The sequence below is a fragment of the Apodemus sylvaticus genome, chromosome 5, assembly GCF_947179515.1.
Source record: "Apodemus sylvaticus chromosome 5, mApoSyl1.1, whole genome shotgun sequence".
NCBI classification, from domain to species: Eukaryota; Metazoa; Chordata; class Mammalia; order Rodentia; family Muridae; genus Apodemus; species Apodemus sylvaticus.
The window spans coordinates 156,842,337-156,986,515 of record NC_067476.1 but is presented as its reverse complement, the minus strand read 5'-3'; positions in this window follow the sequence as shown (position 1 = coordinate 156,986,515).

Below are 144,179 nucleotides of genomic sequence, written 5' to 3'. Positions count from 1 at the left end.
TCTCAAAGTTAAGAATGAATCATAAAAATACAACATCAGCTTTGTAGCCTTTGCAGAGGACTCACTCACGCTGGGGCATCATTTCTGAGAGTTCATTCCTTTACATGAATGCAAAATATGCAGCCATTGTTTCCCAACAGATGGAGAAATAGGTAAAATGTACATATTTAATTGTTGAAAGTATACAATCACTCATTTTTAAAATAGTACTCTGTGTGCTTTTAAATCACATGGGACCATGCTGGATTTTTCTGAAGAATTCATATCAAGAGAAAGGTGACATATTATTTATCTCTGCAAATAGCATAAGACTGTGGAACGTTAACATTCTACCTATGGCTGGAGGTCAGGGAATAAGAATTCCCTGCAGGCAATAAGACCAATTTCCTGGGATAATCACAAAAGGAGAGAAAGGTTGTTTCCAAGGAAGTACTATGGAAGAAGCAGTGTGTCTCCTTCCAAGTGACTCCCTGCCTGTAATATTGTCTCCTTTCAGTCAGCTCTGTCTCTGAAACAACACCCCGAGCTTATAGCAGTCAGGGCAGAAGATTTAGATAAAATAATCTTTCTCCCATGTCAGCCGGAGCTACAACCTGGCAATGGAAAATTGCCTGAATGTTGTTGTCAGCCAGCTTCACTGAAAAATGCTGCACAGAAAATAGCTGCCTCTTCTTCTCACTGTGTTCATCTCTGAGCCTGACAGACAGGCACTGTGTCTGAATTTTGGAACGTGAAAACATTGGTACAGGAGGAAGACTAGATTTTATTCTGCCCCTTCCATCCCTTCCCAGGTCCTGCCACAATGTCATTCTTCTCCAAGTCCACAGTGGATGCTGCTTCCATCTGTGTGGTTCCCTGAGGCTGACTGGGAGTCACATGCTCTTGACCTTTCCGGATACAGCAGGCAGCCCAGGACTATTTCCCACCAGTCGTCAGAAATCTGGGAAAGTGTCTGGTCCTTCCCTGTGTGACTTCAATAGTAACTCCTGGGAAATGAGGAAGGTGAGCTTCAAGGAGCACCTGTAGTCATCTAGATTTGAGCTTCCAATCCCACCGTGTTGGTTGCTTTTATATCAGTGGGTCCTGAACATTTGAGAGAGGCAAGTTAAGGCAGGGAGGCTCCTCTTGGTTCAGTTTCTGTCTGGCCTGGCAGTGAAGGCCCAGAAAGCCTGGGAAGGCCACATCTACAGCAGCAGAATCAGGAGGTGACCACTCTGCACAGTTTGGTTGATGAGGAAGCAGAAAGAACAGGATTCAAAGCAAGCCTAGGCTACGACTCTCAAGACCCACTTCAAGTGAGCCATGCCGGCCGGTTAGCTCCTAATTATCAAGTTCCATAAGCTCCCCAAAACAGTGTCATCATCTGGGGCCCAAGTATTCAAACACATGAGTCTATGGATGACATTTCAGACTCAAACCACAACATTCCACCGCTTATCCCTGTGACACTGAACAGCAGGCTTCACCGTGCTGAAGAACCTTTAGATCTCCTGCATGGAAAGGACACACAGTGTATACTCTTTCAGTACGAGTTTGAGATTGTGTCTAGGGCTCCTGTTGGAATGTCCTCCAGAAGGCAGCTTTATACAGAATACAGTACAGTATGGTATACAGTGAGTGAGGAGTCTTGTGGAAGTGCAGAAGATCCCTGAGTACAAATGCTCACGGGGTTCTCCCTTTGCATGACTACCAGGACGTTCGCTACCAAAATGAGCCATTCATTTAACTGCCGCATGCTCAGATGATGATGCAGAGGTCAAGAAAGATGGAGAGCAGTCCTTGCGATGGCTGGCCGATGACTGGCAGAGGGGAACATCCCTTTCACACCCCAGCTCCGGTGCAGAGAGCTTCTCTGACAGCAGAGGTGAACATCCCTTTCACACCGCAGCTCTGGTGCAGAGAGCTTGTTTACAAAGACCGGGTAGACAATTGTATTGCATTTAAGAAGCAGATAAGAGGAGATCTATTTAGAATGCTACCAGCTGGCTTGCTTATTTCAAGAGCTGAAAAAAAAAGTATTTCAGAAAAACATGAAAATCGTTGGGCTAACCTTTTGCAGGTGAGGCTGAGCGGCAGTTGCTATGCAACTCACCAGGGAAGATGGGCAGACGGCTGGAGTTGACTGGGAAGCCGCAGATCTGACTAAAAGTTGAGGACTGACTAACAGATGTGAGAGAAGCCAGCTCATTCCATCTCCGAGGCACGCATTCATGGTGCCACGAGGGACAAAGAAAGCAAGACTTGAAGCATTTGGAGAGCAGAAGTGCTTAGCTGCAACACTTTTGATAACTTTTCTTATATTCTTTTATATTAAATACATAGACACCACCCCTCATAAATAACATTGCGAGAGAGTTGTAATTTTACATTTTTAAACAGATACAGTGTTTATATGGAAGTAGAGCTAACACAGTACCCGAGAAAGGACTCTGGGTAGTTAACCTTGAAACATACAGAAATTATCACAACTTAGACAACTAATGATCAAATATTTTTTGTGACTTTTTGGAGACTGGAAAAGCCATTGACTTAAATTAATGTTTTAAGATTTATTTTGTTTTTAACTATGTGTATGTGTGAAATCTGTCTGTGTGTGGGTATGCCCATGTGAGTGCAGGTGCTTGTGGTGACCACAGGGGCAGCAGATCTGCCTACAGCTTGAGTTACAGGAGGTTGTAAGCAGGCCAAGCTAGGATCCTAATTCAGGTCCTGTGCCAGAGAACCATTTGCTTTTAACCACCAAGCTATCTCTCCGCTCTCCTCTTACATTCTTAATGGAGATTTCTGCAGTCGACAATCTAAGAAATGTCGAAGTTTGCAGCTGGGGTCATTCACCATTTTCTTTTTGTGTCTCTTTATTCCCCACAAAAATGGTGAGTTCTTCTTTGATTCTGCTAGTTATCTGAAGCCTGGGTGCTCCCTTCCAGTACTCAATTCCAACCCTCAAGTAGAAGAGCCTTACTAATTGAGCTTTGTTCTTCCTCAAAGCGACATCAAAACTGGGCTGTATCAAACCCAATTCCAGGAAGCATGTGATATCACCTCAGCATCTCATAGACAAAGAAGTAAACATCAAAGGGAGAAAGATCTGACTCTTGCAAGGATGCCGGGTGGCTCTTCACTGCCTCCTTGTCTTTAATATAGTGCCAGGCTACCTCCAACTGCACTTGACAATAAACAGTTTCAAATTGCAATATTCTAGGTGCAAACATATGTGTGAGTCAATACCATTTCTTAAAAACAATACAGTGAAATATATATATATATATATGTATATATATATATGTATGTATATTAAAAACCTACTTCTTCTTCTTACTAAAGACAAATACAACCTTTAAAACATGTGCTGTGATAATAAATGGCACTAAGTCCAGGAGGCCACCAAGGCCAGGACCCGCCCTAGGAGGGATTGCTCTTATTCATCCCAGGAAGGACTTAGTCACAGGTGTCTGAGGAAAATGGGGAGCAGCCTTAGTCCCACAGAAGGCAGGGAGCTAACAAACATACTAACCTGTGCTAATCATAGAATTACAAATGGTTAAATCTCAAGTTTTAACAAAGTTTGACTCCATACATTTTGTCTTAGTCGGGGTTTCTATTCCTGCACAAAACATCATGACCAAGAAGCAAGTTGGGGAGGAAAGGGTTTACTCAGCTTACTCTTCCACATGCAGAGGCCATGGAGGGATGTTTCTTACTGGCCTGCTTCCCCTGGCTTGCTCAGATTGTTCTCTTATAGAACCCAAGACCACCAAGCCCAGGGATGGCACCACCCGCAAGGGGCCCTCCCACTTTGATCACTAATTGAGAAAATGCCTTACAGGATCTCATGGAGGCATTTCCTTAAGGGAGGCTCCATCCTCTGTGATAACTCCAGCCTGTGTCAAGTTGACACACATTTCAAGGAAGGATCTATGTAGTATGCTCATCTGTGTTAATCCTTGGTCCATCTCAGGAGAAAACTTGAAATATCTGATCCTGAAATCTACAATCACCAACTGGCCACTTCTCCTGTATGTTCTAAGAGGCATTACTACTAAGAGTTTTTGTTTTGATTGATTGATTGATTGATTGATTGATTAAGATATGGTAACATTGTGTACTTCTGGCTGTCCTGGAACTGGCTGTATAGACCAGCCTGGCCTAAAACTCATAGAAATCTGCTTGCCTCTGCCTCCCAGGTATAAGGATTAAAGGCTTCATATCCTGTCTCAAAAATTCTTTCAAAGTCATTTTGATGTACTGTAAAGCCCTGGCACCCACAGTAACAAACCCAGATCTTTATAGGACAACATGCTCTAAGTAGTTCTTCAGAGCTCCATACCCTAAAAGACTGAGAAAGTCAGTCCTGACTAGAAAGTTGCACACACAAAATTACTGAGTGAATTTTTCAATAGAGGAAAGATGGCTCAGCAGGTAAAGGCGCTTGCTGTCAACCTGACTGATGGAGTTCAATTCCCGAGATCATGCTGAAAGGACAGACTGGATTTCCAAAGTCATCTTCTGACCTCCAAATGGACACCATAACACACACACACACACACACACGCACACGCACACGCACGCGCACGCGCGCGCGCGCGCGCACACACACACACACACACGCATGCACACGCGTATGCGCATGCACACGCACACATAGTGATAATGATTAACAATAAAAATACTAAAAGGAAAGATAGAAATCACACACACTCACACACTAATAATAATAAAATTAGTGTCAATGGTTTGGAATTTATACTTAATAAACCAATCATTCAGGATGAGGGACAACTGAGAACATTCTTGAGATGAAGCTTGGAGGATTTACTGGCTTGCAACCCTGGCTGCTCAAGAGTCTTAGATACTGAACGAGAAGGCTGAGAAGTCAGAGCCCTGAGCTGAAGGATACTGGGTCGTGGTGAATCTGCAGGCCAATTCAGACAGCAAGAGTAAATATGGAGAACTTGGAAAACACCAGCATGGCCCTGAGGAACTGTGCATGCTCCCCTGGTGCTACCTGCCCGGGTGGTGGCGCCTCTCGGAGGCAGGACTGCTTGGAATTGTTTTTGTCCGGTTCCTGTGGGGAACCCAGAGCAAAGGTTGATTTTGGACCTGGTGGCTTGTGTGAATCAGACATCTGAGGAACTGATACCATGGCAAGCAAGAGGTTAGCTTCTAAAGGAGTAGGAGAAAAGTCTCAGAACAAGCACAGGGAATGCCAGCATGTTATAAAAGGTGCAGCAACCATAAAAAAAAGGAAACCCATAAGCTAGAAGGTTAGAATAAGAAATTAATCCAGATTTCCTGTTGTGGAAAAATAGGGAAATTTATGGGATCCTGATTAAGTCAATAATTGTGAAGTTGAATTTAAAATTAGTTAATGTAGCTATCCAAAGGTGTTACCAAGAGATAATAATGAGACAGTATTCATGTAAGAAAGGTCAGGAGGAGATGGGAAAAAGAAACATTAACAAAAGTGCTGATGCTAACATAGCCAGTGAAGCTCATTTTGAGACAAAGTAGAGTGGGCTGTTGCATATCTGTAAATGCATAACTCAGGAAGTAGAGGCAGGAGGATTGCCTCAAGTTCAAGACCAGCTGGGCCTACATAACTCTAAGTCAGGCTAAGCTGCACAGCATAGACTCATCCCCAAAACAAAGAAACAGAAACAAAAACAAAACGAACAACAGAAACAGTCAAACTGCATTTAATGATAAAGATTCTTCAGTGTACCAAATTTGCTAGATGGGCAGAAGAGGCACCACGGTGGTTCAGAGAAGAGCCCTTGCTGTTCTTACAGAGGTTCTAAGTTTAGTTCCTAGAACCCACATCACAACTGAGGTGGCTCACAATGGCCTATAATTCCAGCTCCAGAGGATCCAGCACCCCGCTGACCTGCACTCATAAGGACCTATCCCAATACAGACAGGCATGTAAACATAACAAAAAATAAAATATGAGATTATAACATTGTGTTTCTAACAACCCCACTACAAGGTTTACAAAAGCATTAGAAATTGTAATGCAAAACAAAAATGAATTATAAACTGATATATTGCAAGTAAATAAGATTTTCTAAACATACACTGCAGCCTATACTATGATATTAATAATAAGCAGTATTTTCCAAAGTCCACAGAGGAAATACAAAAATAATCAAATCACAAAATACAGTAAAGAAGAAACTAAGAGGAGAACACATTCTTTTTTATCTTATAAAAAAGAATAAAAATTAATAAGCCAGATATCTCAGGTTAATTACACATGTATTATAATTGCAAAGAAATAAAGAGGAGCATAAATATTTATTTGGAATGATGTGTATCACTAGATGATTTGAATAAAGGAAATGGCCACCAGGAACGGAGATGGGAAATGCATCATTTTGTTACTCTGTATATATTTAAAGCGGAATATTAAATGGTGCCTGTTGCGATTGTAAAAAGAGAAATGGGTGTGAGGGAGATATGCGGGAAGGGGGTGCCTCATCGGGCCCATGGTGAGGCATCCCTTTCCCCTCAGGGACCAGACACATGATGGTATAGTATAGAACAGAGTTTATTTAGGGCATGGGGAGGGGAGTTAAGAGGGTAGTGGAGGCAGAGAAATGCAGAGAGAGGGAGAGAGTAGAGAAGTAGAGGCCGGCCATGACCATGTGGAGAAAGAGGGGAAGGGAAGGGGAAGGGAAGAGCCCAGGAGGGCAAGAGAGAGGCTAAGAGAGTAAGAGAGAGAGGAGGGCAAGCAGCCCCTTGTATGGTGGGCCAGGCCTACCTGGCTGTTGCCTGGTAACAATGGGGGAGTTGCACACCTGGCTGTTGCCAGGAAACCATGGGATGGAGCTTAGACAGATTGCTAACAGTGCCCACTTCCCAAATGCAGATTCAACTTGCCCCCTCTTCAATTAATTTATTCATTCACTTTGCTTATCAATTGTAGTCCCTACCCTGAGCCCTCCTATTCAGCCACTACTCTGCATGGTGGTAGCTCCCGGTGTGTCAGAGCTATCGAGTTAAGAGCTATCTGTGTGCTCTGTGTGCTTCTCTCTCTTTCTAGCTTGGATAAGAGCAATCTCCTGGGTGCCCTGCTTCCCCGCCTCCCCTCCTTCTCCGGAGATCTGGAGATTCACCCAGCTTCCCTGCCAAGGCGTTTCCTTTCCTTCAACACTGTGTGATCTGACAAAGCATTAGGGATTGAACGTCATGTATAATTTAATGACTGAGTGGGTCATGAGCTTTACTTCTGATCTCTGGCTTTCTGACGTATTTCAACAACTTCTAAGAAATAAGTGTGCATAGGTTTTTGTTGTTGTTGTTTGTTTTTTTGTTTTGTTTGTTCTGTCTCTACGTTAGTTACTTTACAAGTAGCTGCCAAAAGAGACTTAAAGAAGAAAGGGTTTGTTAGGGCTGAACGCTGGAGAAAGGCAGGGCGTCAAGAGTCACTCTGCCCCACTTAGGAAGGAGAGAGAGACAGAGACAGAGACTGAGAAACAGCGAGAGAATGAGAGAATGCTGGTGTGCAGTCGCAGTTTTCTTTTTCTATCTTGGATTCAGTTCCAGTCCTCAGCAGGTGGGACGGCTCCAGCCGGTTCATGGAGGCTTCCCTCCTCTGTTAATCCTATCTGCATATTCCCACACAGACATGCCTAACATGGGTCTTCTCAGGGATTCCAAACACAGACAAACTGAGAAGGAGAAATTAAGCACCACCAATAGCCTGACAGTCATGGAAGATGCAAACGGAGGTGCAGAGCAGAATGATTGTTTACCAGTAAGCATGAGCATTTACCATTAAGAAGGCACTTGAGAGGCAGAGGCAGGTGGTTCTCTGAGTTAGAGACTAGCCTGGTCTCCATCATGAACCTGAGACCAGCCAGAGATCCAGTGAGACCCTGTCTCTCAGATATGTTTTTTGTTTCCTATGAAAGCTCTGAGGATTTGGTAATGAAACTGAAAATAAACAAATCCTAGAAAATAACTCCAATACAAAACTTTAATATACATAAAAGAAATTGCCAGTAATCTCTCCCAAGAAAAGCCTGGTAGTGGTCAAGGGGATAGGTAAAGTGAGCAGAAAGAGGGAGAGAGAGAGAGAGAGAGAGAGAGAGAGAGAGAGAGAGAGAGAGAGAGAGAGAGAGAGAGATGAACCTTATATGTTAACAACAGGATCTTCAGGATCTTCATGGGGATATGAATGGACCAGCCTGACTCCATTTTAAGATTAAAAGCCATCTTGTGACAAGGTCAAAATAAGTTCATTCCTGTTTTCGTTAAAACTTGGATTTGACCATGTCTTTGCTGATTTTCTGGAATTAACCAGGTTCCACACCAATACCCACTCTGGTAACATAGGGTGTTCTGTGAAATAATTTTATGATTTTCTGTCAGATTCCCAGGTAACCAAAACCCTTGAAACTTTCTAGCCTTACAGTTTGGGGGTTTTATAAGAGCCACTTTTTCCTATGTTCAATGCTATATTTTACAACCCCACTTTAAGGAGACAGACCTAAATAAATAAATAAAGCCTGTTTAACTAAGCTGACAGAATTGGGTGATGGTCTTTAATATCATTCAGTGGGTCAGTGATAGATGTAATTTTTAGTCTGTAATTTCAGTTTACAAGTGTATTGTTGATTACTTTTTCTTAAATTCCAATTGATTATAATTGTGTGTGTTTATAGGATATAATGTGGTATTTTCATGCATGAATACATTTTGTGATCTTGTTTCATCTTCCAATCAAGCTAATTAACACATCTGTCACCTCACATAGTTGTCTGACATCTTCTGAGAAATTATTATGTGTAACCATTGCATTATTAAATTTTTCTTTCTAGAAAAAATAAAAGAATATAGAAAAACACTTTTTATTTTTTTCAGTCTAAAGCAGATTTAACTTTTTAAAAATAGAATAAGACACTTAACACAGCAAATTGTAAAAAAAAATAAATTGCCTGTTATTATTAATATGGCTAAAAAAATCTCTAAAGTGTTAAATTTATTATCGACATTTAGACCGATGTGGCAGCATTTATCATTAAGAAGGCACTTGAGAGGCAGAGGCAGGTGGTTCTCTGAGTTAACGACTAGCCTGGTCTCCATTGTGAACCTGAGACCAGCCAGAGATCCAAAGTGATACCCTGTCTCTCAGATATGTTTTTTGTTTCCTATGAAAGCTCTGAGGATTTGGTAATGAAACTGAAAATAAACAAATCCTAGAATATAACTCAACAGACTCTGTCACAGCCTACTGGTTGTTTCCTTCTATTTTATATTAAACAGAGAGAGGACTCAAAAATAGTGAGTCAAATCAAAATTTTAAAACTCTAAATTGAAAGAGAAGAACATTGAAACAAAGAGAGGAAACACTTGAAAACAATCATTCTGGTCTACACCTCTATTTGTATCTGGGGCAGATTCTGCACCCAGACCTTAAAGGCTGCCCGTCACCCCAAAGAATCACCCTAACGAGGGACACAAGAGGTCTGCCATAACTCAGAACACAAGAGGACTGCTCTATCTAGGGATTCGGGAGGACTGCTCTAACAAGGGACACAGGAGGGTTCTCTTAATGAGAGACAGCACCGCCTGCCTCCCAGAAGGCCTGCTCTAACCAGCTCACAGAGCTCCTTGGAGGCTGGCTCCAGTCAGAGACACCCCTCGGCCAGTTAACACCAGAGATATTCTGATGGCAAGAAATAGCACAAAAATGTAAGTAACAGAAGCTGATGCAGTTTGGTATCATCAGAACAGTTCTCCCACCACAGCAAACACTGGATACCCTAACATACAATTACAAGAAGCATCTGTGAAGGAGATCGTCTGCGTGGCACGTGGCTGCTTCAGTTCAGTGCGCTGACGCCTGTTGTTGGTGCAGGTATCCATAGTCTTCGTACAGCAAAACCTGTCTATAGAACAGAACAGGGTTCTTCCTTGGTTTCATCTTGGCATGCTTATGTAAATAATCTACAGCATCTTTTGGTACCTGTGCTTTCCATTCAATCTTGGTTAAATTCCTAATTGCTGTTCCTGATGTATACATGCATACTTGTATTGAAGTGACTAGAATCTTTCTCTGGGAAGCCATATCACCTTATTTCCCCATCAACAATCAACAGAGAGATTAGGATGGTCCCACCCACACCAACACCTGCTGTTGACAGTCATATCAATAGCTACAGCCCATTGCACACAAATCATTTTCTACATCCCAACAGAGTACTCACACTTGAAACATTTATTTTACAAGACAGATTAGTGATTGCTCTCTTGGAAGCCACACACCTACAGGAATTAATATGTACACACAATAGAGAAAAATATCAAACGTGGTGATCTGTGTGCAATCAACAAAACACACTGAGAGGGGGTCTGAAACAGAAATGATCTCATTTCTTCAACAAATAAATTATAAAGGAAAGGAGATGGGAGAGTAGAAGGAACCTTATCTCCAACTTTCCGACATCTATGGCATTTCCAGCTCCTGCTTAACCTTGCATATCTGCCCACCCCATCACCAGTACTTCCTCCCACTCTGGCTCCTCCTACTTAACCTTGCATATCTGCCCACCCCATCACCAGTACTCCCTCCCACTCTGGCCCCTCCTACTTACCCTTGCATATCTGCCTACCCCATCACCAGTGCTCCGTCCCATTCTGGCCCCTCCTACTTAATCTCATATATCCACCCACCCCATCAGCAGTGCTCCCTCCTACTCTGGCTCCTCCTACTTAATCTCATATATCCACCCACCCCATCAGCAGTGCTCCCTCCTACTCTGGCTCCTCCTACTTAATCTCATATATCCACCCACCCCATCAGCAGTGCTCCCTCCTACTCTGGCTCCTCCTACTTAACCTTGCACATCCACCCACCCCATCAGCAGTACTCCCTCCCACTCTGGCTCCTCATACTTAATCTCACATATCTGCCAAACCTATCAGCAGTGCTCCCTCCTACTCTGGCTCCTCAGTTTCTGCAGTCACTTGAGCCTTATGGCCTTTGCCTATAAGGGCTTCTTGGGGGACACAGGAACTTGTGAAAGCCCCTAGCTATGGTTTCATTTCACACCATATGGAAAGTGTGTGTTTGCTCATCATTATTCCTGATATTTTTCTAATTCCAAATGGGTTGTTTTAATTTTTCTTATTGATTTAAGTTATTTATATTTTATGAATACTAATCTTTTTAGTTATACACTTGAAAATATTTTCTTTCATTGTATGATCTGACTTGTGAGTTTAATAAAATTTTATGGTAGAAAATCATCATTGATACAGTTTAGTATATTATTATACAAAATTTATGTGTCTCTGTTCTATAATTTAAAACCCTTTATTCTAATGTTATAAGATATTCTCCTATACTTTCTCATAAAATTAAAGTATTTTCTTTCATATTTAAACCACATCGCCATCTGAAATTGATTGTAGTATCTAGTGTGAGCTTGAGATTCAATTTTCAGTTTCTACATAGAATTGACCCAGTATTATTTATTTAACAGTTTTGGAGCTTGTAAAGACCTGCAATGCAGAGTATGCAATGTGCAAAGTCTCATATATCTGGTTGTATTTGGAACTTCCTATTCCATTTTATTGATTTCTTTTATTATGCCAAATATAGTTATATTTAGAGGGTAAATCATTTCAAAGTAAGTAAATACATATTCTTTCTCTTTGATTTATTTGGGCATGTAATTTGGTTATAAAGTGTGCTTCCTAAAGTTCATGTGTTGAAGACTTGGTCCCCAGTAGACAGATGAGTCAGCATTTGACCGTGAATTTTCTAGGTTCAATAGCAGCCGAAGCCTCTGACAAAATCCACACTTTAATGGTATTATTGAGAGCTAGTTGGAAGTGGGACCAGTTAGTTAAAGTGGAATAGGTATGCCTTCCTAGGGCATCTCTTCACTGGATTCTTCTTATCTGTCTCTTCGTATTCGACAGAACTCTCTATGAACTGAGCAGATTTTCCCTCACTGTGATGTTTGGCCTTTCTCTATCACACAGAAAGGACAGAGGCAGCCATGGTCAGAAACTAGGACTACCATATTTTTTTTCTCCAATTTAAGTTGTTTTGGCAGAGATTGTGTCACAGAGGTTAAAAGAGCAGAAACACCTGACACACACATACACACACAGGGCATGTCCCTGTTTCAGACCGCAGTGCCAGAGAACACAACACAAGCATACATGCATACACCCAACTGACAACTACCTCCCATCAATGCAGAAAGACTTCTACGTGATTCTCTGTTCTCAAAATCAGCAAGCAGAACAGAAATCATGAACATCCTGCCTCTCTCGTTGCCAAGTAAACTTTACTTATAGGCTACACACATCGTTTACAAGTATGTAAATGGTATAGCTGTTGTCTCACATTAGAGCACTGTGCTCTGTAGGCTGTAGTGCATACAGATGGAGAAAGTGATCATATGTCCCTTTTATATTGAATAACAAGCTAAACTCCAAACCAAGGATTTGAACATTAATTTCCTTGTGATAAAGAAACACTCACCTGAAAACCAATTATGCCATCACATAAAGGAAGATTAAGCATAGAGACATCCCAATTAAATACAAAACCCCAGTTTCTGTTACTGCCATTAACAGTTCTTTCAACTCCAGTCCTGGGAATACTATGTCACCACCAGAGAATTAATAGGTAGAAAGAAATATTGCCAATAATGAGACAAAATGCTCACTATGCGCAGGTGATACTGTTAGCCTGGAAAACTGCACAAACTCAGGAGAGAATGAGCTGGGAAACCATTACAAGAACAGGGACAACCAGTCTTTCTCTAGGACTAAAAGAAACAAAGATAAAAACATAAAACAGCAACATAGTCTCGACTTACCAATAGCAACTGGGGAGTTCTGATGTGTACTGATTATGGCAGTAATTATGCCATAGCCAGCATCACTAAATCGCTGCTGAGGATTTAGTGATGGCGGCTATGGCATAATTAACTGTGGTAACTGTGACCACGCTGCATTTGTAGCAGCTGAATAAAAACACAGTAAATCATGTAATTCATTGAGGCAGAAATCCTAAGAAGATAATATATACATTCTTTTACATTTCGAAAAGATAAAAAACAAAGCTTCAGCATTTCTCCCAATGTGTAAACTGTGTCAGCCACGTTAATCTGCTCAAGCCTAGAGTCAACATGGAGAGATTAAATCCCCAAACTCAGTCAGCATTTGGGAATATGGCTGATTTACTATCTGATAAAAGAACAGATTAAAACTGGGGCTACACGTCATTCAAAAAGTAGTAACAATGAGACAGAAAATACTAGAATTGGACTGCAAGGAAACATCCAAAACTGCACGCTGAGGCAAAATCAGCATCAAGTGACCTCATTCATCACTATTTTTTAAGAAACATGGCAGAACGCACAATATGGGGGAAAAAAAAGTTGGTGGTGTAAGTTAGCCAACACCGGAAAAAGTAAGTCAATTACAAAGCAGAACGGTAGGCAAGACTATAATCAGTAAAGGATGTCTCTGAAAAGGTTTAAAAGCTGATGCACTTGCTAACAGGAGCCTGAAACAGCTGTCTCCTTAGAGGCTCTGCCAGAGCCTGACAAATGCAGAGATGGATGCTCACAGTCCGCCATTGGACTGAGCACAGGGTACCCAATGAAGGAGTTAGGGCAAGGACTGAATGAGCTGAAGGGGTTTGCAGCCCCATAGGAGAACAACAATATCAACCAACCAGACCCCCCCAGAACTAAGCCATCAACCAAAGAGTACACATGGAGGGATCCATGGCTCTAGCCACATATGTAAAACGGGTGGCTTTATCTGGCATCAATGGGAGGGGAGGCCATTGGTACTGTGAAGGCTCGATTCCCTGGTATAGGGGAATTCCAGGGTAGGGAAGCAGAAGTGGGTGGATGGGTGGGTGAACACCATCATAGAAACAGGGGAGGGGGATGGGAGAGGGGAGTTTCCAGAGGAAAAACTGGGAAAGGGGATAACATTTGAAATGTAAATAAAATATCCAATAAAAGGAAAAAAAGAAAGACTCCTGTTGACTGAAGAGCGGGTCAGCTGAAAATGAGATCAAAGCATATAGTTTCGGTCAATGACAAATTCTAGAACATCAGTTTTCAAACTCTAGTTTCAAGGCTTTAATGTTCTAAGGACCTCCCCCCCCCCCCCCCCGCAAATTCTTGGTTATGTCAACTGTAGATATTTGGCATAATGGACATTAAAATAAACCATTTGAAATGCAAAAAGAAAGAAAGGAAGGAAGGAAGGAAGGAAGGAAGGAAGGAAGGAAGGAAGAAAGAAAGAAAGAAAGAAAGAAAGAAAGAAAGAAAGAAAGAAAGAAAGAAAGAAAGAAAGAAAGGAAGGAAGAAAGGAAGAAAGAAAGGAAGAAAGGAAGAAAGAAAGAAAGATCTGTTTCCTTGTACTTACTGGCATTGGCTCCAGGTTGACACAGCCTGCTTCCTCACTGTAAAAGCCTATAAACACTGCACAGGCAGATGTGTGGGGTTTGACCCAGAGATGCTTCTCCAGGTTTAAGGGAGTTTTCTGTCCATGTACACACTCTGTTTTTAACAGCCCTAGATGCCTAATTTTTATTGTAATGACCGCAGGAGTCTCAGGTTGTAGTCAGTCCAGGGAACTGTAGTCAGAATGAGGGTGTTTTAAAACCAGCAAGGAATACCCACTAAAACTCACCTCTGGGCAAAAGCGTTTCTCCAGTTTTGATTTGATTATAGTTTTTTACACAATACACATTTGTTTAAGATTATATGCTACCGGAAACCTACAACTACCAGATGAATGTCCAGGTACAGCCAGAGAATAGAAATACAGCCCTGAACATATCTATGCTCAACTGTCAGAGATAATCTCAAGGGGCTCCAAAATACTGAGTGAGGGTTTATACTGGCTGATTTTGTGTGTCAACTTGACACAAGCTGGAGTTATCACAGAGAAAGGTGCTTCAGGTGAGGAAAGGCCTCTATGAGATCCTGCTGTGGGGCATTCTCTCAATTAGTGATCAAAGGTGGGAGGGTCCACTGTGGGTGGTGCCATCCCTGGCCTGGTAGTCTTGGGTTCTATAAGAGAGCAGGCTGAGCAAGCCAGGGGAAGCAAGCCAGTAAGGAACATTAGTCCATGGCCTCTGCATCAGCTCCTGTTTCCTGACCTGCTTGAGTTCCAGTCCTGACCTCCTTTGGTATTGAACAGCAATGTGGAAGTGTAAGCTCAATAAACCCTTTCCTCCCCAACTTGCTTCTTGGTCATGATGTTTTGTCCAGGAATAGAAACCCCGATTAAGACAGGATTAAACATTACCTGCCTGAGGCAGCAGGGGCAAGTGCACTCTGAGGGGTTTGGGGGAGGGGATATGGGGGAGTCCATATGCTTCAGCCAGCCTGGCTAAAGCTCCACTCTACTTTCTCATAGTTGTGTTTGCTAGAGCAAGTTATTGCAAACACCCACAGCCTTTCCTTCTTTTGTGAACAAACAAACAAACCAGTATTTACATTGCTTACTTCTATGTGCTGTCGTGAAAGTCTAGAAAATGGGGATCTTAGGGTAAGCCTGTGGTTACTTGCAGACTTGTTAATTGAAGAAAAGTGGGGATGAGGAGCCTTCTTTATTTGGTGTGCCAGAAGGGCTTTTCAAATAAGGTGTCATAGACAGATACCTGAAGGGAGACACCTGAAGCCATTGGAGAACAGATAATCAACACAGATCGCCACGGTAACAGAGAGCTTGGTAAATGTGAGGCCAGGAAGCTGGACATGAGTGGGGAAGGAGGCTGGGGATTGTGGGAGAGCCAGGAGCATGGTCAGCCAAAGGTTGGGATCCAATGGCTGTGGCACATTCACATTGTCTGCTGAGTGGATGAAGAACACTCCAGACTGCATCAGGGATGGGCACCATGGCACATGCCAGGGCCATGCCTGAAGGCCATGTTGCTTATCCAGGAAGGCTGGCAATAGGTGTGCACTCAGACTTTCCAAGGCACGCCATTTCCAGGTTAAACATTTATAAATCTTGAAACTATTACAGAATTTTCAATCCAACTAGGAAGATTAGTAATTCCATACACAGACACACACAGACACACACAGACACACACAGACACAGACACACACACACACACACACACACACACACACACGTATATGCCTATGTATATGTATTGTATATATAGGCAAACTCCAAAACATGACTGAATTATAGACTTAGAACTAAATCAGAACACAATTTTTCGAGTTAAATTTTAGCACATTCATACCAGCTGTACCAATGGTGTCAAAGTGAAGTCTTAACATTGTCAGTCATCTGAATTCTCAGCCAGTCGCAGGTGCTACATGAAAATATCACAAATGTCATCTGTCAAGCTAATGGAATAAAAAGGCACAGTCATGATCGGCGCTGTTATCTAATGCTGAGCAGCAGAGTCCAGCTAAAGCAAAAGAAGAAGTGATGAAAGGAAGGGGGTGGAGACAGGAAGGGGAGGGACAAAGAGAGGAAGACAGGAAAGAAGAAAGGAAGGAGAGAGGGAGGAAGGGAGTGAGGAAGGAAGAAAGGAATAGAGGAATGAAGGAGAGAAGGAGGGGGGAGGGATAAAGAGAAGAAAACAGGAAGGAAGAAAGGAATAGAGGAACAAAGGGAGGAATAGAGAAAGAAAGGAAGAAAGGAGAAAGGGAGACAGGGAGAGAGGGAGGGAGGGCAGAAAGGAGTTCATGGTAGGTGAGAATTACATCCTTCTTGCCATCCTGGTCCTGTGACCTCCACAGACATGCTGCAGCATACACAAGCAGGCCCACAGAGATAAAGGAAATAACAAAATACAGGTGGTAAATGACTGGCTACTGAGTCAATTCCTCCTAGTATGGGTATTACACATTATATATAATATTGTACAATATGCACTGTATATTATTTTATATGATGTACTTTAGATCTGTGTTCTCATGTCTCAACAAATCTGGGGTTTGGAAGAGACGGTATATTCAACAAATGTTGTCTGTGAGATGAGACAACAATATGGCCTTAGGGCCATGGACTCAGAATGATTCTAGCTGTCTCCTTTTACCATATCTTTAGTATTGATCACTGTGAGAACCTTCTAGAGGTTGTCAATTTCACATTGCTTATCAATAACTTACATACATTGGCATCTCAGCTCAGAGATTTTAATTCCATCAGTGCCCGCTGACTTACAAAGCCACACTGAGCACTGCTAATGCTACTGTGGAAATACAAATGTCCTCATTGTCTAGCCAGGGGAAGCTCTTGTAATGAATTAAGAATTGCCTCTACACTGGAATTGCATGTAGAAATTATGTACACTGAGCTGCAAGGATAGACTCTGAGAAAAGCATCTTTGGGCAATTTTACTGTAGTGTTTATACAACAGTAAAACTGCCCAAAGATGCTTTTCTCAGAGTCTATCCTTGTGTGTAGAGTGTGCTGACATGCATTTAGATGATGGAGCCTTTTACACACCTAGGCTATGATATAACATGCATGAATATACTATGTGAATTGTATGTACATGAGATATAACCCATGGCTCCCAGGGCCATTGTGAAGAAAAAATGAGATTAACCTAGCAAGGGTACACAAGATTGATGCAGCAAGTCAATGTTTCATGAAGCCACTGCTGACAATCTGGTGCTTCAGAGTTAGTTAACTTTGTCTCTCATAAGAAATATGTTGACAAGGTGCCCACCCCTCAATGGAGAGCTACAGCCAGCCAATGACTGCTCAGAGAGGTAGAATCAGTATTCTCCAGAGATGAACTTCTTATAAGTTATAAGAAGTTCAAATGGTCAGCCCTAAATAGATGTATGTATGAGCAAAATTAAATGGACTCAACAGATTCTATCTACCCATGGGAGTGTTACAGGGGAGGGAGATTGCAATAATAAGTAAAGAACCAGAGATCATGAATTGAGAGGGAGGTATAGATGTGTATGTCTATGTGCACATATACATGTGTGTGTTTCTGTGCATGTATATTTATGCATGTATGTGTATGTATGTGTATACATGTGTGTATGTTTATGTGTGTATATGTATGTATATGTGTGTTGTTTGTGTTTATGTGTATGTATGTATGTGTTTCTGTGAATGTGTGTATATGTGTATGTATGTGTATACATACATGTGCATGTGTGTTTATGTGTATGTATGTGTTTATGTGTATGTATGTGTGTGTTTCTGTGAATGTGTGTGTATATATGTATTTGTGTGTGCATGTGTATGTGTGTATGTGTATGTACGTGTGTATATACACATGTGTGTATATGTGTGTATATGTATATATATGTGTATGCATGTATGTTTTTGTGTGTATAAGTATGTATATACATATGGGCGTGTATGCATGTGTATGTTTGTGTGTATATGTATGCATGTGTTTTTATGTGTATGCATGTGTATATATGTATGTGTATGTGTATGTGTGTATGTATGTGTGTATATGTGTGTATATGTATGTATCTTCATGTGTGTATATGTGTGTGCTTATGCTTATGTCTGTATGTGTATATATGTGTATATGTGTGTGTGGTGTGTGTATGTGTGTGTGCATGTTTCTGGAGGAGTAAAGATAATGCAAATATAGTACTCATGAATATTTTTAATAAAATTTTAAATTTTTAAAAGAATAAAAAGCAACAAATTAGCAACAATATATATTATCATACTGAAACAATATCATGTATATAATTATACTGAGTCCAGTTTTACATGGCTGGAGAAATGTAGACATGTGGACACCAGCATCAATGTGACCAGCAAGATCATAGTACACCATGAGTTTACACTAGTTGTGTCAACACTGGGCAATAGGAAGGCTTCAACTCTACAAGACTCATGGACCCACACAGCCCAAGAGGTGTAGGCTGAGTCCCCTGTATTCTTTAGCAACCAGGAAAATGTTCCACAGACAGACCCACAGACCAATATTAAAGAAGCAATTTCTCAGTTAGGGTTCCCTCTTTTCACGTACATCAAGTCGATAACCAAAATTAGCCATTCTAGGTAGCTAAGTTTGACTTCTATAAAACAGCATGTTGCTAGCCTCAATCCTTCACAGTTTAATGGGGAGAAGCAGACGATGTTTGCACCATGCTATACACGAATCCATGACCACACACAGCTCTTCTTCTTGTGCCAGCATTGAATTCACTGGTCTATCTTAGTGCTCTCATTGCTTGACCTCTCTGATGAGGAGAGAGTTCCCTTTGTAAAACACTTTTCCTGCTTTTTTTGTGACATCATTTCCTGTTGGCTTTCTTTCAGGTGACCTCTCACCTCCCTGGCTTCCTCTGCCCCTGTTCGGAGCCCCGTCCTGGCTACCTCTTCACCTTTTAACTAGACATGTTGCTCATCATGTCGGAGGTCCCCCTTGCTTGGATATGCCTCTGAGCAAAGCACTCCAGACCTGTAATTCAACTACTGACTTGGGATGGGAGTCCCATTATTCACCTCACAGGCATCCCGAAAGGTGGGCGTATATGCAGAGGCGAAAGCCTCATGTTTCAGCCAAATTGCCTTTATTTTTAGATTTCACATTTCAGAGTACAATACCCGAGAGACTTTCTCCTTCAGTCCATACTCAGACTCCATATCCAACACTGGGTTACACAACGTTCAGTTTACCTCCTCAAGACTGAGAAGATGAGTTCCCTAGCTGTGTATTAAAAGGAATGCCCACTGGGGAAAACAGAAGTCTCCTGGACAAACTGATGGTTCTGTTAGCTCTGTGGTGAAGCTGGCTCTTATAATTTTTCTGCAGCATTTTTTTTCTAATATGGATGAGAGCGGGTGCTCACACTTGAGTGTACTAGGGAATCCCTGGGACATCTGCCAGGAGCCAAACTGTAATTATTTCATTAGCTAGACATTGGATTTTTTTTGCACAATTCATAAGATATGAAAATGTAAAACAGTTCAAGAATTATTTGGATCCTGATGCCCGGCATTGGTTACAGGAGCAACAAGAAAACCACACACTGCCCAGTGGCTTCCAGAAGTTTCTGGTCCACAATGTCAAGGAGCCAGAAGTGCTGCTGATGTGTAACAAATCTTACAGTGCTGATATTGATCACAATGTGTCCTCTAAGAACCGAAAAGCCATAGTAGAAAGAGCAGCACAGTGGGCCATCAGAGTCACCCATCCCAACGCCAGGCTATGCAGTGACTAGATGACTTGTGTGCATGTCTTGTGTTTAAATAAAATCACAAAAACTGTCAAAAAAAAAGAATTATTTGGTATGTGATAACAAGGTCTCTTCCATGCACATGCCTGGTGTCCCTGCCCATCTCCACCATCCATTCAACTTTACTTATCCCCATGTAATGAAAAATCCTATACACGTTATTTTTTTCTATGCTATTTACAATGGTGAGCTGCCTGGAAAACACTATAGTATTCGGGAAGAAAAGAAATTGTGCTCCAAATGTCCACAGCCTGATCAAGGCATACATATAGAAATGAGTTTGCAATACTCCAATTTGGAATGTGTCCATCACAGTAAGCACAGAAGGCTCGCACTAGATATTAGCATCACAGCCTTCAATCTGAATCAGTTTCAACCAACATAAAATGAAACTAAGGAAAAAAATTGCAAAACAATTAATTATTAATATTATGACATTGTTCATAATGCAACATTAGTTTCTCTGTCTATAGTGTATTTGTGATTTACATGATTTTAAGTTACATAATACTTTGCATAGATGGAAACATGATTAAATAAAAATTCTGTTGAATCAACCTAGTATGAAAAAGTGTTTACTTATTTATAAACCATCACATATTTAGGGGAAAATATCTTAAAATGTGGTTTAGATACAGGCAAGGTTTGTTAGAAATCTAACAGGAGCCTAAGGTCACAGCCCTAATGTTTCCCTAAGATTTTTACAACATAACTTATTCATGTATGCCCTTGGCCATTTTCTATACTACAACTTCCCCCAAAGACGAAGAAAAGTGGAGAAAGCCTTTGAAGACAAGCGGGTCATATTAGATGATATGTCTTTGCTGCTGATGGATGGCTAAAAAGTTGGAGTATAGCCTTGGAAGACTGAGAGCTGCCACTGTGGCAGACATGCTGAAGATCTGACGGGACCCAGGACCAGTCCCTTCAGAGAGACTCCTGAATACCAAGAGGTGATATCAAAAATCCACAAAAGAACAAAGATGCTGAGAAGAGTCATGACGTTCTTAGTGAGGAGCTCGTGGGGGAGGAGGAGAGTGAAAGGTCACTTTGTGAGTGCCTGGAGTGCAGTCACACGACTCAGAACCAGCATAGGGCAGAAATTCAGAGCAGGAGAACCAGTGTGTGCAACATCCTGTCAAAGCAGGGCAGATTATCCCCATGGGTCACAGAACTTTAGGAACAGCAAGCACATGTTCTTAGATCCCGAGACTATATAAAGGCATGCTCTAGTGAAACAACACTGAGATTCAGCTGTGCACAGGATCACCATGAGGAGAGAATACTTAAGATGTAGGAGAGGTGGTTTGAATGAGGCTGGTTTCCACAGGCTCATGCCTTTGAAGACTTAGTCTCTAACCAGTAAAACTATTTGGGAAGTGTGGTTGTATTTTTATTTTTAATTATTTTAGTGGTTTCTGATATCTACACCCCCTTATAATCCTTATTTTACGGGAATCTTTCCAATCCCCTCCAAACACTAGGTAGGGGGAGGTCCGAGGGAAAGGAGAACCATAGACCTCTTTAGGCTACTTCCTGCTTATCGCCTTCATCAGAATATCCAGCAATCCAGCAATCCAGCAATCCTGGGAGCAATCAATAGCAAATGTAGCAGCAAACACAGCATCAGAGCAAGTAGCAGCCGCCATTGCCTTCTCCAGCTCTCCCGTTTATACCGTCTCCAGAGTGCCCCGAATCAATCTGTCTGCAGCCAAAAGATCAGGCTCCTGCTCAGTGCAAGAAGCAAACCCCAGTCTCCTGTGAAGCAGCCTCTTAGCCCACACCTGGGATTAAAATGAAACCATATTCACATAACACAACTGGGTTTTTAAACTCCCATTACAGGGACAGATTAGGAGGTATGACCTTGTTGGAGGAGGGGCATCGAGGGGATGAGCGTGGAGATTTCAGAAGACCTGCACCATCTCCAGTTAGCTCTTGCTGCTTCTTGCTTGTGGTCCAAAGGCTAAAATCTCCTGCTGCTAGTGCAGCCTTCTGCCACCTTTTACCTCCACTCTGCGATCGTGGATGCTTACTGTCTGGAACCATAATCTCAAGCTACATTCTTCCTCCTATAAACTGCTGTGGTCATGGTGCTTTATCACAGCAACAGAATGGAACTAAGACACTGGGCAACGGAACTCAACTGGACACTTTATATCCAAAGGCAGCTTGAGGAAATTAGCCATTTCCCTTTTTGATCTGGAGGCCTCATCCACAGCGGACACTCCCGGCAAGTGCTAATAGAAGTGCCAACTGAAGGGTTCCATTCCTGTTTCCACAAGAATCAGGGTAGAATACACAAAGAGGCTGCATTTGAGTGAGAATCCCAGTTCTACTAGGGACCATAAGTAGGCCTCATCCTATGAACTAGAGTATGGTGGGTATCTGAAAGATGCGGTACAGAAGTATTCTTCAATCAGGTTCAGCTGCAATTGATTAGCAATGTCTGCCCTGTGCAATGGAAGAGCAACTGATTAGCAATGCCTGCCTTGTGCAAAGGAAAAGCAATATCCCTCCTTGACTTGTTGAGCTTCAACTATTTGGATGCTGGGTTTTTGTAACCTGCATTACTGTTTGAACTTTTTGGAATAGTGGGTTTCTGATATTCAGTCCATGCTTTCACCTACAGATCAATAATCCAAACACCTAGTGTTCCTATTTTCCTAATCATGACACGGTTACCTATGATATCCAGAAAAGAAAGACTATTTCTTAGAAAAGATACCTGCCTCTGTGGGATGAAAACCAGCTGCCAGTCCAAATAGAGGATGCCTGTCCATTACTTTAGCCTTTACCCATTTGTACCAAATGCTGTTTTTCCCCCAGCAAATGATTGCCTGCTATGTTTTGATCTGTACTGCAGGAAGTTCAAGCATTTTGAAGAGCTGCTGACATTTCCACATCCAGATATCCCAGAATATACCCCAAATCTCTGGGATCTTTTTTTCCTCCTCTTTAAACCACTGAACAGATTTGTGGCTTAAATTCTAGATAAATAGTCTCGATTTGCCCAATACCAGCTTTACCAAGCCAGGCAAATAATAGACCTCTGAGAACTAAAGGGGACAGATGTCACAACATCTGCTTTCATCCTTAGTCCCAAAGGTGTTTTGTCTCAGCCAAGTTTTGCATCACTGAAGCAATAATTCAAGGGAGAAGGTGCCCATAATCCTCTAGTGGACTCCTCAGACTGTGTTCCTGTGCCTCTCACAGACTTGCTTCCTAGACTGTACAGATGCCAATGTGAATACTGGGAGCTTTGCAAGTCTCAGTCTCCTTAATAGAGACATTGAGCATCTGAATTTGAAAGAATTTTATCCCAAGATGTTCCCACGCTTCCTAGGATGACTCTGTATAATGAATAGAAAAATGTGTTCTTCCTGCACGATGAGAAGAGAATAATTCCAGAGTGAGGCCACGATTAGCTTATAAATACGATAATTATCCACACAAGTGACAACACTAATTAGTTTCCTCTGGTGTGGGGCTGGTTTGGCAAAAGTATGCTCAGATATCCCACAAAAACAAAAATATAGTTTAAAATCACATGTAAAGGAGGTCTTCATTTGTTTGTAGTGACAACTGAAAATGATGGAATAAATTGTACATTGAATTTTATTTTATTTTACTTTGTTTTGGGAGAATGTATTATAATAAATGGATTGACATTAGCTGAGATTTCATTATTTACACACTATTTGGTTTAGCTTATTTAATGATCTAAAATGACATTTTTTTGATGCAAAAAGCAAGAAGATTTTTATTCAATCCAGCGTGCTGGGGTCGCCCTGCACATGGGGAGAGAACGACCACACACAGCCCACATAGTGGCCCTTTATACAGTCCTCAGGGCAGCCGCCACTAGGCACAATGTGATTGGCAGAACAGTGTTACCTTTAAACTAATTGGTTGTTAGGTAATGAGTAGGTGACCAAAGGTCTCGGAATAACTCTGGGCCTTCCCTAGCCGCAGGGACCTCCCTGTGGTCTGAGAAATGTAATTTAGCCCCTCCCTTCTGGGAGGGCAAGTGTTCCATGATCTTTCCCAATTTCCTGAGCTGACCCTTTCATTTCCCCCTTTTCTTTGTGCATGCTTCAATCCTGAAGCAATTGCTAGTATTCTGATAGCTCATACTCCTGGTCTTCTATATCTAGTTCTTTGCATCTCTGCTTTAAAATCACAATAGTAACCAAGCAGTTCAAAATGTAGGGGCCAAAGGTCAACAATAGCTGGAGAACAATTAAGGGTCCTAACAGGGTGGATGTGTAGGTGGTTAAACAAGGGGAGGAGTTAAACCAAGACTCGAACCAGCCCTGACTTTGTTCTCTCTCTTCTGCTTGGCTAGCCCTTTCCTCACCTTGGCCTTCGACTCTTTAACAACCCTGGAATGGTCTATATAAAAGCAACACCACTCAGCTAAGGCAGCACATAGCCCTCCTGTTCTGAAGTACTACTATTGATAATGAAGTCAGTGATTCTTGACTTCAATCAATGGCTGCCCCTCAGACTGTCATAATCGCCCCCTTTGTAAGACCAGAGTGGAAGTCCTGGTGGCTGCCCTGGCCATCCCCGACCCCAAACAGTGGGACAGTCCTGCTTTTGTCTCTTAAGGTAAGTCAAGGATTGGCATAGATATTGGGGACTAATTGAAAGCATTATTGGGCATATTGTCCCCAGAATTCAGGGCAGGTAGAGAAAATAAATGGAACCCTATGAGAGACCTAAACTAAATTGACCTTGGAGACTGGCTCAGGCTGGGTGGTGCCCCTCTCCTTGGCCCTGTTCTTATCCCAGAACAGTCCCTGCCATTTTAACCTGACCCCTTTTTAAGATCCTGTTTGGTACCCCAACTCCTTTGATGTCCACTGGGCCCTCCCAGGAGGTATCCTACAACATGAGATTTGATCCAAATTGTCTGCCTTAAATGCTCCAGGGATGCCAGAGACTCCTTACTGCTTCCAGACTGGTCACTGGCTCTATATAAGGAGGTTTCGGGGGCAGTCACTAGAACCCTGATGGCATGGACTCTTCCTAGCTCTGCTAGCCCTCAAGGTGGATGGTACTGTGGCCTGGGTGCATGCTTCCCATGTGAAACCTGCATATGCCCTGCTCTCCCGAAACCCCCGCTGGACAGTACAGAAGATGGACAATCTGCTCAAGCTCAAGATCACTCAACCTTGATCATGACTGCCTGGTGGTACCTTTGGATTCCGGTTCCTTCCCCCATCCTATGTTCCTGTCCGCCAAACCTGTTACAGCACTCACTAAAATGACTTCCAGGGTTAGAATTTCCATATTTGTTTTAATGTTCATCATTAATGAAGACATCAACAATTCATGTGTCTTATCTGTTTTATTTGTTTACTTTAGACTTATTTTTTACTCTTTAATATTTGCTTGTGTGGGTATCTGTAGGAGGGGGTCATCTGCATTTGAGTGCAGGTACCCACAGATGACAGGGGAAGGTGTCAGATCTACTGGAGCTGCCTGAGACAGGTGCTGGAAACTGAACTACAGACTTCTCCGTGAGTAGAAAGTGCTCTTAGCTGAACTGAGCCAGCTCTTCATATCTTGTCTTGGCTTTCTCATGCGCAGCAATCCGAATGCTTCACTCACCCTTGCCTGTGGTTTCTTTGTTCCCATTGGGCCTGCCCAGCATTAAGGATCTGGCATTCCTCCGTCCGGAACAGAGAGACATTCTGCATATTGTATGCCAAGCGCTGTTCTGGGTGCTGGAGGTAAAGAAGAGGCAAAACTGTCCCCATCCTGGGGCTTCCCTTCCAGGATGCTCGAGATATAGATTGGTATCTGTCCTGTGGGTATTTGTCTGCATTGATCTATGTTTGGCACCTCAAACTCAAGGAACCATTGCTTGGCCCTGGCTAGTTGATAATATATGAAGCTGTAGTCCTGTGATAGTTGGTTTTGTCAACTTGGCAAAACTAACAGCCACCTGGAGAGAATCTCAGTGAGGGTTGCCTCTGTCATCTGAGGCCCTGAACATGGCCTATGAAATGTACTTCTTCTGTAGGTTGATTGGTGTGGGAAGAGCCACACTGAATGTGGGTTGCATCCTTTCACAGACTGGACCATTAATGGCATAAGATGATAAACATGCACACATTTATTTCTCTCCCCGCCTGCTCATGTCCGTGGATATGACCAGCTGCTTTAAGTTCCAGCCTTGAGTGCCCTGCAGTGACAGCCTGTTAATCTGGAGTTGTGAGCTTTAATAAACCCTTTAGCTCCTAAGTTGTTTTTATCACAGTAACTAGAAAGGGAACGGGAACAAGTCCCATTACAACCAACTCCTCCACAAAATATTTATAATTTTTTTAAAAAAATATAAAAATAGACAAGACATATGTATAGGAAATAATCTGTAGGGGGAATGCTGGGCAAACAAGTGCATGGATGACAGGATATTTACTCTATGGTCTCTGGGTAGAACTGAAGCAAATAACTCATATTTCCAAGTTCCTTCTACTCACAAATTTCCATAAAAGCTACCATGCCAAAGGTATATTTAGGAATTCTTCCACAGAGAAACCCAATCACTTAAACATTATATTGATTATATTTAAATGAACTAAATTGAATGACTTCCTAATTCTCTTATAGTTCCAAGAACTTAAGTAAATTTACTATCACCATTCAGAACAAAAATTAGATCAAAGTCATAACCAAGTTGTTAAGTCTTTATTATTTAATTAAACCTGAGGTAAAGAAAATATCTGGGATCAGTGCTTCCTAAGATTTAGGATATAATATTAGTAAATAATATCTGATTAGTAATAATAACATCATCTAGAAATGTCTTTTCTTATTATCAGAGACTATATAACTAATCAACATCATCTAGAAATGTCTTTTCTCATTATCAGAGACTATATAATCAACATCATCTAGAAATGACTTTTCTAGTTATCAGAGACTATATTAACTAAGGGAGAATTTTAAATTTGTTCCTTTTAGCAGAGATAACTTCAGACTGTGCAAATGTTTTATTTGAAAATCGTTAAAGCATGATTAGATTATTTAAAAATACAATGAAGTATTTTGCTCATCTAGTATTATATGAAAAGTGTTAATACAAAAATTTTCACATCTGTGAACTAACATTGTCATGTTAACTAATTTTATTCAACATTTGTCTTCTGTATGAACATATAACATGGTTGAAGTTTGAGGGGAGCAGGGCTTTGAAATCACACACACAAATGTTCTGGCTTTATATAAAATTAGAAATAATTTCAACCTCTTCAAATCACATTTTAAATAGAAGCTTACAGCATCAAAGCTTGTCTTGACTTGTGGGAATTTTAAATCAGCCTATTTGTCAAGTAAAATCTCCTGCATTTGAAAGCAGCCTGTGTTGGGCATTATTAGGGCTTTTGCAATACTATGCTCTTTTTAAATTTAACTCAATGTTCAAACTTTCAGCAGACCACATAGCATTTCATCAGCATTAGGAAGTGGAGAGCATGAAGGGAGGCTGAATTTTGTCAAATGCTTTTTCAGCATCCAATGAAATGACCGTGTGTTTTTTTTTTCTTTGAGTTTGTTTATGTAGTGGATTGCATTGATGGATTTCCGTATATTGAACCATCCCTGCATCCCTGGGATGAAGCCTACTTGATCATGGTGAATGATTGTTTTGATGTGTTCTTGGATTCAGTTGGCAAGAATTTTATTGAGTATTTTTGCATCGATGTTCATAAGGGAAATTGGTCTGAAGTTCTCTTTCTTTGTTGGATATTTATGTGGTTTTGGTATCAGCATAATTGTGGCTTCATAGAACAAGTTGAGTAGTGTTCCTTCTGTTTCAATTTTGTGGAATAGTTTGAAGAGTATTGGTGTTAGATCTTCTTTGAAGGTCTGATAGAATTCTGCACTAAAACCATGTGGTCCTGTGCTTTTTTGGTTGGAAGACTGTCAATGACCACTTCTATCTCTTTAGGGGTTATGGGACTGTTTAGATGATCTATTTGGTCCTGATTTAATTTTGGTATTTGGTATCTGTCTAGGAAATTGTCCATTTTGTCCAGATTTTCCAGAATGCATCAACTGATAAGTGGATATTAGCCCAGAAACTCTGAATACCCAAGACACAACTCACATATCAAATCATTCCCAAGAAGGAGGAAGGAGAGGGCCCTGGTCCTGGAAAAGCTTGATGCAGCATTGTAGGGGATTAACAGGACGGAGAAGTGGGAGGGGGTGATTGGGGAACAAGTGAAGGGAAGAGGGCTTATGGGACTTATGGGGAGGGGGGAACCGGAAAAGGGGAAATCATCTGGAATATAAACAAAAGATATAGAAAAATAATAAAAAATTGAAAAAAAAAGAAGTGGATAGCATAAGATACTAAGTGGCACATACTGGGTGTGCTCACTTTAACATCCAGCAAGTATATGTCTGGTCATTGTGGAGCAACATTGGTTGAACCAACTACAAATAAATACAAATTCTGGTAATGAATAAATGATGATAGTGCTATAGAAAAGGCACAAACTCTTCTCTCTTGTACCTACCCCCTTGACCTGAGATGGAACTTTTCATCAAAAGGCAAAAGTTATTTGTCAGCCCTCTGCTTCTGGAAGGCCAGAGGACTGGTATTATCCAGCAGAACACTACAATTATGGCACAACTTGTGATCTGGAAAATGGGTCCATTGAGACTTGTGATCATGTGATCTCTTGGGGAAGGAGACTCTAAAGTAATTTAGCAGAATATTAGTACCTGATAAATGGTGAGATCATGAAGTGTTGAGCCAATTTCTGCCACATTGAGGGATTTAATAAATGACACAGATCTCTATGCAATGGTCACACATAGACATGTTCTTGAATGAAAGGGCTCACTCTAAGACTTAGAACAAAAATAGCATGGTCCCACAGACCAGGCTCTAAACCAACATCCCACAATAAAAATGCATTCTAGTGATTGTACCTAGATTAAACTCATTACCGCCATGTTCTAAGTTAAGTCAGTTGCTGTGTTAAAGCACCCAAAGCAATGTAGGGAAGGAAAGGTATTTGTCTCATGATTGCAGTTTACAGTCCATCATTGAGGAAAAATCAAGGCAGGAACTTGAAGAAAGGCACATTTGCTATTCCACACAACATCACTTCCAACCAAGGAGCTTGCTTCGCAGTCAAGGAAATACAATAGAAACTGTGGGGAATGCTGTTTGCAGACTGGCAAGCAGGCTCAGGCTTAGATAGTTTTCTCATACAGTTCAGAACACCACTGCTCTAGGGAATGGTGCCACCCACAGTGGTCTGGGCCCTCTCACATCAATGAACAATCAAGAAAATCTTCCAGAGACTTGGTCACCTGGGCAATCTGATCTCGACAGGCCTTCAGTTAAGAATCTCTTCCTCGGGTGATTCTACCTTGTAGCAAATTGACATTTAAGGCTAGCCAGTACATATCATTCTTCAAAATAATACCCAGAGCTACCAGAGTGTACTAGTCACAATGTATTATCACATTATACAAACATAAATAGACATATGAAGAAGTGAAAATAATACGAAGTTTGAATGTATAGGCTAAAAGGCTTTGGCATATCAGACAGCAAAGAATAACCATCTAGTAATTTGACTAAGAAAATTGCAATTCAAATATGAAAGAAAATTACAATGGATTATTACATTTTAGCACAATCTTTGAGTTACAGGAGATTGGCTAGTAAGAGTGCTCTAAAATATACAGGAAACACAGGAAATGCTGGCTTATGCTTAGAATGTGATCTTAGAACTCAAGGGGCTGGACCAGGAGGACTGCTACAAGTGTGAGAACAAAGAAAAAAGAAAGAAAGAAAAGAGGGATGTTATTGTAAAGAATTCAGAGAGGACAAACATTGGAAGTGTCCATCAGACCTTGGGCAAAGAATTGTGAAAGAAGAAATTGTGTAGAAATTGTGATTATTTTGGAGTTTGGTAGTAAGGCCGAGGACACAGCCCACTGGAGAGTAGAAAGGTTTGTTGAGAGTATCACCATCAAGGCCCTCTAGGAATATTTCTGATGTGTTGGGTAAGCTATTTATAGGACACTCTGATTTTAGTGTGCCTTTCAAAGCCACTTGACAAAAGCTGTTCCTGGGGGATGCCTGAGCTACAAAAAACAGCCTTGAAGAAGCCACATGCTCTCCAGATGTCTGCCTACAGGAGCTGAACAGGGTGGGTTCCGTATGCACAGCATGAGAATTCTGTCTGTTTCTGTCTCCCCGTCTCTCTGTGTGTCTATGTCTGTGTTTGTGTCTCTCTCTGTTTCTCTGTCTCTCTGTCTCTCTTTCTCTGTCTCTCTGTTTCTCTCTCTCTCTCTCTCTCTCTCTCTCTCTCTCTCTCTCTCTCTCTCTCTCTCCACTTGCATTTGACAAGGAAACTTGGCACTGTAGCAGCTGAGGATGAATCCCATAGCATTTGTCCAAAAGAGGTTCTCCTCTTAGGGATGCTATTGCTGTGATCATACAAGATGACCATAAACATCTTGAGGAGGAACAAGTTTATTTCAGCTTATACATCTCAGATCACACTCCATTGCTGAGGAAATTCAGGACAGGAACTCACACAGGGCAGGAACCTGGAGGCAGGAGCTGATGCAGAGGCCATGGAGGGGTGATGCTCACTGGCTTGCTCCTCGTGGCCTGCTCAGCCAGCTTTCTCATGCCATCCAGGAATACATGCCCTAGGGTGGCACCACACACAGTGGGCTGATCCCTCACACCTCAACTGAGAAAACATACCACAAGGTTTCACACCGGACAATCTAATAAGGACAATTGTTTTAAATTGAGGTTCCCCCTTCCAAAATGACTCTAATTTTATGTCAAGTTGACATAAAGCTAGCCAGCCCACTACTGAAGGGTAGATTAAAACTAAGAAATAATAATTTGATAGCTAACACATATGACAACTGACCTATAAATAATAAATCTACTGGATGTAGAATTCAGAAATAATTTTATGGTGGAGAAATCTAAAGTGCCTAAATATTGTTTAACATTTTTATTTAAAATATTTAGTGATTAAGAGTGCTGTGCTCGGTAAGCGTCCTCATACTCTGACTTAATCTTATGTATGTGAACTCGAATGATTTTGAGCAGACCGTTATTATGATTAAAGCAATGGATTTGTTTCATTATGTTATTTAATTTGTATCGCTTCTTGTTTATCATTTTTTACTAAAACACGAGTATTTCCATATTACTTTGGATTATTTACTGGAATCTGTGTCAGTGTGTGACTTCTTTGGTTTAAATAAATAAAACAAATGATGGTTACTTTGAGCAAAGAAGACATCTGTGAAGGAAAGAATGTGAATCCTAGGATACAGGGGATTGGTACTGGGAAATGTTTAATAAATGTTGCTTAATTTTAAGTTGTTTACTTAAATCAATGGCTTATTCGGCTATTTGCATTGCTTAAGGGTAGTTTTGATGGTTATTTTTCTAGCATTTATTTGATTTGAGCTCATTATTCTAGTGGTTGGGTTATTCTGAATTACTGAACATGAAACCAAAGAGGGGATAGTTCATTATACCCTCGACTTTGTGTTGAGGGCTAGAGAGACAGCTCATCACATATACATGAAGGCTCATAGCTGCACATATCTCCAGTTCTAGGGTGTCTGAGTGCTCCAAAATCACCAGGTGATATACTTATACACATGCAGGCAAAATACTCAGACGCACAAATTTGTTTTTGATTATTGTGGGGATTTGTGTGGTTGTAGGCATGGGATGCATACGTATCTAGAGGTCAGAGGTCAATTCAAGTCTCAGTCCTCTCCCTCCCCCTCTCCCTGCCTCTCTCCCTCTCCCCATCTCTCACATTTTCCACTGGCCTGGAACTTTTCAAGCAGCCTAGGCTGGCTAGATTGCCTCACTCTCCCAGAGAGACAGCCATGCATACCAGCATGCTATTTTCTTTGTTTCCACGGAGGCTGCCGATTGGCTGAGATGGCTCCCAGCCTGGTTACCTGGTTAGCGTTTACTTTGACTAAATGACACAAGGCTTACAAGTTGGAATGGAAAATCATCAAAGCAGATTTAGAGGACCCAATTACATCTGGGGCGACGAATATATCAACCCATTTGTCCACTTACCATATCCCCCAGCCCAGACTCAGACTCTAGCAATTGCCTGTTTGGCTAAGGTGAGATCACATGACCTTCTCTGGACTATACTAAAGCCAAGAAGATGACTGGCTGTCCTAAATGTATCTCTAAGAACCCAGTCAGCTCTTTTGAGGGGAGATGAGACATCCACACTTATCTTGATGACAAACAGAAACTTCATTTAAAAAGATTTCATTTTTATTTTAATTAGGTGTGTGTGTGTGTGTGTGTGTCATAAGGGGAGGTGGGAGTGAATATTTGAATACAGTGTCCATGGAGGGCAGAAGAGGGGGTCAAGTTCCCCGCAACTGGAGTTATGGGAGGTTATGCAGCTCTTGAGAAGGGTACTGAGGACCCAGCTCTGACTGTAAGAGCAGCGCTCATTATAACCTCCGAGAGAACGAGAGCCCCAGTGTAACTTCTCTAAAAAAATAAAATAAAATAAAAAAAATAGCCCTACGATTTTCCAGTTTTCTCTACCAACATGGCTCTACACCAGGACCGAGATTTTGCTTGTGGCTCAGTGTCTGTCTGTCGTCTGTCTGTCAGACAGGGTTGGGAGAGGCTGCTGCCACATCAGCAGTAGGTAGAAGCATAAATGCTGTAACATACCGTCCAGTACATGGGACAGAGCTTCAGTCACACGGAACTAGAAATCACATAGCACAGCTGTCATCAGTGCTGAAGATCAGAAGTTGGCTCCTTAGAGACATAGAAATCCCAGTGTGGCCTGCTAGTCTCTGGGTTAGAGCATACCTGTTAGAATGAGCTTATGTCGCTTTAGTGAGAACGGCCATCACTGTGAATACCAACAAGGGAGCACCATCCTTCTGGCGGTGCCCTGAAGCATCATCTGGCATCCTCCGACTTAAACAACTCTCCATATTCCTGGTGATCCTTCTGTGGTGAGGTGTGTGTGTGGGGGGGGGGGGGGGATATTCCTGGTGATCCTTCTGTGGTGAGGTGTGGGGGAACAGGCGGGGCAGGGAGCACAACCTGCCATCTGAGAGGAAGCTTGCTTCAGAGATTCCCAGACACTGTAATGCATCCTCTCAGAACCGCGGCAGCCATGTCTGATTGATAAGTCTTGGAGTTAGCTCACTCCGGGCTGCTTTACTCTCTCCTGATACTTAGACGGAAGGAAAATAATTTAAAACCATAAATGTGAGGCTAGAACCAGACAGTGGTGGCACATTAATCCCAGCATTCGGGAGGCAGAGGCAGGCAGATTTCTGAGTTTAAGGCCAGCCTGGTCTACAGAGTGAGTTCCAGGGCAGCCAGGAAACCCTGTCTCAGAAAAACAAAAAACAAAACAAAACAAAAAAACAAAAACAAAAAAACAAAAAAAAAATCCAACAACAACAGCAAAAAACCCAAAAAACAAAAAGCAAAAAATCCCCCAAAACAAAATACAAACAAATAAAACAAGACAAAACAAAACAAAAAAACCCATGATGCTAAAAACCTTCAGAGTAGTTATTTTATCTGCAGGTAAGAGCCACAATTTCCAAGATTTTTTCATCTGATTATTGTATGTGTTTTGCTTGAATAACATTTATAAATATAAATATATTACAGATACATTATAGAAATGTATGGTGTAAGGTATCTTTTACAGTCATGTAAGAAGTTGGGGGCTTGAAAATTACGCAGTTGGAGACTTGCCTTTTAGAATTTTGTCACCAGCAGCAGCAGCAGCAGCAGCTCTTCCAGTGGAGAAGGCCACCACCAGTGGAACCAAGGCGACAGGGTCCAGGCAGGCCCTGTGCCTGCTACCACTGGCCACCACCAGTCAGCCGAGCTGCGAGCAGTGGCGGAGTTACAGCGCTTTTCACCGCACTAAAGCCACATTAAACCTCTGCCTCCCACCAGCCAGTTACGAGAGGCTTTCCGCCATCTTGGCTCCCGGATGCCAGAGAGATCTGACAGCCCCAGGAACGCAGACTCTCCGGCACTGGCAGAAGGCGCACACCGCCATCTTGGCTACAGGATGCCAGAGAGCTCTAACTGACAAAGCCTGTTAACAGACATAGCCCAAGGCTAACAACGCAGGGGTCTCAGACTGAAAGGCATTGGCCTGCACCTAGGCTCTGGGCAGCTTAGTGGGCCACCTGTGTAACAACCCAGCCAGGAGGTTGTCTGCTCGGCAGACTGCCCAGCACTTGTAGGGTGCACAGCACCATCTTGGTTACCTGATAGAACCAGTTAGCAGACATAGCCCGAGGCAAACATTGCTCGGGCCTAAGCCTGTCAGGCTTTTGCCTAGACTCAGGGCCTGAGCAGCTAGACTAGCCTTGTGTGCACCAACATGGTTGGGGGATTGGCTGCCCAACAGAGTGTTCAGCACTCGGGAAATGTCCCCACAGCATCCACCATCATCACTCCCTGAAGGAGCAAACAGGCATCACCTGGTTCACAGAGACAACCTGGGGCAAGGCACACTAGGGTTCCAAGGGCACCCAAGAGGAGGGCAGCATGTCAGCAAGCTGTGCCAGGGGAAACCCAGTCATCCAGTGTTACAGAAATAGCTTTATAATCTCACAGGAGGCTCAAACACCAGCCAGTGACAACAAGGCCAACTAACGCCAGAGATAACAAGATGGCAAAAGGCAAATGTAGGAAAGCTTCTAACAGAAATCTAAGCAATGTGGCAGTGTCTGAACCCAACTCTCCAACAACAGCAAGTCCTGGATACCCCAACACACCAGAAAAACAAGATTTGGATTTAAAATCACTGGTCATAATGCTGCTAGAGGAACACAAAAAAGACATAAATGAATCTCTTAAAGAAATACAGAGCAACATGAATAAGTTAGAAACCTGTATAATGGAAAAACAAAAATCACTTAAAGAAATTCAGGAGAATAAGGCTTAAGAGATAGAAGCCAATAAAGAAGAAATGCAAAATAAAAAAATAATCTTAAAGAAATGCAGGAGAAAGTGAGTCAAATGGCAGAAGTCATGAAAGAGGAAACATAAAAATCTCTTAAAGAATTAAAGGAAAACACAAACACACAAATGAAGGAATTGAGCAAAACCACCCTGGATCTAAAAACAGAAGTAGAAATAACTAAGAAATCACAAAGGGAGACAACTTTGGAGATAGAAAACCTTGGGAAGAAATCAGGAGCCATAGATGCAAATATAAACAACAGAATACAAGAGATGGAAGAAAGAATCTCAGATGCTGAAGATACCATAGAAACCATTGACTCAACAGTCAATGAAAATGCAAAATGCAAAAAGCTTGTAACCCAGAACATCCAGGAAATCCAGGGCACAATGAGAAGGTCAAACCTAAGGATTATAGGTATAGATGAGAGTAAAGATTTACAACTGAAAGGGCCAGCAAATATCTTTAACAAAATTATGGAAGAAAACGTCCCTAACCTAAAGAGAGAGATGCCTATGAATATACAAGAAGCCTACAGAACTCCAAACAGACTGTACCAGAGCAGAAATACCTCCCATCACATAATAATCAAAACCCCAAATGTACTAAACAAAGAAAAAATATTGAAGGCAGTAAGAGAAAAAGGCCAAGTAACATATAAAGGAAGACCTATCAGAATCACACCAGACTTCTCACCAGAGACCATGAAAGCTAGAAGATCCTGGGCAGATCTCATGGAGACTCTAAGAGAACACAAATGTCAGCCAAGACTACTATACCTAGCAAAACTCTCAATCACTATAGATGGAGAAACCAATATATTCCATGACAAAACCAAATTTACACAATATCTTTCCACAAACCCAGCCCTACAAAGAATAATAGGAGGAAAACTCCAATACAAGAAGGGAAACAACACCCTGGAAAAAGCAAGATAGTAACCTTTCATCAAACCCAAAAGAAGATAACCACTCAAATATAAAAATAACATCAAAAATGACAGGAAGTAATAATCACTATTCCTTAATTTCTCTTAACATCAATGGGCTCAATTCCCCAATAAAAAGACATAGACTAACAGACTGGATAAGGAAACTGGGCCCTACTTCTTGTGGCATACAGGAAACATACCTCAGGGTCAAAGACAAAAACTACCTTAGAGTAAAAGGGTGGAAGACAATGTTACAAGCTAACGGTCTCAGGAAATGAGCCGGAGTAGCTATTCTAACATCAGATAAAATTGACTTTCAATCTAAAGTTATCAAAAGAGACACAGAAGGACACTTCTTGCTGATCTAAGGAATAATCCACCAAGAAGAACTTTCAATTCTGAACATCTATGTGCCAAATGCAAGGGCACCCTCATTCATAAAAGAAGCTTTACTAAAGCTCAAAGCACACATTGTACCTAACACAATAATTGTGGGTGACTTCAACATTCCACTATCCTCAATGGACCAATCAGGAAAACAGAAACTAAATAGGGACACAGTAAAACTAATTGAAGCTTTGGACCAATTGGATTTAACTGATATTTATAGAACATTTCACCCTAAAGCAAAACAATATACTTTTTTCTCAGCACCTCATGGTACCTTCTCCAAAACTGACAATACAATTGGTCACAAGACAGACCTCAACAGATATAAGAAGATCGAACTAATCCCATGCCTCCTATCAGATCACTATGGAGTTAGAGTGGTCTTCAATAGCAACAAAAACAACAGAAAGCCAACATACACATGAAGGCTGAACAATACTCTACTCAATAACACTTTGGCCAAAAGAGAAAGAAAGAAAGAAATCAGAGATTTTTTAGAATTTAATGAAAATGAAGGCACAACATACCCAAATCTTTGGGATACAATGAAATCAGTGCTAAAAGGAAAACTCATAGCCCCGAGTGCCTACAAAAAGAAACAGGAGAGAGTATACACTAGCAGCTTAACATCACACCTGAAAGCCCTGGAACAAAACGGAGGAGGAGAAGACAGGAAATCATCAAACTCAGGGCTGAAATCAATCAAGTGGAAACAAAGAGAACCATACAAAGAATCAACAAATCCAGGAGCTGGTTCTTTGAGAAAATCAACAAGATAGATAAACCCTTAGCCAGACTGACCAAAGGACACAGAGACAGTATCCAAATTAACAAAATTAGAATTGAAAAGGGGAATATAACAACAGAAACTGAGGAAATTCAAAAAATCATCAGCTCCTACTACAAAAACCTATACTCAGCACAACTGGAGAATCTGGAGGAAATGGACAATTTCCTAAACAGATACCAAATACCAAAATTAAATCAGGATCAAATAGATCATTTAAACAGTCCCATAACCCCTAAAGAAATACAAGGGGTCATAGAAAGTCTTCCAACCAAAAAAGCACAGGGCCAGATGGTTTCAGTGCAGAATTCTATCAGACCTTCAAAGAAGACCTAACACCAATACTCTTCAAACTATTCCACAAAATAGAAACAGAAGGAACACTACCCAATTCCTTCTATGAAGCCACAATTACGCTGATACCAAAATCACACAAAGATCCAACAAAAAGAACTTCAGACCAATTTCCCTTATGAACATTGATGCAAAAATACTCAATAAAATTCTTGCCAACTGAATCCAAGAACACATCAAAACGATCATCCACCATGATCAAGTAGGCTTTATCCCAGGGATGCAGGGTTGGTTCAATATACGGAAATCCATCAATGCAATCCACTACATAAACAAACTCAAAGAAAAAAAACCACATGGTCATTTCATTGGATGCTGAAAAAGCATTTGACAAAATTCAGCATCCTTTCATGCTTAAAGTTTTGGAAAGAACAGGAATTCAAGGCCCATACCTAAACATAGTAAAAGCAATATACAGCAAACCAGTAGCCAGCATCAAACTAAATGGAGAGAAACTTGAAGCAATCCCACTAAAATCAGGGACTAGACAGGGCTGCCCCCTTTCTCCTTATCTTTTCAATATTGTACTTGAGGTACTAGCTTGGGCAATTAGACAACATAAGAAGGTCAAAGGGATACAAATTGAAAAGGAAGAAATCAAACTATCATTATTTGCAGATGATATGATAGTCTACCTAAGTGACCCAAAAAGTGAGGTAATCCAGTCTCAAAAGATCAATCACGGTATGAACTCATTAATAAGTGGATATTAGCCTAGAAAATTGGAATACCCAAAGCATAATCCACACATCAAATGATGTCCAAGAAGAACGGAGGAGTGGACCCTGGTTATAGAAAGACTCAGTGTCGCAGTCGAGGGCAAAACCAGAACAGGGAAGTGGAAGGGGTGGAGGGGGGGAACAGGGGGAGGGAAGAGGACTTATGGGACTTTTGGGGAGTGGGAAGCCAGAAAAGGGGAAATCATTTGAAATGTAAATAAAAAATATATCGAATAAAATAGAAAAGAAAAGAAAAGAAAATTACGCAGTCAGCAAAGTGCTTGGTACTTAAGCAAAGAAAGGTCCTGAGTTCCCATTCCCAGCAGCCAAAAGAAATGTTTTGTGCTTCTTGAATCTCAATGCTGGGATGGTAGAGAGAGGATGTGGGGTGGCACGGCCCTGAAACTCACCAGAGAGCCAGGCTTACCGAATGGGTGATTCAGTGAGAGGCCTTGTTTCAAAAAATGAGATGGTGTATTATCAATGAAGATACTCACTTCAAACTCTGATCTCACAGGCATACAAACACACATGCATGCACCCCTACCTGTATGTGTGCACACACTGTACTAATAATACATGTACTATAGATACATACATACACACAATTTTGTATCTTGATAACAGTTATCTATACAATTATCTCCATGATTAGCAACAATTTTATAACACTTAAGTATAATATAGTGATATAAGGTATAGCATGACACTCAGCAATATAATTATGCATGTAATTGCCTACCAAATTCCACAGACTCGTGACTAGCTTTGGATGCATAATTAGGTTGTGCATACACTACTCTGGCTGGTACAGACATGCCTCTTTTTTTCTCAAGCTGCATTTAGTGTGGCATTTTCAAACCGTGGTCTGGTAGTAAAGAGGTTGATGGGGATTCATGCTGCTCAAAGCTTTGTTTGGTTATCTTTTTCAAGCTCATTCCTTGTAGATGTTACCCTACGGAGGTATTTTTCAAGCTGTGGCAGTCTGTAGCCGTGTTTGTGAGCTGAGGAATGTTTCATCTTCTAGTCTCACAGGGAGATAAGAAGCCTGCCTGCTGTCAGTGGCCCGCGCCAGGTCATTGGTGAAGTTAACTGAACAGGGGGAGAAAATTCCTCTTAGAGATACACCTGGATCCCAGACAGAGTGGCCAGATATGTCACCAACAGGTGGCAGAACTTGTAGCTGATTGGTTCTTGGTAGGATTCTATTTGTCTGGCTGGCAATCCTTGAGACAAGCCTCAGAACTTGAAAATAAATCTGCATTAATTATTTTCTTAATAACCATTAATAATTTTACAAGGTTCAGGAAGCTTGCCTTCGGCAGCTGATAGGAGAGGATGCAGAGATCACCAGCCACGCCAAGAGTTGGGCAGAGAGGACCCAAATTAGAGATCTCCATCTGGTCCCTCCTCTTGGAGCTGGGGCAACCCCTAGGAGAAGGAAGAGGAAGAAGAGGAGGAGGAAGAGGAGGAGGAGGAAGAGGAGGAGGAAGAGGAGGAAGAGGAGGAAGAGGAGGAGGATGAAGAGGAGCAGGAGGAATCCCAGGAGCCAGAGGGGTTGAGGACACCACGGGAACACCAACCACAGAATCAATGCTGAAGCAGGGTTTATAGGGGCTCAGAGGCTGAAGCAGCATTCACAGAACCTGCCTGAATCTGCACCATGCTGCAGTTGTTAGCTTGGTGTTCTTGGGTGACTCCTAACGGTGAACATGGGGTGTCTCTGACTCTTTCACCTGATCTTGGGACCCTTTTCCTCCTAAATGCGTTGCCTTACCCAGCCTTGATACGAGGGCTTGTTCCAAGTCTTATCATGTTGTGTTCTATCATGTTTGGTTGATATCCTTGGGAGGCCTGTACTTTTCCAAAGGGAAATAGAGGAAGAGTGGATCTAGGGGAGAGGGGAAGTGGGGATGGGAAGAAGACTGGAAGAAATGGAGGGAGGAGAAATTACAAAGATGAGATATTGTATGAAGGAAAATAAATTTTAAAAATATATAGTTTTACGATGTTGGTAATAAATGCAACATCAATTACACTTCTATAAATTACACTCTCCCCTCTCTGCTCTCTCCTCTCTCCAGTGTGCTGCACCCTGCTTCATACCTGGACAACTCCCAAGTCATTCTCCTGTCTCACTGCCAACTCTCAACTTGAAGCTGGGAACCCATACCCTGCCTTGGAAGTTGAAGGCTCCAAGCTGTCTGAACTTGCCCAATCTTCAAGGCTGCAGGATGACCGATGTAGCATCCTGTGTTTTAAAGTGGTTCTTGAACTCTGGAGACCGTGTGTCTTAGTGCCCTGAGTCACAAAGAAAGTATAGCTTTAGTGGCCTTATGTCATTACGCGGCATCATAATTTCATCTTTTATCTTTTCAACCTCATAAACACTATCTTTATATTAGTTTGGTAACTCGTAAGAATGGGATTATAGGAGAGAAGTTTGGAGCTGCTGTCCCTGTGCTCTGAGAAGGATGTAAACCACATCTTCAAGGTTGGCATTCAACCTTTGCATCCTCTAGAACCTGGACTGGATCCTCTGTTCCTAGACTGGGGTTCTGAAATGATTTGGAAATTCTAATCAGGAAAGTGGGGTGAGAGAGGAGGAAAGCCCACATACTGCCTCCTCATCCTAGTTTATCAAAGACTGGGTTGGGTTGTGTCCCCAGCGTTCCATAGGCTGCTGGTTGCACCATCCTCCTGGGGTCTTGGACCCAGACTCAGCTCTAGCCTGTCTTTGCAATGGTCTCCGTAGTCCTTTGGACTTTTGAGCAGCAAGGACAGAGGAGCAGGAGAGAGGTGTTCTGTGGTACCACCATGGACCTTGGAATATCTTATCTACATTATCAGTGTTTAAGCTTTTCTATGTCTGATACAAGGGGTGCATTTGTGTTTCTGTTATGTGTCCTATAAACCTTAATGGTGGACCTGAACCTCCTTTGCCTACTGATTTCATTGCCTTCAAAGGAAGTGGATTTTCTCTTATGGATGAAGAGATGCTGCTGTCACTCTGAGCTCCCTGGGCTAAAGCCAAGGAGCCAAGCAGTAGGGCTCATGCTTTCAAACAACATGCTGAAAAACCAGTGCCTTCTGATGTCGTATCTCACCCTGTCCTCATCCAGTAGGTGAGAGGGAGAAGCCAGTTGTTTTAAAACCACCTTCAAACTATTTCAGACACATATAGGGAAGTCTTTGATTGACTTGCTTGGGTCCTGGCTCCCTCCTGGTTGCCAGTCCATGGTAGTGGAAGAATTTTACCGGCCTGATGTGGATTCCACACTTAGCGCCATGTGGTTGATAGAGGCAGAATAAAGAAGCCATAGGGCTTGCAGAACAGAAGGTAAAAGCCCACCAGGGATGGACATCACACGAAATGCTGGGTGTTTCATGAACAGCTCTGAGAACTTTCTAACTTCTCACAAGGAAGACCCCTTTAACCATCATGGCCATTGAAAATATGATCAGGGAGAGTGAAGGAATGAAATGGGCCAGACACAAGTCAGGTGCTTTGCATGGGCCACGGCAATTACAATAAATGGTCTTGGTGTAGAGTTTGATTTGATTTAGCCAACTACACTCCTGTCTGCACATGGTATACACAGACATGTGCATGCACACACAGACATGTGAATGCACACATAGATACACACACAGAGACAAACACAGACACACATAAACACTCACACTTCAGGGGTGGATGTAGATGCGATAAAACGTCAGTGCAGGAGAATGCTGCCTGCCCCATCAGAGGGTGAGTGACCTGACATTTGAGAGAACATTTTCAGTTTACAAAGGGCCAGGTGAGCTCAGCATTTCACTAATCACCTATAGGCAGGATTAATTTTCTGGTTTTGCTTTGGGGCCAAAAAGTAACTATGGGTCACACTGATGTGACAGCAAGTGCCCCATTTCTTTACCAGTCCCCAACAGGTCCACACTGCAGGAATCCAGTCACACACTTGCCTGAATGGCCAGGACTCTGGTGTGCCACAAACCACATAATTTAGCACAGCGCTGGTATTCCTGATGAAGAGAGAAAAAAAAAAAGCAACGTAAGGATCACTTGCCATAAATTACCTGCATGCCCAAGAAAGCGCATGAGTTGATGGTTATTAAACCTGGCATAGCGATGGCTGAATGCATTGTTGCATAGCAACTGCCAAGCACAAACCCTCCTTTCTATTTTTCTTTTCTTCTTTTTCTTTTCTTTTTTACATTCTCACTGCAAACAGCGTCTCTGGTCCATTAGCAGGGGCCTCTATCACTTCTGTCTAAAACCATATGGAGGTTCCTTTCATAACACAATGCCGTCTTGGCAGTCATTCAGTCACTCAAAAAAATAAAAAATAAGATAAATAAAAGAAAATCCTCCTGCTTTAACAAGAACTCCATCTCATTGCTCTAGATACGGGGAAGGTTGATTTTCCAAAAAGTCTTTCAGAGGAAACCTGAGCCCCACACACCGCCGTCACCCGCATAGGTTTTCTTCCTGTCTGCCTTCCTGCTTACTCAGCCATGCCAGGACGGAAGGTCAAAGGCTGAACTCTTTGGGAAACACCCGAATTTAGCAAATTGAAGGCTTATCTTTAGATAAGCATGGCAAGTTTGTTGTTCTGATGAATTCCACTAAGCTGAGGTGACCAGGAAAAAACGCATGTATTGGGAACAGTGTATGAAGGCGTGTATGGTGGGAAAATGCCATACCAATATCCGTTAGTATGCTAATCTTTTAAAAAAATAAAAATTAAGATTGAAGACTGGGGTTGCAAAGTCCTGGCTAAGAGGTCAAGGAGAACGACAGCTCTCACCCAGTACCCACCTCAAGAACGTAACAGAACCATAGGGGGATGTAGTGCCTATTGGCCCACAATCCTGGGAAGAGGGGCAGACAAGCAGTTAAGTGGTACAGACCAGAGTCCAGGGATCACCCGCTGAGATTTCCAGGTTCTTGTGTTTGGAACAATGAACTGGATCAGGGACACAGGATGTTGGTGGAACCTGAGGGGCATGGAGGTGGGAGAGGGGGTGGAAAAAAGATACTCCTGAGCTGAGCATGGAAGTGGCCTACTGAGCAGCAGCCACAGAAGTTCAAAACCCCACACTGCGTGAGTGAGTTCTGATCCATTGGAACCTGTCTTCTTCCACATTTGCATAGCGCCTACATATCCTGCGCATGCTCTGTTTGTCTCCTGTGGCCAGACTAGGAAACGGCTGCCATTTTTTATTTCTGTGGACAGGCTGATTTTACATAGTAAGCTGATGCCTCTCTCTCCATAGCCTTACTCTCCTGCCACAAATAAGCTACCATCTTTCAGAGACGAGAGAATCTTTTTTGTTGTTATTGTACTGAAAACTACTGGATCTTACATTTTGGTTACTGATTCAAATTTATTTTAATTATGTAGGTTTTCAAAAACAGAATTATGGAGGCTGGAGAGATGGTTCAGCAGTTAAGAGCACTGGCTGCTCTTCCAGATGACCTGAGTTCAATACCCAGCAACCACATGGGGGCTCACAACCATCTGTCATGGGATCCGAAGCCCTCTTCTGGCTCACGGGTAAATAGAGTAATACAGAAAATAAGCAAATTTTTAATTTGCGAACATGTAACAATCCGGACACTCTCAGTGAGGCAAAGTGACCTTAAACAGTGTGAATGGGGCCATCCTAAGGACAAGAACAGTGGTTAGGAAAGGAAAGGCTATCGGAGAGAGAAGAGGGGCGGTGACGATGCTACACAGCTAACTTTAATGCTGAAGGGAGAGACTTGAGGAACACAGTGCCTTTTAGAAACTGGAACTAGCATGGAATCCTTTCCTTGCAAACATTTGGATTTTTAACCCACCCCCCAGACCCATTGCCCATTGGATTTCCAAAACTGTAAGTACTGTATTTGTGATGTTTTGTGGGGCATGGCACCCATGCCCATTGTCACAGCAACAAGTAGAAGTGGATGAAATCTGAATCCTGTTCTGATATAATACTTTCTATTTATTTCTGGGTTAAACACAGGGTTTAAGCTTGAGATTGATTCTCTGACTCGGTTCTCAAATGTGATTACTGACTTTCCCCCCCCCCCATTTTGTATGACTGAGAATTGGAAGAGAAATGAAGACATGATACTTAATAAAGAACCTAGTATTGACTGCCGTCATTATTAGTGGTTATTGTGGTCAGTTTCGACGCCACTTCTGATCCAACATCTGACACCTCCAGATGCATGGAATTTCTGTTTCTTTGTTTTGCAACAATAAGCTCATTTGAGTTCTGATGCTAACTATGCAATTAACAGAGAGGAAGAATTCACTGATATAAAATGAACCAAATTCAAAGGGCTATTGTGAATGTAATTCCCAGGCTACTTACATTGCTACCTTGCCAACGAGACCTACCTGATAACTTGCTTGCTTATGAACCCATCTTTCTGCAAGCAACCTCAATCCTGGAGCTGTTCAGGGGCCCTTACTGGGATGTTAGGAAGCACACCCCTCACAGGAGAAGCATCAGTGGTTTTAGAGATGCTGCATCTGTAACCGTGGACAGGGGTCAATTTTCTTCTAAGCGCACCATCCTCACTGGCAACCTATCCATGCCATATTGGCTACGATACTTTATCTGACCTCCTCTGACTCCATTGCTCCCAGAGCAATGTCTGTATCTGTCAGTCTTCCTTGAAGGCTGGATTCCAGTCGAGTCAGTAAAAGGACATCAAAAAAAGCAGAAGAGAGCTCTGGAGAGCAAAATATTTATCTTCCAATGTCTTTCTCTGTTTTGGGCCCTGAAGGCTAAGATAAACATGTCTCAGTCCTTGTCCCTTTATGTCCTGGGATCATGCTGACACTCTACTGGGTCAGGTCTCTGAGTACTTGAGTATCTCCTTTGAGTCGCCTACATTGTGTCCAACTTTAAATAGAGTCCTCTCAACTCTTTAATCAGAACTTATGTTCTTACAGGTATGGCCAGCTATGTCATTTGCAGATTCTGTTTTAAAAAAATTGAAAAAAGTAAAGTTTCATAAATCCAGGAAAAAAAGCTATTGTTCAAGGTTCCAAAATCAAAAGCTTTGTTCTTAAACCTGTTGTCTTTTCATTAACTTCTTTCGTTTCTTTTTCCTTATTCCAAATAAATATGAATGAAATACACAAGTTACACAAACAGTAAGGACTGCTAAAAAGAAAAACCTCCCCGACTTGCCCAGCTGCCTGCAGGTCATGTAGGAAGATTCCTGCTTTAAGAGCCATGGTCTATGCTGGGCCTTCTTTGATGCAGGTATCCTTGAGTCACCCTGGTCCTGTAAGTAGTCCTTGGCCCACGTTCCTGTATGTGACCCCTATGAATTCACACCTCCATCAAGCTGGACTTCGGTGGTGTCATTACTCTGTTTAGTTGCTTGTTCCCTATCTGGGATGAGAAGGCATTAATTCACATCTCCCCAGAAATAGTCATAGAAAATGAGCACACTTACATGTGCACATTACATGCATATGTGTTCATACACATGCACACACACATGCACATATGTACACAGGCATGAACACACACATGTACACACATGCATATGTCCACATATGCATGTGCGCATATGTGCATACGCTCAAACACATATACATAATGCACATATGCAATACACACATATACATGCACACACATACATGCACACATGAACATGCACACACAATCATACACACATCCATATATTCATATAATGCAAACACACAATGTACATGCACATGCACATGGCTACACATGTACAAACATGCACATAGACACATGTACATATATATATATGCACATATGCATATGCACACACATGTACCCCCACAGCCATGCACACACATGTGCCCACACACACATACCTACCACATACATGCAGTGCACACACACATGCATACACATGCATATACACATGCACATATATACACATGGATATACATATATGCATGCACATATACACATGCACACACACACACACACACACACACACACACATACACACAAGAATTCTGTGACATTGACCATTACAGACATCTTATAGGAAAGGATGGAAAACCATTCACAACATAAAAAAAAGTCAGAGACAAGATTATTAAAAAGTCTGAGGTGGCAAGTGAACATTAAACCAGGTGTGTGCCTTTTAGCATACCCCGAGTATACCATTGACCACCAATGGCCTGGACTACAAGACCATGCCTTGGCACAAGCAGAAAAGATAAGAGCTTCTCACTTCTCTAGTGCAGCTGAGGCCAGCAGACATGGTTTATAGCGTCCTGTGTGAAGATGCACTGCTGTTAAGTGAGATTCCTGCTCTTCTTTCCAGTGAAGAAGAAAGAGACCATCTATTTAGCACTTTGCAGACCACTTCTGTATTGGAGTGTTCTGTTTTCCATGACCCATATTTCCTTTTCTTTTAATTTTATTCTTCTCTCATACATTAGACTTCAGTTTCCCCTCCCTACGCTCTTCCCAGTCAGACTCCCATTTATTTCCCCTCTCCCAACAACTCCATTTCTGTTTTAAAAACAAAAAAATGAGCTGGTCTCTCAGGGATACCCACTGAACATGGCCTTAATTAGATAAAATAAGACTGGGCAGAACCTTCATATTGACACCAGACAAGGCAACCAATAGGAGGAAAAGGGTCCCAAGAGCAGGCAAAAGTGTCAGAGATACCCCATCCCCACTGTGAGGAGTCCCACAAAAACACCAAGCTACAGAACTGTAAGGTATAAGCAGAGGACCGAGTTTAGACTCATTCAGGGTCCACGCTAGTTGCTTCAGTCTCTGTGAGCCACTGTGAGCCCTGCTTAGTTGATTCTGTGGGCCACCTTCTTGTGGTGTTCTTGACCCTTCTGTCTCTTACAATCCTTCCCTCCTCCGCCTGCAGCAGCATTCTTCTAGCTTTGCTGAATGTCTGGATGTGGGCCTCTGCATCTGTTCCCACCAGTTGATAGATGTCTCTCTGGTGACAACTGGGCTAGGCACCAATGGATCTGTGAGTATAGCAGAATATTATTAGGAATCATTTCATTGAGGTTTTTCCCCCAGTGGTGTTGGGTTCTATTCTGGGTCTCATTTCTAGTTAACATTACTTCAGATACTGTTTGCTTGATTGCCCCTGCCTCTGTAAAGTGGAAGTGGAGTGTTTATCTCTCGAGATGAAGATTTTTCTCTGTCTTATTCAGGACTGCAATCCCAGTCGAGAGTTACACCTAGCAGCAATAGTTGCTTCAATCATTTGCATGTTAGCCACCAGCACTCTGATTCAACCTCCTTGTACTAGGAGAGCTTGAGAAGGAAGGAGTGCTTCTTTTGAGTCAATTTACAGAAAAAAAAATAAGGATTTGGAGAATTAAATCCAAAGTCCAGCATTAAAAAGGTCTCTTGAGATATTCAAGTTAAAATGAAAGGAGATCCTTGGTCAGTGGAGTTACAAAGGCCAGTTTGAATTTCTGTGATTTTTCAAAGGGCATATAAAGCCACCCCTGAGCTCATCAGAATGAGAGTTTCCTAACTTATTACATCACTCTCTTTAACTTTCTTAGTAAGATTTTCCAGTGAAGAGAAATCCTTCTAAGAGCTGTAAGCTCACCGAGTCTCTTGGTTCTAACTTGGAATGCAGATGTAGGGCGACTGTGTTGGTAGAAAATGTCTAAATTATTTACTTTCTCCCAGACTCACTAATGAGAATAAATTGATATGCTAATTAAATATGCAGTTGCCAGTTGGGCTGGAGCCAGTTGGTGAAAACACAGCCATCAGTAGGCAATAGATAATTATCCTTGATATGAAGCCACGAATGTTTTCAAACTTTTGCTTTGATGGCTAAAACATAAAAATATTCTCAACAACCTGCACTCTCCCCCATGCCTGTGAACGTCTCCAAACACAGGATAGTTCACCAGCTAAATAATAAGCCAATATTCACATCATGTTTTCTTTAATAATTTATAATTTGGTATAAAATATTTCTTGCCAAATTTAGTGTTACTGTCTCTTACTTTTTAACAGATTTTTCTCTTTTGTATTAGAGCAAGAACACATGATTGTAAAAATATCACAAAGCAAGAATGAGTAATGGAAAATAATACTGATTTAAATTATCACAACTAAAAGATAATTACTATAGCAAATCAGTATATATCTTTCCTTCTGTGTGTAATTTTCAAATATTGTATTATTATAGTATTATATAGATTTTAATGCTTACATATTAAGCATGCCCTAAATATTCCCAATGTGTTAAAAATCTATTTGTCATGGCTATTCAATTAGCATATTTTCATACTTTTCTGTTAAAAATAAGTGCTGGTCATAAATATAGAGTGATATCTTCACATGTTAATATTGATTGTCAACATGATAGCATGTAGAGACAATTAGAGACACAGGTCTAGGAATGCCCACGTGGAATTACCTACATTAGGTTGCTCTCCCAGACTTGCCTGTAAGGGGTTATCTCTATTAAGTTGAATGACTTGGGACCCATATTGAATGCCAGCTATATGGTCCCCTGTGCTTTAGGACCTAAAATGCATAGAAAGAACAAAGCCAACTGAACATCTGTGTTCACTACCCTCTGTCCATGTCTTAACTGGGGCCTCCTTAAGCTCTTGTTCTCAGGGTTTTCCTTCCATGACGACTGTGAGCAGAAGGAAGCTCTTCTTCATTTAGCTTAGTTCCTTGTCAGATATTTTGTCCCTGCAACAAGATGAGTAATCAATACACCTCATAACCTTAACACACACAGAGATATTTTAAGCCAGAACTTAAAAATACAGATCATGACAAAGAGATTATTCATGAAAAATAGCATTTCTAGGAAAATATTTAAACTTCAAAGTACAAAAATTTATTATTTATCTAGAAAAAAATGAACTTTTGTTCCAAATATATAAAGATCTATAATACATCAAGAAAAGCAAAATGATATCAACAAGGTATTTACATGGGGCTTTCTAAGGGGTTCCAGTGCATGCAGAGACACCCACTTCCCTCCAGGACACCTGTCAGCATCTCTAACAAGAGGCAGAAGATATAAAATCTTAGCAAGGAGGTGGGAGTGCCAGTCAGTCAATACACATTCCTAAGACAGCCTTGACATCATCTCTATGAGCCAGGCTTGTCTGGCCTTATGATGTCACAGTGTGATGATGTCACCTACAAAGTTCCCACCCATGAACCACAGACAGAACCACATAGCAGATGTATAAAAACCACAAGAAAAATCTCATAGATGTTTTGATATACATTCTGTTTCCCCTTCCTCAGAAGATCCCCCCCTCCATCCATGGCCCTGGCTAAGTACCTAACCACTAATCTCTGCGGATCTTCAGGCCTAAAAGCTGAAATTCCCACATAAGAGGATACACGCTAAGTTTCTCTTCTGTGTCTGGTTGCCTCACTCAGGGTGATTGTTTGCAGCTCCATCAATTTACCTGAGAATTTGACAGTATTTTATTAGGAGCTAAGTAATTGCCCATCATGTAAATGTACAGTTTTCTTTATCCATTCGTTCTATGACAGACGTATAGGTTGTTTACCATCTCTGGCTATTCCGAGGAGAACAGCAATGAGCTCTCTGGAGCAAATGTCTCTGTTGTATGAGGTAGAGTCCTGCGCGTATAGACCCAAGAGATGGATAGCTGGATCTTGAGGTAGATCTATTCCAATCTTCTTGAGGAACCTCCACACTGTTTTCCTGCATGTGATGCTATATTAGGATATGCTTCCAATAGTAATAAATTAGTCATTGTTTTTCTTTCCCTGGATTTTTGCCATTACCTGCTGTGTTTGTTTGTTTGTTTGTTTGTTTGTTTGTTTTTAATTGATCTTGACCACTGTGGCTGGGGCAAGATGAAATCTCAATGTAATTTTTAATTTGCATTTTTCTCATAGTTCATGATTTTGGATATCTTTTAAATCATTCTCAGACACGTGAGTATCCTCTTTCTAAATTGGGCTGCTTGTTTTCTTTCTTTCTTTCTTTCTTTCTTTCTTTCTTTTTTTTTTTTAGTATAGAATAGTTTATTTAGGGCAGAGGATGGGAGTTAAGGGGGTAGTAGAGGAAGAGAAAGGCAGAGAGAAGGAGAGAATAGGGGCCGGCCATGACCATGTGGAGAGAGGGGGGAGGGGAGGAGAGCCCAAGAGAGAGGCAAGAGAAAGAGAGCACTTGTTTTCTGGATGTTCAGGTTTTTTTGTTTTGTTTCATTTTTTGTTTTGTTTTGTTTTGTTTTTTTTTACTTCTTTTTATATTCCAGCTACTCACTCTTTGTCAGACATTTAATTGGTAACAATTTCTCCCCATTCTTTAGGGTTCCTCTTTGCTCAAATAATTGTACCCCTTGCTGTATAGATGCTTTTTAGCATCATAAAAGCCAATGTAATACTTGTTGGTCATAATGCCTGTGCCACCAGGGTCCTGTTCAGAATGCAGAATTGTCATTTCCTATGCCAAGGACTTAGTGTGTATTCTCTAGTTTTCCTTCGTATCAGATGTTTTAAGTTTGTGATTTTGTGATGGGCCTTATTCAGAGCAATCCTCAGTCACATGTCTACAGTGTACAGACAGGGCACACTAGAACCAGGTATGTACCCATCACATAGCAGCACAAAAGCTCTTGAGCTTCTTAAAGCTCTCTCTCTCTCTCTCTCTCTCTCTCTCTCTCTCTCTCTCTCTCTCTCTCTCTCTCTGTGTGTGTGTGTGTGTGTGTGTGTGTGTGTGTGTGTGACTGTGTACACACACAAAGACATAGAAAAGCAACCTCTGAGAATATTCACAGACCTCACAACAACACAAACAAGCTTTGGCATTCCCACAAGGGAATCCTACACACTGATGTGAAGGAATGTGTTCTCTAACTAAGTCTTGCAGAGTTTATAGTAAGTGAAGCTTGGAGGCCTTGGACTTCACTAATCAAAATTTCTATCCGTTTTATATAAATTCAGCGCCAAGCAAAGCTGATTAACGGAGAAGGAAGCCAGAGCACTGGCTGCTTCTGGAGTAGGAGTGATGATCTCAGGCTCCGGAGTCTGCACTGCTGCTGAGGTTTTTGGATGGATGAACTCAACTCTGTTTACAGAACTTAGCACTTGTGACTTGCGTGAGTTTCTGTGTGTGTTCTCCTTCAGTGACTTTTACTTAAGAAATAATATCATAATATATGTTAGCTATGTGATTATGTATTTCCACAACAATTTGTAGGGGATAAATTTCTAAGAAATGGTTTATAACCTGGTACTGCTTTTAGCACCTTTTTTTGTATAGGGTGTTTGTTTACTCTATATTAGAAAAACTCTACCTGAGGTTTCTATGTTTCTGATCCTTCTGTAAGTGTTATGGTTTCCTTTTGGTGAGAACTCTAGGTTTATATTCCATTTTCGCAAAACAGATGCTAACATGACCCTGTCTTTCCCCACCCACCTAGGTGTATTTTCTTAAGATAAAACAAACATGTATCTATTTAAAACTCAGTCTCCCCTGAGAGCAAACAGAAAATAACCACAATGCCTTTTCCTGCAAAAGTTTGCTCTATCGTAAAGCACTATGGGAAGAACCTTTCCTATCCTTTCTGCTTTATAAAGAGGAAACTGATCCACATGAGTTAAACTTTGAATGTTGGGCAGAGCCAGAACTAAATCCAAGGTCCAGGAGCCACAGTCCATCCCCATATCTAACAACAGCTTTCCATGATCAACTCCTCTGACTCACTGATGATGCAAATGTGCCAGCCTTGTGTCACTCTCTGAGCAGGAAGGTCAAAGAGCCCTCCATTCCTTGTGTTGTAGACTTGGTTTAATGCTTGCATTATGGGTCCCCCAAACTGCAGGAGAATTCTTCATGTAGGACGCTGAGGGTCCCTGTCCCAGCTGGTTCTGAATGGTTAACAAAGTTGCCAGTGGCCTTTGGGGGGGAGACAGAGGCAGGACTTAGGATTTGTAGGCAAGGGGACCAAGGAAGAAGCAGGGTCACCACGCCAGGGAAGGAATAAGATCAGGACTTAAGAGCTGCAGGAAGAGAGGCATTCCAATCATGTAAGATCCGGGGAAGAACGGCTCCAGCCCTGCACCCAACCCCCGTTGGGTCTGGGGTAGCAAAGAGTATCAGAGAGGAGGCGTTGGCAACATGGAAGTTTGGGAGTGGCCTAACCATTGAGGTGTTTAAGGCATATTAAAATAGAAGTCACTCTCTCTCTCTCTCTCTCTCTCTCTCTCTGTGTGTGTGTGTGTGTGTGTGTGTGTGTGTGTGTGTATTTCTTTTAAGAAGCCAGAGCATTGTGGTGTGTAGCAAGGAGCTTGCTCTGCCACGGCTGAGGACAGTAGAAGATATTAAGCAATTACAGGAACACCCTCGGATTTGCAATCAGGAAAGACCAACTGGAAATTCACTTAGATGAAAGCTAGTCAGCAGCCTCTGGTAGCCTAAACTTTCCTTCCTTCCTTCCTTCCTTCCTTCCTTCCTTCCTTCCTTCCTTCCTTCTTCCTTCCTTCCTCCCTCTCTCTCTCTCTTTCTTCTTCTCCTTCTTCTTCTTCTTCTTCTTCTTCTTCTTCTTCTTCTTCTTCTTCTTCTTCTTCTTCTTCTTCTTCTTCTTCTTCTTCTTCTTCTTCTTCTATTTCTTCTTCTTCTTCTTCTTCTTCTTCTTCTTCTTCTTCTTCTTCTTCTTCTTCTTCTTCTTCTTCTTCTTCTTCTTCTTCTTCTTCTTCTTCTTCTATTTCTTCTTCTTCTTCTTCTTCTTCTCTTCTTCTTCTTCTTCTTCTTCTTCTTCTTCTTCTTCTTCTTCTTCTATCTTCTTCTTCTTCTTCTTCTTCTTCTTCTTCTTCCTTCTATTCTTCTTCTTCTTTCTTCTTCTTCTTCTTCTTCTTCTTCTTCTTCTTCTTCTTCTTCTTCTTCTTCTTTCTTCTTCTTCTTCTTCTTCTTCTTCTTCTTTCTTCTTCTTCTTCTTCTTCTTCTTCTATTTCTTCTTCTTCTTCTTCTTCTTCTTCTTCTTCTTCTTCTTCTTCTTCTTCTTCTTCTTCTTCTTCTTCTTCTATTTCTTCTTCTTCTTCTTCTTCTTCTTCTTCTTCTTCTTCTTCTTCTTCTTCTTCTTCTTCTTCTTCTTCTTCTTCTTCTTCTTCTTCTTCCTCCTCCTCCTCCTCCTCCTCCTCCTCCTCTTCCTCCTCCTCCTTCTCTCCAGATTGTATTCCCCTCTCAGTCTACCCTCTGACTGTTTCACACCCCATACCTCCCCACCCCACCCCACTCCACCTCTGTCTCCAAGAGGATGTCCCCACCCCACACCCCATCCCCACCAGACCTCTAAATTCCCTGGGGCCTCCAGTCTCTGTAGGGTTAGGTACATCTTCTCTGACTGAACCCGGACCCAGCAGTCCTCCACTGTATATGTGTTGGGGCCCCATATCAGCTGCTGTATGCCACCTGGTTGGTGATCCAGTGTCTGAGAGATCTCAGGGTTCCAAGTGTCTATTGTTCCCAGGGAGTCTAACCCCAGTCCTAACAGGTAGCCTAATCTCATTGACTTCTTTTGGTTTTGATTTTTATTTTTGTTTAATCAGCATATGAAGTCGTCATGGCATTTCCTTTAAAGCTTCCTGTGCTTCCCCAGGAGTTTAACTCAGTGCCAACCCCAACCCCATCCCATTGCCTCTTTGTATCTTTGAGCTTAAAGTCATTTTTTTATACTTCAAGCTCAAAGATACAAAGGGGCAATGGGAATAATTACCCCCTGCTATAACAGTTGCTACTTAGAGTTGGGGACTCCTTTACAATGTGCAAAGTATGAGATTGTGTGCATTGGAGACTAGTTAGGTTTACACCTCCTCCCATTAAGTAAAGTAATAGTACAATCCCCTCTCTTCCCACCGTGGTGTCAGCTAAACATATTTTCCAGATATGTCCATGTCTTTTTAGGGTACAAAATTTTCCTTTAGTTAAGTACCCCTGGCCTGTATGAGTCTCTCGAGGTTCTGCTGTGGTCTCTGCATAAGTCCTACATATTTGTTTAAAAAAATTCTGTTTTTCCTTTCCAGCCCCGTTCTCAGGATGATGACTCTGAGACTAATTATTTATTATTAAATTCCTAGGCCATAGCTTTGGCTCATCCCTTGACTAGGTCATAACTGAATTAACCCATTCAAACTAGCCTATGTCTTCCACATGGTTAGTGACTCCCCCTGAGTCCCAGCCCACTTCTTCCTTCATGTCTCCTCAGTGTCTCTCTTAGTGTCTCTCTCTCAGCGTCTCCTCAGTGTCTCTCTCTCAGCGTCTCCTCAGCGTCTCTCAAGTGTCTTGCTTATATCTCCCTCTATTCTATCCGGAGTCCAACTACCTCTGATTTATTCCCCCGAGTTCCCTGGTAAATCTCCCATTTAGTTGCTCTCTATTTCCCAGAATCCTCTCTCTTCCTGCCAGTGTCCCACCTCCTGTTTCCTGCCTCAGCTCATTGGCTGTCGGCTTTTTTATTGATAGGTGATGCTTAGATTCTCTCTACACACGTTCCCTGAGATATACGTAGTATGTGAATTTACTTACAATTTTCTCACCCTTCCCAATATTGCCTTTCCATCTCCCATCACAAAGATCTTAGATGAAGCAACATTTGTTATTAACCTGTCTAGTGATGTTTTCCTTTGAAAGATCTATTTAATCATTTATTTGTTCATTGTTGATTTGTTCAGTTAATTTCTTTATCTCTATTTTTATTAATACTGATATTCTGATAGTTAGGATTCTGTGATAAGGAGAGTCAAGATCGAAGGCATACCAGGGAGGCAATGGAGAACTCTAAATTACCTCATTTAGAAGAGATCACTCTGCTCCTTCACCAAGAACAAGGCTAGAGGGGCTTATCTTCAAAGGTTTTCTTTAGGAAATGGATCTCCACTGCCTGATCTAGAACAGACAATTATCTTGCTAAAACTAAGGGATCTAAGAATATGGACAAGGAATGGACAACATTAAGTTGCAGAGTGTGGCACAGAAAGGAAAAGCAGCCCAGAGCAGAGACCTTTGTCTTATGAGCCTTGCCAATCTGCGCTTGTCTTCCCAGAGTCATTATCTTGTGAACTAGAAGCACTGTGACAATCCCACTCAGCATCAGAGGGAAGTAAGCTTGGGTACACCTGGAAGAGACCAACCAAGATGGAGGAGAGGCAGGAGAAGGTGCTTCTGACATTCTTTACTTAACTATTCAACAGCCAGGTGCCATTACTAGTCAAACAGTGAACACTCTACTCAGGAAGAGCATCATTCATCCCAGGATCCCATATACCATGCATACATCTCATCAAGATAAAGCCCTTTCACACTTTATGGCTGTTAAAGGTGGCCCAAGCACGCACAGGCATGTTCTGACTGGTCCTTACATCCTTTCTTTGAGAATAATGCTTTCTTCTCAATACTCATTATTTTTAATTGCTCCTTTCAAAATTTAGAAATCCTTTCCTTGGACTACTCATTATTCATTCCAAAGCACAATCAAATGTTGAAGGTTTTATTGAAAGGAGCCAAGGCTCTACAATTTGAAAGACTCTGTCCTCGACCAGAGGCTGCTATGTTTAGGAAGCCCAGCAGGCTGTCCATGGAAACTCAGGAGGGAGTTGGACCAGGTTACAAGAAAGGCAGAAAAACCACCTGCCAGCCAGCCAACTCTGAAGCAAGGCAGGCACTCCCTCCCACAGGGAATGAAGGCTAATGTGGATTTAAGCATTAGGTCAACCATTTTTTAAGGGCAAAAATTTTAGGTCCTTGACTGATTCCAAAACACCACTGACCTACTGACATTCAGGGTGAGAGATGCAGGGACAAACTGGATGAAAATATGAGAGAACATTGAGGAAATTCAATTTGTGTAGGTTAGGGAATGTATGGAGCTTATGTGAAAAGACGACAGTAAAGAGATGAGAGATTCAGACTGACCAGGGCTCCTTACCTAGAGCGGATTGTGTTCCCTGGAGACACTGAAACTCTGTTGATATTCTGGGTGCCCCTGCAGTAAAGAAGACAAGCACAGCATGCCAGTCACTTAATAAGGAGATGTCTGTGTGTCAGTAACCATTTCCAATGCACAGAATCCTCTACTTACACACTATAAAGAATCAAACATTCCTCAAATCTTAACAGAATCAATACTGAAATGCTCTAGCCTAGACTGAGAAGACACCAGACACCCTGACCCTGCCTGACTTATAAGGTCTGTAGATACAGGGTGAAGATAAGAACCAACTTAATAGTTTCAGTCATAGAGGGCACAGAGTCAAGTAATTAACTGTCACACAGTTTATATCCATTGGTTTCTTTCCTCCAAGAAAGCAAAGGATAGATCCTACTGAACACCCATAAGTAATGATAACTAAACATTAATATTTAGGGAAATTGTGCTTCCTTCAAAGTCACCAAGTGATTTTGTCAGAAGGAAGGTCAGTGTCTCCATATCCTGCCACAGACACAGGAATACTAGTCCAAGACTGACTTTACCCCACTGTTCTGATTGCAATAAAGATCAGAGAATGATGAGGAGAAGGGCAGAGGTCTTATGAGCATTTATCTCACACATGTGCCCACACATACACATTGACATATACATATACACAACACACATATTAGCACACATTCACACAAACACACACACTTTCACACACACTCTTACACATACACAGACACACATTCACACTTTTATATACGCTCACACACCATGTGCACACATATGCACATACACATACACACACTTATGTGCTTGACAAAGCTGTTGCATATAGGGCTTATTTTTAAAGTTCTATAGAAGGACTGGAGAAATGTCTCAGATGTTAACAGTGCTTGGTGCCCTACCAGAGAAATTGAGTTTTCATCTGAGCACCCCTGTCAGGTTGCTCAAAACGGTCTTCAGTTCCAGGTAACCCTCCTCTGGTCTCATCAGGTACATGCACACACATAATATATACTCACATACATAACAAAAATCTTATAGAGCAGCATGGAAAATATAAGTTCTAAAAGGTATCATGCAAAATTATGAATATCAGAGAGTATTTCTAACAAACACGGCAAAATTCTAGCTAAAATCTTATAAAACAATAAAACATAATAAAATTAGGTCACAGGCTAAATAAATAGAAGGATGCACCATGTGGGAGGATAGGGAGAGTTGTTACCATAAAGATATTAGCTGCCTCATTAATCAAAACTGAATGAAATCCCAGTAAGGAACTCAGGAGGACCTTTCTGTTTGCTTGTTTTAATTTCAAAAGCTAATTCTGAGACTTGTATCAAAGGACTATTACCTGAAAAAGCAAATAATCCAAAGTAACAAGAAGACAAAATTACTCCCTTCCCCCTTCAACTATGAGGATCAGGAAAATGAAACTCTGCCCTGGGGATAGAAAGATGATGTATGAAATAGGAGCTGCCCGCTGAAAGACAGGGGAGTGCTTCAATGCTTAGGATTTGACAGTGCACGACATTTGCTGTAAATAGCCCTAGACTATTAGTTACTGTAATAGTCAGATAATGAGGGAGGATGTAGAATTTAACTAAAAAGAGTCATTTGATCCATGATTTTACAGATTCGTTGTCCATCATAGCTGAGATGACCTGACAGTTTATATCGTGCTTCTCAGGAAGTAGAGTTGAACAGCAGCAGACAGGGAAGGGACCTGGAGGACAGAGAGCCATCACATTCCACCCCTACCCTGAGCAGTGAGCTTCTTTCTCATACTAGGCTTCGCATCTCATAGACACACCATCTCCCAATACTCTGTCCAAATTTGGAATTCATCAGTGGAAGAAACTATATGATTTCTTGCTGCCTTCCAATTGAAATGTAGAACTCTTGGAAATGACCTCACAGACATACATATCCTGAGGTGAGTTTCACTAATTTCTTAAGTTTTCTGAGATCAGATCAAAATTCAAGAAAGATTGATGGTGACACTTAGCATTGAGAAAGTAACGTAAAATTGAACAGACACAAGAAGCATTAGAAGGAAATGTGACTTGCACATAGAGAAAAACTTTGAAGCCAAATGCAATAAAACTGTATTGTGTTAACTTTATAAAGATTAATACTGTTAATAAGTTAACTTAAATAAAGTTAATCCAAAGAAATTTCATCTGAGAACAGGTAATATACTTAATTTTAGCCAAAAGGCCCAGATAAAATTAGCATGCCTATTGCACCCATGAATTCAGTGTCGGATAGACTCCTAATGATTTGTCACTCCCACCTAGTGATTCTGTCCTTAAATTGAATTCTGGTGTGGTACACACAGGCAGACTAGTTGGCATTGGCTTGTTATAAAGGGTGTCTTAGTTAGGGTTTTATCGCTGTCAAGAGACATCCATACCACAACAACCTTTATAAAGAAAAACATCAAATTGGGGCTGGCTCACAGTTTCAGCGGTTCGGTCCACTATCATCATTCAGGAAGCATGGCTGCATCCAGACAGACATGGTGCCGAAGAGGGAGCTGAGACTTCTGCATTTGATCTTCAGGCATAAGAAAGAGACTGAGTGTCACACTGGGCATAGCTTGACCATATATGACTTCAAAGTCTGCCTCCACAGTGACACACTTCTTCCAACAAGGCCATGTCTATTCTGACAAGATCACGCCTCCTGATACTACTACTCTGTGGTAGTTTGAATATGCTTGGCCCATGGGAAGTAGCACTATTAGGAAATGTGCCCTTGTTGGAGGAAGAATATCACTGTGTAGGAAGACTTTGGGGGTTCTTGGTTCTCAAGATCTAGCCAGTGTGGAAGAGGCCCTCCTTCTGGCTGCCTTCAGAAAATCCTTGCTGTCTTTGAATTGAAATGCAGAACTCTTGGCTTCTCCAGCTCCATGTCTTCCTGGGTGCTGCTGTGCTTCTCACCATGTTGATAATGGACTAAACCTCTGAAACTGTAAGCCAGCCCCAATTAAATGTTTGCCTTTGTAAGAGTGGCTTAGGTCACGATGTCTCTTTATAGTAATTGAAACCCTGATTAAGACACACCTCCTATGGGCTAACATTCACACACATGAGTCTATGGAAAGCATTCCTTTTCAAACCACCACATAGGGTTTTACCTGAACAAGTCCTAAACAAGATCAAGCCAGGCCAAATTTCCACAAATATGGGGTACAGGATTTCCAGATCCACCCTACATTGGCAGCACTTGGCAAGTAAAAGCTTCTGGGAAAGTGAAACTTTTGCTTCTTTGACTGTGTAACCACTGGCAGGGGTCCTATGCTCTAGTGGATAATACCACATTCATGAAAATATGAGTAACACTAACTGGAGTTAGTGGGTTATCACAGGTGTAGGGGGGAGGGGGAAGGGAAGAGAGGGAGAGGAAGAGTGAGTGGAGGAGGGTGATGGAGAGAGGGGGGACAGGGACAGGGACGCAGAAAGAGAGATACAAAAGAGAGAAAGATGATATATCATCTAGGAAGGGAGGTGGTTGGATCCAGAAATTAGTTGTGTATTTATCATATTTTAGTCTATGCAAATATGAAATTCCCAAAGAATAAAAAATAAGTAAAGCATAGATTAGATTAGATTAGATTAAAAAATCAAATAAAGGCATTTAAAATTTTAAATATAGATTAGAGATTATAAATATATATTTGTGTGTCCTCCAAAAAGATTAGAAGACTGCAGCAATATAAAAGAAAATAGATAAGAGTTTCATGCAGGAAATTTAGATGTGAAAATACAAATGGATGTTAGACTGTAAACAGTGTTTTAGAGGAATCCTGGTGATATCAGGTTTCAATCCAGCTCTTTGGGAGTTCGAGGCTGGAGAGTAACTATTTCAAGGTCTTTTGGAGATAAATAGTGATGGAGAGAAGCCTGGAGAAATTGTCTGGAAATAAAAATTAATTAAAAGGGCTTGAGGAAAATGTATCTCAGGGAAAATTGCATGCTTAGGATGCATAGCACCCTATCTTCAAACCCTTATACTGAAAAGGAATATTTTAAAACTTCGGGTAATTGCAGGAATGAATGCTGAAATAGAAAACGAGTTACTTTATTATATCCTACACAAGGCAAAACTCTAGAGAGGCCCAAAATCTATATATAAATGGGAATGCGACACAGCATTCCTGTATCTGCTACCGAGCATCAGGATATCTACAACTTGTTTGGAGGTTCATTTAACAGCATTGTTAAAACCACTGTAGCAAAGTTACACCACCCGGAAACTGACTTAAAGGTCCTTTATTCTGGATAAGAAAATATGTCAAAAAATATAGCAACATAAGCCTCCTGGGTAGTATAGAAATTTAGATCCCACTAATGGGAGTTGCAAAAGTAAGCTGGGGTCACCAGGCGATGGAATAGTATACAAAAGTTAACCATCAGTGAGCCAGCACACAGGAACACTGCTCACAAGGTCAAGATAGGCAGGGAGGCAAGCTGTTGACAGTTGTGTACAGATGCTGCCATACATACACTTAAAAAGATGCAAAGACATTTTATGTATTACCGGGGAAGAACATTTATCTCTAGCACAAGTGTAGTAGTAAATAAACATCTAAGACAATGGCCATGTCTTGGTAGGTCAGAAAAGCAGATTGGCTAGCACAGAGAACTCAAAGTAATTGTCTCTATGTTGTATATTGTGTTGATGCATGGGTATTATGTAACTCAAATAATAAAATCTAAAATTGTAATAATTTGAATTTGTAAAATCTCACCAACCAGTCTTTCGATCTATGAGCTGGACACTGAGTATATGGCCATTGATGTCTGCCATACCATGATGTTCATCTCTCCATCCTTTGCTTCACAGAAGTCATCAGTTAAGATCCCACTCAGATGTCAGAGGCCTCCCAGTGCCTGGATACCCCCACCTACATCCTGTCCTTAACTGAATTCTGGCTCAGGACTCTCAGGCAGACTAGCTGACATTGGCTTTTTATAATAAGACATCTGCTGGATGTTTCCAAGGACAGTTACTCTAAGAATAAACATTGGATCTTAGGGAAATACCCACTTTGCTATTTAAGAGCAAAGGGAAAAATTAATGGAAGCATTGCATGCTGGGTATTCTTGATTGACAACTTGATGAGATCTAACATTAAGTAAGAGACACATTTCTGCCAGAATCTGGGGGTATTTCCAGGAGAGCTGAACTAAGGGGCTATACCCTTTTACCTGTAGATGATGCCTTCCAGTGAGCAGCCAGATATAGAGGCCTGAGAGAAAGGTCAATGTTGGTTGCCTGCCTTTCTATCAAGCTGATGTTTATCTTTGTGGTTGCTGCTGCTGCCACCCCTCACCAATTTCCAACTAATTTCATCAGCTCCAACATGAATTGCTGTACAGTGGCTCTCCAGGATCTTCTAGGCTTCTAGCATCAAATTAGGCGAGTTGAGACACCCATGTGTAGGGATTGCTACACACAGTTCTTAGCCTCTCCAGAGAAAAGCCAGCCATTGTTGGACAACCCAATTCAGATCGACTGTAAGCTATTCTTTAAGTATGCTTTCAGAACACACACACCTTCAATCAGTTCTGTTCCTCTAGGGAACCCTGACTAATTCAGCATCACAATGCACAAAAGCAGGAAGGGCACAGTAGCAGAGGTCCCTCTTCAGCCCACTTCATCCTCATACCACTGTTAACCCATAGACGTCCACCCAGAGGAGGATGTGCTGGCCATGCAGGTCCAGAAACCTATGTCAGGTGACTCTGAAGATGCATTCAGATTGCACAATAATTCTGGGTACTTATACAGCAATATGTTTATTTAAATTTTGTATAGGTGGCTAATTGTGAAATTTTTGCACTATAATTTGGGATTTTGAAAATGTCTGCACTACAAATCATTCCTCTGTGATGCTAAGTCCTCGGTGCCCTTTCAATGTGCTCTAGCTTCAGGGTCTCATCTGCCTCTAATTTGTCTGGGCACTATCCACAGCATTAACAGTTTTCCTATTCAAGGGAGTCTCCAGCAACAACTAAAAAAATTCAATGCATTGTACCTTGTTTTGACCTAAAACACTTCCTGTCTGAATTATGTCCCCATGTCTTGCATTCTATCTATGAATATTGAAGTCTGAGTCCAGTGGCTAAGGTCACCTTTATTGTTTGTGATTCATGCTACATTTTCAAAGGGCACACCAAGGCACATGATTGGATAGATATAAAATTCAAACAATTAAATTCAATTAAAGCAGCATTTATAGACTGTCTTTTCTGCATAGGGCACAGGGATGATATATTTGAGGAAAGAAAGAAACACTCAAGGTTATATTGGGTCACAGCAGCCGCAGGCTCTCTCAACACACTTATTGTCCTGAGGAAAATGCCTACTACAAACCCTGTATGTCTATAGTCTATTGCTTTGTGACTTCCACCAAGGCTGGCACCTGTTTGGGAATCTATTTACTTAAAGGATCATATACAAGTTGCTTGAATTAAAAATAAAGCCAGGCAAAACAAAAGAGTTACACAGTAAATATTTGGGTATCACCCAATGCCTTCTTGGAGTATTTTGCATTGTTCAAGGCAGTGGAGATGAAGACCATGTAGCTACTGTTTAAATGAAGGATGCTGAGAAAGCACGATACAATACAAACAAGAGCTGAGCGGTGCTCTGATGAGAGAGGAGGCAGGTGCAAGTTCAGTGTCTAGGTTGGCATCTCATACAGACTGTGTGAGGTGTCAGGGAGTACTCCCAGAAGCTGCTTGGAGCCATGTGGAACAGTACAGGGCACAAGTGACATCACTGGAGTGCCTGCTAGTCAGGACTGGTTCTACAAAAGGAGAGGTTAGCATGTAGAAAACTCCAGTAAAGCAACCACATATATTCCCTCTATTATCAAGAGCATTGAGCATGTGATGAGAGTGGAGCCAAGTTAGATAGGGTTATGAACTAAGTACCAACTGTGACACATTGTGCTATGTTAGGATGAAAATGGACTCCACCCTGAAAAATCAAGAGGCCCCTGAGAGGATCTTAGAGATGGAAGAGTGGAGACTTAGGAAGTCTTTGACCTGCTTCTTATAAAATTATTCCATTTATGTCTTGGTGGCTTAGTTTTCTGGGATCAAAGTGAGAGTTTGGAGTGCTAGCTGCTGTCAGTTCTCATAGGACTGTGATGTCTCAGACTAGAAGGTGGGAGCAGGGATGGAATGCATGATACACCTCCATCAGGATTAGAGGACAACACATTGATGTCATAAGCGAAGCTCAGAGTTAAAGTTAAAGGTGACACCAAGATTTACGGTTGGTAGGAGGACAGGATGCTTGCTGTGAAAACCTGAAGACCTGTATTCAAATCCTGGAATCCACTGATCCTAGAACTTGTCTTCTAACCACCACATGTGTGCCATGATACTTACACATCTATAATATACACATGGACATGTGCACATGCATACATACACACACAAATAAATACTATAAAACTTTTTCAAAAAAAGATTTATGGTGCAAATGACAAGTAACATTCACTGAGTGTGGTGTTTTGAATGAGAATCTTCCCCATAGGTTCTAGTATTTAAATATTGTTCATCATCTGGTGGCAATATTAGAGGAGCTGTGGCTTTGTGGAGGAAATATGTCACCAGAAGTGGATATTGTGCACCTAAAAGGTAGCATCATCCCAGTTTCCTGCTCATAGTTCAAGATGTCACGTTTTCAGATGCCATTGACCACCATCTGATGCCTCTGCTCCACCATCATGGACACAGCCCTAGATAACAGTAAGTCCAAATAAAACCTTCCTCTTGAAAGTGCCTTGGTTATAAATAGTACCTATGATGTTGACATAATGGGCAGAAAATATGAATGATGCGTTTCATTTAGAGCACATTGAGTTTTAGGTATTTAAGATGGCAAATATTAACGTGCTGGTTCATTCACTGATAAAGCAGTTGATACATATGAAGTTAGAAACATAAATGGGTGAAGAGCTTGCAGCATAGTGTTGACACTTAGACAAAAGGAGGGATTCGTCAAGGATGCTACAATAGTCAGAAATGCTAAAGGACATCCAAGAGCATGAGGTGTCTCCACAGCCCAGCAATGGTGGTGTTACCAACAGGAGAGTGTTATTTGTGCTATGAGAAGTTAACTCACCAAGAACGGGTTTTCTTACTATACACATTCAAAAATAGACTGGCCTTGATAAGTCTCATAGTCCATGGCAGTGGTGTGATATATGGGGAACATCTGATCAGTGTCAGAGCCTTTGGACGGTGCTGTTTCTGGCAGTTTGACTTATATTGGAGGTGGAGAGAGACTGGAGGCTACAGTCAATCTCTTCTGTTCGCTATGCCTAGATGTCTGACCTTCAAAACAAACCCTCACTCCAAAGCTCCGTGTCTGCAAATACCCTGTGCACACTATCACACATCATTATAAAGCACACTAAAGGCTAGCATATACCTCCTCTAAGAGATAAAGGCTGGAAGTTCCCATTTTCTCCTTGGCATGATCCAACAGGAAATGTCTCCTTTTTCCTGTGAAGCTATTAATCTGTACCTTTTTGCAATAACCAAACATACCCATAAGAATCCCAGCATTTCTGGGTTGTCCATTTCCTTTCAGCATACCCCCAAATCTGACAATGGTCTTGGGGGACCACACCACCAATACTAAGACTAACTACATCACAGGAATGGGAATGTACAGGACTAATATGAGTTAAAGATATAGGTGCAAAAAATACTCAACAAAATGCTAGCAACCTGAATTTAGTAAAACAAAAATAGATTACATAGAGAACTAAGTAGGGTTGTTCTTTGAAATGCAACAGGTATGAAATGAAGGTAGGTCTAACAACTGAATACTAATTCTCATAATACTCAATATCATTAAAATAAAAGACAAATGCCACACAAGACTTTTCTTGAATGCCAAGAAGCATTTGGTAAAATACAACATCTTTTTGTATTTGAGGTGTTCAGTAGTGTTGTGGATGGCTCTGTGCTGCTTGTATTTTATGTTAATTCTGCTCTCCTGGTAGAGGCTTTCTGGAATGAGAAATGAGTCACGAGTCACATACTCAGGTGAGTTCTTGTGAACCAATCCCCTAATGAATAAAGGAGCCAATCACTGGGTGAGTAGGTGGGACTTCTAGTTTGGATGGAGAAAGAGAGAAAGCAGGAGAGAGGTCCTTTTGGAAAGGGAGCAGCAGAGGGGTCAGATGTAGCTGCTAGAGTTTTCTGGTATCATATCCATGGGGGTAATCATATCTTAATAAAGCTTACAAAATTAGGTTTTAGTTGTTGCACCCAGAGATTGAGTTACCATTGTTTCTGAACTAAGTTTGTGTTGCATTTTCCTTCATGCAGCGACTCCTCTGGGTTCAAGAGAGAAAGGTATGGTGGCCAAGCATGGGTTTTCCTGAGGTACTCCACAAAGGCCATGGGGGATCTGAAGCATGGGGTTGGTGTGGTAGTGACCTACCAGTGAGAACCTAGTGAGCTGGGTGGAGAGATTGTGGAGTTCAGAATCAGAATCTCCATGAAATAAAATCAGGTTGGCCATTGCCCTCCAGGGCAGAGGCATGAGTGCAGGAATGTACCGTTTGGATTTTTTAATATTTCTCTCATCACACCAAGGAATGAACATAGCCCGCTCTATTAAAACAGAGAGGCTGAAAGTCAGGGAAGCAAGTCAGAGTGTTATGGACACCTTGTCCAAGCACATAGCACATAGTCTTAGAAATTGGGAATACAGTTCTCCATGCAGGTCGGAGACTCAAACCTAGGTCTTTAGTCTTGATGGCAGGTGCTTTTACATGCTCAGCCATCTCCCAAGATCTTTTCTAGTTCCTTATAAGAAAATTGATTATGATCCTAAACCAAAGGCAATGAAGCAATGGAAAAGGGGGAAGATGCGGAGGACTGTCGAGGGAAAATAGCAACACTGAAGGCAACTGTAGGTGGCTGGGGCAGGTTCCCTTTCTTCACTTCTAAGAATGAGGCGGGACCTCATTCTCAATAGATTGGACCTCGCCTCCGTCATTGCAGTGGGTCTCCTCACCTCCAGTAGGTTTCCTTTTAATGCTAGGAGAGAAGTGAATCCCCAGTTGTTTCCATTACATCTGACTTTTGTCTACGTCATTTTTACTTCACCCACTAAGGAGTTTTCCCTTTCCCCTTTGTTCCCTGTTTCATACAATGAATAGATTGTGTGTGACTTGTGTGGATTTTTCCCCACCAGTGAAGACCTCAGAGTTGGCCACTTTGCCCTCTTTCTGAAAAGGTACCTAGGTTAGCATCCTTTCCCCTGGCATTTTAGAATGATATGAAGTTTGAGTGTCGGTATTGCTCTTCTCCATAGAAAACAATCTCCATTTGGTGAGTTACAGAGGCCTCGGTGCTGATGCTGTAGGATGGGAATGTTAAAAATATTCAATCTCTTCCCTCCATCTAAGAACACATGGCTGCTAAAGGAAGCGCTAAGGTTATTCTCTGTTTTTATGGGGGGGGGGTCCTGGGTTAATTTAACACCACTGCCCCTCATGTCAGAAAACCCCTGCTCCTTCCGAGTAGCAGCATCCCTTTGTGCTCACTGTTTTAGGTCAATTGCATAAGTGTGGTTAATGGGTTCTCAGCAGAAAGCTCCCTGTGGCTAATCCACACTAGCCATGACTCAAAACATTCAAGCTCAGGATAGAGGGCACACACTGCACATCAGCCTGTCCACAATGAGGGTCACAGCACAATGGTGACAATCATGATGACGCAGGTGAGATCCTGTAGATGAACCTCATTCTTGGTACATTTTCAAATGCATTCTCATGTATGCCATGGTTATCACTAGCCCACAGTGATACTCCATTTCAGGAGGAGAGTCACTCTACTGAACAAAACTATAATTTCTACCCCTAGAGGATGCTTCATTTTTGAACCCACCTTGGGCAAGGGCTAGATTTTAGTCTGTAGATCAATTACCTATGACAGATCAAACAGTGAGCAAGCCCTTTCATTGCATATGTGACTTCCTGACATGTGAAGCTAACCAAACCCTAGAGCTACCCATCACATCATAACTGCATGCTTCAATACTTGAACATTTCCACACTTGTTTGTGATGTCTTCTTTACTTGTTCTTCCCTATGCCAAATAGTACAATGCATCAGCCTGTTAGATTTTGTTTCTCACTCTCTTTCTTCTGGTTCTGAGAATTGAACCTAGGACCTTGCTCATGGAAATCAATTTTCTACCACTGAGCAGCATCCTCGGTCCTTTTATCCCTATTAATTTGGGAGTAAGACCTCAGTAAATTGCCCAGACTGGGCAGTTTCTCTCAAATAGCAAGGGTTACAAGCAAGGTATGACAGCCAGAAGCTAGATCTGCAGCACAAGGCAATCAATCTGACTCACACTCCTCTGGCCTAGGCACACTCAACCTTTGCAATGATCCCTTACAGATACACAGATACACAGACACACAGACACACAGACACACAGACACACAGACACACACACAAACACAAACACACACGCGCACACACATACATACAAGAGCATCAGCTTTTCTAACTGACTTTTCTGCTATCTCCAAGACTGCAGATACCTTTCAGCCCCAGCAGTCATAGTCTTTCTGGCTTGACATAATAATAGACTAAAGTATCCTTTAAGAGGCAGTCAGTAGAGCTCTTAGATGCTAAGTCTGCAGTATCTGAAGGGAAGACTGGGTTCTCCCTGTAGCCTACAAGCAGCCACTGAGAACCCTGCACCAATGTGTGCCCATGTTCCTGCCAAACTTTACCAACAGCAAAATATAAGCTGCACATAATTTTCCTCACTGCCCTTGTTTTTCCCAAGTCCTCTACAAGTGGCACAAAAACATTCATTTGAAGTGTTCACAGCTCTTCAAAAATCTGAAGCAGGACAACTTGATTTGTGGGTTGTATTTTTCCGTCTCCCTTGGGAACTCCAGGGCTGACTTGTTGATCGTTCGCAAAAAATTCAGCGAACTAGAAAATGCATGAGGATCAGGATTGAAATGCAAAACTCCAGACATCTGCTAACATGAGTTTTTCAGATAAAAGCTACAATTCTACAATGATCGTCCAATGGGATCCTTTTCTTTTCACCTTGTGTTTTCAATAAACAAATAGCACAATTTTTTTAGATTCAGTTTCTTCTTTTATAATGCTATTAAATATAGAAACTAGAGGCCAGGCAGAGGGCTTAGTGGGTAAAGTGTGTGCCACACAGGCATGATGACGTGTCTCAGACCCCCAGCACCCATATGAAAGGAGTAGCATGGTCATACACACCTGTAATCCTGGCAACGAGGGTGGAGCAGAGACAGGAGGATTCCTGGCACTTTCTCACTCAATCCGTCTAGTTGAACTGAAGTTTCAGTGAGAAATACTCTTTTAAAAGAATAAGATGGTTTAATGAAGAAACTTAATATTCATGTCCAGCCTATAGACAAACGTTCCCATATGTGCATATAAACCTACATGCATGTACATGCATGAACACATATACATGAACTCATGAACAAAAAACAGAGATGTGAGATTTTCACTGTACATTGCTGTGTCATAAAAAACTAACCTACATCTTAAAATCTATTACAGTGCAAATCATTACACACAGTAATCTTGCATCCTGGGAATAAGCCTGCAATTTTAGGTTTTACCTGCGTATGTGTTGTGTTGATCAAAAAAGGTAAAGTAAATCAAGGTTAGTTATCTGAGGAAAAAAACATGGCGAACATCAGTGAGTGATAATTAACTCCACTGGTTATAACTGAACAGTGGGCTTAAAATAAACTCTCGTCACCATCTCAGCTGAGAGGACTCTACCTACCTAAGAAATACATTCATAATTACCAAAGGAGCTCCAGAAAGTAGCACACAGTGTCTCCTCCACATGGAATAGAGCTGAAACTGTCCCGGATAATTGGCAAGGTTGTCTATCTTCATTTTCAATATGGTTCAACATAATGAGTTAATTTAGAAGACTCTGAAGCTCATAATTAGTATTTTTCATTATCATCAGAACAACCCTTACAGTATAATTGAATCTCACCGATCACCGTACAGATACTTAATAGTCTTAACTATATGACAGAGGTTACCACGATGAGTCAGACAAAGCCTATTTAATATGGAACTGGCTAGGTCGGCTGGTTTCATTTCTATTCTGTTTTGGTTATCTGGACACAGATATTTTGGAAAAGATCCCTGGGTGAATGCAGAATTCTCAGATATGCCTCTGTAACTTTCTTTCCAAGTGGTGTGTGTGTGTGTGTGTGTGTGTGTGTGTGTGTACATGCATCTTCTAGCCCCAGATCCCCCATTCAACAGCAGGTGAAGTGAGGTGAATTCCTCACATTCCTCATTGGGTCTGGCATGGATCATCCATCCCTTTGAAGTTGCTTTTTAAATTCTACTTCTGTCACAGTTTGCTTTCTGTTGCTGTGACAATACAGTGGTCTAAACCAATTTGGGGGAAGAAAGAGTTTTATTTTATGCTCTCTAATAACAGTTCATCAGTCACTGGGGAAAAGTCAAGGCAGGAAATAGAGACCATTGGGAAGGATGCTGCTTACTAGCCTTCACTTCATGGCTTGCTTAGCTACAGTTCTAGGACCACCAGGACCACCTATCCTGATGGCAATGCCCATGGTGGGGTAGAGTTGGCCCTCCTGCATGGGCCATCAGTCAAGAATATGCTCCCACGGATATACCCACAGTCCAAGCCAATGAAGGAAAATCCCCCAAGCTGAGGTTCTCCCTTCCCAGGGACCTCGGTTTGTGTCAGGTTGATGAGAACCAATCAACATACCTCATTTCATGCATTCCTGCTTGCTCATGTCCGTCAGCCACTTCTTGTATTGAATTCTCTTAGCCTTTATTTGTATGCATTTGTTGCCAAGGGACGGTTATCAGATACATGTGCTTCTGATATTTTTAGTGAAAGATTTAAAGCAAATTGTGTTTCCATATGCACATCACCAGCCAGCGGCCATGATAAAACCAAGGCACTGTGTCATCCACAGTTTCACTGAACTCCTCCCACCTTGCCTTCTTTGAAAGCAAATTCTAAACATCACACGATCTAACCATAAGTACTTCAATACATATCTCTAAAAGGGAAGGAGCCTTACTGGATATAGAAATGTAATATGACCATCATACCCAGAGACTAATAACTGACTCATCGTATAAAATGCCCAGTTAGTACCCGCTGTGAATCAGAAGAACATCAGCATATATCTGGTGAATTTCCCTCATCCCGTGTCTTGTTCTTTGTTTTTCTATGATGTCATGGTGTATCTCTATCTCTCTCTGCTTAGCCATATCATTGGCAGAAGGAATTTACATTTTCATGCATGATATTGTGTAGCTCCACCAGAAGGCACTGAAAAGTGAGATCTTACTCTCCTGCAATTTCGGCCACTGTTAAACATTATCTATATGTGTCTTTTATGGATTTTTTTTAACATACTGCTAATCTTCCTTAGCTCATTCTCTATGTTTCAGCTGCATGTAACCACAGAGAGAACGTCTCATTTTTATTATTACCTTCTTCTGATGTGGGCTAAACACAGGAAAGGGAGGTAACCTTACCTCCATGTTAAAGTTAAGCCTTCTCGGCCACTGAGTTGCTTCTGGTCAGAGTGTTTTTATCATAGGAACAGCACTGAGAATGGAATGTGTTCAGAGTGCGTGGTGGTAGGTTTCCATGGTTTTGCACATCATGGCTTCTTTGTTGTAATGTGTCACCTAATGATGCTTAATGATAAGCTCTCAGACACCCAATCCTGCCCTATGATCTCATCTGCTTTGCAAGCTAGACTTAAGAGAATTATATCACTTGATACTTAATCATACTTCTTCATATTTTTATTTGAAGTAAAGGAAATCTAGAATTATCCATAATTTAACCTCAGTTTTGATTACTTTGTAATCTTGGGAAATTTTTCATAGTTTTGTATTTGTGTGTGTGTGTGTGTGTGTGTGTGTGTGTGTGTGTAGTTACTCAGCAGGGCATTAACTGAAGAAATTCCTATAATTTAAAAGACGCATATATCAGGTAGTAAAGACACAATATTAAAAAGTTCAATTAGGTCTGGGGTTTTATAGACCATGAATTAATGGCATCAGGAGCCTCACAAAGCTAATTAATTTGCTTAAGGATAGTTAAACAAGAATATGGTCAAGTTAGGATTACCTTTTAAATGATTAAAGATGTCTCTATCACAAGGTAGTATAACCGAAGTGATAACCAAGTACATAACCAAAATGCCCAGAATGCAATGGTCTGGTGCGGTCACAGCAGTTGGACTGACTTGATCCATAGGTAAGGAGGCTTGCAACATGCCTTGTTCACATTGTGGTGGGTGAAGAAGCAGACTGGGAATGAGACCAGATTCAGGGCTTGGCTATAGAGCAGAAACAGGGCTGAGCTATAACATTCCAAGACTTGCCCTCAGTTCCACTAGTCAAGTTACACAGACTCTCAAACAGCGGTGACCACTAAGGATCAAGGGTTCAAACAAAGCCTGAATGGGGAAAGCCTGTTTCAGTGCATCCCACAATCACATCCTTTCTTAGCTTGGACCAATGTTGATGACTCCCTCATATCTAAAACAGCATCTAGTACCCTCCCGCCACCTTCCACAAAGCATGGGTTTATGACATGCTTGTTATAATGTGAGTGTGTTTATTCACACACTAGGGGTAATGCCAAATGACTAGAACCTTTTCACGATTCGTCTCTTCAATCCTGTTCTGATTTAGAGGTTTAATTCCCAGCCCTGTCATCATCTACTTTATAAAGCTTCATGCTTAAACTGGCATGAAGTCAGGAAATGCTTCTAAAAAATGAATAGGTACCACAGATAATAAAGTTAGACATCAGCGCATTAAAGCTTTTTCTCCCCATGGCCAGTCATCACTGAACGGCATAACATCTGTCATAATAAAGGGCAATGCCTTACAGATGGGCTGATGAGGCATAAAGGGGTGAAGATGATTCACGGCTGACATCCAATGAGATGGGCAAGTTCTTTCTTTAATGACACCCACGTGTTGTTTGTGGAGATAGAATCAGAGGTGGCACATGAAAGAAAAGCCACATAAAAGTGCGGGAACTGTACAGAAGGTTCCTCCAAATGTCCTGTGACTTGGATGGCATCCACACTTTATCTGATGGGATTTAAAAGCCACCGTCTGATGTGTTTATTAAAAATAGATACACGTCAAATCCTCCTCCAAAATCAAGATATCAAGTGCTTTAAGAGACTTGGGAGAGAGCCTGGCAGGTCCTGGAAAGACATAGCCTCAAATTCCAGATCTTTAGAACCTGTGTGAATGTAAAGCCAGGTACGGTCATACACACTTATCAACTTGGTGCTGGGGGGGCAGAGGCAGATGGATACCTGGTGAATATCAGCCGACCAGTTTAGATGAATTGGTGAGTTCTAGGGAAATCAGATAACCTAAGTCAAAGAAGAGCGCGCGCGCGCGCGTGTTTGTGTGTGTGTGTGTGTGTGTGTGTGAAAAACAAAGGTAGGCAGAATGAAAGGAATGGCAATTGAAGTTGATTTCTAGACTGACACACAGACCTGCACAAGCATGCATGTACAGCTGCACATGTGCACTGCACACACATGAACACACACAATGCATACACACACACACACATACACACACACATTCAATATCAACTACCTCAAACTCTATTTTCTGTTGTGTTCAAGAATATGTGAAAGTGTGGTCATGGCGCTAATATTGCTTTTACTGAAGGTCAGAGTGGATATTTTAACTGTTTATTGTTTAGTCCCCATATAACAGGAGGCTCATGGAAAACCTTCATACCTTGCCAGAAATGGTTTTGATCACTAGATATTTTAAGTTTGAGCTATCCATCTGAACCACAGCTGGGCAAAGCTAAATGACCCCTCCTCCCCCCAGTTGGGTGTGAACCACATTCAGATTAGTGGCTTAACTATGAAAGCTTCCCATCATCTCCTCTAGTAAGGGCAGGAATCTTCCTGCTGTCAGCCCAGGCCCGTGAGTTACTCTGTAGAGCAGAAGCCCTGGCAAATACACTGGTCATTCAGCACAATAACCCACAAATCCTTGTCAGCTGAAGTCTCCAAGGTTAGGAAATCAAATTACTACAAAATCATAAAGCAGATTGTCTTGCCTCACACAATAATATCATGTAATAGATTTCTTCAAGCAGCCTTAAGAATACACTGAAGTTGTCTCCTTGTACCAAGGGTGAAAGCAACTCACGACCAGTCAGTGATCAAGGCTGAAACTGCTGCTAAGCAGAGATACCCAGTACTGATCACTAATCCAAAGCAAGAAAGACAAAGCGACATGAGAGTAATATTTTGCCCAAACACTGCAAGGGACTCCATGTCAGAAGGAAGTCACTTGGAACTTGGCATTCATGAACTAGGATACAGTAGTGACCATGCCTGGCTAGCCAGGTTGGCTGTGCCGTTTGCAGGAGTCCATCTGTGTTAAATGCTGGCAATTGCACTTGGCAAATAGAGATCGCCCATTACTGCCAGAAAGAAATCTGTTTACAAAAAAGAACCATCTTGCAACACTATGATCTCAAGCCTCTCTTAAGTTATAAATCAGGCAGCTGATGCCCAAGAAGTTTGCTAATGTGTCCAAGGTTAAAGAAGATGACCTAGCTCACCTCTCTTCACAGCACAGTGGGTTTCCCCCTTCTCTCTCTTGAGTCTGGATGTGATGAGGTCAACCCAGGGGAAGAAGACCAGGATGAAATTTTTTCTCTTGCAATCTGAGCTGTGTGTGCTTGGCTTCTTTCTTCTTGCAAAAGTGCTGGTGAGTGCTTTGCTCATAAGTTAAATGACAGGGCACCTGTGAAACACAGCAGGTGAGTGGAAAGCTTCATTCAATCAGATAAAATATTGATAATTCTCAGGCTTGCTGACAGTGGCACTCTAATTGTCTTCAAGATAGTATTTCATATACCAGGACAGTGATGCTGATTCTCATCATGACAGAGATGCAATGCTGTGGTCAGAGGGAAAAGAACCTCTCCAGGGGTATATGTTTGGACACTTTGGCATCAGCTTGTAGTATATTGTGAAAGAGTCTATAACCTTTAGGAGGTGGAGCGCCTCCCACCCCCACTGAACAAAAGGTTTGATGATAGCCTGGCATGACTTCCCGTTCTCTGACCAGATCCTCCTCCCGTGACTCCCCCATGGGGATGCGAATACCCTTAATTTTATACCCTACCAATCCCTTCTTGTGTTCACTTGCTTCTTGTGAGGTGTGGTCATAGCAGTAGCAAGGTTAACTGGTATGTTCAATACACAAGTCACAAAGAAACAAAAGAGAAAGAAAATGGGGAAAGGGAGGATGGAGGGAGGACAGAAGAAACTAAAGAAAGCATCTCAGGAGTCTGCAGCCAACAGGAGCTAGGGGGAGAGTCCATGCAGGGACAGAGTGAGGTCACCAAATTCAAGGCTGTGCAGCTATTATCTCAGGACTTCAGGATCACATTCTAAACTGATCTGTCATGGTCAGAGGCTGCCAGCAAGGGTTGCTGATGTTGACTGCTATGGGTGCATGTGAGGCATGCATTTAGGTCTTGTAATCTATAAAATGACAACAACAACAACAACAACAACAACAAAAGCATATCAAAGATACAAGTAAAACCAATGCATTCCCCACTGATAAATCCTACTTGCAATAACAGAATTTTTTAACAACACAAATAATAAGTTATTCTGCTCATTCCTTAAACAATCCCTGCAGTGATGTATGTGTGTGTGACAGTGTATGTGTGTGTGTGTGTGTACACATGTGCATGTGCGCAGGTGCATGCATATGAAAACAAGCACACTCACGTTGACTGACTGCTTCTGCCAGTGTCCTTGCTTAAAAACTATGGAATTTGTTCAAGACAGTTAGTTACCAGGGGCAAACATAATATGTAATATTGAGTAACTTTACGGGATTGTTTAAAAAAGAGCATGAAAAATAGGTCCTTAGGTAAATATGAAAAGAGTAAAATAACTTTCAACATGACTCAGCATTGTGACCAGCTGAGACTGGGAAGCCATCTCTATCACCCCACACACACCCCCACTAAAGTCACTTTGCCTCCACAGTCCTGCAGGGATACCAAGGGGACAGTTGGAAGAGGACAGGCTCTTTCCTCACAGAATTAATATCCAAAATCGGCTTCCTTAGGGCTGAGTCTGATTGACAGAGCCTAGGTCACACAGGCATACTTTAGCAACTGGACAGTGTGTATTTCACGATGGAACAGCAAGGACCACACTATGAGGACATCTTAAAATGGAAAGAGTTTGAATTAAGGGGAAAGCCGTAAGTGGCAGATGCACACAACTCTTAGCTTCCCCACTGCCGTAACAGACAGACAGACCCAGGATTCTGGTCACGGAGAGGATCTGTTAAGCTCTCATGGTCTGGTGCTGCTGGCACTTGCTGGTGGCTATCGATTGACTTTGTCCGGAGATGAGATGTTGGTTTCCTGTGGTGTGCTGTTTCTTTCCTTATTGGTTTTTGTAATGCTAAGTGTGCCTCCCTAGCTCCTCTCTCAGTCACCATGGAGGTTATGCTAAGCTGTACACATCCTTTTATCACCTATATCCTCAAGTGTGTGCATTTTTAAACTCATGCCCTGCTGTAGAAGATGTTTCTTTGCTTCTAAAACACTATAAACCTGTTTGTCTTACCTCCCATCCATGTTTTTCTATTAATCTCTCTCTCTCTCTCTCTCTCTCTCTCTCTCTCTCTTTCTCTCTCTATCTCTCTGTGTGTGTGTGTGTGTGCGTGTGTGTGTATGCATGTGTATGTGTATGTGTGTGTGTATGCGTGTGTGTGTGTGTGTGTATGTGTGTGCGCATGTCTGCCTGCCTGTCTGTCTGTTGATCTGTTTTGCTCTCTTTCCCTAATATAGACTGTGATCTTTAAGGATATGAGTATTTAAAATGATAATTACCCAAACCCAACACAGTGTTTGGTAGACACTGTCACTGATAAATATTATTTAATGAACTACATAAGATTTCAATATTGCATCCAAATACAATTTCAAAATATCCTATGGTTCAATTTATTCATTCTGAAGATAAATAAACTAGAGCCAGAAGAGGCACTTACCCATGGTCGCACCAAGTCCAGAGATGAAAAGGGGGTCAAGGAAGGAGGCCCACGGGACCTACAGACCCTGGGAGGCCTTTTTCCTTATTATACTGGGACACATATGGCTATTTTTGTGCCTATGGATGTGCCTCAGTCTGGGCCTCAGTGCTACTTCTCCATTCTTGATCGACTCCCGTTAGTTACTGCTGTTGTCACATTTTTACTTCTGAATTCAACTCATCTGTATAACTACATTTATATATCTGCATGAAGCCTAAGAACCACAAATGACTCGATTTCCTTAATGTAACAACAGCCCACGGTCACATTTATTTTCCTGAAAGATGACATAACTTTATTATTCTTCGTGGCTGAAAGACAGCCGCTGTACATGGAAACCACATTTTGCTCAGCTATTCCTCTGTTGATAGATAATGAGGCTGTCTCTGTGGCTTCGCTGTTGTGAAACTCAGTAAACACTGATGTGCGAGAAGGCTGTGGTATGTCCCTGTGAGTCTTCTGGGTAAATGTCCAGGAGTGGTACAGCTGCTCCACCAAGTGACTTCGGTAGCGGCTAGCCTGGTCTACACATTCACTTCCTTGATGAATGGCACCTGTCCAGGTATATGGACTCCAGCCTGTGCTACTTCTAAAGTAATACAGGAAAAATGCTGACACCGTTCAGTGCTCAGGGTGGGATTAAGTGTTCCGAAGGGGCAGGCAAGAGGCAAATATGTGCTGTTATATGGCCATAATGGTATCACTTAAAGAAATATCATTACTTATAGTAATTCTAAAATTCTAGAAAATTCTCACTACGTTGGCTGCATTCTATAAATAAACTCCATGAATATATACAGCTATACCAAGACACGGGACTTAATATTAGCACATAAAATACTAATTAAAATTAATTTTAGTCTCTGTAAGCCTATGAATATATGTATTGGGACTGGGGAAATGGCTCCAGAAATGAAATAGCACTTGCTGAGTAAACATGAGGAACTTATTTCAGATCTCAGAACCACACTCCTTAAAAATGATGCATGACTGTGCATGGACCTGTACCCCACATGCAGTGAGGATTAGAGACAGGCGCATCCTGAGGCTTGCTGGCCACTAGCCTAACTCTATGTTCAGTGAGAGACCCTATCTCAAGAGAATAAGGAAGACCAAGGACTGAGTCCATGGGCATGTAGGGATCCACACTGCCCGGAGACACCTACTGAAGAATTCTCATGACCAGAAAAAGAGAGTTGAGTGCGGTAACCCAATCACAAAGAACACACATGGTATGCTCGCACTGATAAGTGGATATTATCCAAAAACTCTGGATACCCAAGACACAATTCACAGACTACATGAAACTCAAGAATAAGGAAGACCAAAGTGTGGGTGCTTTGGTTCTTCTGAGAAGGGGAACAAAATACTCACAGGAATAAATATGGAGACAAAGTGCAGAGCAGAGACTGAAGGAAAGGTCATCCAGAGACTGTCCCACCTGGGGATTCATCCCAAATACAATCACCAAACCCCAGCACTATTGTGGATGCCAGCAAGTTCTTACTGAAAGGAGCCTGATATGGCTGTCTCCTGAGACTCTACCAAAGCCTTGCAAATACAGAGGTTTATTCTCACAGCCAACCATTGGACTGAGCACAGGGTCCTGAGTGGAGGAGTTAGAGAAAAGACTGAAGGGGCTGAAGTGGTTTGCAACCTCATAGGAAGAACAACAATATCAACCAACCAGAGCTCCTAGGGACTAAGCCATCAACCAAGCAGTACACATGGCTCCAGTTTCATATGTAGCAGAGGGTTGCCTTGTCAGGCATCAATGGGGGGGGGAGGAAGACTCAATAGATGCCCCAGAATAGGGGAATTGAAGATGGATAGGTGGGAGTGGAATGGGTGGAGGAACACCCTCATAGAAGTAGGGGGAGGGAGGATGGTATCGGGGGTTTCTGGGACGTGAGAAACTGAAAAAGGGGATAACATTTGAAGTGTAAATAAAGAAAACATCCCCAAAAAAGAAGAAAGGAAAAATAAAAGAGAGTTGAGTCACATGGTCTTTGGAAGGCTTTGGAATCAACACTTCACTGACATCTTCTGGGTTACTCTGCCATCCGTGTAACAGAGTTGCTCTATGTTCCTTCTATGTGTTGCTGCGCGATCCAAGGGTGGTAAGTCTCAGAGGCTTGACGTGGGTTTGTTACTCACTTTGGGGGAAAAGTATCTAATTGATATTCTTGTCAAGAAACAAAATTATGCAAAGCACCGGTCCCAAATAAAGTTAATGCCACGGTCTCAGTATCTGTTCCCTCCAGCCCCGTATACCAAAACCCAGTCACCAGTGCAGTGATTGGCATTAGAAGATAAAGCCTTCTCCTCTCTCCTCTGAGGAACCTCTTAACTGAGCTCTTGGGTGTAACTTTGCTGTCTTCTCAAGCACCATTATTTCTTTTAACCCTCATGTTTGACATCTGTACTAAAATCTCTCTTAATAATTTCACTCCAGTAAGATGGGACGTTTGGGAGGTAGTCATGGAGACCACACCCTCATGAAGGGAACTGATGCCCTAACAAAAGAAGCCTAAGGATGCTCTTCCATCCTCCTACTATGGAAGGATGTGGCAAGAAGGCAGCATCTTTGAAGTGGAAAGCTTGGTCCTGGAAAACACTAAGTCTTTGCCTCAATCTTGGACTTCCCAGATTCCCAAGGTCAGTACCTACTTCTGTTGTCTATAAGTTATGCAATCTAAGGTATTTTGTTCACAGCCCAAGTGGACTCAGATAGCTATGTTTACTATGTCAAAATAAGGCTTGTCTCAAAGGAAGGAACTGAGATGTACTCTGTTTCGTCTGATCAGCATTGCACAGGTTCCAGGAAACAGGAACAGGAGTTAAGTCCATGTCTGAGATCAAAACTAATAACTGTGCTCAACCTGTAAATATGTGCCCTCTCTCATAATGGCTAAATTTATCATTTCCTCACATGCATCAATGTAGATATTAAATTGATGGTACATTGCAAAGATGGTGTTCTGACCAATAAATTGTGGTAGAATGGAATAGGCAAGCTCCAAGAGGATACTACAGGTCTCTCTCTCTCTCTCTCTCTCTCTCTCTCTCTCTCTCTCTCTCTCTCTCTCTCTCTCTTCATCCTTTTACTCTTTCCTCTTCCTCCTCCCTCTCCCCCTCCCCTCCTCTCCTCTTCTTCCCCTTCCCCTCCCCCCTTCCCTTCCTTCCCCTCCCCTCCTCCCCTCCCCTCCCCTCCCCCTCTTCCTCCCCTCCCCCTTCTTCCTCCTCCTCCTCCTCCTCCTCCTCCTCCTCCTCCTTCTTCTTCTTCTTCTTCTTCTTCTTCTTCTTCTTCTTCTTCTTCATCTTCTTCTTCTTCTTCTTCTTCTTCTGTACTTGCCCTCACAACCCACCAGCAATGCTATCAAGAAGCCAATATGCACAGAAAAGCCATGCAAGTCTGTTCAGTGCAACACAGTGTGGCTTGCTGGAGTTTAAGTGAGCAAGCCCTGAAGTGATGGCTCTTCTTGGCCCTTGGCACTGTTTCTGGTACCAAGTAAAGCAGAAATTAGTGATGCTCTCTAAATCTGAACAAATTACACAATCTCCACCAATAGGACGCCATTGCTTTAGGGTGTAGAGGTATTGTAACTGGCTCGTGGAGTCTAGATGGTCATCAAGGGAGTTTCTGTAACCAAGCACAAACATGGCTTCAGCATGAGCAATGGGAGAAACTGCGAGTGTTCACAAGAAATACTTGGTAGACACTGGGCAGTGCTCAAGTAGGATTCCAGTATGAGCTGGAGAGGTTGGAACATTAACATAACAAAATAAAGAGAATATCCTTGGGAACCATTAGATGTTAGTGCCATCTGAGCTAATGCAGGAAATAGAAAATGTTCCCAGAGTGCTGGGTAGTCCAACTAAAGACTCAGGCACCCAAGGCTTCCTGTTTTCTCCCCTTTACCTGCCATGAAAAAAATGTGAGAGACCAAAGACAAGTGAAACAAAACACATACTAGGTTTAAGGAAGCCAAGAACAGGCGAGCTCACAAACCTGAACACGTTGAAGCCTCTTTAGATCATGAATGGTGCTAAAGTGGAAACAGGACTTATAGGCAAAGGTCATATAGAAACAGCTCTATGGGAGAAATCTCTGTGGAGGAAGCTAAGTCTATCAGTCTATCGTTGTGAAGTCCTTCATGAAGACCTCAGCAGGGTGACAATGGGCCATGGAATCTTGGCTTCTATGTCTTCTCATTACACAACAGGGCTTCTAGGGATTAGAAAACTATTGCCCAAAAATTTTAAATGAAGCTAAAGTTAAGAGAGGTGTAATTTGGTGGGGCCTGCAAGGTTTTGTTGATTCCTTCTCTATAATGCTATTTAAAAGAGTAAGAAGGCTTTGCTATTGTTCTTCTTTGTGTGCTTGTCTGTTTTGAGGCTAAAAGGTCTCTGAAGAAGGTTGCAATTGAAGAGACACGACAGGTTAGGACTACAAAGACAGTTACAGCACAAACTGAGCATCATTCTGAGTTCCCCAACGGCCGTAAGCAAGTGGTAATCTAAGAAATCTACAGATCTGCCTATGGATCCCCAGTGTCCTTTTGAATGGGAGGACCCACAGCTGTTGTTGCTCGTGTATGACCAACTGTGATACATGATGGGGATGATGCTCTTTTCAGTTCATGGGTATAGAGAGCTAGAAAAGACCTTAAAAATGGTGAAATAAGACTTGAGGGACTTCATCCACACAAATGCCAGAAAATGACAGGTTTTTTGGACTTCAAGTTTAAACCTGATACCATTGCGGAAGGGTCTTAGAAGTACCATGGATGCATAATACACTGTGCATGGAAAAGGATATGAACAAACAACTGTTTGTTTAGATGTTTGTTTAATGGGGAGGATGCTTCCTCAAGAAGGCTGAGTCCTACTCTGCAAGGTCTTCCTGAATCATGAGTAGCAGTTCTCACACTGACTGATGGGATTTTATATCTCTTCCATCTAGAAAGGCTTTATTACTTCTATGGTCAATAATATCTGCATCTCTCTATGTCTCTTTATGTCTCTATCTCTCCTAGAGCCACCAACATTTCTTGGTAATACAGATCAGACATGGAGGCCATAAGGAGCTACCAACAACTCTGGTCAATAGAAAGTTAAGTCCAGATGTGAAGGGAAGGCAGCCTGTAACTGATCCCAGCTCCTGCTGGAAAGAACAGATTAGTCTTCATTTCTAGGCCATGCTCAAATTAAAACTTTATAAACAAACTAAATATTATTTAGTATATAGTTAAAATAGCACAGGTGGGACTGGAAAGATGGCTCAGGGGTTAGGGATATGTATTGCTCTTCAAGAAACCCAGTACCCACAACCACCTGTAACTCTAGCCCCAGAAAACCTGGTATCTCTGGCCTCTACAGGCATCAACACACATATGAACATGCCTATACACTGGCATTCACCCATGCACACAGTCTAAAAGGATAGCACAGAGATTCTGTTCATGTTAGCTTTACTTCTCCTTACCTGAAGCTAAGTCATCAGAACACTAAAGGAGTTAAGATGCCATTAGACAGCTCTCAAGATACCATCTTCACAATTTGTGGCATTAATAATTGATTTCAAGCTCTGGAATGCCTGTGGTTTGATGTAGACACAGTATCCCTGTCTTCCTTATAAATGTCATATGCATTTCTTATGATTATTCAATGTCATTGATGTTTATTTTTCTTCTGTGTTGGTGTGTACACAGCTGCCTATTCCCTTCCCATGCACCCTTTTGAGGGTAACAAGTTAAGTTCTTCTCCTATATCATCAAAAATGTCTAAAATAGGATAAAGGCAGAGGATTACATAGGAGATAGAGTGCCCCAGAGTTGAGCTCTCTAAACTGAACCAGGGCTAGGGATCAGACATCTGACTGGAGTGTGTAAAGGGGTCAGACAGATGTGGCCCAAATCCAAGTCACACATTGTAGCAGCTATGGGACCTCCATGAAGTGAGTTAAAAACCTATGGGCTCCAGCTGACCCATCTGTTAAGGGAGTGTAATGATGATGTCATTAGGAAAAGAAAACGTATCTTGATGGTGTAGGAGATGGTGTTTAAAATATGTGCAAATTATTTGAGTCTATTCCAAAAAGAAAGTGTCAGAACCAGTATATTAGGGCTCACGGGACACCAATGACTTGAGAATTCTAAAGAACTGTGGATTTTAATGACAGAATTATTGAGAAAATTAAGTCACCTGGTACATGAAAATATTCACGGCACAATGCCTGCTGCATCATCAAGATTTCGTCAATATTAGTTACCAATACCACTATATTTTGTATATGGTAAATACTGATACTTGCTTCTCTACCCCATTTCCTAATAACAGAACCCTAATATTTGTATGTGCAGACAAAAAGGGTGTGACTCCGAGGTAAGGCCATTCCTTTGCCCTCTGGCACTCCATTCCTGACGGGCAAGTTAAGTGGAGCCTTGTGACAACTGTCTACAACAATTGAAATATGAGACTGGGGTTACAGCAGCCACCCTTGAGTATGGAGGCAAACAGAAAAGGGCAAAGCTTTCAAGAAAAAGAGCATTCGACAGCCTTGCTTGCTCTTCCTGCCCACTGCAGTAGTCAGTTCTCCCCAGTGCACATGCCTCTGGGGATCCTTTGGAAAAGTAAGACAATGTCACATTTTGTTTAAGAGGGCAATATATCCCGGAGTATGCCATCAGCCTCTCTTGTAGCTAAGGGTAGCCATAGAATATAGTACTGTCAACTAAAACAAACCACCTTTCTCCTAGGTATTTAAGAAAGAATTGGCTTCTCCACTTTGTCCCCCTTCTTTCTCATAATAGACACTTTAATCCTATTCGGACTATGTCAGCGTCTGCTTTACTGGAACAGTAGGTGCTGGGGACCAAGCTTGGGATGCAATGAGATCATTTTGTGTTCTATCAGCAAAGCTTACAGACCCCAGAGAAGGGACCTACACTGGGGCCTGAGGAAAGAGAGCTTGTTGTGAACACTGAACAAAAGGGTTAGTCAAAGCTGCAAGGGCTGCCTCAGATTGCATGGCGGTCCATACTTTGTGTAGGGACCATCAGCCTGTTATCATTTGATGCTCACTTGAGAAAAAGGGTGTGACTCTGAGGTAAGGCCATTCCTTTGCCCTCTGGCACTCCATTCATTCCTGAAGGGCAAGTTAAGTGGAGCCTTGTGACAACTGTCTACAACAATTGAAATATGAGACTGGGGTTACAGCAGCCAGCCTTGAGTATGGAGGCAAACAGAAAAGGGCAAAGCTTTCAAGCTTCCTGAGCAACTGAAAAAAGACAAAAGACACAAAGAACACTGAAGAATCAATCCTCTTGCCAGCCCAGGAAGTCTTTGTTCCTGTTTTCCTACCATGTCATAATCAGGGTTTGCAATGCGACTTAACTGCTGTGTGTGTAAAGCTGGTAATGATGCCATGTTATTGCTGGCTGCCAAGAAGGTATGGATGATATATACGTGAAATCATTAATTGATTTATCATCAGTATAACTTCATTTCTGAGATAAACCGTTTTGATTGGAGGCAACAGTTGACAGGGGCATTGATGATATTTGTGATTACTCAATACCACTCATGGAATGTCGCTTCCATCTCAAAGACAGTGTGCATAGCCCTCTGTGGGCCTTCTCAGTCCTCAGTGTCCTGTTCCTTGATTGCTTCGTGGTATATCAACAGGCCTTTCTGTAATCCTCATATTAAGTCATTTGAGAATAATTTGTAGGACACAGATTCCATTTGTAGCCCCTGTGTATACACAGAGCAGAGTGAGGGATGTGGACGACCGTTGATCAATACTTGTAGAAATAAATTAGAGCTCTGAAAACAATTTTAAATATATGGTAGGTCTCCGGTAATATTATAAACTAATATCTGATATTCTGTCACTTAAAGAAACAGAATAAAGGGATATGAAATAAGATTGCTTTATCTCCTTGCAGGGAAGCTTCATTTAATAACGACAAGATGTCTTTGAGCACACACCTCTCCCCCTGGTGGTACATTCAGCCTGAATATTGTTCTCAGTTTAATGTTTAATGCCCTTTGAGATCAGACAGGAATCAAAAGCAGTGACCTGGTGTGCTCCATTAATGATAAACACAGTATTCCGCCTTGGTGCTGAATAGTGAACAGCAACACAGAGTAGAGGGGGAGCTGTTTCCTCATGCATATGGATGGAGGGCAGCCACCCTGGGAGGGCCCAAGGACGAAGTGCCACAAAGACCTTCAGACAGTGTGAGGCCTGACTCTATCACCTGATCCTTTGAAAGAACATCTGAGAACTCACCAGGTAACTCCAGGTGCCAAAGTGGTGTCAGCAAGGCCAGCAGACCATGAAGGGAATAGCATACACACCAACACAGGAGGGATAGCCCAGGGTGAGGAGCCTCCCTTTGATAGCATCTGCTGCTGCTGCTGCTGCTGCTGCTGCTGCTGCTGCTGCTGCTGCTGCTGCTGCTCTTCCTCTTCATCCCAAGCCCATCGGCCAATCCAATCTCACTTATGTTACCCTGGCTCTACACAAAATACAGGTTGGAGAACAATTAAAGTTTGGTTTTATTCTTCAAACATACACACACACACACACACACACACACAATCTAGGCAAGAAGAAAAATAGGCAAAATAGAGAAAAAACTAAATTAGTAAGAGTATTCTTATAAAATTTTGATGACTTTTAAGTTTCTGTGTGTATGTGTGTGCATGTATATGGGTATGGGTTCCCATGGAGGCCAGAAGATATTTATTTATGCATGATGGTAAGTTCCTGCAATGGGTTCCAGGAACCAAAACTGGAGCCTCTTAAGTGTTGAGTCATCTGTCTAGCCCGAGATATTATTAAAAGCAAAAGATGCAGGATTCAAAAATCAAGCTGAATGGGTCAGGTACAGAAGTGAAGGAAGCAGCGTGGATTGTTTTAGGACAACTTGTGTTAGTTTTAAACTCTTAGAGTCACGATTAGATTATTTAAGGGAAATCTGAATCCTGGAACAGAAGGGCCAAGTTAAAGAAGAAGAAACCCAGTATGTCGGGAATGTGCCACCCTCCTGGGTTTGGCCTCGGAGAGTTGATTTAAAGCAAAGACAACATGGTCATCAGTAGCCTGTCCAAGCATCATAAAGAGACATCAGGTTGATGAGAAAAATACTGGATTACTACTGTAGATATTGTCATACTCAAAAGCATCACATCCATTTGCTTAACGGCACCAATGACAGAAAAAGGCAACAGCCACCAACTTAGGATAGCACAACAAAAATCTCTTCTGAACGCCCGCATTCTTTCACCTCTACAGAGTAGGTTTTTCCTAATCTAAGATGGCCCTCCTTTGGAAAATCAAGAGAAACGACCCAGAAAATGAGAATCAAATGCTACCTCAGAAACAAGAAAAGAAGGTAATTGAAAATAGACATTAGACTTAAGCAGAGACAAGTCACAAAGAGAATGAATCCCAGCCCAAGCAGCCCATGAAGATGGTCTCCTCCAGCTTTGCCTGTGGAAAGAATAGAAAGTTAAGGTCACAGGAAGACACTCCCTCACAGTCCAGCCAAGTTCACAGCTAACATTACAATGTGATGATGATACAGCAATGAGTTCCGGCGTGGGTATGGGAATCTTAAAATTCTTTCAGACCCAGTGTCTCCTCTCCTTATGTTTTCTCATTTCAGATACTCTATGCCTAACAAAAGGACAAGAACGAGGAAAAGGAACAAAGTGAAGATCATTCTAGAAATCTTCAGCTAGTCAAATGCCCAGAATGACTGACCTGAGTTTCTCAGTCCCAAGAGATACATCTCCATGTTTGTCTTCGTTCTCACATGCCGTCATCCTTGTGTCTGCTCTTATCCCTCTCTGTCCAGATACCTGCTTATAAAGAGTCTTAGTCACTGAGTGTTAGGGCTCAACTCATAACCTCCCACCCTCAACCCATCACATCCTAAGGGTCTCAGATGTCCCCCAACAGAGGAATGGATACAGAAAATATGGTATATATATACACAATGGAGTATTATTCAGCCATTAAAAACAATGAATTCATGAAATTCTTAGACAAATGGATGGAACTGGAAAATATCATCCTGAGTGAGGTGACCCAGTCACAGCACTTATGGTATGCACTCACCGATAAGTGGATATTAGCCCAGAAGCTTGGAATACCCAAGACATATTTCACATATCAAATGAAGCCCAAGAAGGAGGAAGAACAAAGTATGGATCCTTGGATCCTTTGTAGAAAGGAGAAAAATACCAACAGAAGGAGATACAGAGACAAAAGGTGGAGCAGAGTCTGAGGGAAAGACCATCCAGAGACTACCCCACCCACCCAGGGACCCATCCTATATACAGTTGCAAAACCCAGACACTATTGTGGATGCCCACAAATGGTGGCTGACCAAAGCCGGATATAGTTATCACCTGGGAGGCTCTCCTAGTGCATGACAAATACAAAGGGGGACACTCTCAGCCAGCCATTGAACTGAGCACAGGGTCCCCAGAGAAAGATCCCAAGGAGTTGAAGGGGTTTGCAGCACCACAGGAGGAACAATATGAGTCACCTAGTACTCCCAGAGCTCCCAGGGACAAAACCATCAACCAAAGAGTACACATGGAGTTACCCATGGCTTCAGACACATAGACAGCAGAGGATGGTCTTGTTAGACACCAAAGGGAGGAGAGGCCCTCGGTTCTGGAAAGACTTGATTCTTTGGTATAGAGGAAGCAGGACAGAGAAGCGGGGGAGGGCTGACTGGGGAAGGGGAGATAATTTATGGGATTTTCAGGGGAGGGGGAACAAGGAAAGGGGACAACATTTGAAATGTAAATAAAGAATATATCTAAAAACAACAACAACAACAACAACAAAAACTATCTCAAAAAGCCAAGGCTTCAGTGGACCTTTTTGGAAGGGCAGGATTCATCCAACAGCAAATGAAAACTTGTGGATTGTTAGGATAGAGTTAGTTAGGAGAGTAGCCATTTTCTCTTTCTTTTCTCAGGGGTACCACACACACACACACACACAGAGAGAGAGAGAGAGAGAGAGAGAGAGAGAGAGAGAGAGAGAGAGAGAGAGAGAGAAGCAGTAGTGTCTTGTAGCTTTTTTTGTGGAGTTGCAAACCAATGTCACTTAAGTGACAGAGTTCTAGAAGAGACTGTGTCCTCAATTCCCCTGATTCTAGGAAATTTTGATCCTTGTTCTTTATAACGGATAGATTCAGCAGTAAGGGTTTAAAGGACATGTACCTCCAAAGTCCAAATCCCTAAATCAATGAGTTTGTTAGGGTCACTTGCAGGAGCCTGAGTGACTCAGAATCAGCCCTGTCACCAAGGTGCTCATTCTGGGTGAACTCACAAAGCTGCGACTCTAAAGTCCCCTGCTGTCTCCTCAGTAATCACCACTGCAAGTATAACTGGGGAGTGGCCTTGCAAGGCCTCTGAGTTTTTGCTGCCTGAGATTTGACAGTTTGCTTTACTCCCTGACTTTTCTAGTCCTCTCTTCCTTCCAGGAGAGATATTTCAGTCCCAACCCAAGGAGATCACTACACATGAATGCTTATTAGGATGTATGGGAACTGAACACTGACCCACAAACTCTTCCAGACACTTCTGGTCCACTCTGTGGCAGAAGGTTTTTTTTTTTCCTAATGATAAATACATGGCATTTTTCTGGTTGGTATTTCTGTAGTAAAAGCCTCAATTTTGTGCTGGAATAATCACGTCTCTTATGAATCTGCTCTGACCATGAAGAATCTCTTTTTAATAATGTGATAACTCATCTCAGCATTAATTTTAAATTTGACTTTTGTACTTGGCTTGGTATTACCCACATGTCTTTCAATAGTTACCAAAAAACTACTTAGGACAATGTTAGTAGGATTTTAATTTTTAACTCAGGAGCAGGCCATTGAATTTCTAATTAACTCCCACCCCTTGTTTTAATCTTAATGTGTGGTGGCAAAAGGCAAAGTCACATCTGGCGATGTAAACATAAGGCAAATCTACTTCCCTTGAGTCTTGCCAAAGCTTTCCTTAAGATTAGTGACATGAAGACACTTCTCCCCCTGACTAGTGTTGGCTACATTTACAGACTCTGATCAGACAGCTCTGAAACCTGAGCTCTCTGATTATCATTGCAGAGGAAATGCTGGGAGCCTCAGGAACAATTAATAACTCATGTCAATAATTAACTTTTCACTGGGAACTCCCTGCTCACAGCACAGACACTGTGAGATTTGCAAAACCCCCAGGGGAAGGCTTGCTGTACAGAGTTTATATTCCCACTCCATAAACCCCAGTCAGACACCACCTTAGTCACCACGAACAAATAAGAGAAACTTGAGATAAATTCAGAAACTGCAAGTTAGCATCCTCAAACAATTGTGTCCTCAATTCCCCTGATTCTAGGAAATTTTGATCCTTGTTCTTTATAACGGATAGATTCAGCAGTAAGGGTTTAAATATACTTTCTTTTGGACAGTGTTCACAAAAACACAAATGAAGTCAGAAATGTTTAGTTGGAAATACACTTTACATAACAATATATACTAATGAGACAGTTTCCACATGATGAACTGCAGGGGTGACTCTTTTCCCTCCATGAGTTGACGGAAGCCTTCTATTGTTTGGGTGCTACATAATCAACATTATAGCTAGAACTTTCTCAAAGGGTCCAAACTGCAATTCAAGCCTCTCCTCCTCCTCTGATCTAAACAGAAAAGCAGCTGTATTCTCGTAGATGCCGCATACGTAAATCAATACACCCTCTTGGAGAACAGAGCTGGAGATTCAATTTGAAGTAGCAAGCAGTTATAAAAATTTTTCTAGGAATAGCTGTAACCAGTAATTACCTGATTGCTCTGAAGAAATCATAAAACTTTACTGATGGACATAAAAGAAAACTTAAATAAATGGAGAAATACATCATCACCCTGCATATGTTAGGAAAAATGAATCTTCTCTCTAAATCAATGTGTGGGTTTGATGTGGTGCAGTTAAAAATGTAGTAAAAAATTCTTTTACCTTAGCAAAGTAATTTATGAGTTTATCAGCACCAATGCGCAAAGTACAGTCCAGGAAAATTATGCCAATATTGATATTGCCATCAGAGAATTCTTTCATAATGACAAGATCTACAAAGGAGTAATGGTGGTTGTCTGGTGGGAGAAGACATGAGTAGGTGATAGGGCTGAAGCTGGAGTGGACAGGAACATCTGAGAAATAGTAAGGGTGGTGTCATAGAAGTGATGGGTGGTGGTGGTGGTGGTGGTGGTGATGATGGTGATGATGGTGATGATATGCTTCTTTCAGGTAGTTCAAAGAGGTTAAATTCATTGTGACCAATTGAAAGGCTCCAATAGGTCTAGAGGGGTGCTCACTGGTTAAGAGCACCTGTAGCTCTTACAGAGGACCTGAGTTCAGTTCCTGCCAAAATCAACTATGCCAGGCAGCTTACAGCTGCTGCATTCAGTACACTCTCTGGCTGTCTTAAACACCTCTCTCCTTCTCTCTCTCTCTCTCTCTCTCTCTCTCTCTCTCTCTCTCTCTCTCTCTCTCTCTCTCTCCCTCCCTCCCTCCCTCACTTTTACTCTCTCCCTCTCTCTCTTTCTCTCTCTCCCCTCTTCTCTCTCTTCTCTCCTCTCTCTTCTCATAATTAAAAATACATCTTAAGAAAGAGAAAGGTTCAAATAGTTTTGTGTTAATTTCTACCCACAAAATAATCATAGATATGATATATTGACATATTAAACATCAAAATAAATGTAGCCAATATTTTGGCATATATAAAAATGTGTTAGTCTGATTTTCATCAATGCAAAAAATTCTCCACTACGGAAAAATCGGTACAATTCCTTACATCTCAAATCTAATCTTTTCTAATTTAAAAAAAAAAAAAAGTAAAGTTTGGAGGCAATGTGGGGCTTTCTGATTCTCGGCAGTCTCTGGTACCTTATGTCATCGCGGTTCTTCCCAATTCCCCCTTTTGAAACCTTAGAAGTCACAGAAGATAAAATGCCCAAACCTGAGACTGACAGCGAATACATTACCAGAATTGCAAAGCAGGACTTTCTGCTGGTTTTTATTTAACTTACACAGACACAGGGGTGGCAGCTCTCTCTCTCTCTCTCTCTCTCTCTCTCTCTCTCTCTCTCACACACACACACACACACACACACACACACACACACACCAGACAAGCTTGTTCTTTACAAAAGAACAGACTGGGAGCCTGAGCAGAAGCAGCATCTGCTTGGCACCTGTGTGTTGTACCTGTCAATTTACTCAGAAATCTTCAACTGACAACAAGCAGGACCCCGGGACCGCCAGCATCACCCTCTGAGCTGGCCCTCTCTGCTGATACTGGCTTCTGCCTCCCAGAGCACCATGGGAGATTCAAGCTCCACAGTATTGCCTCTGCCTAGAGTGCAATGCTTTCCCTGCAGGGAGGTCTGCACTAACCTGCAAGAAAGACCCTCAGAAAGAAGCATCCTGCAAAATGTCTCTGTAGATCATAGAAACCAAACTTTCATGGTGTGTCACAGTTCACCAATTTGACAGGGACTTTATCTTTTGAAGTATGACCAAAAAAATTGTAAATAATTATTACAGAAAAGCAGCATAACTTAGTCCTATCACTTTATCTTGAGACAAAATCATAAGCTACTTTGGGCTTTAATGTTACCCTCGGCGTTCACAGCAAAACCTTCTCCTGGGGGTCATCTTAAAGTTTTGTTTTAAAATTCGGGACAGTGTGCATGCACTGGGTGATACTACACACCCTGCATCAGGCTCTGCCTCTGGTCTTGTTAGGAAATGTCTTCAGAAGAGTCTCAACCAGAACTGTGGAGGCCAGAGGGGCACATGGAAGGCCAGCTGGGAGGATTCAGTGTGCTCTGGTGAATCCAGCAGGCCCCGGAGGGAGCCTTCAGGTGTCTGCTTCGGGATCTGAACAGCCTGGGCCACAGCACTCGGGTCTCCAGCAAGTGCAAGGGGCCTGGTGTGCACCAGAGGCAGACTGGGAGTGCACAGCTTGGTTTGGCAGCACATAGCTTAGGTTCCAGTCCTGAGACCTCTGGCGGGAGCCTTCAGATCTCTGCTTCAAGATCCAGAACACCCTGGGCTGCAACACCACATCTCCAGATCCTGCAAGAGGCCAGAGGGGCACCAGGAAGGCTGGCTGGGAGGAGTCAGTGTGCTCCGGTGAATCCAGCAGGCCCTGGCGGGAGCCTTCAGGTCTCTGCTTCAGGATCTGAGCAGCCTGGACCACAGCACCCTGTCTCCAGGCAGTGCAGGAGGTCAGCTGTGCACCAGAGGCCACCTGGGAAGAGGCAGCTTGCACTGGTGAGTCCAGCATTGACAAGACCAACTAACACCAGTGAGAACTAGATGGCAAAAGGCAAATGCAGGAACGTCACTAACAGAAATCAAGGCAATATGGCAGCATCTGAACCCAATTCTCCTTTAACAGCATGTCCTTGATACCCCATCACGCCAGAAAAACAAGATTTGGATTTAAAATCACTGGTCATGATGCTGGTAGAGGAACACATGAAGAATATACTTAAAGAAATTCAGGAGAAAATGGATCAAAAGTTAGAAGCCCTTACAAGGGAAACACAAAAATCATTGAAAGAAATTCAGGAGAATACAAAAGCCAATAAGGAGGAAACACAAAAATCACTTAAAGAAATACAGGAGAACTTTGGTCATCAGGCTGAGGCCATGAAAGAGAAAACACAAAAATCTCTTAAAGAATTACAGGAAAGCACAAACAAGCAAGTGAAGGAGCTAAGCAAAACCATCCAGCGTCTAAAATCAGAAGTAGAAACAACTAAGAAAACTCAAAGGGAGACAACTTTGGAGATAGAAAACTTTGGGAAGAAATCAGGGGATGTAGATGCAAATATCAACAACAGAATACAAGAGATAGAAGAAAGAATCTCAGATGCTGAAGATACCATAGAAACCATGGACTCAACAGTTAAAGAAAATGCAAAATGCAAAAAGCTTGTAACCCAAAACATCCAGGAAATCCAGAACACAATGAGAAGACCAAACCTAAGGATTATAAGCATAGATGAGAGTGAAGATTTACAACTTAAAGGGCCAGCAAATATCTTCAATGAAATTATGGAAGAAAACTTCCCTAACCTAAAGAGAGAGATGCCCATGAATATACAAGAAGCCTACAGAACTCCAAACAGACTGGACCAGAACAGAAATACCTCCAGTCACATAATAATCAAAACACCAAATGTACTAAACAAAGAAAGAATATTAAAGGCAGTAAGAGAAAAAGGCCAAGTAACATATAAAGGAAGACCTATCAGAATCACACCAGACTTCTCACCTGAGACTATGAAAGCTAGAAGATCCTGGGCAGATCTCATGCAGACTCTAAGAGAACACAAATGCCAGCCAAAACTACTATACCCAGCAAAACTCTCAATCACCATAGATGGAGAAACTAAGATATTCCATGACAAAACCAAATTTACCCAATATCTATCCACAAACCCATCCCTACAAAGGATAATAGGAGGAAAACACCAATACAAGGAGGGAAACTTCACCCTGGAAAAAGCAAGATAGTAACCTTCTTTCATCAAACCCAAAAGAAGTTAACCAATCAAATTTAAAAAATAACATCAAAAATGACAGGAAGTAATAATCACTATTCCTTAATATCTCTTAACATCAATGGAGTCAATGCCCCAATAAAAAGACATAGACTAACCGTCTGGATACGTAAACAGGACCCTACATTTTGCTGCATACTGGAAACACACCTCAGGGTCAAAGACAAGCACTACCTTAGAGTAAAAGGCTAGAAGACAATTTTACAAGCAAATGGTCTCAGGAAACAAGCTGGAGTAGCCATTCTAATATCAGATAAAATTGACTTTCAACCCAAAGTCATCAAAAGAGACTCTGAAGGACACTTCTTGCTGGTCAAAGGAAAAATACAACAAGAAGAACTCTCAATCCTGAATACTATGCTCCAAATGCAAGGGTACCCTCATTCATAAAAGAAACTTTATTAAAGTTCAAAGCACACATTGCTCCTAACACAATAATTGTGGGTGACTTCAACACTGCACTTTCCTCAATGGACTGATCAGGAAAACAGAAACTGAACAGGGACACAGTGAAACTAATTGAATCTTTGGACCAATTAGGTTTAACAGATATATATAGAACATTCTATCCTAAAGCAAAAGAATATACCTTTTTCTCAGCACCTCATTGTACCTTCTCCAAAATAAAAATCTTTATATCTTTTTACACACCCACAATCTGACTTGCCCTCTTCTATGCTAATTGTGTGACTGCTGTGAGTCACCACAAAAAGAGACAAGAGTTCAGCACCAAGATCAAGACGGCATTCCTTGTACACAGAAGTTCTGCGTTAAGATCCAATAACCTCGCCAGGCAATTGTGGTGCATGCCTTTAATTCCAGCACTCGGGAGGCAGAGGCAGGTGGATTTCTAAGTTCAAGGCTAGCCTGGTCCTCAGAGAGTTCCAGAACAGCCAGAGCTATACAGAGAAACCCTGTCCCGGAAAAACAACAAACAAACAAACAAACAAACAAACAAAAAATCCATTAACCTCACCCCCTAAACCCCACCCCTACCCCCAGCATCGCATGCTCCTCTCCACGCTCAGTTGCTAAGGCCACTAAAATCATCTACGGCTGTTTTTTTTTTCCTTTAGTTTTTATTTATTTATTTTTGTTTGGCTGTTAAGAAGTGGGTATTATTGTGATATTTCCATATATATATATATATATATATATATATATATATATATATATATATATATATATATAATATATTGCATTACATGTTGTATTCATATATTAATATAGTTCCATACTGTATATAATTAATATATAGTATGTACATGATATAATATGTTATATTAATATATGATATATTTTATATTTTTATTATATATTATATTATTGTACATCTCTGCTGCTCCCTCCCAACCTGGTCTTCCCCTCCTCCTTTGTCTGGTCCCTTTCTTCCCTACAGAGTTCCACATTCACCTTCCTGAAACATCTTTCCCATTTCTCTCTCTTATGTTCTTCCTACAGAATTCTTCTTTCCCTCTCAGTGTGCCCCATTTCTACTTTCATATCCAACACACACACACACACACACTTACACACACACACTCACAGACTCATTCACACTCACACACTCATTCACACACACACACACATTCACACAAGAACAAGTGTAAGCTTTGAACATGAGGTAAAACATGGAGTTTGTTTTTCCATTCTTGACTTATTTCATTTAATACAGCGATTGCTTGTTCTATTTATTTTGCTGTGAATCTCGTAATTTCATTAACACAGCTCAGTAAGATTCCACTGTGTGCGTCCTCCATTTTCTTTGCATATCCATGTGTTGACACGCAGCTATCTGGTTCCATATCTTGGCTAATGCAGACAGTGCAGTAATCACCATGTGCAGGCATCTCTGTGTCTTGCTGACTTAAAGTTCTTAGGGTGCATGCCATGGGGTATCACTGGATGAGAGACCCAGTTTTTGTTTTGGAGGACCCTCCACACTCATTTCCATAAAGACTACCAAATTCCACTCCTAGCAGAGGCTCCTCCTTCCCACACCCCTGCAGCACCGGTGGTATTTGTTTTCTTCTGGAAAGCCCTTGTTCTGACTACAATGTGATAGATAATCCAAGCTGTGCTGATCTGCAGCTCTGTGAGGGCTAACACATCAGGCGTTTTATGCCAAATTATACTTCTTCCTTTGAGAACTGGCTGATCAATTAGATGATTTGGGTGTGGGGAACTTAAGGTTTTGTGTTCTTCATAGCCAGAAGTGGTTCTTAACCATTTCAAACAGGCAGCATCACACAGGTATGTGCACCACTGGCTTCCTTTGACTGTAGTCCCATTCCATGATGTAAATTCCCTGATCATTGAACAACTCCTGGGTTGTTTCCAGTTGATGAGAAACGTGATATCCAATGCTTCACAGTGCGTTTGTGTAAGCCTGTTCACTTGTCTTCGAGATAAACTTTCTGGGGCACAATTTGTTCACATGGGGACAACCTCCTTACTTTCATGAGAAACTTTAAACCAATTGATGGCTGAGCTTCCCTGAACTCCCTTCTCAACTGCTTTGACCAGCATTTGTTTTCCTGTCATGCTCGTCAAAGTTTTGTGATTTCTCTTTTTATATCTTCTGATATAAGGTACTGTCATCTCCCAGAATGCTCTTAATTTGTGTCTTTACTAATCTTTTCATTTTTTCCCGACTTTTATTCATTTGGGGAGTCTGTCTAATTTCCAAGTTAATTTTCCATATGGCTTGACACATTCTGAATACTACTTTTGGGGAGACTCCACGTGACAAAGGAGAGACAAGAAAAAGATAGCATGAGTTGACGGAACAGAAGAGCGGGCATGCGTGACTGGGAAGCCTAAGTGTAGCTCTGCCTTTTAAGAGTTAGACATCGTGTGCTGAACTTAATTACCGAGCAAGCAGATTGTATGTGCTACGCGTATGTGCTCAGGGCATGTATGAACATCAAGACATGTATTTGTTAGCATACACACCAATAGGCTTCATTTATAGTCGCCTTTTGCTGCCTGCCTGTCTGCCACCTCCATATCCCTATATCCAGCTGTCGGGTGCAGAAGATGAACGCACACTTCCCCTCCCCGCCCTCACACACTCTGCTTGCTCTCCTGGAGCCTGCATTCACAGTTGTGTGTGTGCCCATTCACAACACTATTGTGTTTTACTTTATGGTTGTAAATACACCCCACCCCTTCTCTCTATCCTTTGAGAAGTTTCTTTGTGTTCCAAGAATGCTTTAGAAATTCAATTATTTCTAAAACACAGTTTGGGGAGTGTGGCTGGGTAATTAATAACAGTAAGCACACGGGGCGGCTCTGGTCTCTAATTGATTTGTTCTGCGACGTGATTTGCAATTGTTAGCTGATCTTAATCACATCAGGTGTACTTGGTCAACTTCTTGCATTCACAACTTTAGCCAGAAAATTTAGTCAGGGGGTGTCAAAATTCAATTAATTCTAAACTAAGAACTTATACTTGTCTCCCTGAGAGCTGAAACAAGTTGCTAGAAGGAAAGTCAGGACCAATGGCGACCCTGTCAACACATATTTTAAAGTCTAAGACAGAGGATTTGAGGTGAGCAGAAGTTCCGGCATCTGAGGCTTGCATATCCAATGTCACAGATTTAAAAGAAAAGCCAATGAAAGCCCTGAGCTCTTGGATGTTGTGGACTAAGACTGCATAGAGTGTATTTTGTTATGTGGAAAAAATAAAATCTTTATTTTGTAAGGGTCTGTTATGATTAACATTTGTGGGGGGTGGGAGGGGGCTTGAGCTATCCTGGACAGTTTAGATTTTAGACCTGTATTTCTCCCCAGCTTCTAAATACTACACTCCAGTGGTATCTTAAATTTATGCCAATCAAATAGTTTTTGTACCTTGGCAGCTGTCCCAGGTAGGGTAACGGTGGCCCAACTGAGGGCCAGTGCATGGGCCTTCAGTCTTCAGAAGAAATTAGTCTCTCACTCATGTCCCTCATGATGCAGGGGAGCGAATGTAAGGTCTTGTAAGGACCAAAGAACTTGGCTTCTGTGGACCTGGCTGGATAATCAAAGTCAGAATGTGTGTAAGTACATGAGGTGTTTATCTCAGCTAAGAGGTGAGAGATGGTTTTCTAGGAGAAAATGGAAATTGAATACTGAAGCAGGGGTAACAGCCAGTTGGGGAACTTTCAAGGCCACGTCAAGGACTATAGACCTGTTTGGCTTAAGGAGAGAATGCACCTAGTGGTAAAAGAGAGAAAGCTGCTCGCTAAGACGCAGCGTGTCTGAAGTCGAGGCTAGATGGCTCTGTTTATCTGGGCTCGACACCAAGTCCATGGCTAACGGAAAACAGGCTAAACAACGGGAGAGAAGCCAGCAAGCGACGCCTGGCATCCAAGAATTGCCCTCCTGACATTTGAATCTCATATTAGACTGGTCACTCTTTTAAGGAAATACCTGGAACAAACTGGGTTAAGAAAGAAAAGACATTTATGGGTTCTAGAGACAGCTCAGTGGTTAGGAACACCGGCTGCTCTTTCAGAGGAACGTGGGTTCAATTCCCAGTAACCACACGGAAGCCAGCAGACACCTGAAAGTCAGCTCTGGGAAACCAATGGCCTCTGTGGGCAACAGACACTCAAGCATACATGCAGGTAAAACACTCATAAGCATAACAAAATAAAAATAAATAAGTTTGTAAAAGAAGATACGTGTACTTAACTCATGATTCTGAGGGATCACAAGCTGAAGTGAGTTGAGTCCCCTTCATTTAATCTCTGGTAAATGCTGAAGGATGGACATTATCAAAATGGCAGGGTGAGTCCAGGTGTCCAAAAAAAAAGAGGCTAGAAAGCAATTCACCACCCAGCCAGGCACTAACAGTGACTGTTTCCTTAGGAGCTCAGAGGATTTCAAGAACGACCTTCAACCTAGAATTCTTCATCCATCGGGAATTCTTTCTAAAACCAAACATGGAGACACTGGAGAAAAGCCACCGGGCTTTCTCCCACAGGCCAGCCTCTGGAAGACCGTCCAATATAAACAATGGAGACCCCAAGTGTCCCTTAAAAACTGGAGAGTTTCTGTGCGTGGATCATGTTTGCTTACTCATTTTAGGAACAAAGAGGCTATTTACATTGGATCTTGCTCTCCCATGTGGCTAAAGTGCTGCTAAGTCACGGTTGTGTGAGCATCTGTGAATTCCTGTCACCCGTTCACTGTGGGCATAAGACCACAGCTCATTGGTCCCTTTGGATCCTATGTTGGCACACTGTATTGACTCCCTGGTGGGGAAGGCTGGGTGTGCCTGAGCTAGAGATTCAGCCAGCTCCTGGGTAGCCAGGGTGGCCTGGGTGGCCTGGGTGGTCTGGGTGGCCCGGGTGGCCTGGGTGGCCTGGGTGGCCTGGGTGGCCTGGGTGGCACGGGTGGCCCCGGGTGGCCCGAGTGGTCTGGGTGGCCTGGGTGGCCCAGGTGGCCCGGGTGGCCCGAGTGGCCTGGGTATTTAAGATCCAAGCTCCCAAGGTTCTTGGTCAGTGTGCCTCTGAGATCAGCTACTAGGCTCTGGGACTTTTCTGGAAATTCACCAACTCTTAGCTTTGTCATCTTCTGTGAGTGTTTCCTTTTTAAATATGACAGGGAAAAGCTAGTCTTGGGGTCCGTTCTGGAAAAGTATTGCCTTCCAGATAAAAGCTGTTTGCTTCATTGTAGGGTATGTCTGCATTTTATAATTCAGGATGATTTCTAATACTATCGTTAATAAATATTATGCTTGTGTCAGTTTGTAAGTGTGTGTGTATGTATGTGTGAGCATGTATGTGTATAATGTCTAAGGCCTGGTGTATTTTGTATTTATTTGTTTGTTTGTTTGAAACCCTGTCTGTGAGCTCGTAGTCCTCCATTTCCTGTCACTTTCTGTCTTTTCCTTGCTAAGTTTCCTAGGCAAACCTTGAACTTCAATCCTCCTGCATCAACCCCCTCATCCTTGCAGCAGCTGGGATCCCATGCCTGCACACCAATCCCAGCATGCATCCCTTTGGTTGTTGTATTTTGCAGTTTGGGGTTGTTGTTGTTGTTGTTGTTGTTACTGCTGCTGCTGCTACTGCCAGTTTTTAAGAAGAAGGAAGTCCCCACCACCACCACCAGTAAACCAGACAGGCCTGGAGCTCCTAGCAACCTTCCTGCCTCTGCCTGCTCAATCCTGGCATAGCAGGCAGGTGGACTTGACTCAGCATATATTCTTTTCAGAAAGAGATGCTAAAACCATCTTAGTTTCATGTGCTACAGGCCAGATCTTGTTTTTCAGGGCACAGACTTGGCTTAGACTATAGTTTCTCCTATCCACAGCCAATGTGTAGGTACATGGGATCAGGAAACAGTGGTATGTGTTGACCCAGACCCACTACTTCTCCCTAGTAACAATCAGGAAAATGGTCCTCAATGGTACTCATCCAATCTTGCTGAGTGTAACTGCTCGACTTATTTTTAAGACACTAAGTTGCCTCAGTGATTATCAGGTTAACAGTGAAACCATCCATTCTCAAGGGATGACTGAGGGATGTTTGAGTTATAGAGTCAGGTCCTGAAGTGAGCAGTAAGAACAGCGTGGAGACATCAGGGTGAGAGAACTGATCAGGTTCTAAAGGAAAAGGTACTCACATGGTATCCTGCTGGGCTTCCAAGTCGCCTGTAACTCTGCCAAGAAGCTTCATATCTGACATCCCGCTGCCTCAGAATCAGAAACAAATAAAAAGGAACTTCACAACTTCACTTTGAAAGCTGATTATTGGAAAATTGCTGTGTTTTACATAAAATCTTTTATTCGGAGTGTGACTATTCACTTTCCTTCCAATGGCTTGATTTGAATAACAACCACGATGAATGCCTTTGCTTTTACTCAGATACGTAGAATTTTACATGGATTACATGATATGCGAGGAATAAATTTTTTAAAAAAATACAACAAAATCATGTGGTGAAGGGATTTTATTGAAATGTGAGAATTTTATTATCTTTCATAAACATTTATTTGATTTTCCATTTGAATCACTGTAATAATCTTACATTGATACTTTTACCTTTCTCTATAAAGTAATTTGAAGGTGGTCATAATCCCATGTGTACTGGGTCATTACATCACCTATTTAAAGACTATTTTGCAAGAAAGGCCCATGGGCACATGTGCTTCAATCCAGAACTTGGAAAGCAGAAGCAGATGGGGGTTCAGGATTCCAAAAGGCGACATGGTCAGTTTGAGGGCAGTGTGGGTGGCACTGCGAAATTCTGTCTCAGGCGAAATTTTTGAAAAGTTATTTTGCCCGATGTAGAGTGCACCCTCATTATAGCATTGCTGCACACAAGGGCGTGTGTCACACGCAGCCCTCACTGCTTTGCCTTACTTTAAATTACGCTTACTTCCAGCTTTTTAATGGTCTCCTTGTTGTTTGCCTGTTTATTTTAATTGTTTCTCGTAAAGTGATGCAGATAGTCAACATTATAGTCTTATGCCTACAGTGCTAACTGCATTTAATATTTTAAATCATATGGTTCTTATACATTTCAAAATGGTTTTATTGCTATATTATTAATGTAGTCTTCAATTCAAACACATTTTGAGAACTGTTGTATGGTTAGATTTTTTTTTATTTGAAATGGGGGTCTTATACAGTTCAGGCTGGCCTAGAACTCACTACGTAGTTAGTCCAGGATGACTTTGAACTTCTGATCCGACTGCCTCCCTCTCCTACGTGCTGCAAGCACGGGCTTATTCTAGCCTGCCCAGTTTATATGATCCTGGGGCTCAGACTCAGGACTACATGCATATAGTGCATCATCTGAGCTACGTGCTCAGCCTCATGGTGGGATGTTTCATTTATTTATGTATTTATTCTTGACTTGAATTATATTGTGTGTGACTTGTAACTGTCATCTATAGAATACCTAAGTGTGTGGATTTATTGAAGTTTCTTTTGAGTTTAAAATATTAAAGTTTAAAAATATTCCCTGGTCCTTGCAAAAGATAAAGAAAGAGATTCTGTATTAGTTTCATAAAATACACATTAAAATTTCCCAAATTACTTTTGGATTCGCACATGAGTTTGCCTTCCCGTGCTTTTGAAGATCCCCCTCCCCCACTTCTCATTCAATAATGCTTCTCCATCAACTTCCACTTTTTTTAACTACACATTTCTGAGTGTTTTATAACTCTTGAATTCACCCGTACATATCTCATTCTCTCAGTCTGCTTTAGCTTTTGTCTTTTAGCTTCTGACATTTATAATCTGCTGTGCACCCCGACTCCTCTGATTTGAAGACTGTGAACAACTAAACCAGAATTTCATGTGTTCATGTCCGTTTTAAGAATCTTGACTTTCATCTTAGTGTATATCCTTGGTAGGCATTAATATACACCAGAATTTCTGTGTGATTTTCCCCTGTGGTGGTTCAAATGAGAACGGCTCCCAGAGGCTCACTGATTTCCATCCTTTGTCCCCAGTTGATGAACTGTTTGAAAGGACTGTGGGAGCAGGGTTGGTTACTGGAGTGGGCTCTGAGGTTTTGAAAGCACACTCTAAGCTAGGCAGAGGTGGCACACGCCTTTAATCCCAGCTCTTGGGAGGCAGAGACAGACAGATTTCTGAGTTCAAGGCCAGCCTGGTCTACATAGTGAGTTCCAGGACAGCCAGGGCTACACAGAGAAACCCTGTCTTGAAAAAAGAAGAAAAGAAAAAAGAAAGAAAGTGCACTTCAGGTCGAGAGCCCTACCCCTCATACCACCACCCCTCTCTCCCTATTTCACTATCTGTCCAGCTGCCCATCAAAAGACAAATGGACAAAGAACACAATTGAATTTTACTAAGCTTTAAGGAAAAATGAAGTGGTGCCAATATCTGGGAAGTAGATGCATCCTGAGGTCAGCAAACTAAGAGAAATAACACACACTGTAGAGAAAGGTAAATATCATGTTTTCCTCTAATTTGTGGGTCTTGGGTTTTATATATGCACACACACATGCATCTGTGTGTGTAAATGCACACATCACAGGATGCAGAATGGAAGAGGGGGTCTAGCAGGAAGAGGGGAAAGTAGGGCACTAAAAATGGAGACCAGCAGAATGAATAATGTTAAATGTATTAAATATTTCATAGACATTATATTTATGGAGCCTGGCAATAGATACAGTGAACATACTGAGATGTAAACTCTGTGACAAGATGACAACAGGAAGAAGCCTTGTATACGACAATGTGGGAGTCACTGAGAGGGCAACTGTCTCGTCCTCACAGGATGAATAGGACAGGTCGAGGACTAACCCAGCCGTGGGAGAGCCCCTTGCTTTTTCTCAGCTCTCTCCAGGAACCATGAAGAGGTGCAGACTGTACGAACACCCCCGTGATTCAGACAGACAGATGGACCACAAAGAGGTAACAAAGGAGGGAGAAATTTTAAAACAAGAAATAAAAGAGCAAAGCCATGGAAATCAGTCCTGCGGATGAGAATGATTTGGGAATTTCATTAATATGAAATTTAAAACAATTATAATGATGTCAAGAGTTTCTGATGGCGAAAACATACAGTGGAAAAAAGATAGCCTTTTCAATAAATGGTGCTGGTTCAACTGGAGGTCAGCATGCAGAAGAACGCAAATTGACCGATCCTTATCTCCTTGTACTAAGCTCAACTCCAAATGGATCAAGTACCTACACATAAAGCCAGATACTCTGAAGCTAATAGAAAAGAAACTGGGGAAGACCCTTGAGGACATCGGTACAGGGGGAAAGTTCCTGAACAGAGCACGAATAGCGTATGCTCTAAGATCAAGAATTGACAAATTGGACCGCATGAAATTACAAAGTTTCTGTAAGGCAAAGGACACCATCAAAAGGACAAATCAGCAACCAACAAGTTGAGAAAAGATCTTCACCAACCCTACATCAGATAGAGGGCTAATATCCAATATATACAAAGAACTCAAGAAGTTAGACCCCAGAAAGCCAAATAACCCTATTAAAAATGGGGTACAGAGCTAAACAAAGAATTTTCACCTGAAGAACTTCGGATGGCTGAGAAGCATCTTAAAAAATGCCCAACTTCATTAGTCATTAGGGAAATGCAAATCAAAAGAATCCTGAGATTTCACCTTATACGTCAGAATGGCTAAGATGAAAAACTCAGGAGACAGCAGGTGTTAATGAAGGATGTGGAGAAAGAGGAACACTCCTCCACTGTTGGTGGGGTTGCAAATTGGTACAACAACTCTGGAAATCAGTCTGCCGGTTCCTCAGAAAACTGGGCATGTCACTTCCGGAGGATCCTGCTATACCACTCCTGGGCATATACCCAGAGGATTCCCCAGCATGTAATAAGGATACGTGCTCCACTATGTTCATAGCAGCCCTATTTATAATAGTCAGAAGCTGGAAAGAACCCAGGTATTCCTCAACGGAAGAATGGATGCAAAAAAAATGTGGTATATATACACAATGGAGTACTATTCAGCCATTAGAAACAATGAATTCATGAAATTCTTAAACAAATGGATGGAGCTGGAGAACATCACACTAAGTGAGGTAACCCAGTCTCAAAAGATTAATCGTGGTATGCACTCATTAATAAGTGGATATTAGCCTAGAAAATTGGAATACCCAAAACATAATCCATACATCAAATGATGTCCAGGAAGAATGTAGGAGTGGCCCCTGGTTCTGGAAAGGCTCAGTATAGCAGTATAGGGCAATTCCAGAACAGGGAAGTGGGAAGGGGTGGATGGGAGAACAGGGGGAAGAAAGAGGGCTTATGGGACTTTCGGGGAGTGGAGGCCAGAAAAGGGGAAATCATTTTAAATGTAAATAAAAAAGATATTGAATAAAAAAATATAAAAAAAAAGAGTTCTGATGGAAGAAGTAGGCCTTGCGTGAGGAGAGCCAGAAGTGCAGAGATGTGGAAACCCCCTGTAGAATGGAAAGGACGCTTTAGGAATCAAACAGAGCAGGGCAAAGGTCCCTACGTGTTCGTTACTGGGCTTCATACGCCTGAAATCAAAACCTGTGCACTCAGAGGCGTACACTAGGAACTTTCTCGGCTACAAAGCAAAGGTGACAAGGTGAGGCAAAAATGAAATAAACAAAACAAATGGAAATGAGAGCTGGATGGCCATAATCTGGGCAAATTCCAAAATAATGGACCATAAGAAGATTGGAGGTAGTGGGAAGTGCAAGAAGACATAAAACAAATATTTGAAGCAACGGTGATGACATTTTCCTCTCAAATTAATTCCAGATGCCAGGACACATTCCTAGGTAGTTATGTTGAGTCCCCTGATACCTATAGGCAGGTGTAACTCATCCAAACTTCAGAAAAACAAAGAGAATTCTCAAAAAGAAGTCAGAGGGGAAAAAATTTCATTTTTCTGTTAGAAGAGCAAGAACACAAACGCAAAAGGATCTGTGTTAGTACCGGACCAAAAAAAAAAAAAAAAAAGCAGATAACATAAAATATTCAAAGATTTGAGTGAAGCAGGTATGGGGCATGGGGCATGATCTAGTTTATAATATTAGATCTGGAAGAATCACGCCTCAAACCTGAAATACTTTATCAACACAAGAGCTCTGCAGTCATCTGTAGTCAGTAGGCAGTCTTAGCAGGAGAATTTCTTTAAGACATAGGAAAATTATATAGGCCAACATAGATCTCTAGATGGAATGTAAGAATGATAAGGAACAAATACAGTTAAAATAAAATATATTTTCTTATAATTGATAGATACTTTTATTCAAATTAACGACAGCGGTATTCACCAGGTGCTAAAAGCTTATGGACCGATGAAATAAATGACAAGTGTCTCAAACTGTTGGACAGAAGCTCAAGGTCTTCTCTTAAGAGGTACTTGCATTATTTCCTAAAAGAGTAATGTCACTTAGTTTAAAGACTTAAATCAAATTTAAATACATGTTCTGAGCTATAAGGAAATCACTGGTTTCTTTTAAAGCATAATTGATAGACTCATAAATAAAATGAAAATAAATCATCTAAAACATTCCATCAGAATCCAATAAAGCAGCATAAAAGAAGATAATGAAAAATAAAGAATGGGATAACACATTGAAAATGTTTGTAAACATGGTGGATCCCAATCTACTGTCACTCCCCTGTGACATTTACCATTTACTTCATTAATCTGTAAACTGTGATCATGCAATTGATTGCTGTTATCACCTGGAATAGAGAGCCATCTCTTTGTCTATCAGTAAACCATTTCAGCAAGAATGGGCAAACTATTCTTATTAAATACTTTAAAAGAGGCTGGATAAATAAGGCACAACAATAATTGGTCTATTAAAAATCCACTTTAAGCACAAAGATTAAATATAGATTGAAAGTAAAGAGCTGAAGAAGGGAGAAAATATGCAGGCACTAATCAAAGGGAACCTTGAGTTGCTGTATTGATTTTAGACAATACAGGGTTCAGAGCAGAAGAAATCATAAGGGATAAAAGGGAATTACTTAGCCATAAAAAGGAGTCAATTATCCAAGACATAGTCGTCTTTAATGTTTATGAACTTAAGAAACACTGTGATATCTAAGGAAACAGTAGTGACCTACAAGAAGAAAGAGATGAACCTGCTGCTATTCATGTTGGAGATGTCAATAATGCCCCTTTACCCCATCAGTAATATGAAGGACGATCAGTGGTAGTAGAGGCTCTGGTTGAACCAGTCAGCCACAGTCATGGTTTATAGAAGACTGCAACCAACAAAATGTTCTAAGGCTAACTTAGAACCTTCTCCAAAATGTACCAGATCCAGGACCATAAAACCCACACACTCACAGTTTAAAAAGAATAGAAGTCCTATAGCATATGACTTAGACCATACTGGATCTAAAGTCTGAATCAAGAAAACGAATATACATGGAAATGACAAAGCACCGCGGAGATTAACCTACTAGATTATGCATGAATCCAAGAGGAGGCATCTCAGAGAAATTTTGTTTTGAAAGCCTAAAACAGATAAAAAAAAAAAAAGATAGAATGTGTGTCGTGCAACAAAAGCAGGGTTTTGAGGGAAATGCATGGTATGAGAAATGCATGAGGAGACAGAGTAACGTCAAACTCTGACCTTCTGGCCTGGGATGGTAAAGAAAGGCAGGGCTAGAAATCAGAAGCAAACAGGAGAAGAAGAAAAACGTCAGAAGGTTGTACCAGAAATCCATGCAAAATGGGATGGCAACAGAGAAAAAAAACCCAAAGGAACCAAAAATTGTTTTTTTGAAAAGATCAATAAAGTTTATAAACCCTTCATGCACATGGTGTATCTAGCACACACACATGACAGGGGCATCAGATCCCCAGGAACTGGAATTACGGATGGTGGTGAGCCACCACATAGGTGTTGGGAACCTGAACCATGTCCTCTGCAAGGGCCGCCAGTGCCCTTCAGCCCAGAGCCATCCCTCCGGCCCTGCATACTAAGATTTTTTTTAAAAGTCTGTTTTTCTGCGAATTTCCTGCATAGGTTCAAAGAGTAAAGAACGAAAAGAGTAATTGTGTCATTACACACTAGCTCTTCTCAGAATTTGTCACCCCCATGAAGTTTAAAGGAAACACCGCGAGTAGCCGGAACTGCAGATCTTGACATTTCCCCAGCATCTTGGCACCCCATTATCTCAGCTGGTCTAGACACATCCCAGCAATTAGCATAGCCATGCAGGCAGCTCGCAGGCCACTTAAGCTGACACTTTGAAATATTGGCAGGGAATTACTGCAGGTGCATGGAGCTGGCAGAGGCCCAGCAGCAAGTTTGCATGAGCCCAGAATTTTAAAAAGTTTTCTGCACTAGCCCTTATGTTATTAAGTTGTTACAATTAGAGGCAAAAATCCTGTTTTCTTTGGCAGCATCTTGCTTCATCTATAAAGTACCATCAGTTTCCCTGTGGCAAAGGAAGCATCATTTGGTAGGATTCTGCAGAGGATACCATCATCGCAAATTGATAAGACCCTGTCAGAGAGGCTGACAGAGTAGAGGACTCTTCCATACGCACCATGACAGCCACCGAGGTGGCTCACTGCTCTGAGCGTTTCAGATGCCTCTAGTTTCACCACACAGCCCCACAGCCAACTCTCAAAGACAACATTTTTTCCACTAGACTTCCCTTCACCCATATTGTTCTTATTAGAGTCTGCTCACCCCTTACAAAGTGGAGTACTGTGTAAGTTTATTACTGAAGAAGAAATGAAAGCTATGGATAGATAATTAAACAACCATTAAGATTTCCTTATGCAAGATGATATAAAGGGTTTATTATAAACCTTTGTAGATGTGAAAATTGACAATGGGAGAAAAAGTCCTTTATCTATGCTAGAATGTTTACATTAAATATATATTTTAATATTGTAATCAAATTTGATTTCTTCTGTGAAAACTTCATGCCTGTATACAATGTATTTTAATCATATCTACCTCCCTTCCAGCCCTAAATTCCCTATAGACTCCCCCACACCTCCCTCTCCCAAATTCAGGCGTCCACATTTTAATAATCTAATGATTCCCACTAATGCTCACCTCAGGTGCTTGGATGTGGAGCAATCCACCACAGATTGAGCAACCCACCACTGGCCACACCTCTGAAGAAAAATGATCCCCTCTCAAGCAACCACTAGCTGCTCCTAGCTCCTCCCCTAGGGAGAGGTCAGGTGATCCCTTCCTACTTCCATGATGGAATTTTCACTGCCTTGATTTTGTGCACATCTTGTGTAGGTACCCATAGCCCATGTGAGTTCACATGTTCAACAGCCGTGTCATGTCCAGATGACCACAGATTGCAGTGCTCCTCCCCAACCCCGGCCAGCTCTTTCATTCTTTCCGCTTCCTGTCCAGCGTGTTCCTTGAACCTTGACAGGGGCTTAGTATAGATGTCCCATTTAGGCCTTAAAACTCATTCAGTAATTATAAGATACAATCTTCATTATTTCAAAGCACTTCCATGGAGGGGCCTTGCATGGGCAGGGCAGTGATGCCCTGGAGACATAGGTTCTATTAAATGTATTACTGATGCTTATGTGTTGATTTTCTGTTCTGTTGCTTTGCTGGTAGTGTCTATTAGCTTTAAGAGATGTAAACAGTATAAAGTATCTTGGGGTGACTCTTACCAAACATGTGAAAGATCTGTATGACAAGAACTTCAAGACTCTGAAGAAGGAAATGGAAGAAGACCTCAAAAAATGGGAAAACCTCCCATGCTCATGGATCGGTAGAATCAATATAGTTAAAATGGCCATTTTGCCTAAAGCACTATACAGATTCAATGCAATACCCATCAAAATCCCAACTCAATTCTTCACAGAGTTAGAAAGAGCAATTATCAAATTCATCTGGAACAACAAAAAACCCAGGATAGCTAAAACTATTCTCAGCAACAAAAGAAAATCTGGGGGAATCAGTATCCCTGACCTCAAGCAATACTACAGAGCAATAGTGTTAAAAACTGCATGGTATTGGTACAGTGACAGGCAGGAGGATCAATGGAACAGGATTGAAGATCCAGAAATGAACCCACACACCTATGGCCACTTGATCCTCGACAAAGGGGCTGAAAACATCCAATGGAAAAAAGATAGCCTTTTCGACAAATGGTGCTGGTTCAACTGGAGGTCAGCATGCAGAAGAATGGGAATTAATCCATCCTTGTCTCCTTGTACTAAGCTCAACTCCAAATGGATCAAGGACCTCCACATAAAGCCAGACACTCTGAAGCTAATAGAAAACAAACTGGGGAAGACCCTTGAGGACATCGGTACAGGGAGAAAGTTTCTGAACAGAACACCAATAGCGTATGCTCTAAGAGCAAGAATTGACAAATGGGACCTCATAAGGTTACAGAGTTTCTGTAAGGCAAAGGACACCATCAAGAGGACAGATCGGCAACCAACAAATTGGGAAAAGATCTTCACCAATCCTACATCAGATAGAGGGCTAATATCCAATATATATAAAGAACTCAAGAAGTTAGACTCCAGAAAACCGAACAACCCTATTAAAAAATGGGGTACAGAGTTAAACAAAGAATTCTCACCTGAAGAACTTCGGATGGCAGAGAAGCATCTTAAAAAATGCTCAACTTCATTAGTCATTAGGGAAATGCAAATCAAAACAACCCTAAGATTTCATCTTACACCAGTCAGAATGGCTAAGATTAAAAATTCAGGAGACAGCAGGTGTTGGAGAGGGTGTGGAGAAAGAGGAACACTCCTCCACTGCTGGTGGGGTTGCAAATTGGTACAACCACTCTGGAAATCAGTCTGGCGGTTCCTCCGAAAACTGGGCACCTCACTTCCAGAAGATCCTGCTATACCACTCCTGGGCATATACCCAGAGGATTCCCCACCATATAATAAGGATACATGCTCTACTATGTTCATAGCAGCCCTATTTATAATTGCCAGATGCTGGAAAGAACCCAGGTATCCCTCAACAGAAGAGTGGATGCAAAAAATGTGGTATATCTACACAATGGAGTACTATTCAGCCATTAGAAACAATGAATTTATGAAATTCTTAGGCAAATGGATGGAGCTAGAGAACATCATACCAAGTGAGGTAACCCAGACTCAAAAGGTGAATCATGGTATGCACTCACTAATAAGTGGATATTAACCTAGAAAACTGGAATACCCAAAACATAATCCACACATCAAATGAGGTACAAGAAGAAAGGAGGAGTAGCCCCTTGTTCTGGAAAGACTCAGTGAAGCAGTATTCGGCAAAACCAGAACGGGGAAGTGGGAAGGGGTGGGTGGGAGGACAGGGGAAGAGAAGGGGGCTTACGGGACTTTCGGGGAGTTGGGGGCTAGAAAAGGGGAAATCGTTTGAAATGTAAATAAAAAATTATATCGAATTAAAAAAATACTCAAAAAAAAAGAGATGTATCATCTACAGTCCCTTTTAAAATGTGCATTCATTCCTACCATTTTACTGACGTTCACAGTCCTTTCTAACTACTGAGATGTTTATTTCTCCTTCAATTACAACAGAGAGTTGCAAGCAGTTGTACTTCTGAGTATGAACTGTATCTTTTCAGGCTTCTCAGTGTGTACATCTTTCTGTTGTGTAGTTTGCTATTGCTCTGATGGGTCTGCCTTCACGGGTGACTAAACCTCCCTCTCTGGCAGCTTTCAGGACCCTTTCTTTATTCTTTAAGCCAAAACATGTCATGTGGAGTTTCTTGTCTGTTTCTGTCTATCTAATATTCTCTACTGCTGTCAAATCTGGCACCTCTTTTTCTAGATTTGGGAAATTTCATTTTATGGTTATAGTGAAAGTATTTTCTATGCTTTTGGTTTGGAATCCTTCTATTCAAGGATCTGGTCTTTTCTTTGGTATCCAAAATTTATGTTCTCATAAATATCTCATTTATGTTCTATTTGTATGTATTTCTAATTTACCATTGACCTTTAATGATGATCCAATTCCTTTACCTTGTTTTCCATGTTCAATTCTGTTTCCTACATCTATTGGTAAAGTTATTCTCTGAGCTCTTTATCTGGCTTATTGAGTTAACATTATCGTTTCAAGGTAGCTTTTCTTCAGCAACTATACTTCTTTATTGAATTCCATTTTCAAATGTTAGATTGATTTCCTGACTTCATTCAGTTCTGGTCTTCTTCTCTTCCATGTGTTCCTTCCATCTTTGAGTTGTTTAAACACCGTTATAATTACTCTTATGCACTTCTATGCTTGTTCCTGTGCATTTGAAGTTAGTTTGTTGTTTGAGTCTTTCTTCCTTTTTTAAAATTCATGTCACCTTTCTTCTTTCAGCGGAGGCATGTACTGTGTTCAGGGGTGGACTGAAGTATGTCTTGTAGTATGTAGTAGTATGGTTGAGGTGTCTGCTTCTGCCATCAGACTGGCAACTGGTGCTGCGGGTTCCTCTAGAGTTTGCCAATATCTTCAAGGACATTAACTATCAAAGGTAACTGCCAGTGTATCCCTGGCTGACCCTCAATTCCATCACTATCTGCAGTATCCCTGCCTTTGGATAACTCTGCCATATCCTGTTTCCATGTCATCCATTCATGTTGTGGAATTCTGTGCACCTCAGACCCTTATCCTGGGTCTGCTCTGATTCTGGTATAGTGTCCATGGTTTCATCATATGTGTGGGACATTTGATACAGTTCCTTGAGCTGTGGTGACCCCCAAACATAAAGTTATTTTTGTTGCTACTTCATAATGGTAACTTTGCTACTGTTGTGAATTATAATGTAAATATCTGTTTTCTGATGGTTTTAGGCAACCCCTGTGAAAGGGCTGTTGAACTCCCAAAGGGGTTGCAGCTCACAGGTTGAGAATCTCTAAAGTTTGAGCAAAATACACAAGAGCGGCATCCAGCCTACACAGTCTGAGTGTACTTACTGTCTGCAAAGGTGAATCTGGTAGAGTGGTGGCTTCCAATAGGTTCCTGAGTCTGATATAGAGTCTCATTCTACTCTGAATTGCTGCTAAACCTATACAGTATTAATTGATTATCTATTTTCACAGATTAAAAAAAGAGACCATTTTGTTGAATGTGCAGCACCTAGAACGCAACGGGAATTCAGCACATGTTCTACAGCTGAATGTACATAGGTTTTGTGGTACTTGCACACACATGTTCTCTATGGCTCTCCCATAATTTCCCTTCAGAGTGCAACGTTGCCATGAGCCCCAGAGCCAGGTGTAGCTCTCTTACACTTAGGCCGCATATCTACTTTATTATTAGTCTTAGGGTTTTACTGTTAGGAACAGATACCATGACCAAGGCAAGTCTTATAAGGACAACATTTAATTAGGGCTGGCTTAGAGGTTCAGAGGTTCAGTCCGTAATCATCAAGGTGGGAACATGGCAGCATCCAAGTAGGCATGGTTCAGGAGGAGCTGAGAGTTCTACATCTTAATCTAGCATAATACTGGCTTCCTACTCCAACAAGGCCATACCTACTCCAAGAAGACCACATATACTCTAACAAGGCCATACCTACTCCAACAAGGTCACATCTACTCCAACAAGGTCACACCTACTCCAACAAAGTCACACCCACTCCAACAAGGCCAGATCAACTCCAACAAGGCCACACCTCCTAATAGTGCCACTTCCTAGGCCAAGCAGACTCAAACCCACACATTATTATTATTAGATTTTATAAACCCCTTTTTGTATCTTGCTTTGACTATTGATTTCTTTGTGGGGTTTGCACTGGAACAAAGGTCCTCATATATGTTAAATACATGCTCAATCACTAAGTCCAAACTGCAGATACTTAGAGTTGGGCTTTTAGCTTAGCATTCAGAATGCAAATGAGTTGCTATTCATACAATGTGTACTATTTTAATTTTAGTTTGTAGCTATGTAGAATGAAATAAGATTTGAGTCTACTATTTACCATAGATTCACCGAACTTGAATAGTACAGCTTATTCAAAACTTGACAAGCCAAACTTCAATTTATAAGAACATGATAGAGTTTGAAACAAAAGTAAGCATATAAAACCTTTACAAAGAGAGGCAAATAAAAACCAAATACTAAAACGTGCTCAAATAAGATATAAAATGACAAGAAAATAAAATTGAGGAATAAGAACAAACTTAATATAAGTAATAATACAGCAGACATAGACCCTAAAATATAACTCAAACATAGTTGAGCATTCCAATTATAAGACAAAGGTTTGTCAGACTGAATTAAAAAATAGACACAAAAGAAGAACATGACCCAAGTATTTCTGTCTACAAGGCTGTCTCAAATATCATGATACAATTAGATGCCAATAGAAAATACTGAAAGTCAGCTGAAGAATGGAATTACCTGAAGGTGCAAAGATGGCTTCATGTCAAGGATCACTTACTCCTCCTACAGAGGACAAGGGTTCAATTTCCAGAGCTCATGTTGGGTGGATCACACCTGCAGTAACTCTAGTTTCAGGGCACCCACTGCCCTCTACTGCACTCTGCTGGCTTCTGCTGCCCTCTGCTGCTCTCTATTGCCCTCTGCTGCCCTCCTTGAGCACTGCATTCATGTGTCTATACACACACACACACACACACACACACACACACACACGCACACACAAACACACACACACACAATCTAAGAAAATGCAAAAGGAAGAATAAACTACTTATAAATGAAAGTTTAACAAACTCTGATGACAAGGCTTTTCCAATTCAGCCTGAAGGCTCCATGGTATATGCCAGCAGAAAAACTCTCAAAATGATAGGGCATAGAAGAAAGACAGCTATGGAGCACAGATAGTCACAGGAATGTTGATGTCAGTATGCAGAAGGAGCATGAGGAAGCTCTTTGTCCATGGATATACTTATATATCCATGTTATAGTTTTATATAATTATTATGATGGTGATTGCATGAATCTACATGTGGGATAAGATGTTCTAAAAGTATCATGCAAACTCCAAATGAATGCAGGTTTGAAAGAAGAGGTAAAAAACTAAAGAGGTTTTTGATATAGTTAACAATGATCTGAAATACCAATTTCCAGGTTTTAACATTATTCTGCAGTTATATAAGACACCACATTCGGGGTAAGAGAGTAAAGGGTGACTGGGATACTGTATTGTTTTTGTTTCTGTTGTTATTGTTGTTCTAAATTTTCTTGTGTTGATAATTTATATGGAGACATATCTGAAAAATATTGCTGGTTTCCCCTACAGGAAGTGTTTTTTTCCTGACCTTTGACCCTGTGGGTCTTTCTGACCTCTGAACCTGTGGGTCTTTCTGACCTCTGAACCTGTGGGTCTTTCTGACTGCTGTAATGAATAAGAAGTGGCGGAGGGGAGGCCCCTGGTTTCTGAGATTCAGAAATGGCTCTGAAACTTCTGCTGATAGCTTTCTAGAACTTTCTGGAATGCCCTCAGCAGCCATGTCTGGAGCAGCTGCCACCCCCTAGAGCTCACCCAGGAAGGCCCTGTAGAGGAGAAGATGATGCCCGAGTGCCCCAGATGTTCCTGTCCAGAGGTTGAGTTCCCTCCACCTCTGGTGCCCAGCACCCCCCCCATTGTAAACTCATGTAAAGAGGTTTACTCTTGAGGTGACCTCAATCTCAGCCAATGTCTGTGAGAAGATATGTGAGACAGTTTGAGATCAGTCAATCTTCAAACTCAGCAAGTGAAGAAAGGATATTGCTCATTATTTAAGCCACTGACCTCCTGTGGTTTGTTGTCTCTGCTGATTTCTCCATTGACCCTTGATAGGTGAACTCCCATTACCTTAGCCCCTTAATGTGTCTAGCCTTCCCCCCTTACAGCTGGACAGCTGTACTAGTTCCAAGTCAGTTTCCAAAGCTACATATCCTGGGCCTGGATGGTGTGGCTCAAACATGTGAAATCCTGTTACTCTTTTTTAAACCTGACTCTTGCTCTAACACTGAACCTAAGACTTGCTGCCAGGATCCTAGCATGTTCTGAGTGATGTTTTCTGAATCTTGAGTGCTGAAAGCTAAGAGCTATTTCTTTCTCAAAATAAACAGAATGCTCTTACTATAACAGGTAAGGGTAGGTATAGGTCATTAGGTTGGGGGCTTCCCATGTGCCTGCCACCTGACTTCCTGGACTCCTGATGAAGAAAGCAAACAGGTCATTCAATTGCTAATGGTCTGTCTATTGATGGAGCCTAAACCCATCCTTGACATCAAGAAAACTGTTGGCTTTGTGTACAACTGCATACTGTCAAATGCAGGGGGAGGATGTTGAATCTCCCAAATAAAGGCAGGAGAAGAACATCTTTAGGCTCTTCTGTCTTCTTAGTCATCTTAGGCACTTCCCCACAATTCAGCAGTCCAAGAATCACAAACAAAACAAAACAAGCCACTCGCCAGGAGTGTAAACCTTGCAAAGTGCCAAAGAATGGAGGTTCCAGCCCTTGATTACTTGGGAGGAGAGCCTACAAGGAGTCTTCTGTTTTCAGTGTTTGTTAATGAAGCCCCTTTTTATGAATAGTCCCCAAAATTTGGTGTCACAGTGAATAACTGTGATTCTCAGCATCCTAGTGGGCCGACGTAATGGTGCACTATGCTGGAAATGATTATCAGGCTGGTAGAAGCATCACATGTGATTTAGAGGGCTGCCTACCACCATGACCTTTTGGGGGTGGGGCAGTCACAGGAAGCAGCTTGATGCTATAAATGTGGACAAGCAGAGAGAAGGTGGCCGGATGTTGACTCCTCCAGAAAGGCAATTAGCCTGGCATTGCTCCTGCCTCCGTGAATTAGGCAGGAATTAATGGGTCTCTTGTTCCATTCGCACCTGTGCTTACCCCTGGGCACTTCACCTCACTGCGGAGTGAGTTCACACTCCTACGCGCTTTCCAGGTGCTGAGCAAACCATTCACACTTGTCAAGAACATCTTTACCTCTGGCTTGCTGAAGCCCAGAGAGGAATGCTTCCTCTCGCATTTCTGGAGTGACATGCCTGCAACTCTCCTTACAGTTCTCTCACCTATCCGACTAGATTATAACCATCTTCCACAATTACAGTCCTCAGCCAACTTTCTCTGAAACTCCCATGCCACCCTCCGGGTTTTGCTTGTCCTTTGATTCTTCTGCACATGACACAACTCAGCAGAAGAACAGTGTCCAAGTCCATTGAGAGTCCTCCCTGTGAGCTGGACCCTGCTCTGAATGCCTTACCTGCCTGGACCTACTCAACCTCTCAACAGCTACTTTCCTCATGATACACAGAAGGAGATCAAGAATGAATGGTTTAGGAATCAAGCCTCAAGGCTCCAGAGGGACTCAGTTTGTAAAGCACTCAATTGTTATGCAAGAATGAAGACCCGAATTCTATCCCCAGTCCCTTAAAATAAAATACAAAAAACAAGGCAGGGTCAGGCATGTTTGCAATCTCAGGATTGCAAAGGTAGAGACAGGGGTTCCCTGGCCAACCTGCCTAACTGAATTGGTGAATTCCAGGCAAGTGAGATAACTTGTCTCAAAACTCAAGATGGATAGCACACTGGGGAGCAACTCAGGGTTGATATCTGGCCATGGCATGCACATTCACACATGTGACCTGCATAGACAATGACTCCCTCCACATACAACCAAGCTCCTGATCACACAAAGGACTCAAATAATAGATGGCTCCAAACGTTTCACTCAGCACTTCTGTTTTGGTGCTGTAAAAAGGAGACAGACATTCTAGCTGACAGTGACAAACTTAAGACAACAGAGAACCTATGGCTAATGGTATTGAAAATTTTATCTTGGGACTTTGGTGCTAAGTAACATTGTTTACTTCTTGACACCTTCAGCCCATGGTGGTCACCAGTTAGGATATGTGAGAAACTTCATCTGCCTGCCTGAGGTGTTTAAGGAACTGGTTGTAATTGGCAGAGCCTTTGGGAATGCCAATATTTATGCTGTAGCCTGCCTCCCAATAGGAGCATCAGGAATCAAAAGAGAGAAGCCTTCTGCACTAGCAAGTCAGGTCTCCATTCCTGTGGGGCTGCAGATGGCTTCACAAGGGTTTTATCCCAAGTCTTTAGCTATAGGACATCTCAGGTCTCATGCCTACTGACTTTCACCAGCAGACTCTCAGGCCATTGTAAGTCCCAGGATCAGTATGATTTTTGGTGACTCCTGATTCTCCAGAGCAGTGCCTTTGCTGAATGTGGGCTATGTTCTATAGTCAGTCTGTCACTGGCAGACAAGGAAGATAATAACCATTTGAACATGACAGACTTGACCCACAGTCTACAGTCTTCAACCATCCTCAAGTTCAACACATACCAGGAAATCCACCTGCGCCTAGAACATCAGTCTGTCTCAGAGCTAGACTCCCATCACTTACTGTCAGGGTTGTAGAATCACGTGGCTGACCCACTCCAACCCTCGTCTACTTTGCCCCTGCCTGGACACATCTGAACTCTCAAGTTCATTAACTTAATGAAGCTGACCAGTGCATATCTGTAGTTCATTTCTTCAGCCCACAAGCTGAAATGCATACAAGCTCTGAGCAGATGCAGCAGACTGAATTAACAATCTGTCTGCCTGCACTGATCCTCAGAACCTGGAAGTTATTTCTAGGTCGAAATATGAGACAAAGGTAGCCATTTTGTTTTTTTATAGTGTCTTTCCAGAAATTCATACTGTATATGTATGATTTATGAGTTCTCCCACATAGAAATTGATATCCCTTAATTTTCATAAACAATCTTGTATGGACCAAATTATTTGTCTATGAAACAATGTGAGCTTAAGATCTGCCATTTTGTTTAGGAAAATCTGCTTATGTGTAAGATTTAGGGTTAAAAAATCAATTAGCAAATTTTCTTTAGTTCTTCAGTAGTATAAAAACTACATTCATTGTCTTGGCACAGTTGGGTGAAGGATTGACCAACTGATGATTGATTGATTGATTGATTGACCGATTGATTTTTCTGCATAAAGTATTTTTCTCTGGAGGCTAGGTTCACACATGGAACCAAAGGGATTAAGAATAAGAACTAAATGTGATCTGTCTCCTAGCGCCACACTCCCTCTGTGTGGACATGACAGATGGATGACATCTGTGGTTGATTGACAGAGCAGCAGGTATGAGAGTCATGACAAATACAACAATGAAAAGGGCAGAAGAGAAACCGGCTGAACAGTACAGAGAGTGGTGCAGCTAGTTTTAAAGAGCAGTTTTCAAACTCTCGCGCTTTTCACAGTGTGCCATTGCTGTTGTCAGGTGTCCATGTGGCCAAGCTGAGCACCCAGCAGGCCAAGAAATGTTTGCACAACCTGTAGCGTATCCCTAGAATGCCATTAGCAAACACATTCTCTTCCATTCTGTGACTTTAGACCTGGAGAGGATTTATGGCGTCTGGCTATTTTTATATGTCCTGTGTTAAGCTACCCATGGAAATCTTTATTTAAGAAGCAATACTCTCAGGTAGGAAAAAACAAAAAAAGAAAAAAGAAAGAAAAAGAAAAGAAAAAAGAAAGAAGGAGGGGAGGGAGGAAGGAAGGGAGAGAAGAGAAGAGGAGAGGAGAGGAGAGAAAAGGAAAGGAAAGGAAAGGAAAGGAAAGGAAAGGAAAGGAAAGGAAAGGAAAGGAAAGGAAAGGAAAGGAAAGGAAAGGAAAGGAAAGGAAAGGAAAGGAAAGGAAAGGAAAGGAAAGGAAAAAAGAGAAGAGAACAGAAGAGAACAGAAGAGAGGGGAGAAGAGGGGAGGGGAGGAGGAGACGGGAGGAGGGGAGGAGAAGAGAAGAGGGGAGGGGAGGGGAGGGGGAGAAGAGAGGAGAAGAGAAAAGAAAAGAAAAGAAAGAAAAGAAAAGAAAAGAAAAGAAAAGAAAAGAAAAGAAAAGAAATTTTTCATCTCTATAGCAGGGCAATGGTGTCTGTTGGAGAAACATAACAACACTGACATCTGAAATGGAAGTTTAAAAGGGCTGAGTGGAGAGAATGCTGTCTTTTAAATTCCGCGAGCTGTCAGAGTGATAGATACCTTACAGAAATCCTTCACAGGCTTTGTCCATACAGTAAGAGTGTCTGCTTTGCTGGCTCACTGCCCCATCTCATGACTGAGACTTCATTTCTTTCTTGCTGAGGCCACTGCCAGATGGTGGGGGCAGCTTGCCATACCTCTGTGACCTCTCCAACACAGATGTCTCCAAGTGTGTCCTTCCCTCCTTGGCTCCTTATACTGAAGCTCTTGACCTTGCCTTCTTGGTCATAAGATTTGAGGCAAGAAACACTTCATTTAATGAAGGTCTCAAGGGTGAGAGAGTCACCTCTAAACTTAGGAACCAGATGGATTCTCTGCCTAAAAGGAATCAGAAACCATAAAGAGACCATATATTCAGAATGCTTTCCCAAGCCAATGAGCAAAGGATTCATATATCACTTATGTAAAGATGTTGGTGTCATTGGCAAGTTCAGTTTTATTAGGTAACCTTGGTGGGTCCCTCCCTGCCTTAAATAGGAATGCTCTGAAAGGGGTGTTATCTGTAAACATGATTATGTCTGTGGACACATAGCCTCTCAGTTAGAACTATCCTTATTTCCTAAAATGTAACAGGAGCCAAGATAAAACATTGTTCTTATTATTTCAATCTTGTTTTCATTTTTGTCTTATGCTCCTGTATTCCCAATTACCAACAAGAATTCTAGAACAATCATTCTTCAACTCATTCCCCTCCCCCAAGTCAATCAAAATGAAAGTTTCCCTATTGCATGCATTTATGCCTAGTCCAAAAGCCAGCATTAACTATTGGTGACTTGTTTGCTTGTTTCTTCATTTGTCCTCTACTCATCAGAATGATTTAATCCTAAGTAAATCTGACTTTTACCCTCCAGCTAAAATCACCTCAGTGATTTCTGATTGTCCATGGACAAGTGTCTAAATTCATTATAGCACAGCTCATAAGATTCTCATGGATGGGATTTTTCTCTAAACTCAATCCATCACTGTTTCTTCACATTCTATATTCTAACTGATAGAATATTATAACTGATAGACTAATTATTATCAACTCTTGAAAACCACAAATTATTATAATATGCAACACTTCTTTAAGATGGCCCTCAAATCTCCTTGTCTGTTGGACTTCATGTACCTTCTCTCAACAAGGATTGCAGATTCCTTTTTTCATTGTATGTGCGTGTGGTATGCATGAATGTATATATCCTTGTTCTCGTGTGTGGTGGGTGCTCATGTGTGTCCGTGTGTGTCAATTCCTGAGGGTGATATCTCACATCATCTTCTATCAATCTCCATCTTATCTATTGAGTCAGGATCTCCCACTTGACTGCAAAGGTCACTGATTTGGCCAATATTGCTAGCCTGCTCACTCCTGAAACATTATCTCTGCTTTCTGACCTCTAGGATTACTGGCAGACCTCTACAACCACCATGTATTTAATGGTTGCTGGAGTTCTCAACTCTAGTCTTTATATTTGCCCAGTGAGTACTTTTGCCCACTGATGTTCTACCCATAATTGAGTCCCACACACCCAAATTAATACGTCCCATAAAACACTATGTTAGGCTTATTCTAGAAAACCAGAAGAATATGGTGGAAGTAAAGAAATAATCTAGATCTAGGGTATAGATACCATTTCCACTTTACTCCTACATTCTTGAATATATTGTTCAGGGGAAACTGGCCACTGTGTGATTGGGAGATTTGCAATCCTATGTAGGGATCTACATAAAAAGAACCTAGGTCTCCTTCAACAGTCACCCCAACTTGCTACCCATGTTGGAAATGAGATACCTCACCCTTTGCTAAGTGTCAGCTGACACAAATCCATCTAATGTCTTGTCTGACTTTGAGTAATCATGAAATAAAGCAATCTACCTGTACCCATCCTGAGTTCTTAGCTGCCGTACAATTGCATGAATGCAGTTACTTCAGACTATTGACAGTGTTTATTTAGAAGGCCTCAAGAATCTGGACGTGTGGAGCAGGTGCCATATCTCTTCTACATGGTCTGTAGGCCTTACTTCTTTAATCCTTGCAGCAGAGGCCGCTCACTGTCTCCATTTTACAGAGGAAGAGTCTTGGACACTGGAATGTTTTGAGTGATTTTTCCCAATGTCAAAATGAATCAGATATTAGAGTTAAACATTAAAACTAGAGCTACACATTTTTATGACTCAAACTTGGGTCTTTCTGAATGTAAGTTGAATCAGGGCACTTCCTACCATGACTTTACTTCTGTTATTCAAAAATAACTTGTTTTATCTGTTTCCTTTGCCCTGGGTAGCTAGGTGCTTGGGTGAACCCTGAGATTCCAAAAATCTTTCCCATGTCAGTGAATTGGTCAATATGCCCTGGATCTCCAAAGACTGTGTGCTCCATTCACACCACTCCCCAGTTGCTGTTCCTATCAGTTCACAACTGCCCTTAAATGGCTAACAGTACTCACAAGGTACAGCCCTCCCATGCCACATGGTAGGTTCCACAATGTCTCATATTATTAATGATCCTTCAGATAAGTCCCAGTTAACAAAAACAAAACAAAAAGCCATTTATTGTGACATAAATATTCTTAAATCTGGCATAATGATGCAAACAAATCCATACACAAATCTGATTTGTGGTTGATTGGAGCCCTATGCTCTGAAGATTTTGAGAAAACCACAATGAGTCATTGGACAGCATAAGTAACCCTGGGATAAGGTCATCGGCCTTGGAGGGTTGATTTACAAATGACGGGTAAAATGCTTAGCTGGTGTTGCCACTAACATAATAAAGGTAATTGTGGGAGCAATAGAACATATGCAATGTGAAGGAATGGAGAGGAGATACTAAGATTAATCTCAAAGTATAATTTATATAAGAAGAGTTTACACACATTTGCCCCGTGATTCCAGAAGACCTGTCTTATTATAGGAAAGCCAGTTCTCTGGGGATCATTCTATATGCGTTTTGATCAGGGAGACCCCAAGTTCTCCATACTTTCACTCTCTATTGCTAGTGATGGTGGTTAACCATGATAAATACATAGTACATCTTTCTTGTTGAGATCATGCATGCTACAATACAGAGCTGCTTATTGGTTTTTATATAGACAGTATTTTCAACTTCTAACTTATTGAATGTACTTTCTGGGAAAAAAGACATTTATTGTCACATAAATATCTTTAAATAAGGCATAATAATGCAAACAAATCCATACATACACAAATCTGATATGTGGTTGATTGGAGCCCTTTACAGAGTTTATGAAGCTTGGCTAAGGTGGCGACAGCCTCAGATCCACAGCCACAGTACACTGAATCACTCCCGTCATTCATTTAGTCACTACCTACTTTTATTTTCTTAACAAATTTAGTTGGTCTCCTGTTCTCTGCTGGACCCTGTTTTGGTTGATGACCATGACAAAGCAAAATGATAAATACCCCTTTGCCCTCATGACGCACATGAGCTTGTCCCAGGAGAATCAAAACCAGACACTGGAGGCAGAAGTGAGCAAACACATCAATAGATAAATCTGGCTGTGGATAATTGCTGTAATAAAACTAAAGCACCATAAATATTGATGGGAAACTGAATAGGTGGGTTACTGATCAGGGAAGGCCTCCGCTCAGGTAGCCATTAAGCAAGGATCTTAATAAAGCATCAAAATAGTGCTAAGCATGGAGATATGGCAGGCAGAGGCAGGGCACAGCAAGGATTGGAGTGTCTAATACACAACAGAGAGCAATACATCCGGACAGAGTGAACTTCTTGCCCTGCCTTGTCGTGTCTGAATAGTCACATCTCTCAGTCAACAAAGGTTTCTATTCTGATGTCTAACTTTCAAAACGAGTAGTTTTAATTTAATGAAATTACAGAGGCAAGGCTTCTTTGGCAACTGATGTAAAGGAATCCCCATTTGTCTTCTATCGAGGAGGAAAGCTTTTGCTCTGTGAACTGTTATGACTGAGGCTAGCTAGTGAGTGAACCTGGGTTCAAATCTCTGACCCTTTAAGTAGATCCCTGCAGGACTGTGTTTAGCATATGGAAACAGGTGAGATGTGAGTTGAGTTCTTCCCTTGAAATTTTCCACTCAGTGGTTAACAGTCTACTACTCCTGGTCAAGGGACTTAACCTGCTTCAAACCTTCCTTCCTGCCCTACATCCAAGTCTTTTTGGTTTGTTTGTTGGCTTTGCTACCCACTGATTTTCAACAGCATCACCTGTTTGACATGACTTCAGAACTGTAAGATGCCTGGGGTTTGGGGCAGATAGAGTGGGATGGGCAGCAGAGGAGAGTGTGGGGGCAAATGCAGACATAACACACTGTGCACATGTATGAAACTGTCAAAGAACCAGTGTGGTCAAGAAAAGGATGAAATAAAAGCTTCACTTAGGCATGCATGCTGGTGCACATCTATTTTGCTCAAGTTCAAGGCTATTCCTTAGTCATTTACAGAATTTGAAGCTAGCCTGAGTTACATGTGATGTTCTATGGGTGGGGGGGAACTCATTCTGTTTAGTTTCTTCAACAAGATTCCAGTGATACACTAGACATTAGTTATTAAAACAAACAAAGAAAACCAAGAGAAAATTCCATGACTGGACACTCTGTATGTCATAATCTGTATGAGACCATATGTCAATATACAGAAGTATGTAAATGTGTATATGAATGCATATACACAAATATATGTGCTGACACTTATGCATGGATTTATATTGCATTATCATATTCAGTAGAATGTATTAAATTATATCATGGCATGTAAGAAAAGAACTGAGAACTGGTTCTGAGTTTTTCACTCAGACTCCAGAAGAAAAAGTATTTCTACCAATGAGTAGTCTCTACTCCTCCCCTGAACACACACTAAACAGGTCACAGCCCAGCAAGATGAGCTCCCTCAGACAGATGAGCTCCACCATCAGAACAGCACGAGAGAAACATGTGACTGTCACTATGGGTCCCACCGAAGCACCCACAGCACTGTCTGGAAAGACAGAGAAAAACTCTGAGATAAAACTAACACACATTAGGCATACGGGACATAGACAGAACAATACATCCAGAAGAGAGACCCCCATTTGGCCAGCCAGTTGGCTGACTCACCAGCCACACGTATCACAGGAATGCACCCCAAATCAGTGTCACTCTGAGGAGAACCTTCAATCGGCCAGAGTTCATCAAAACCATAGGAGTAATATAATACCTTCTCCCTGGGTCATTTAATCTAACTTAATTAACACTTCTGATATGTGTTCATTTTTAAAGTAATTTTAGAAGTATCTTTCTATTGAAACAAACCAAGGTGCAAAATACATTTTTATGAGTTAAAAAAAAAAGAGTCACTGAATTGATATGGGTGTCGAAGAACCCTTTGGTGCCTGAATCCTCATGTGATCTCCACCATTCATAACATAATTCTTTTATTGATATATGTATCTTTCAGGTCAACTAATGTATAAGTTGCATCAGACCCACTGCTAATATTATGCCAGGCATGACAGAGAAGTGTCCCTCAACCTGGATGTCTCCCTGAGGAAAGAATGCTGGCCCCTGCCTCCCATCCTCAGAGATTCTACTTTAGAATTCTCATTCCCTTGTCAGCTGGTGCCACAGTTGGCCCAGAGAATACACTTTAAAAGCCAGTCCTTGGATGGAAACGATAACAAGAATTAGATTTCCAAGTAACTCTGGGTTGCATCACAGCGTAGAAGAGAAAGCCAATCCATAGGAAGAGAAAGGATTCACACAAAGACAGGTCTAGGGAATGGCCTTTATTTGGTCCTATACACCAAGCCTTGCTTTAGGTTTTTCAGGAACCAAATAGAGTCTAGAATGTTTTTTATAGCAACAGAATTGTGAACGAGTTTTCTTCTCTGTCATGGGAAGAACACACCTGCTGAACTTTCCTTCTTCCATAGACTTTGAAGGCAACTGTAGTTTACTAATGATTCGCTGTTATGTGGGAAGGAAAGCATCTTCTAGGAGCTGGTTTCAGACCTGCTATAATAACCGAAGGGAGTAGAAGCAGAACCCAAAGGCAGTCTTGTCAGAAATGACACAAATGAACAATGAAAGGGAAGCCTTAGAGATAATCAAACCTGAAGCTACAGTTAGAAACAAAGGCACAGTGAGGCTGAGTTCAGGAAGGCATGGGGATTTCACAAGCCAGCAACAGCTCCCCCACCCCCACCCCCACCCCCACCTCCACCGCCAACTGTTCTGATCACCACAACTCATTCTAGCAACACATCCTAGTGGCCCTTGGCCTGGACATAGAACCACAGTAAAAGCTGTTTAAAAAGCAGGCAGCTATAATGACAGATATAAGGCAGATACTTTTCCCTCAAGTGATTCTATGATTCTAGGCTATGTCAAGTTGACAATTAGAAGTAACTATTGGGAAATATCTTTATTTCAAAAATACTTGAAGAAGTATAAAACTATTACATATGTAATGTGATGGCTTAAGTTCCCATTTGGATTGGTTGGTTACTGAGGCATAAAAGGTCACCTTGAACTTAGTAGCTTCAATCCCACTTGTCATGTTTCAAAGAAGTATAGGTAATCTTGACAAGTTCCCTATATAGGGTCTCCTAAGGCCAATGGGTTTTTTTCCCCTGGAATGGAATCTGCCTCTGTGGTCCTCCAGTTTGCCTGCAGAATTCAGTTCCCCTGGGCTGTAGGACTTGCATTCCAGCTGATGGTGGCCATGGACCGTTCTCCTAAGTCCTCATCCACCAGCCTTTTCCATCTCAGAAAAATCACACAATCTTCCCTTCTTTTTTTATTAGGTATTTTATTTACATTTCAAATGTTATCCCCTTTCCTCCATCCCTTTCTGAAAATACCCTATCCCATCCCCTCTCCCCCTGCTCACTAACACCCACTTCTGCTTCTCTGACCTGGCATTCCCCTACACTGGGGCAATGAGCCTTCACAGGACCAAAGGCCTCTCCTCTCACTGATGTCCGACCAGGCAATCCTCTGGTGCACATACGGCTGGAATCATGGGTCCCTCCATGGTACTCTTTGGTTGGTTAGGTCCCTGGGAACTCTGGGGATACTGATTGGTTCATATTGTTGTTCCTCCTATGGAGCACAAACCCCTTCATCTCCTTGGGTCCTTTCTCTAGCTCCTCCATTGGGGACCCTGTGCTGAGTTCAATGGTTGGCTGACAGCACCCACCTTTCTCAGACACTGGCAGAGCCTCTCAGGAAACAGCTATATCAGGCTCCTGTCAGCAAGCACTTGTTGGCATCCACATTAGTGTCTGGGTTTGGCAACTGTATATGAGATGCATCCCCAGGTAGAGCAGTCTCTGAATGGCCTTTCCTTCAGTCTCTGCTCCAAATTTTGTCTCTGTATCTCTTCCCATGGGTATTTTGTTCCCCCTTCTAAGAAGGACCTAAGTATTCACACTTTGGTCTTCCTTCTTTTTGATCTTCATGTGATCTATAAATTATATCTTGGGTATTCAAAGCTTCTGGGCTAATATCCACTAATGTCCTCGGTATCTCTCATTTCCTCTTCTGCTGCCAGCTAGAGAGAACTCCCCCCTATTTTCACGGATCTTGGATGGTGCCACCAAACCCATTTTAGACTACCCTGATCACTTGGTGGCATTGATAAACTTCTTTGATCACATGACATAATCACATAGGGTACCAGCAAAGAGACAAGGCCACTAGGACCTCTAAGACACCTCACAACCACAGCAGCTGACACCCACAATATCAGGTTAAGAAAGCCAGGGCCATAGTTTGTTGACAGAGCACTGGTATAGAATGCAGGAGGTTCTGGGTTCAATATCCAGCCCTCCCAATGAACAGACAAAAGATGAATACATGTGTGGACAGATAGACATTTATACCTGAATATCCTGATGGTATGGATTACTATAACAAAGAAAAACCTAAAAATAGATTTTTTTAAAAAAAATGAACATCTAATAATGAACCCATTATTAGATGGATTAATTCACACCTAGGAAGATATAACATACCAGATCTGAAGCCATTAAGCCAATACAACCCAACAAAGCAATTTTTGAGACCAGATGATGATGCCACGGGTACCTAGTAGCAGTCTCATTGTAGTTACATGGTGGGAATACCAGGGTAAAGCAGGGGAGCTGCTTATGTCAATAGGAAGCTTGTGACAAGCACAATTACCCTCCGTCTGTATTGACAAAAGAAATCCAATCAGACACGGGCCAGCAGCTCAGCCTTGGCTGAAAACCCTGAGGTTCCTGTCACCAGGCAGAGAACTATTTAACCTGAAAATAAGTATTGAATTTCCAACAAAGTTCTAGGCTCCAAGAACATAACTAGCCACGAGTCGAACAAGGCCCTGCCTTTTATAAAGACAGTGTCACCATGACAGTAAATAAAAAGATATGTGCATCAAATATGGATACCTGGGCTGAGGAGCATGAGGAAACTACAGAGCAGAACTCTCTGGAAGAGGCAAGCATGGCCAGAGGAAGATGTCTGAGCAGAGAGGTGTACCTCAAAAGGGGTCTATTAAGAGTATTAGAGAAAGGAACAATTGAGGCAGAGGACATTTCACAGTAATAACCATCAGGATCTGGTGAGCAGGAATACCACTCTGACCTATGCCAAAGTCACAAAGGAGGCTGGTACTCAGAGAGGTTATTGCCAAAATTTAACAATCACACCACACAAAGTCTCACAGAAAGTGGTAAGCAGTTGGAAGTTTATGTCAATATATTGGGAAATCATTGGGACTCACAAGCTGCTGTGCTAAAAATAAGCTGACTCATGTTTTTAAACTTAGTATTTGTGTGCATTTTTATGCACACATATCCAGCAACACATTTGAGTACCTATATGTGTGTGTACATAAGTGAGTATGTGTTCATGTATGGATACATATGTATGTTAATGTGGAGGTGGGGAAGTCACAGGACAACTTCAAGTGTCAGCCCCTAAGTATCATCTACCCTTGTATTTTTCATGAGACATCAGAAATCTCTCACTGGCCTGGAATACACCAACCAAGCTGGCCAGGCTGGTGAGCACTGGACTGGCATCCACATCCCTGGGCCCATGGGCTGTAGGATTAATTCAGGTTTTCATCAATGCAAAACAAGTGATTCACTGCGTGAGCGATTTGCCTCTGTTCTGATTTATCTGTAAGAGCTCAAGATGTCATAGGAATAAAGAGAGCTGTCTATGGGGAAGTTTTTGGTCATAATCTGTGAGAAAGATGATATAGGCTCAGACAAATAAGTTGGAGAGACCAACGTTATCATGTTAAATGCTGAGATAAATTTCTGACACTGTGCTAATGTTAGTCAGCAAGGCAGGTAGGTAACTTTAGTGGCAAACATCCTTTATCAATACACCTTCAAAATGTATCCTAATCAGAGCTATGAGCTCTGATGCCCTCTTCTGGCCTCTGTAGGCACCTGCATACACATGGGGCACATCAACTGACATAGGCACACACAGAAATAATAACCAGACATACTATGACATAAATATCTATTTACAATAAAGCAGAGTCACAAGGTAAAAGTAGCCATTTGGGTAGGACATGACTTGAGTCTTCAGGGACAGCCATTCGGGTGATATCTGAGTCAAGGCTGAATGAGAAGCATTCAACCACTGAATTAGCTGAAGATGGTGTGATGGCATCAACCTGCCAATTCCACACCATTCAGCAATATCTGTAAAGGATTTCATCATTGACTATACCCCATTCTGGTACATTGGTGTCATAATAATATTGTGAGACATTTGGTTGCTTTATTTAAGATTTATTAAGAATATCATACCTATATGCAACTAAATACAATCATATTCACCCCCCATTGTTCCCTCAAGCTTCCCCCAGATTTCTCCTAACAAACCGCTTTCCTACTTCATGTCCAATTTTTTTTTATTTTAACAACTCATAAATTCTATTAGTGATCCCCATGTGCATCACTATGGGCCCATCCTCCAGAGCATGGGCAAACTACCAGCGTCCACACTCTCAGAGAAGAGTGATTCTCCTTCCCACATGGAGATCTACTGCCAAAAGCTTCTCTGGCAAGGGCAGGGCTCATGCCCCACCACAACCATGTTAAAATTCTGAGCAGCTTGAACTTGTTGAGCTCTTGTGCAGAAACAACAGCTACTATGAGTTCATGACCATACCACGCCCACAAGATGGCATCTCATGAGCTCAGTGACCCATGCCACGCCCACAAGATGGCGTCTCAAGAACGTGGTGATCCATGCCTCTCCCATATCTCTGTCCTTCAGCTTTTACATTCTTTCCTCCGCTTCTGCCACATTTCCCAAGCCTTTATTGTACGTACGTAGAAAGATTCATAATATTTTTTTAAAAAAGCATATTCAGCCAGGCATAATGGTACATCTTTGTAAGCCCAGTATTTGGGACGGCTGAGGAAGGAACAATTTCAATACCATACAGATGTGCAGGCAAACACACACACACACACACACACACGCGTGCGCGCGCGCACGCGCGCGCGTGTGTGTGTGTGTGTATAAAGTAAGTAAATATTTTTAAAATAAAAAAGAATCAAGGGCAGAGGATATAAACCAGCAGCAGACTGCTTTCACGCTAGTCTGAGACCTTGCATCTAATCCTTCACAGCAGAAAATTAATTATTAATTAGACAAACCGGTTTCAGGTCACAAGCAAAAAGCATGTAGGAAACTAAATTTCGGCCCAGAGATTAGACTTTCCACCAACCCTCCGTGAGGCACCTGCTTCAGCTGCCAAGGTTCTGAGATTGCAGCTGGGCATCCCCTGTCAGATGCTCCCAATCCAGACATAAATGTTCCGTCTTCGCTGATCGTGGCTGGCAGCACCACGTCACTTCTGTAGCTGATGGGAGAATAAACTCTCACGCTGTGTTAGGTGAGTGAACACTGAATTTTCCACAGGCATTAAGCACAAATGTCCTTCTCGGTATCAAGCCAGATTTCGATTTCATCTCGAAGGAATTGTTCTGGCAGAAAGGAGGCACTCTGAACTTTCCAGGCAATAGTTTCAGGGGCAGCTCTTAAAGTAGCGCTAATTTCAGCAGACATGGCTCAAGGCAATCATCAGCAGGCTTCCTGAACTGACCCTGTGTGTGCAGAGGAATGCCCAGCAAGTCTGAGGGGAACGGCACATGGTGGTAGCATGGGTCAGTGACAGGCATGTGAAACCATGCTACAGAGCTTAATCTCATGTGTGCATCCTACAATCACGTATGCAATGCCCTGACTAAGTTCAAAGAATGTCTGACAAATATGTGTTACTCCATTTCCAAGAAGTACAATGTACATTTAAATTCACAAGATGAAATAGGGCAGAGAGATAGCCAGAGATTGCAGGAGGGAGGGGAGTTGTGGATATTTATGGCCAGTGAAGACAGTTGTAATTCAGGACATTTTAATTAAATTCTGAGGCTCCTAACACAGTTATTCATTTTTATGAAAATGTTTTATATCCCAAGAACATTTTAAAATTCAGGACCAATTTATACCTAAATTCTTTTTTTCCTGAAAGAACTTGGTCATTTTTAAGACTATAGTAGCTTGCCTTTCCCCCAGCCAGTAAAAATCCACAAGCATTTCTTCCTGTGCAAGAGCTGTAGAAAGTAACAAATCTCAGTATTAAAGTATTTTCTTGCTGAAAAGATTTGGTAAACAAGATATCAGTTGATACAATGACTAAGAAATATCATATGCTTTCTTAATTATACTCAGATCCCATTACATAGCAGGGACTGTCATATTTTCTATTTTAATCATTCATAAATGTCCAGAACGCATATGCCTAATTGCTTGATGATTTTACTTTTACCATAACACAAATTTCTATCTTCGTAAATACGGTCCTGCTGGAAGGATTCTGTCTCTCTGAGAGCCCTACTGCAGGAGCATGTCACATTGGAGCTTTCTTATTCTTTTTGACATTCTATCTTCATATGTTTTTTAATCAATATTTATAATTTTTTCCTTGTGATTAAAAAAGATGTTCAGATATAAAATTGTATATAAACAATATGTTCAGATATAAAATTGTATGTAAACATTTAGGCAATTTGGGAAATAACACATATATAAATATATATGTGTACAATAAACACCATAGTGTTAAGGAATTAATGGATGAAATTCATCATAAACAGACTTAGAAAAAGAGTATATGTGATTATAGCCTAACACAAAAAAAATTTGATAATACTTAACACTTATTTCTAACAAAAGCAGTTAGGAACTTGGAAGAAATTGAAAATTTACTCAACTTGCTAACAGGCAGTTAAAACATCTGTAATGCTATACTTAATTGGAAAGCCTGAAACATTGTCCTGCCCCCAGCCACATGTGGGTGATGTCTGCTCTCACCGTTGCTCACACAGTAAGTAGGCTCTGGTAGCCTGCTAGACGCAAGCCTGAATACCAATGACATGGGTCGGAAACAAAGGGAGCGAGTGGGACACACTACATGTCTACACAGTAGACCCAACTACTCGCTTCAGTTGGAAGAGGAAATTTAAGAAAAAATTGCATTCATTGAACTATAACTAAATTGAGGACTGACAAAGCTAACAGAAATAACAGAATTTTGTTCTTAACTCATTTGTGTCTTGTTTGTAACTATTTCTTTTGTATCAATAGTCTTGCCAAACAACTGTATTTTCATTCAAAAGGGTTTTAAATATATAATATTCCCTGCAAGGATGTACTTCTTCCAGGGGAGAATAGTACCTACTTCAACAATATTATGCACCAAGTTGAAAAATAGAAAATATTGAAAATTAAAAAGAATTCTATTCTAAATTTTATGTATATGAATGTCTGTGTACTGCATGAATGTGGTGCCCACAGAGGTCAGAGGAGACCAGAGGAGGCCATCAAATCCCCCAGAACTAGAATTACAGGTGGCTGTGAACTATCATTGTGATGCTGGAAACTGAACTAGGATCTTCTAAGAGAGAAGCCAGTTCTCTTAACTAATGAGCCATCTTTCCAGCCTCTTAATACATAATTCTAATTATACAATTAATTCATCAGCCATTGACCAACCAAACAAATACCATTATTGGCCAAAAGAACTTGCCAAAAATGTTAATAACATTTAGAGTGTGCAGTAGTATAAACAGCATGATACAAAATAATCTATATCATGTTTTAGCATCAACACATAGTCATTAAAACATATACACACATGGCTGCAGAGATGGGTCAACAGTTAAGGGTGCTGGCTTCTTTTGCAGAAGAGCTGGGTTCTATTCCTATACTCACAACTGTCTGTAACTCCAGTTCCAGGGATCACGGCCTTCTCACTTCTGTGGTCTCATGCTGCACAGGAGACCACACCTAGCATGCAGATGTATGCACATAAACCAAAATAAAAGCAATTCTAAGGGCAGCATATATTCCTTAAGAAAAGGCTACAGGACTCTGTTTCCTGTTACAAGAGTTTACTAAGGAAAACATTATGGGTTCCTCAAGACGTTTCTAATCTCTCTGGTTCTCTGGCTAAGAACATGCACCCTCATTTAACAGTGGCAGAGAAAGCTGCTTACAATTTCAGCACAATGCCAAGTGCACAAAACCTTACACATCCCCAGCAAGGGGGGGGAGTCACATCTTTCTGGCAATCAAGAACTCATTGATATCTTATGATGAATGACAGTTACGTAGTTTAGGCTAGAGATAAGACTGAGGTAGAACTAGTTTTCCACTTCCACACAATGTGGTTCAAGGTCATCATTAAGATTTCAGGGTCTCCCCTGAAGCTCCCCTTAAACTTCTCAACAAAGGGCTCAGCTTTCCTGGCTCAGTGGCTATCTTGCTTCTTGACATCAGCTTTACAATGTCCTCCTCACAAACAATGCTTCTGATGAGCTGTTTTCAACTGATGAGTGTTCTAGGTGTTTGCATTGATATTGCTTTCATTTTCCCCTTAAAGTATCTAAACAGGGCGATGGAGTGTCTGCCAATCAGCCCTGATTGCTGATGGATCTTGATAGATGATTAGAGAGTCTTGGAACTGAAGGCCAGAAATTTGTTTCCCAAGAGAAGTTTCTAGAAAGAACCATGTTCCTAACTATTTAAAACTTACTTTCTCTTTTTGGTTACGGTGCATCAAAGTTTCTCTAGTTTCTGTGGTTTCAGCCTCCCTCAGTACTCTAAGTAAATACAAAGATGGCTCTGATACACACTCAAAGCTTCAAAGGATGAATTGGTGTGCTCAGTGATATAACCCTGGTCAGAAAGGACGGAAGGTAAAACAGCATACAACTGAGATACAAATCAAACAAGACCTTTAACTAGAATGAAGGTGGCAGACTGGGGGCTTACTTAACATTTTACCTTGTGGAACTCCCAAAAGTATGGCAGAACTTTCCCAAATCACCCCTTTGGCATACTGCGAGCTGTTATAGATGTCAACGATTCACTTCTGTTATTTTTGTCTCTTTAAAATTTAAATATATTTCTCTATTCTTGCTGGTTGATCCAAAGAAATGACAGAATTTAGGGCCATGTGCAAGACCAAACATAAATGTACATAGGAAAGATGATACAACTACAGGCCTGGTATAATTCTACTGGTAGAGTGTTTTCTGGCAAGCAAAGCACAAGGTGTTGATACTCAGCATCCAAACCCTTAGTAGCAGGAGGATAAAAAGTTCAAGGTGGTCCTTAATTGTATCATAATTTCAAGGCCAGCATGGGCTATGTGAAGGAAAGAAGGGAAGAGGGATGAAGGAAGTGGAGGAAAGACAGAGGGAGGAAGAGAGAAAATACCACAAAACCAAAGCAGTGGGCTCCCTCAGCACCCCAAACCTATACACCACAGTCATTATCTGATTGCTGGGATGACATACTAAGACCAAAGCAACGGTTTAATTGAGTGCTTGCTTATTGTTTCAAAGGCTGAGTCCACAGTCTTCACAGTGCAGAGCATCACAGCATGGAAGGCAGTTACAGCACTGGAGCATAGCTGAGAGCATCCTCTGATCCTCAAGGAGGAAGCCAAGTTAGACAACCGGAAGATCAGAATGTAGCTCTCAACTCTGCCTTCAGAGCATACCTGCCTGACAGATCACCATCATGATGGCCATGGAGTCAGCCCCCCTGAAGCTGTACACCCCCCACTTAAACACTTCCTCTTATAAATTGCCTTGGCCCCGGGGTCTCCTCACAGCAATAGAACAGTTGCTTCAAGTAGTTCTCTAGAGACTGAAAACCAAATGGGATAAACAGATGAGAGAGAGAGAGAAGAGAGGAGAGAGAGAGGAGAGAGACCCTTAGAGACAGGATGTAACAGCTATGCCTCTAGACGTTTCCCATCCTCAATTCTTCTTACATCTTTGCTGGCCAACTGGAGACCACCCTGCATAGCAATGAGTACACAAAGAGTTTATTTTTCAGGTAGTACATCTCTTATGAAGATCAAGAACTTAGTTGGTTTTTAAAATTGGAAAGAGAGGAATGAGTGGAGGTCAAAGGCAAACCAGGAGAATCCTTTATTTCCTCCTACCATGTGGGTCCTGGATATAAAATTCTGATTAATCAGCTTATCCACACATATCTTTACTTGCTGAGCCATCCTTCTAGGCTGAAATAGAGTCCTTTGTGAATATAGTGCATAGGTCAGAAGTGCGAGATAGTCTTAGGACTTCAAAGAAAGTACCACCCTCCAACAAAAGAGCTTTTTCCCTGCATTTTAAACTACAGTATAATATAGATCTGTGGTGGCATCAGCACATGAAGAGAACCAGTGTGTGGAAGAGATCAACAGGTTGAGAGGCAAGATTAAGTCCTCAGAACCATCCCTACCTGAAATGGACCACCCTGGACATTTGGTGCACGTGGGTGAATCAGTCCTTCCTTGCCTAAGGCTTCATGAACCCAGATTAGTTGACTTTCTACCATCTTGGCCACCACTCTTCAACACCCACTTCTGCACATGCATGTCAGAGGCTTTATCTGCCTGGTGTTTGCAGCTCAGTCCTCACAGTCCCTGGTCACTGGTGTCCATCCATTTGTAAAGCTATGATGGATGGAAGACACAAAACCAGTCATGGGCATAGTTGTTTCCTTCTTCTGAGGAGCTGGACATTTGTCAGATGTAATTTTGTGTAAATCATTAAAAATAATTGAGTCTCCAGGTGGAAACTATTATCTCTGTGTCAACAATGTCAGGCAAAAATCAGGTGACTCTTGCTCCATTAAGCATAAGCTAAGATTGAAAAAAGAAAAGACTTTAGCCTGGGATGTTTTCCTTTCTAGTTTTAAAAAGACCCAGTAGGGAGGAATAAAATCGCTCGGTGATTATTGAGCATTGCAGGAGCATGAACCACGGGCTTGCTGGGATTCGAATGTTCTGTGGTGAAACCTTATTAACACTTAAAGGGTAGATATGGAGATTGACATGCAGTTAAATCTAGGCTGCCTGATCATGCCATGGAAAAAGTAGAAGTCCCCTGAGACTTTTCTTGGCAGTTTAAATTTTACTTATTTTTCTGTTTTCCATCTCATCATGTATTCATGCTTACAACCCCATTATAGAGTTGTACAGACCAAGATATGAACAATCCCGTGGCCGATAGTGTATCCCATTGTGGATTGTCAGTGGAAATACCAGTAATGGGTCTCTAATTTTTTTTCCTAAAGCAAAAACATCATCTACTAAGGTTGAATATCAATTAAGATGATTAGAAACATGATAAGATCTACAGATATTCTACCCAATGTTTGGACATATGTCTAAAATTGAATACAAGGATGCAAAGGTGACTTCGTGGGTAAATGCTGATCACATACACCTGCGGACTTGAATTCAGATCTCCAGAACCCACATAAATGCCCACCTACAATTCTGGTGCTCAGAAGACAAAGGCAGGGGATCGTCAAAGCCAGCTGGCAGGACAGACTCATTATATAGGTCAACTATATAGGTCAACTGTGGGTTCAAGTGGAAGAAAGTCTGCCTTGATGAGATGGAAAAAGATCAAAGAAGACATCTTCATGTGGATGTGCACACATGAACGTGTTGCTATGAACACACACATGAACACAAACAACATGTATTTGAGGGAGGAAACATAATGAATAGATGGATGAATAAATAAATAATAAAAAAATCAGAGACAAAAATGGGTGCCTTTTTTTGGGTCAGTTTACAAGGCTGTCTGGTTTTTGGGGAGTTGTGATTTAGAACTGACTATGAATATGCCATAGCCATTAACTCCTCCTTGCAGTCTTTCATGTTCACCATCCTATCAACTATATCATGGAGGTTTAAAAAAAGCAGCATCTTGGTTAAGCGTGGTCTCAGCACTCCAATCCAGACAGAGGCAAACAGATCTCTCCTGGTTCAAGGTCATCTTGCTCTACTTAGCCAATTGAATGTCATCAAGCATCAAGGATTACGCGTGGAGACCTGTTTCTCAAAAAAAAAAAAAAGATATATTTACTTTCACATGTTAAAAATGCAATTTCTGACCCATATTCCTCTATTTAAAATTTTTGAAACTTATCTGCTCAGTTGACATAGTCCTGGCTTGTCTCTGTGCTTTGCGATTATGTTAAATCCTCAGGGAAAATGTGTTAAAGGAAAAGAGAAAGTAATAACTGAGAGGTGGAGGAAGGAAGGCGGGAGACAGAAGGAATGGGGATCCGGCCTCTAGGGATCTCATCGCTATTGCCTTCCTTCACTGCATTATCAATGGCTTCAAATTCTGTATCAAATTTTCAGTGAATTTTCTTAAAGGTGTTTTGGGCATTAAGGAAGATTTTAAACATAGATTTATATTAAAATACCCCATTAGTTGTGGCCAGAACCACATTCCTAAACCAACAGGCCTTCATATCCTGCCTCAGATGGCTAGCCTTGGGGGTGCCTCTGCTGCGGAGCCCGCATGCACACCACAACATCTTGCAACTGCCAGCGCCCCATCCCCCATCCCATTGGCTCCCTCTCTCTATGCTGAGTTCTACACTGGGTGTGTCCCACAGCCTCTGAGCTTCAAGGCTTTGTGATGTTCATCTCCACATAGACTCTCTACACCCTTTCAGATGAGTTTCTCTCATACAGATAGGAAATCTCTGCAAGAATGTGAGTTAATTTAGAAGAGTGGGTTTTTTTTCCTAGTTCTTATTTTTTCATTTTTTTTAATTGAGTATCTTTTTCATTTACATTGCCAATGGTAAAACTTTTCCCAATTTCCCCCCTCCCAAAATCCCCCCTCCTCGATGATTCCCTACCCCTCCTCCCACCCCCTGCCTCCATGTATACGCCCCTCTACCCAACACAGTCCCACCCTTCCCCCAACTCCCCCACCATCTGTTTCCCTTTGTTGTGGCCTCTATTGAGCCTTACCTGACCAAAGACCACTCCTCCCACTGATGCCCCAAAAGGCATTCCTCTGTCACCTTTTTGGCTTGAACCATGTATACCCCTTGGTTGATGGTTCAGTCCCTGGGAGTCTTGGGGTGTCTGGGTGTCCAAAGTCATTGTTCTTCCCATGGTGCTATATACCCCTTCAGCTCCTCTGGACCACCCTCCAGATCCTCCATTGGGGACCCCAAGCTCAGTCCAATAGTTGGTTGCTAGTTTCTGCCTCTGAATTTGTAAGGCAGACAGCCATGGCATGCTCCTTTTGTACACGCTTCTCATTGTAGTGTTTGTATTCACCCATGGGACACCTTCCAAAGCTAAAGCCAAGCTTTCCTTTAGGAAGAAAGATGAGCTATGTCACCTCAATCAGCCAACAACCGGTATTGAAAGCACAGTAGCTGCATCTTTGTGGTTTCTCATAGAAATGTCTCCATTTCTCCTCCTTTTCTGTCACTGTCCTGTGAATAGTGTGAGTGTGGAGATCTTTCACTAGGCAGCACAGCATGTGGGAGGAAGCATAGGATTGTGAGTCTGGCTCCCAAGAATCTTGAACAGTTCTGCTGTGGTTTGTATGTCTGAGATTACCATGTAGACACATTCCTCACAGACTGCTGGGAATGAGAGTCCAGGGGAGAGAGCCCGGATTGATGAGTCATCCTAACCACACCTGAAGCTAACAGCTGCATCCTAACCCTAGAAAAGCTGAGCAAAACTCCCTGAAGCTGACCTTCAGGGGAAGGGTGGAATGAACCTCTTCCAGTCCACCCACCACTGGCACTCTGGGGCTGAATGTTTATTTCAAGTGTAGTTTCCAAGTGGCGTGTGATCCAGTGTTGGCTTATGGCCTTATCTTTCCTTTCTCGGTCAGCTTTTCTCTTAAGTGGTATGCATTTGTTGGTGCAAAGGTTATTCACTGAGCTCATCCTATAGGTTTAGCAAGTTAGACAGACTGTTGTGAATCTTAAAATGTTGATCTAACTTTAAACAATTCTGCTATCCAGGAATTCTAAGATGTTGTTTCTTAAATTTAATAATATTCGGGTTCCTAATAATTGATTTACCCAACAATCTTTAATGGTCATTCCTTAAATCAAATATTCTGGGTGTTTTTCTAATTATTCATATTTTCATTGTTTTGTGAGATTTTCACAGAAATACAGTTTTATTACAAAAAATCATTTCTATTTTGTTGTTGAGATAGCTTCCATCTCTGACTGACATTCCATATATTATTAATTTTAATTCATTTTATGTTTTGGTTTTATGAGACAAGGTCTCATTATTCAGTCCTGAATGTCCTGGAACATCACTAGAGAGACTGTGCTAGCCTTAGACTCACAGAGATCTGACTAGCTCTGGCTCTGCTTCTACCTCCAGAGTGCTGAGATTAAAGGGATAGCCACAACACCTTAATATTTTAATTTTTCAAGTATTCTTTTCTTTAAATAAACCTGGTGACACCTTTGTCAGGAGTTAATGAATAGGCGGGTGAGTTCATCTTCTTATCAAGGTCAAGGCTAACAACTAACATTTCTCAGGCTCTTACTATGCTTTACACATTGTGGTGAATTTTATAATTTAATCTTCAAATAGTCAAACTAAATGAGTGCTTAAGATTCTCCAGGTTAGAGAGATTAATTTACTTGCTAAACAATAAAATTAAGCCAGCCTTGTTAGCTCACATTTTCAATCCCAGCACTTAGTAGGCTGAGGCGGGAGTATGGCAAGTCTTCATACAGCTTGAAATTCATAGTAAGAACTTGCACAAATACATAACTAGCAGATATTGATTGCAATGCACGTGTTACAAGAGATTAATAAAGTTATATTTCTGACCTGAGCTTGATATTACTACAGAAGACAAGTGTTAGGAGATGCCTTTTGTCATTACCTTGGCCTTGACAAGTAACCAAAAGCCCTTTATGTTGTCATCTACTCTAGCTCCTCCATTATGGAATGTGTCTGGAACTGTACACAAGTGGCCTAATTAGTTGCAAGAAAAGCCCAAGGAACTACTGACATTTGTTCTTTTTTTTTTTTTTTTTTTTTTTTTTTTTTTTTTTTTTTTTTGGAGACAGGCTTTCTCTGTATGGCCCTGGCTGTCCTGGAACTCACTGTGTAGACCAGGCTGGCCTCGAACTCAGAAATCCGCCTGCCTCTGCCTCCCAAGTGCCGGGATTATAGGCGTGCACCACCACCGCCTGGCCCTTTGTTCTTATAACTTACAAAATGAAAAAGCATATCCTGTATAAGTAAAGAGTAAGTATTGGATATAGCCATCTGGTCTACCCACTTTGAGAAAACACACACACTAGCCAGAAAACATCAACTACTTATCTAAATCATTCCTAAATAAATCAGTTTCCTTTCAAGTTAAACTTTGTGTCAGAGTCCTCCATTTTGTTATGTAGCCAGCTTTTTAAATACAGTGTATTTCTCTATCATAATGTCTTGCCTTTATACTTTCTCGGCCAACTGTGTGGCAAATGGCCAGAGTTCTATCCTATAACACTAGCTGCTTCCAGCTTTCCACCACTGACCTCCACAGAACTTGACTGAGCATTTTAGTCACCAAAATATTCAAATCAACCTTATAGACTATTATTATTATAGAAAGATTCTTAGACAATATGAAACTGTAAATAAGGCAAGATCTTGTCCTTCTTCCAAGGCACAATACTTTTGACGCCATTGAAATTATTAGTGGAAGCTATATTTTGAGAGAGAATGTTTTGATTTTGTGCAATTTTCTAGACTATATTACATCTAAAGTTTTACTAGTTTGCAAAAATCAACATTAGTATAGTTTTCTCCCTCATGTATTTTTCAGGTCTGTCTGGGTTGGCTCATTTGCCTGGCTTGTCATTTGCTGAGCTCTAGTCTGTGGGTTGCAGTCACATTAATTTGTATGTCTTTATTATTTAAGGTCTAGCAGCTATATGATCTTTTCATGAAAGATTATAATAACACGGGAGAAAATGCAAATCATACAAGCATATTTAAATCATCAGAACTGCTAATTTTACTACCCATGACCATTGTAGGCCACTTTGCTATATACACAGTGTTAAATAGCATGAGAATATACCCATTACCAAAAAGTCCTGGCAAAGGAAAGATAAGCCTATAAATAAAGAGTGTCCTATTGGCAAGAACAGTAAAACCTGCCAGTGTAAACCCAGAAAGCCATGTTGAAAATAGCCACATATTTCCAAAACAATTCAACCCATGTAGCCAGACAGAGATCTGCCAAGGGCCTGTATGGCACTTTAGAGGATGACACAACAGTAGCTCTTCAGTGAATAGTTTTAACAATATTGCGTCCAGCAAACTACATTCTGAATTGCCCATAGAAAAATACCAGATCAGGAAAACAGCACATTGATCAACAGTAACAGTCATATACATTGCTATATAGCATGGGAGAGTGCTTGAAAACTTGGCTTCTGAAATCAAACACCTTTCAAATCTAGGCTTGACCATTGATTAGCTGTGCTGAGTCTAACAGACAAATAAAGCACCATTAACTGTGGCCTTCTACAAAATGGAGAAAAACTAAAAGAAAATATTACCTACCATTTGTGGGAAAAGTAACAGTCTTCCGTAGAAGTCTACTTTCTAATTCCTGGAAACTGCAAATGTCTTATTCCGCATATTAAAACGGGCTTCATAGAAATCATACATTTAACTCACTAATCATGTTACAATAATGAGGTTAATGGGTGTGTGAGTGCATAGCCATTTTGCCTGCACTAATAGGGAGGGAAATGCGGAATGATGGCTCATGAGTTGACGCCGGCATGGCTATATCCTGAGTGTCGTGCCAAAGTGGACTAAAGAGCAAGATTCTGCCTCAAATAGGAAACTTGTCCTAAGTAATCTGGCCTTTAAAATAAAAAACTCTCTGGAGCTGAAGAGAGGTTGCGAGCAGAAATTAAGTGTTGACTGCCCAGAGGTGGGATGTGGGCTGTCAACGCACCAGAGAGGCTTCCTGAAATGAAAGCACCTCCCTAAGAGGCAGGACAGGACCTGCAGTCCAGTCCCATAATCATGATGTGCAAGATTCTGTAAGCATCCTGAAAGCATAGAATCACACCTCATTTCTACCCCACCCAGTCAGGAAAGACAAACCACCAGTGTTTACATTTCAATCCAGCAAGACCCATGTAGTGCTGGATTTCAGACCCATAGAACATTGAGGCTAAATAGGTGTCACCTTGAGGCAAAGTTTGTGGTAATTTATTGGGCAACCATGGATAATGAATGAACCATCTCATCCTTTTGTGCTGAGAATCTAGGCATATCGAAAATATACAGCTCTTAGGTTGGGACCCCTGTTATCTATTCTATTAGTATACATAACTTTTGGCTATATTAAAAAAATAAACCAACTGGCTGTGGAACTTCCCAAACTCTCCTGGCATGAAAATATCATTAGCACAAGTGTTTTTTGGGGTCCCAGCTAATTAGAAGCTGCACCTAACAAGCAGTACACTTTGTATGCAGAGCCTTCTGCTGCCTGGCTACCACAGAAAACAAGTTGTGAATCCAGCCCCTAGAACTTCTCATTAAATTGTACTGGTTACTGGCCATCAGGAATAGCCTTTGTTTGACCTTGAAATGCAAATGCTGATACCTCTCTCCAACCTACTAGGCAAGATAAAAAGACCTTAAAAGATGCTTGTAAGAATTTAGAATGGTGGACATCTTTACCTTCCAATCCTCTCTTCCCGGAAAATCTCTCCCTACTTGCATGGTCCCTGCTTTTTCTTTAGCTTCCCTGTCCAGATATCCCTCTCATCCTATAAAGCATATGCAGAGAATGATATATGAAGGTTGAAAGAGGGATTTGGAAAGTCTAGAGTCGGAGTCATTTGATCACCTGGAAAAACAGCAGCAACCTTGAGTCTGTGGAGGCAAGTCGGAGAGCCAAGGAGCCTTGCAAACTAGGTTATTCTTGCCTTTCGATAAACAGGTGCACTTCTTCTAAATGATGTGGCGTTGCTTTCCTCTCTAGCAGATGGGTAATTAGGGAGAGAAAAAACCGGCAATCGACAGCCACACGTGGGGAAGCCGACTAAGCTGCCGGGCTGCTGGTGTGCTGTCAATTCTGATCCAGTATTTTGCAACCCTGGCTTTAAAAAAAAAATCACCCTATCATGTGCTTTCGGTAGAAGAAAACCACCGTTATGGTGGGGCAGGGCACCCATGCATTGTGCCGAATCCCACCACTCTGCACTTAAAGGCTGTTTAGTAAATGTTTTACTTTTCTGGTCCTGAGATAAAATACCATGATCAAGACAACTTAGAGAAAGAAGGGTTTGTTGGGGGTCTATGATGCTACCGGGATGAGTCCACCAGGACTAGATGACATATGGCAACAGGCCCGGCAGCAGAGAAAGCCAAGAGAGTTTTCGCCCTCAACCTCAAGTACAAAGCAGAGAGAATAATCTGAAAGTAATACAAAGTGTCCAACTTCAAAGCCCACCTCTAGTGACAAGCTTCCTCCAGATAGGCACACCCTAAACATCTCCAAACAGCACTACCAACTGGGGATCGAGGGTTTAAATACCCGAGACAGTGGGAGGGGCAGACATTTCTCATTCAAACCCCACAGCAAACAGTAAGGAGTTCAGAAACTGCCCTCTGGTCCTGGTGGGAGATCAGGATATCTCCCTCATCCTTATTTAGCGAACTACAACTGTGAAGAGGCTCCCGTGATCCCAGGAAGGGTTACTGAGGCGTGCTAAGGAAGCCTGTAGCAGCCGGAGAGCATCATGGGTAACTCCCACGAAGGGTTTTGTCTGTTACCTTCACCTGAGTTTCTACAGTTTGAGCTACAAACAATTGCCATAGCAACCATTATCTCCAGCACTTTATATTCTTCGCTCATTTCTGCTCCACTTTTGCAAAGCATTAGTGTCCTCATGTTCAATTTGCCTTTTCACTTTTTAAACCCGTTCGGGTCTTTTCTCACGCATGCGGCCGTGCTCAGCATCCCGTCATCACATCGACAGAAAAAAAAATTTTAATGGCCTGGCATTTGGCTTTTGTTAACTATGAATTAGAATCCACCTGCTCAGAGCTCTGCTTTGAACACCAAAGTTTCCTTCAAAGCGCTTGAAGAAGATGGGCTGTCTTGAGGTACTATCACCAGCTCTTTGTACTTGAGAGCTGGTGAACGGGGCTGGCCTGATCTGGACAACTTTTAAGAGTGAAATTGAAAGAAGAAAAAGAAAAAAAAAAAAAGGATGGTTGCCTAACTAGATTCCAGGAGCCCTTCTTCTAATCAAAGTCCAAGCCTCACGGATCACCGCTCTTTCTAACGCTGGACCCGTCCATCCCTTTCATATATAAAAGTACGACATGCTGAGATATGTACCTTTCAAGGCCTTTAATATCAACTTTCCTGTACTTTTATGAAAAATAATTACTCATTCTTATAATCCTTTACCTTACCAAAAAGTTACAGTGCTCTTTGGTGCTATGATTAGAGCCAAGAGGAAGAACGGGGCAGGCTCTGCTCTTCATGGAGGAACAATGATTTCTGTGTGTCTCTGACGGACAGCGACGAGGACATCCGTTCTGTCACCAGCATCTGTGGCACGGACACGTGGTTGGCTCTGGTGAGTGCCCCAGGGGGTCAAACACAATGGGCACTGGCTGAGTGCAGCACTGTGTGCTGTGCTAAATGGAATTGAAGCTTTGCTGTCATTATGTTGCCTGGATGGAGAGGCAGTGCAGAAAGACTGAATCAACAGAGCCGAGTCTCGGAAGCTAAGTGGAAAGGTTGATGCTTGTCCATAAGGCTGGAGCCTCGTTCCGGGCTGTTCTGAACTGTAGCGTGGTTGAAACCCATCAGGCATGCGTATACCTGCTCAAACGCAGATAGCCGGGAAGCTGGACTCCACCCATCTGCAGTCCAGCTTCTCTCTAGAAGGTCTGGATGGGGCCTGAAACTGTCCGTGTTGATGCTGCTGGCCAGAGCCTCGCCTGTTCAGGATCCCCGCCCGCTCTATCCTACACTTTATTTAAATGGCTAATTCACGTGAAATAAAGGTCAGAAATCCTTTCTATGTTTGCTTCCATTACACTGAGTGAGGTGCTGGCGTGGGAAGTGTGCAGACCCCACGGAAAGAACGGACCCTCCCAGCAGAAGTGGCAAGGCACGATCAGGGAGCTCCCAGGAGAACACAGTTTATGAAAGAGGGGTGACTA